This window comes from Eublepharis macularius, chromosome 12, assembly GCF_028583425.1.
Source record: "Eublepharis macularius isolate TG4126 chromosome 12, MPM_Emac_v1.0, whole genome shotgun sequence".
Taxonomy (NCBI): Eukaryota; Metazoa; Chordata; class Lepidosauria; order Squamata; family Eublepharidae; genus Eublepharis; species Eublepharis macularius.
Genome location: NC_072801.1, coordinates 77,864,991 through 78,004,001, shown reverse-complemented (window position 1 = coordinate 78,004,001; position 139,011 = coordinate 77,864,991). Strand labels below are relative to the sequence as shown.

General features: G+C 46.9%; 7 protein-coding genes and 10 non-coding genes across 23 annotated transcripts in view; 11 read left to right on the top strand and 6 right to left on the bottom strand.

Moving 5' to 3' along the window:
- Window positions 1–26,391, bottom strand: part of LOC129338760 (polyunsaturated fatty acid lipoxygenase ALOX15B-like) — a 30,055-nt gene extending 3,664 nt beyond the window's left edge. Inside the window, exons 1-12 of the mRNA XM_054993228.1 lie at window positions 26,004–26,391; window positions 15,815–16,019; window positions 14,421–14,502; window positions 12,581–12,703; window positions 12,342–12,445; window positions 11,779–11,951; window positions 9,621–9,764; window positions 9,172–9,375; window positions 5,539–5,625; window positions 4,575–4,744; window positions 1,954–2,075; window positions 763–863 (exon numbers count right to left, since the gene is read on the bottom strand). Coding sequence (XP_054849203.1) covers window positions 763–863; window positions 1,954–2,075; window positions 4,575–4,744; window positions 5,539–5,625; window positions 9,172–9,375; window positions 9,621–9,764; window positions 11,779–11,951; window positions 12,342–12,445; window positions 12,581–12,703; window positions 14,421–14,502; window positions 15,815–16,019; window positions 26,004–26,297 — 1,809 coding nt within the window. The 5' untranslated portion in view covers window positions 26,298–26,391. The remainder of the gene's footprint in view (window positions 1–762; window positions 864–1,953; window positions 2,076–4,574; window positions 4,745–5,538; window positions 5,626–9,171; window positions 9,376–9,620; window positions 9,765–11,778; window positions 11,952–12,341; window positions 12,446–12,580; window positions 12,704–14,420; window positions 14,503–15,814; window positions 16,020–26,003) is intronic.
- A 16,293-nt stretch (window positions 26,392–42,684) lies between these two features.
- TRNAQ-CUG (transfer RNA glutamine (anticodon CUG)) lies at window positions 42,685–42,756 on the bottom strand. Its single transcript has one exon. It is a non-coding gene; the product is annotated as a tRNA-Gln (tRNA).
- A 145-nt stretch (window positions 42,757–42,901) lies between these two features.
- On the top strand, window positions 42,902–46,518 carry LOC129338945 (uncharacterized). The gene is made up of 2 exons (XM_054993513.1): window positions 42,902–42,952; window positions 44,862–46,518. The coding sequence occupies exon 2, from the start codon at window positions 44,863–44,865 to the stop codon at window positions 46,204–46,206; it is 1,344 nt and encodes a 447-aa protein (XP_054849488.1). The 5' UTR covers window positions 42,902–42,952; window position 44,862; the 3' UTR covers window positions 46,207–46,518.
- A 5,124-nt stretch (window positions 46,519–51,642) lies between these two features.
- Window positions 51,643–56,040, bottom strand: HES7 (hes family bHLH transcription factor 7). The gene is made up of 4 exons (XM_054992500.1): window positions 55,999–56,040; window positions 54,241–54,336; window positions 53,037–53,124; window positions 51,643–52,043 (listed from the first exon to the last, which is right to left on the bottom strand). The coding sequence occupies exons 1-4, from the start codon at window positions 56,038–56,040 to the stop codon at window positions 51,643–51,645; spliced, it is 627 nt and encodes a 208-aa protein (XP_054848475.1).
- A 2,436-nt stretch (window positions 56,041–58,476) lies between these two features.
- On the top strand, window positions 58,477–58,547 carry TRNAG-GCC (transfer RNA glycine (anticodon GCC)). The gene has a single exon. It is a non-coding gene; the product is annotated as a tRNA-Gly (tRNA).
- Window positions 58,548–59,034: 487 nt separating this feature from the next.
- On the bottom strand, window positions 59,035–59,105 carry TRNAG-GCC (transfer RNA glycine (anticodon GCC)). Its single transcript has one exon. It is a non-coding gene; the product is annotated as a tRNA-Gly (tRNA).
- A 1,777-nt stretch (window positions 59,106–60,882) lies between these two features.
- On the top strand, window positions 60,883–60,953 carry TRNAG-GCC (transfer RNA glycine (anticodon GCC)). Its single transcript has one exon. It is a non-coding gene; the product is annotated as a tRNA-Gly (tRNA).
- Window positions 60,954–66,420: 5,467 nt separating this feature from the next.
- Window positions 66,421–66,502, top strand: TRNAS-CGA (transfer RNA serine (anticodon CGA)). The gene has a single exon. It is a non-coding gene; the product is annotated as a tRNA-Ser (tRNA).
- A 13,111-nt stretch (window positions 66,503–79,613) lies between these two features.
- Window positions 79,614–84,950, top strand: LOC129338347 (transcription factor HES-7.1-like). Its single transcript, XM_054992497.1, has 4 exons — window positions 79,614–79,658; window positions 79,903–79,998; window positions 80,145–80,223; window positions 84,499–84,950. The coding sequence occupies exons 1-4, from the start codon at window positions 79,614–79,616 to the stop codon at window positions 84,948–84,950; spliced, it is 672 nt and encodes a 223-aa protein (XP_054848472.1).
- A 1,277-nt stretch (window positions 84,951–86,227) lies between these two features.
- Window positions 86,228–86,298, top strand: TRNAG-GCC (transfer RNA glycine (anticodon GCC)). Its single transcript has one exon. It is a non-coding gene; the product is annotated as a tRNA-Gly (tRNA).
- Window positions 86,299–86,922: 624 nt separating this feature from the next.
- On the bottom strand, window positions 86,923–86,996 carry TRNAT-AGU (transfer RNA threonine (anticodon AGU)). The gene has a single exon. It is a non-coding gene; the product is annotated as a tRNA-Thr (tRNA).
- Window positions 86,997–87,708: 712 nt separating this feature from the next.
- On the top strand, window positions 87,709–87,780 carry TRNAA-CGC (transfer RNA alanine (anticodon CGC)). Its single transcript has one exon. It is a non-coding gene; the product is annotated as a tRNA-Ala (tRNA).
- A 1,168-nt stretch (window positions 87,781–88,948) lies between these two features.
- Window positions 88,949–89,030, bottom strand: TRNAS-UGA (transfer RNA serine (anticodon UGA)). The gene has a single exon. It is a non-coding gene; the product is annotated as a tRNA-Ser (tRNA).
- Window positions 89,031–89,860: 830 nt separating this feature from the next.
- On the top strand, window positions 89,861–95,454 carry TMEM107 (transmembrane protein 107). Of its 4 annotated transcripts, none has more exons than XM_054994683.1 (6): window positions 89,861–89,928; window positions 90,723–90,838; window positions 92,111–92,178; window positions 93,211–93,311; window positions 94,689–94,764; window positions 94,929–95,454. In XM_054994683.1, exons 2-6 carry the CDS (start codon window positions 90,752–90,754, stop codon window positions 94,996–94,998), a joined length of 402 nt encoding a protein of 133 aa, XP_054850658.1. In that variant the 5' UTR covers window positions 89,861–89,928; window positions 90,723–90,751; the 3' UTR covers window positions 94,999–95,454. The 4 variants fall into 4 exon arrangements, with proteins under 4 accessions (XP_054850658.1, XP_054850655.1, XP_054850656.1 ...); XM_054994680.1 differs by having other exon boundaries at window positions 94,689–94,785; XM_054994681.1 differs by lacking the exon at window positions 94,689–94,764 and adding an exon at window positions 93,722–93,818.
- A 2,239-nt stretch (window positions 95,455–97,693) lies between these two features.
- On the top strand, window positions 97,694–97,823 carry LOC129340752 (U8 small nucleolar RNA). The gene has a single exon (XR_008598055.1). It is a non-coding gene; the product is annotated as a U8 small nucleolar RNA (small nucleolar RNA).
- A 2,099-nt stretch (window positions 97,824–99,922) lies between these two features.
- Window positions 99,923–111,529, top strand: LOC129338772 (aurora kinase B-B-like). Of its 4 annotated transcripts, XM_054993246.1 has the most exons (10): window positions 99,923–99,937; window positions 102,447–102,657; window positions 103,021–103,111; window positions 104,911–105,061; window positions 105,467–105,530; window positions 105,712–105,900; window positions 107,039–107,177; window positions 108,229–108,377; window positions 109,385–109,559; window positions 111,043–111,529. In XM_054993246.1, the coding sequence occupies exons 4-10, from the start codon at window positions 105,010–105,012 to the stop codon at window positions 111,217–111,219; spliced, it is 945 nt and encodes a 314-aa protein (XP_054849221.1). In that variant the 5' UTR covers window positions 99,923–99,937; window positions 102,447–102,657; window positions 103,021–103,111; window positions 104,911–105,009; the 3' UTR covers window positions 111,220–111,529. The 4 variants fall into 4 exon arrangements, with proteins under 4 accessions (XP_054849221.1, XP_054849219.1, XP_054849222.1 ...); XM_054993244.1 differs by lacking the exon at window positions 103,021–103,111; XM_054993245.1 differs by lacking the exons at window positions 99,923–99,937; window positions 103,021–103,111 and adding an exon at window positions 100,024–100,101.
- Window positions 111,530–115,124: 3,595 nt separating this feature from the next.
- On the top strand, window positions 115,125–135,635 carry VAMP2 (vesicle associated membrane protein 2). The gene is made up of 5 exons (XM_054993299.1): window positions 115,125–115,232; window positions 126,688–126,808; window positions 130,325–130,483; window positions 131,203–131,254; window positions 132,936–135,635. Coding segments are annotated over exons 1-5 (351 nt in total). The 5' UTR covers window positions 115,125–115,230; the 3' UTR covers window positions 132,953–135,635.
- Window positions 135,636–139,011: the final 3,376 nt, after the last annotated feature.

Sequence of the window (139,011 nt, the reverse complement as noted above, 5' to 3'; positions counted from 1 at the left end):
TTAGCATATAAAATGATACTGTTTGGTATATCTGTGGAATTTTGAAGTATAAATATCTTCATGTTCTATAAGAAAAATGGAAAGTATATCCAATAGTTGAGAAAGAGTTGCAAACTTCTGCACACAAAGCCACCATAGCAAATGCATCTTTTTTGCCATCTGACAGGTTGGAAAAAATAAAAGTTGAAGGTAGAAAACAAGCTGTGTAATAAACAAAAGAAAGTGTGCTATTTGGACAGGAATTAACTCCAAACATGCTGACAGTCCTACCTATTGTGATTCTAAAATTGGTAGGACTGACAGCATGTATGGCTATTAAGCTGGTAGAGAGTGTCCTCAAGTCATAGCTGATTTATGGCAACCCCTGGTAGGGTTTTCTTGGCAAGAGACTAACAGAGGCGGTTTGCCATTGCCTGCCTATGCAACCCTAGTCTTCATTGGAGGTTTCCCATCCAATTACTAACCAAGGCCCACCCTGCTTAGCTTCTGAGATCTGGCAAAATTAAACTTACCTGGGCTACCTAGGTCAGGACATATTTAGTGGAGATGCAACTTTATTGTAACATAAGCTTTCAAGAACCACAACTCTCTTCGTCAGATACATCTGATGAAGAGAGCTGTTCTTCTCCAAAGCTTATGCTACAATAAAGTTGGTGAGTCTTAAAGGTGCCACTGGACTCTTTACTATTTTGCAAATAGAGACTAACACGACTAACTCCTCTGGATCTATCTCAGAAAAGGGACTAGAGTCCCTGCACCTACCTGTCCACTGTTGACTGCAGCATGCTGGGCTGAGCAAGTGAAGATGACCATGGTCAAAAACTTGGTGAGTTCTGGAACGGAGCGGATGGAGGAAGGGACACCTGGAGAGGAAGAAGGGAAGGACCTCTGTAATGTCAGACATTGAGGGAGAATCAAGGTCGCAGCAATGTGGTCATATGGAACAGAGGAGCATGTGGGTGGAATGTGAAGTCACATAGCTGAATTTGCTTCTCCAGAATTGTCTTTGGGTGCATCATTACTCAATATGAGTTCATTTCCTTGTTTCCTCTGGACCCCCTCCCCCAGTTCCCATATTGCTACTCTTTTGACTAAGCTGCATTCAGATGTCATAACAAAAGCTCATACTCTGGAAATCTAGTTGGTGCTACTGGACCCAAACTTTTGCTCTCATAATAAACTGTGGTTTCTTTAAACTGTGGTTTGTGCAACAAATTCTGTTTTATCCTCCAGGTTGTCCATTTCTTGCCTAGTTCCTTCTTACTCTGTCAGCTCCACAGCCAGATGGCTCTTACATGACAGACTGCCGTTATTTAAGACATCGCATCAAACCACAAACAGTGCAAATTGTGGTTAATCAATCAGCTGAACACCCTAGTTTGAAATCCTGATTTGGTGGATTATCTACATTCAGATATTACCAGGGCTTTTTTTCAGCTGGAACGCAGTGGAATGGAGTTCCAGAACCTCTTGAAAATGGTCACATGGCGGGTGGCCCTGCCACCTGCTCTGCCCCCTGATCTCCAGACAGAGGGCAATCTAAACTCCCCTCTGTCTGGAGATCAGGGGGTGGGGCCACCCACCATGTGACCATTTTCTTCCGGGGCAACCCACTAAGTTCCACCACCTCTTTTCCCAGAAAAAAGCCCTGGCTATTACAGTTAACTAGGGTTTGGATTATGATATCTGAATGAAGCCTTAATCTTTCTTTATCCTGTCTATAAGTTCCGTCCCTCCTCCTCTCTGTGTCGCTGCCATTATTGTGTCCCAGTTGATGTCCTTCACATGTGCTAAATGGCATGTTACAGTCAGATATTTGAGGAAGAGTGATAAAATTCTGATAAAACGAGAAGGAGACTTTAAAAAATGATGCTATAAAGGTCCGATGGAACAAACACCAAAAACAGGAGGCAAAGGTGAGATCAAATGCATATGCAGCAATTTGCAGACTACCTGAGGAACGCTTGGCCAGGAAACCCTTGGAGAAAATATCACAGATCCAGGCCTGTAACTCGTAATCCCTCTGGACAGATAAATTATTTTGATAGTAGAGTTCCACGATGCCAGCAACGAAGCTGCAGGAAGAGAGAAGTCAGGTTGGTCCCAAGTGATGAAGGAGCGGTCCTAAGTCTGATTCTTTCCCCAGAAAGTGAACAATAAATAATTTTCTTCAAGCCACTGATGGGTCTCCTTTTATTTAGTCTCTAACAGGCTTAGAAGTGCTCCCCTACCCCCGCAAAGCTTCTTCCAATCATCTTTTGGCTTCTGTAGGTGATATTTTGGGGTGGAAGAAGAAGAACCTTCGGTGCATGAATTATGGGAAGGAAAGTTTTTTAATAAAACGGGGCTAAGAGACCAACCACTTATTATTTCTTTTTAATTTTGTATGTTTTCATCAGGATTGTTTTCATTCCATCCATTTTCTTCGTTTGCTTCACCATTTCTTTCTTTTATGGCATTTTCGTAGCATTTATATGTTTTATGTCATTTACATGCAAAAACAGGTGTCAGTTTTAATGCCAGTTTTACTGCCAATGTTAACTTTTTGGTTAAGAAAAAGACGACTGCAGATTTGTTGCAATGACCATGAAACAATCAAAGAACTCCAGTTTTCTAATTGAACAAGGTTTGATAATATCTGCAACATTCTGAAACAGTCATTAGGTAGCCATGTGACAGCTGAACCATTAAAGTGCTACAGACAGACTAACACGGGTACCCATCATGACCTATTAAGGTGACAGTCACCCATTCCCAGCCTAACCTACCCCACATAGTTGTGGGAATTCTGTGCAGAAGGATAATGATGTCTACTTCCTTGAAGAAAGGGTGGGATAAAAATGTGATTGACAGATAACTCTGAGTGCCACCTGTCAATTATTCTTATTGTTGATTGTTGTGGGTTTTCCGGGCTGTATTGCCGTGGTCTTGGCATTGTAGTTCCTGATGTAGTTCCTAGGTGACACTGAGAGATCTCTGTCTTTTGGTGCTACACCTCTGAAGATGCCAGCCACAGCTGCTGGCGAAACGTCAGGAACTACAATGCCAAGACCACGGCAATACAACCCGGAAAACCCACAACAATCATCGTTCTCCGGCCATGAAAGCCTTCGACAATATTCTTATTGTTGATGTTGATTTATAGTCCGCTTTTCTCACTGCAATCTAAGGCGGCTTACATACTGCAAGTGAATATAGTATAATCAATAACTAGGACATTCAATAACTAGGGCATTCACAGCAAAAATACAATATGATCCGCAGTTGGGACATTCAATGGAAAACAGAATACAATAGGGTATGGTGGCCGCAAATGTGAAAAGTTGCATAAAGCTGAAACACGTAGAGTCTCTCCATATGAGATCCCTGGGCACGTATTCTTCAAGTGTCGGGTATCACAAGCTTACCTGGGAAGTGTAGTATTACAACAAATGGCTGCTTGGAAATGATTCTCAGTGCTGTCCTCCACTAGGGAGAAGAGCCATGAGATACTGTCTCTCTTGCAAAAAAACGCTCGGCTCGGGTTTTCGCTTGGCTCGGGTGGGGGGGCGGACGTAACAGGAGGTAGGAAATCCAGGACGGCTTTTTGCAAGTGAGAGAAAGTGATGCAAGGAATACTCTACCTCTTGCATAAAGCCCCCCTGGATTTCCTGCCTCCTGTTATGTCCCCCTCCTCGAGCGGCCGTTCTTTGTAATACTACACTTCCCATGTAAACTTGTGGTAACTGACACTTGAAGAACGCATGTCAGATGTCTTGTGTAGAGGGACTCATAGATGAAACCTTTCTGAATTAAAGTGTAAGTGATTAACATGACATCTTTAGCAACGTCAAATTACCCAGTAGGAGAGTATCTACATCAGCAATAGTCTAGTGTACAATTCCTATGGTATCTCTTTGATCTATTTCTTATGACACAGCCGTATAATCTGAGTAGAAAGCCCTCCTGAATGGAAACCAGTCTTGCATGGTTTGTGGAAAGCCAGGAGAGAACAAGAGCCAACGGTACAGGATTTTTTAAATTGGTTGTCAGTCTTATCTTCCTATAGCTTTTCCCACACAGCTTTAATGTCCACAATAAAAAAAGGAGTTGATCAAAATAACGGACATAGAAGACATAGATTAGCTCAGTTGAGATCCAAACAAGGAACTGGAAACTCCTCCACGAGCTCTTTTGAAGAAAAATGGGATCTGTTTTCTTCTTCTTCATTGGACTAAACATTCTAGTTTGATAAAGTTCTTTTGAAAATATTAATGCAGAATAGAAAACCAGTAGCCAAGGGGACCACCACAAAACATATGAAGCCCAGTGCCCCCTCCCCCATGCCGCTCTGTAATTTGAACCAGCCACAGAGCTGGTTCCATGGGGACTTCTTTTTCTGCAACACCAATTTCTTCTGCAGTGTGATAACCTGCATCTGAAAATGTGGCCATTTCATGAGAAGTTAGCAATATGACTAGAAGAAAAAGGAGTCAGAAATCCCGCTGGGTGTGCTCCGAGTGGCCCTTTTGGAACCAACCTCCAACATTTAGCAAGATACCTCAGTGTTTCCCCACAAATTCTATTTCCCTCACCTCTCAATAGCATCCCAGATCTTCAGCCCATCATCCCTGTAGTAATAATTTTGGAGAGAGCTGACCCCGCGGGCCTCAATGTCGTCTGGGAGGCAAAGATCTGTGTAGGTCAAGGTCTCCAGGGCCTTTTTGAGAAGTACGGCTAACCCCTGGCGCCCAGTTGCAATGGCCTGTGGAGGGAAAATGTTGATATTTTTTCACATTGCCCATTCGGAGGCAGTGTTTCTTGGAGATAGGATATAGGTTGAGTAAGCAGCACGAACAGGGGCATGATAAATGCAGGCAGGCTTTGTGCTTCCTTGCAGGCTCTCAACAGCCCTTTGTTCCTTTATCATTGCTTTTGTTGATGGTCCAAGACAAGAAGAGAGACTAGAGTTGAGGGCTCAGCCCTGAAACACTAGCATCTGTCAGAAAACCAGGATAACTTCCTTTTCCTTAAGGGGCTCATGCTTGCTCTTGTCTCATTGCCACACCAAGGGATGACTTGCATGTGCGAATGATTCCATCTCAAAAAGTCGTGAAGAGCCCCTACAGGCCTCCAGGCACTGCCTCCAGGCCTCCAGGCACTGCCTCCCCCTCTGTATCTGAAGAAGTAAGCTGTGACTCATGAAAGCTCGTACCCTACCACAAATTTTGTTAGTCTTATAGGCGCTACTGGCATCTTGACCAGGACAGGCATGTTGCTATGATTCCCAGCAGTACCTTGCTTGTCTCCCCAGACCCCCAGTGTTCTCTGAGTTCCTGGGATTCTGCCTCTAATCCCCCAAACAGCCCTGGTCACATACATGACAGCCCAGAGAGGCCTTTCACCCCACCATTTTGTGCAGTTCATGCACTCAGCTGCCAGCCAGCATGTCTTCAATCCCTGAGACGTCAAGTGATGTCCATGCATAGATGAAACTAAGGGGCTCGGTAGGGGAGGCTTCCCAGGATGCTTCTGAGCATTCCTCAAAGATCCACTTACCCTGTCAAAGATCCCTCCTTGGTTGGTAAGGTAGGTTCTAGCCAACACGTTGATGTGGACTGAATACCGGAGGTGAGGAATCAGAAGCTGGAAAAGGGAACAAACTGTGATGATTGTATCCAAGTTACAAAACAGGTAAAGCCACTGGTATCATAGAATCATAGGGTTGGAAGAGATCTCCAGAGTCATCTAGTCCAACCCCCTGCACAATGCAGGAAATTCACAACTACCCCCTCCCCCTCCCCCAGTGACCCCTGCTCCATGCCCAGAAGATGGCAAAACACCATCAGGATCCCTAGCCAAACTGGCCTGGGGAAAATTGCTACCTGACCCCAAAGTGGTGATCGGCATTACCCTGGGCGTGTGAGAAGGGGCCACGGGGACTGAGCACTGATGCAACCCTCCCTGCCCTCCCCCTCATTATCTGTCTAGATTCACAGAATCAGCATTGCTGTCAGATGGCCTTTGAGCCTCTGCTTACAAACCTCCAAAGAAGGAGGACCCTCCACCTCCCGAGGAAGCCTATTCCACTGAGGGACCACTCTAACTGTCAGGAGGTTCTTCCTAATGTTTAGCCCAAAACTCTTTTGATTTAATTTCAACCCGTTGGTTCTGGTCCAACTTTCTAGGGCAATGGAAAACAACTCCGTGCCATGGTGGAGCGTTCTCTTTTTCTCACCGGTACAGATTTTTACAGTTTGATGAAGCTTTTTTTTAAACTAATGTGGCTTTTGGACCTTTTAATTAGAGGTGACCATGGAATTAATTTGCCCCTAAAACTTAGCCACAGGAAGGAGGGGCAAAGATCGGGTCTGTAGCGCTGGAGAACCCTCTGGAGGGGGGCACACTATTTTGCTGCTAACTTACCTGTCTGAAACTCCACTAATGGAACTCTGCTCATGGAACACGGCTACAGTGTGCGACGGCAATAAAAAAGGCCAGTGCTATGCTGGGGGTTATTAGGAAGGGAATTGAAAACAAATCAGCTAGTCTCATAATGCCCCTGTATAAATCAATGGTATGGCCTCATTTGGAATACTGTGTACAATTCTGGTCACCACACCTCAAAAAAAATATTATAGCACTGGAAAAAGTGCAGAAAAGGGCAAGTGGAATGATTAAAGGGATGGAACACTTGCCCTATGAAGAAAGGTTAAAGCGCTTGGGGCTCTTTAGCTTGGAGAAACAACGACTGAGGGGTGACATGATAGAGGTTTACAAGATTATGCATGGGATAGAGAAGGTAGAGAAAGAAGTATTTTTCTCCCTTTCTCACAATACAAGAACTCATGAGCACTCAATGAAATTGCTGAGCAGTCGGGTTAGAATGGATAAAAGGAAGTACTTCTTCTCCCAAAGAGTGATTAACACATGGAATTCACTGCCACAGGAGGTGGTGGCAGCTTCAAGCACAGACAGCTTCAAGAGGGGATTGGATTAACATATGGAGCAGAGGTCCATCAGTGGCTATTAGCCACAAGGTATAGATGGATCTCTCTGTCTAGGGCAGTGATGCTCTGTATTCTTGGTGTTTGGGGGGGGGACAATCAGTGGGAGGGTTTCTAGTGTCCCTTCCCCACTGGCAGACCTCTTGATGACACCTGGGTTTTTTGGCCACTGTGTGACACAGAGTGTTGGACTGGATGGGCCATTGGCCTGATCCAACATGGCTTCTCTCATGTTTTTATGTTCTTCAGTGTCAGTGTCCACCCTTAGCCCCCTATTCCTTTGTTTTCAACTAGTGTTACTGGTTTGCTGTGCTTGCTATGTTTTAAAGTGCCTTTTTTTGGCAAGCTGCTTTGGGGAAGGGGTGTCTTGTGACCCAGAAACAAGATCAAAACATTTTAAATATATTATAACTCAGTAAGAAGTATTCTAATGCTGGATTGTTTCTTTTCGTGTTTTTGTATTATTTTTGTTTGTTTCGCACAACCCATATATTAATGGAGGTGCGCCAATGCGGACACCTCCTAGGAATTGTATCGCACCAGCATTTCTTTCCTCCAAGTTCATTCTACAGGCACGTGGAGCAAAACAGCTGGGAAAGGCAGTTCTTCTGCTGAGTGTATCGAGGCCTGTTCACAGCTGCAGACACATGCCTCAGGCATCACTTCAGCACCTGAGCAGCTGTGCACATCTGGACAGGCTCATCTCTGGGCACACCTGCCCATCCCTGGAATCTGACACATCTGCTGACCACCCGCAGAACTGGGACCATCTGCCGGCCACACATGGCAAGGAACGTTTGGAATGCACAAAACTGGATGCACCTGCCGGCAGGTGAGTTGCATCACCATGTACTATTGCCCTGGAGATAAATATGCCTCTTAGCATGTAACATTTTGTTACATGCTAATAGGCGTATGTTAAACACAAGTGTGTGTGTTTTATTTCTCTGTGTTAAAGGGTTTTTTTGAATATACGTTTACTTTGGTTAGAAGCGCAGGCCTCTAATGTGAAAAGGAGGGGGGCTGCATTCGTGAGCGAGGCGTGCTGTGCCTGGATGGTGGATGTACCCCAGGGAGCAGAGTAAACTGCAGTTTTAGTTATAGTGCAGACAGAAAGCATTCATTCTGTCTACGTGATCGAGTGGAGTGCATGTGGAGCGCAAGTGAACAGGGGGGAATACATGTGAGTCTGTTCACTTGCCATTCAAGTGTAACTCATCACTTCTAGCTTGGCCCAGTGTGAGCCTGGGTCAGTCTGTATCTCAGAAAGAGGATATTCTATCTAGATCAGGCAAGCTGTGTGGAAAGTCCTGAGTGAATCTGTGACTGTGCAGATGAGAGGAGTGTTTATTCTGTTGGTGAAGATCTCTGTGGAAAATTAGTCTTCGTGAGGGAGTCTGTGAACATACCTTTAAGAATATATACCTGTTTTGAAATCACCAAGCTTATGAACCTATTCCAAACCCTTATCAATATTCCGCAACCAGCACGCATACATAAATATAAATAAATAAATATAAATAAATTCTGTCCCTGGTTAAGCAAAACGGCGGATTCATCTGGAATATAGAATCCCGTTTTTACCTCACACACTGACTGTTCTGTGGTTCTACCATCTGTAACTAAGTCTGCCTATAATACAGGGCAAGCCGAAGGGATCTAAGGTGAAAAGCCTTGAGTGGAAGTGAAAACCTTTGAGGAAACTTTTGGGAGGCGGCAATATGCAGGTCACACGAAACAGGGCAAAACGCAACCGATGGGGTTAGCAGCGGGATCCAGACCCCAAAGGGAAGGCGTTCTTGAGGTAAAAGCCTTGGTCAAGTAGAGAACACCTGAAGCTTTGTGTGAGTGGAAATAAAAGGAGTGTGGGTTGTGGCTAGGGCCCTTGTGAGGTAAAAGTTAACATAAGGAGGAGCTGAAATAAAGGCCCAAGAGAAGCAGGTTAGAACAAAAACATTACACAGAAGAACACCATTTTTGATCCCTAGCAATGGGAAAGGGTCCACCGACCCTCCCCCCTACAGTTTCTGGATTGGGTCAGAATTTCTCTCCACAAGACTTGTCATTCTTCTCTTCCTGCCTACATTTGCTTTCCATAGAAGCCGGATCACCGCCTGAGCAAAAGCATTGCTCCCCCACACTCAAGCCCATCTCCCTCTGATGTTTGCAGCCCCCCAACTCTTACCTTGTACAACGGGTGGCACATTGGCAGCTGTCTCAGAGTGGCCACTGAGAAGACCTCGGCCATGAGGTGACTACGGAGAAGGTGAGTGATCGCCTCGTGGGTGTGGAATTCGGAGTTGCGCACCCAGGTCTTGGCTAGCATCCAGATCCATTCGTCATCTGTGGGCAGGAAAATGGGGTTCTGGGGGCCAGGGTGCTGGCGGAGCTGTAAGGAGAATTACACAAGGGGATTAACGTGGGGCCATCTTTTGCAAACTGTAGCACTAGCCAGTTTCATACACGCTCACCCATGGGACTGTCGACTAGGAATACAGGTCCAAGAAATTTTCCTAGTGTACCATACCTCTCTTGCACCCTTTGAAATTTTTCAGATGTTGCACTCAAGAAGAAACCTTCACATGTGTGCTTTGATTGGCCCTTTGGGCTAAACGTTTTGCTCTTTGCATTTACCTGGATAGCTAGAGGGATGACTTCTCCGGTGGGCTTTTGGTGCAGCAGGCACAGAGGAGCTGTGATGTATTGCCGTTTGCCATTCAGCTGTACGGTGGGGATGCCCTCTAGGATCTTGTAGTCAGCAAGGAAAATGGTCCCTCTCTGTAAGACAAGGGCATAGAGTGGGTGGAGTGTTCAGTGGGACAGGGCAATCCCTCCTGGCTCTCCGGGGCTGTGAAATGGTTGCAGCCCTTCACAAAGCAAAGAAATAGCTTCTTAGAAGGAGCAGAGAGTAGGGGTGGATATACATATTACAAAGTAGCTCGGGATGCTCAACTGAACCTCATTTCATGTGTCCCCCTCCCCCTCCATCTTCCCAGGCACTCACTCATACAGTCAGTTTGACTGGCGCCAAATATGTAATGATCAAGTGGAGCGCAAGTGGAGCACAAGCAACCAGGGAGGAATACTTGCCATTCAAGTATCATTCATCACTTGTAGCTTGGCTCTCACAGTTCAATTTGCTCCATGTGCACTGGTTTGATATCAGCACCTCTTCAACTGCTAAAAGTATCCCAAGCTGTTTGCAAATTCCCACTTTCCCCCACCTCCCACATCTATTCATTGAAATGCAGATCTTGACACTTTCTCACACCTTAAAGAAATGCAAATTGGCAAGTCAGAGGAGCCTAAAGAACTTGCTCTACCCTCTCTATCCCTGAGAATTCTCACTGGGAAAACAGAGCTGAATTGGCATCCGAACTCACTTGCAAATGCAATCACACAACAGGAGCTCCCATGAATGTGGCATTCACGTGGGCCGAGCAAAAGACAGCCTGCCCATGAACTGAGGACCACACATAAAATCCTGCACTTGAGCGTCCCGAGATAACTTGCAATGTGTATTTCAACTCTAAGTTGAAAGGCCTGGGTTCAAAACCCTGTTTTGCCATAGAGCTCGCTGGGTGGCCATGGGCTAGTTGCTCCATCTCTGCTCAACCCACTTTACCAGATCATTGTGAGGATCAAATAGTGAGGGGACAACCACATATGCCACTCTGTGCACTTCTTGGAGGGAGAGAGTATAAACACAGGACAGCGGTTTTGCTTTCCTTGAGATGGGAGGCAGCTGCCTGCTGCTTTGAGCCAGGCTGCCTTGAAGAGCAACCCTGTGCATGTCTGTTTGGAAAAAAGTCCCCTTGTATTCAATAGAGCCAATTCTCAGGGAACCAAGCACAGGAGCATAGGGTTACTTATTAAGGGGCAACTGAAATGACATTCTGAATTTTAATGTTGCTTTAACATGGCTTTGTGTAGATCCATTATTCTCCTGCGTGGGAAACCGACCTTTCGGGATAGGGTCTGGCATAGGGTTGCCATCCTCCATGTGGGACCTGGAGGGTCCCAAAATTACATCTGATCTCCTGACATCAGTTCCCCTGGAGAAAATGGCTGCTTTAGAGGGTGGTCTCTATGGCTTTCAGGGCCAGATCGAGGGGGGGCAAGGGTGGTAGTCTGCCCCCCAGCGCCGCCAACGAGGGGGTGCCAGGCACAGCTGCCAGCTGCTGGGAGTGTGCAGGCAGCAGCGTAGGCAGCCTCCCAGCCCTCCGCACTGCCTCTGCCAACTCTGCGGCACACCGGGGCACCCGGCTTGCCGCGTAGGCAGCACACTCTGCCCTGCATGATGATGTCACAGAAGTGATATCATCACGCAGCTCCAGGAGCGAGCGCGCACACTGCACACACGCGCAAGGGGCCGGACTTGGTTTGCCCTGGGTACCGGCAACCCTAGATCTGGCCCTGATGGCTTTATACCTTGCTGTAAATTTCCCTCCCAAACTCTGCCCTCTCCAAACTCCACCAGCAACCCTAGTCTGGGACCAGTTAGGGGTGAGAAAGGAAAAAGCACTTGGCAGTCTTTTAATCAGAAAGTCAGAGGAAGCAAGCTGTGAGCAGGCGAACCGTGACTCTCTTAGAAAATGTCATGCAGAATTTTTTGCTTCCAATACCAGCTTGTATGTTTAAGTCTCCATTAAGTCTTCAGTGCTTTTTCATTCAAAGCCACCTTAAAGCTTGAAACTTCTCATTCTTTTTAAGAGAAGAGTATGTAACATTCTGCACATGGGAATCCCTCATAGTGGGCCTGAGTTTCAAGAACAGGAGGGTAACCAACTACCTTCAGCTCCTCTTGGAGGGAGGTGTATTCCCCCAACGATCCTGCCACCATTTCCTGGGTCACAGGGAAATTGTCTGGGATCCTGGAGCACTTCTGGATCATCACTGGGTTGATTCCATTTAAGTACTGGTAGCCAAAGAACTCATCCTCCTTCCAGTGGTTAAATACATACTCTGGAGACAGAGAGAGAGGAAGAAAGGAAGGAAGACCTTTGTGCTTCTGAGCTTTACAGAATCAGACCAGCTTCAACGAGAGGGCAGAGTTAAGCTTATGGTGCTATGGAGAGCATAATTTTGAGCATGCATTTCTTAAATGAAGTACATGTCTGTGGCAGGGCACAATAAAGCAATGTGGGGATACCAGAAGTTGCTTGGCTGGGCCAACTAAATCCCGTACACACTAGTGTTGTGTTATCTGTTCAAGAGCAAAGCTGTGAAGGCCGTTGGGTGTGTTTTGGGGCAGTGTCCTCTTAGGGGGCTCGCACCAGCCAAGAGGAAAATGCTGGCCTTCCTGGCTAGACAGGGATGGGATTTGCATCCTTGACCATCAGCAGCATTACTGACCTGTGACAGGAGTGTGGTAGAACCAAAAGACCTTGCGGATGTCCTCCAGCTTCCCCCAGGAGAAAGGCTTGTCCAGGAAGCCCTTCACCTTGGCTTCAAACATCCTGAAGGGGAAGGACGGTTCAGTGGTTAGGGCAGAAGAGCAGTGGAACTTGGAGCTTTCCAAATTCTGAATACCTTTCCCTTTGAGGGATCTTACAGTGGACCCCAGAAGCCTTTTTACAGCTCTCGATACTTACGCCACTGTCCCACGCCCGAAAAAGGCAGTGGCTTTAGGGAAAGAATACTGGAGGTTATATTCCAACGACAGGGCTGTGTCGATGTCAGCACACCATGGAACTCCTGGGAGGTATTCCTTCCACCTGTTCAAAACACATTGGGAGAGGGAATAAAAAGGTGTTCATTTGCCCGAGAAAGGACATCCTGGGTGGCTGCAGGTAGCATTTGGCTCAGTCCCAGAAGCAGCAGCGGAAACACAGCCAGCCCTTCTGGGTGGTGGCCCCCTGCCTGCATGAAGTAATAGAAGGTAGGGTTTGAAATTTGAAATTCCAAGGACTGTGATGAAGAGGAGGGGAAGGGGAGGAGAATTAAGACCCAAAAATGCATAAATAGTTTCCAAGTCATTTTATTAGGGTAGTGGTGGAGAGCGCTATTAAGTCATAGCTGACTTATGGTAACCCCTGATGGGGTTTTCATGGCAAGAGACTCACAGAGGTGGTTTGCTACCACCTGCCTCTGCAACCCTGGTCTTTGTTGGAGGTCTCCCATCCAGTTACCAACCAAGGCCAACCCTGCTTAGCTTCTGAGATCTGACAAGATCAGGCTTGCCTGAGCTATCCAGATCAGGGTAATTTTATCGGGGACAAAGAATTCAATGCAAAGTGCTTTGTAATCTTTAATATGTTTGCCTAGTAAAATTTGACCCTGGTTTCTTTCACAAAGCTATGGCAAGTCAAATTGGACCACACACCCAATCCTCCATTTTAACATAAGCATAGGTCCTGCCAGATTAAGGCTCTTCTTGCAGCCCAGCAATTTCTGACAGTACCTCACGCCTAGGCTGACTCAAGGCGTTTCATGTCTGGAGGCAGTTAGCCAAAGGCCAGCCCACACAAAAACAGACGGCGCGCTGGTTGATGCTAGGCTGGGGCCTGGTCCAGATGTGGTGCTGGCAGAGGCAAAAGAACTGGGGCTTCTTGTGAGGGCTCAGCCACCACGTTGATTGTCCTGCCACCGGCCTGGTGGAAAACTCTCATGGGCCGTTTCCACACTACTCACCTTCTTTCAGAACAAGGCGCAACGTCATGAAAAAAACACGGAAGATAGCGTCTTCTCGCACGAGTTTTACACTACATCGCGCAAGAAGACACTGCCTTCCATGTTTTTCCCGTGACGTTGCGCCCCGTTCTGGAAGAAGATGAGTAGTGTGGAAACGGCCCCAGTTGAGACCAGGGCCCTGAGGGATTTAATGCAGTTCTGCAGGGCCTGTAAAACAGAGATGTTCCACCGGGCCTATGGTTGAGGCAATGGCAATTCATCTCCAGTGGCCACCCGTTATGCTCTAGTTTACTTCATCTTGGTAGATTCTCACCCACTTAATTGCCTTGCATAGTTCCATCTTCAGCTACTGCAAGTAGATTTTGTACCTGGCGCCATTGAATGTTTTAGCAATGTTTAACAACAACAACAAAACAACAACATTTGATTTATACACCACCCTTCAGGACAACTTAGCGCCCACTCAGAGTGGTTTACAAAGTGTGTTATTATTATCCCCACAAACTGACACCCTGTGAGGTGAGTGGGGCTGAGAGAGAGAGCTCCGAAAAGCTGCCACTGGCCCAAGGTCAGTTTCCCAACTTCCCAATGGTTGCCAGGATAATCTGTCAACCCTACTGTAGTGTAGAGATCAGTTGCAATTTTGGGAGCTCTCCATGACCCACCTGGATGTTGACAAGCCTTGTGGAGGCAGCCGGTGAGCAGCACAGGAGCTCTGTGCCCCCCCCCCAATCTGCCACCTCAGGTCCTTTCTTTATAGCACCAGCTCTTCAAACACCCCTTTGCTTCTTTCCTGCTCACCCATATTTGCTGTGTCTCATCACTAGCTCCTCCCGGCGATGCCTCCGTTGCAGATAATGAGTGTCATCCGATGGAGTCTTGGCTGTAATGGAGAGTGGGAGACAGGGAAGAGGATTTTAACAAGGCTGTGTCTTTCCTGACCTTCTTCTCTGGTGGCAACCACCCAAGTTTTAAGAGCAACGCTAAAGAATAGGGCAGTTATTTGACTAAAAAAATCTCCATTCATATTGTAGGGTTTAATACATAGAGCTATTAAGTAAAGGATTAAATATTCATAAATCATCATATCAATAAGACCTAGCCCTGCAGAAAAATGCCTTCTTATTTTGCCTTCAGACTGTGCCTGCATGAGAAAAGAGGCAGGAGAGGAGCACAAGGTGTGCAAGCCCAGCATCAAGCTGGATTCATCCTTGCGTCGGCTTGCACAACATCCAAATGCAGCCAGGATCTCTTAGCTTGGTCTCCAGGGAAAATAACGCATGATCTCAATTTCAAATCCCGGGAAATCAAGAGCCAAGCACTGGATTCCCAGACCACACCTGTCAACTGGACCCTGGGATGTACTTGGGAAAAGTATGCTGTTTACTTAGGCCCTTGGGATATCTGGTCAGCCCCACGGGGAATCCTATGTATAGACCATTTGTACACATTTTGACCAGCAGTACACATATGTTTCCCCAGTGTCATTTTGGGTTTTTAGCCTCATGCCCCACTTCTGATCTGTCCTGCACATGGATTAGCTTGCCCCAGTTACTCAAGCCCTGGTAATGTCCAGACTTGACTTCTGCAATTCCTTGTAGATGTGGCTGCCCTTGAAGACTTCGCCAAAACTTCAGCTCTCCAGAACATGGTGGCCGTATCACTTGCTTGTACTGGCTGATAGGAACATATCTCAGCAGGCTTAAAGGCACTCTGCTGGTTAACCCTAACCCTAACCCCAACCCTAACCCTAACCCAAACCCTCACCGGTTGTTTTTTCCTGGTAACAATTCAAGGTGTGGGTTTTGACCTATAAAGCTCTATATAACCTGGGACCAGTGTCTCTGAAGTACTTCCCATTCCCGTCTTAAACAGCTTGAACTTTTAGATCTATTTCAGAAATCCTAATCTTGATTCACCACCAGTCTGTAGAAGTTAGGCAGATGGTTATTTTTCCTACCAAGACAGTTTTAAGCTGCCAGGTGAAAACAATTTTATTCCCTGCGTGTGTTTTCTCTTTCTATCATTGCTTTAATACTGGTTGTGCTGTTTTGTGGTTTTTATGTTCTCACTGATGGCTGTTTAATTCAGGTTGCTGTTAGCTACCATGATAGCTTAGACCGAATAACAGGACAAGGTTTGCCAAGTACATGAATACATGGCAGGGTCTCCGGAGCACAGGCTGATGGACTCACCTGAGCCTTCTCTCAAGGAGATGGTGCAATAGCCCTCAATCCACTGGTAGCAAGGGAAGTGGTAGCACTCGCCCTGCGGGGATGTCACCTGGACGGAACTGCAGAACCAGCTACTCTCGGGGAAGAAGGAATAGGGGTCCTTATGCAGCCGGATCAGGAGGACCGGGCCCAGGTCATAGTCACAGGCAACTTCCTGGTTATCCACCTGTTGGGGGGAGCAAGAAGAAAGCATCTTCGGTTGTATTTCCTAGCAGAGGAAAAGGGGCCCCTCCTTATTTATTTTATTTTATTTTATATTAAATTTATAGTCCGCTGTCCCTGCCCGCTGGCTCAGAGCAGATCACATCATATCTCGTATAATCACAACATAATCAGAATAAAATCACACATTAATAGGCTCTAGGCGGTAGCCCATATTGCATCATCCCAACCAAATATCCCATAACCTGGGAACTAGTAGACAGCATTAAACGTATCAGTGGAAAACCAGGGTGAGGAGTTTCAGTCCCCACCCCCACAGCAAGGGAGCCCGCCACCACCCGACCAGCTGTCCTGGTGACAACTTTGCTCACACCAAGAGGCTGAGGTCGCAGTGCACTCTCTCTCTTCTTTGCACCACTTTGCAGCACCTCTAAAAGGCTGCCTGGACATTCATGTGGTTCCCTCAGCATGCAGCATACAGGGTCAGACCCCTCTCTAGTTTCAGCAGTAGAACTGCCTCGTGGGTCTGAGAAGAGAGGACTCTCCTCTTCCTATTGGGGTTACATCCCTTGATGGTGCCTGTTGTTTGCTCTTTGTAAGAACACATGAGCACACAAAGCTGCTTAATGCCAAGAAAAACCATTGATTTACCCAGATGAGCAGCTCTTGGGGGTGGGGGTGCCTGCTTCTTGCAACTGGAGATGCCAGAGAGTGAACCTAGGACTTTCTCTGTGAAAAGTAGGTACTCTGTCTAGGCTTCTCAGTTGCCTACTGATGGCGGGCAATCTGCCGAGAGTTTGCCCCGTTGCCCATCAATCACTGGCAATCGATAAGAGGGGCCAAGCACCCTGGAGATCACCCGTCACTGGCAAGCAACCTGGAAAAGGGTGCACTGGGCACATTCCCAATGGGGTGCCGTGACACCACTTCTTGAAGTGATGTTGTTGTGTCAGCTCTGGATGTGCTCCCATGCTTCGCTGGGGCCAGAATTAGTCCCATGCGAGGTGTGGGAGCACCCCTGTGGCTGGCATGATGACATCACTTCCTGGAAGTGATATCATTATGCAAGTGCTGGGAGCATGAATGCGCTTTGCATGCAGGTGAAAACAAACACCCACAAGACCTGAGGTAAGTGTCAGGACCCCCCGCTCCTGCCAGAAAGGTATCGGGACCTGGCAACCCTAGCCATGCCCCTTACCCTCCCTTGATTACATCTCTCCTTTGAAATGAGGGGCATAAATTGTACTTCTAAATGGTTACACTGCTTTTGTGCCACAGTGAACGTTTGACTCATAACCCCAAAACATGATGACATGTCTGATATTAGGATGTTTTCCACCTGCTGCTCCCATTCGGGACATGATGTCTTCCTTATAAATAGTGGGCTGGCCCACACCTCATGACTGCCACAATTTCAGCCCAGCCATAGTATTTGTGGCTTGCTTGTCTCAGCACATTATAAGTCTCCCCCTCCCAGTAAGCTGGCTGAAGAGTAATCTGACCGTGTACAGGTACATGATAATCTTCCAATATAGGGGAGGGGCACTAGGTGGTGCAGAGATCTAAACCTGCCCTGAGCAACACACACCGGCGCCGCACGAGATCAAAATAAATGACGCAACCTGCATTGTTGTGCACTGTAGGGGTATTTCTGGATCAAGTCCCATGGCACTGTTACATTCTACGTTAACCACTCTCAAATATACATTCACTATCTCTGAGCAGGGACAGGAATTATGGCACAGCTGTGAGTCAGCCATAAGCAGAGGCTTCAGATGTCCTCCCACGGCCAATTCGTGCCTGTGCAATAACGCCTTATCTTCCCTTCCCATCACATTCCCTTACTGTCTAGTCTGGGCTAAACACACGACATTGGAATGGCTCGGTGACTGCATGCCTACCCATCAGCAAGGGAGAGGGAGAAACTCCAGTGGGACAGCTTTTGACTTCCCGTCATCATCACATTACAGAAATGAGCACTGTGGTACACTTATGGATGCTGAAACACCAGCCAGTCCGGATCACGTTCTGCTCACCAGTGGCAAACAGGGAGCTGACTTTTTATCAATCAGTTTGGCTGTTAGTTAACAGTTCAGCAGGTTTCTTTTCATGCACCCAAACACTACGCAAGAGCACAGGGCAATGGGCAGTATCTCACACATGCAGTGGCGTGTACAGTACAGTACGGTGTACTGGCTAGAGTGTCAGACTAGGATCTAGGATCTAGGTTCGAATCCCCGCACTCCCACGGAAGCTCACTTGGTGCCCTTGGGCCAGTCGCTCTATCCCAGTCTAATCTATATCATGAGGCTGTTGCTGTGAAGATAAAACGGAGGACAGGAGAACAATATTGTAAGATGTTTAGAAAAGTGGGCTATAAGTATCTAAATACATACAAATAAATGCATATAAATTCTTATAGATTGGTGGGTAAGTCTGGGTTATTGAGACTGTGTCATGCCTGTGCATTTTTGTACAACCTTATGGGAGCTGTATTACCCCTGCATCATTTAATGACCTGACCTGACCTGACCTGACCATTCATAGCCCTCAGGAAGAACTGATTGTGCCAGCTGTGCAAAAGCAAAAATGACTTGGCAAGGCCAAAGGAAATGAAATGAAACACTTGGGAGTTCTCAGTCAGGTTAACCTCATTTCTCAGGGTGGAAATACATGTTATTAAGTACCTATGAACGTCCAAGTGCAGAATAGTATGTGCAGTCCTCAATTCACGTGCAGGCTGTTCTTGCTCGGCGCACGTGGATGCCACTTTCACAGGTGCTCCCTTTGTGTGATTGCATCTGCAAGTTATTTCGGAAGGCAAAGCACCAATTCAGCTCTGTTTCCCCTGTGAGAACAAGTACTGTAGGCTCCTTTGACGTGCCAATTTCCATTTCTTTAAGGTGTGAGAAACTGTCAAGATCTACTTTTCAATGAATGGATGTGGGGAAAACTAGGATACTTTTAGCAGTTGAGAAGGAACTGATATCGAACACGTGAATGTATTCACACTGAGCAAATTGAAGTGTGACTGTGTGAGCGAGTGCATGGAAAGTTGGCGTGCGTGGGGGGGGTGGGGGGACATGAGGTTCACTTGAGCATCACTAGGTACTTAGTAACATATATTTACATCCTCTGTTTGGGCAAAAGACATTTGCAAGCATTGATGCAGGCAAAGTTCAAGAATCTGCTCATTCATCTCAAACAATAGTGATTCTTGTATGCCGTTCTCACCTGCAGGCAGAAATCTCAGCTGCTGAACACATAGACAGTAAAATTGACATCAGAACTGACACCTGTTGTTCTGTAGTTTGGTGTGAAAAAGTAATGTGAAGTTCTGCTAGCTGATCAATTCCTGCTTTACATTGATGTCTTGCTTGGAAACACTCGATGGGATATCAATGTTTAGAAGATAATCCCTTGATCGTAGCTTTTGGGAAGAGAAGGGATTGAAAATTCAGGGCATCGAGGGAAGCGCTTGGGATTCTCTATCCTCCTAAATAAATTTGTGGCCATCAGCAAACTTTATTGTTTTGCCTGATTCCAGACCATTAACACTGTGTCCAGTGCAAATACTACGGAGCACCTTGACTTGCTTCAGTGTGAAAACTGCCCAGTTGTCTCTCTTCTCCGTTTCCTGATTTTTAACCACCTTCAACTCTATTAGAGATTTTCTCCTCCTATCACACAACTGCTCGGTTTTCTTGGGTGCCTTAAGGAGCAGAATTTTGGCTTGACGATCCTTATAATGTCCTCTGAACAAGCGCATCAGCAAGCCTAGAAGTATTAACGCCTGTTGCTAATGCAGGTAGCTTTTCTTTTGACGGAGCAGCCCTTGCCTTCCTTACGATGACTCAACATGGTCGGCTGGTGCTTCTTCTGTAGGTGTAAATTGTCGGGAGATAATCCCCTGATATTTCTGAGCCATCAGGAAGAATGAAAAGAGAATTGTTTATGTGTGACTCTTGACACACCCTGTCATGCACACTCACATTTGCATTTGTCAAAAGATTTAATTGTGCAACATTAAGCTCTGATGGATTCATGACCCCCTCTGACCAGCCCAAGGAATGAGACTGGGAGAGTTCAGAGGAAGAACCCAAGGAAGGAGCCAAGGCTGGGGAGCCAGGAGAACCAGCAGAATTAGGGACAGCTTGACACTACAGAGGCACCCACTGACCACCCCAGCAGCTCCACAGGCCACCCTGCCAGAGCCTGCAAGCGAGTCCTTGATACCAGCCTCTGAGATAAGCACTAGGACTTTGCCAGCAGGACGTGAACCCAGGACCATAGCCCTTCATGTCCCACCTCCACTCTGCAAGAGTGGTGTCAGTGGAAGGCCCAGTAGAGGCAGAGCAAAGGAGGCCAAGTGCCGGACTGGCAGTGCGCACTCCCAGCCTGGATCCAGAGAAGGGCTCTGGGAGTGATACTTCGTTGTAGGATCCTGACCAAAGCACAGCCTGGTCTCAGGAGACTCAGCAAATGGCAGGAAGTGCAGCTGAGCCCGATCAACTCTCAGCCGATTTCGGTTGAAGCTCGGGAAGGTTGCGCCCACTAGGTCCACTAGGCATGAGTCCTGGGCACCAAGTCTCCCTCTTCCAGCTCCAGGCCATGTTCCCAAGTCAAGCCTATGGCCTTGTTCCAGAGGAGCCCAGACCCAGCCAGCCTGCAGAGCGTAGGACAACAGGGATGTTTTAAAAGCCCTACCAAACCCATCAGTGAAAGCCAAATTTGCATGTTTATAAAAATAATTTTGGTGAGAAGTTGGACTCCTGCTGCTCATCCACAAAGCTCCCATCTCCATCCACAACGTGGTTTCTCCTGCCCTTGAGAGGCACTCGTCTCAGACAAGCTGACATTTTACTATCGCACCACTGACCTGGCTGGCCCAGGCTACGCTGATCTTTTCAGGTCTCAGAAGCCTAATAGGTAAAGAGGCACCCCTGGGTAAGGCTAAACCTAAGAAACAGAGGAAAATCCCCGCAGCTGGAGGTATAAATGGTATCAGACCTTCAATGACCTCACATACAAAATATACTGCACCTTTAACTATTTATAAATGAAATACAAGTGCCCACATCTAAAGTATCAAGTGCTTATAATAAATACAATGAATATAAGGTACATTAATCACTCATAATACAATAAATACTATAAAAATCACAGTTCATGGCTGCAATTCAATATCATAAAGAGCAGGGGCACAGAAGCCCCTAGCTCGTCGAGATGAGTGATTACTGACACTTTACATGTGGGCACTTGTATTTCATTTATAAATAGTTAAAAGTGCACTATATTTTGTATGTGAGATCATTGAGGGTCTGACACTATTTATATCTCTGGTTGTGGAGATTTTCCTCTATTTCTTAGGTCTCAGAAGAAAACACCCCCTTAACTGTCAGATAATGGATGAATCACAGTACAATACTGGATATTCCACAACTCTTAACCGAGTTAATGTCGGTAGGATAATGATATATTATGATCTTTATCTGGGGACTGTAGGTTTTGATGTTATAATTTCTACCTACTTCGATTAAGAGTTAATTGTGGACTATCCAATATTGTACTGTGATTCATCCATTATCAGATAATTACCCGGGGGGGGGGGGGTTGTGTTTTCTTTGTGAGCTTGTTACTGTAACTCTTTTTTCTGTTGTGTTAGGTCTCAGAAGCTAAGCAGGGTAGGCCCTGGTTAGTATTTGGATGGAGAATTACCGAGGAAGTCTAGGGTTGCTCCACAGAGGCAGGCAGGGCTTTTTTTCAGCCGGAACATGGTGGAACGGAGTTCCAGCACCTCAGTGAAAATGGTCACATGGCTGGTGGCCCCGCCTCCTGATCTCCAGACAGAGGGGAGTTTAGATCACCCTCTGTGCCATGGTGTAGAGGGAGATCTAAACTCTCCTCTGTCTGGAGATCAGGGGGCGGGGCCACCAGCCATGTGACCATTTTCATTGAGGTGCCAGAACTCCGTTTCACTGATTTAAACTTTTAAAAACTCCCCCCCTTGTTCCAGCTGACCCAAAGTGATGTCATTGCGTAGTCCTGGAAGCGTGCATGCGCGCACTTTGCGCATGCGCATGTGGTACCAGGGGCACCACCTCCCGCCAGGAGTTGCCCCCTGTGCGGGCAACCCACTGAGTCCCACCACGTCTTTTCCCAGAAAAAAAGCCCTGAGGCGGGCAACCGCAAACCATCTCGGAACATCTCTTACCTTAAAAGCCTTGCTTTATTTAGTTATATATTGAGTGATCCTCGGTGTGTTTAGTTATATATAGATGCATTTCTTTAGAGATTTATATGCCACTTTTTTCCCCAATGAGGACCCAATATGACTCATACCATTCTCCCCTCTTCCACTCTATCCTCACAGCAAATCCACAAGGTCGGTTGTGTGTGTGATGTGCCGTCAGGTCGTTTCTGACCTATGGTGACCCTATGAAAGAAAGCGCTCCAAAACATCCTATCATTAACACACTTGCTCAGATCCTACAAACTGGAGGACGTGGCTTCTTTGATTGAGTCAAGCCAGTAGGTTAGGCTGAAAGTATGCAATTGGTCCAAAGTCATTTATTGAGTTTCATGGCAGAGGGCCAAACTACATATGCTCTGTTGGCCACTGCCTGGGGATGTATCTAAATATTGTCGGGAAGGGCCAATCAATCTTGCCTTGAGTAGCTGAGTGAAGCACAGTCCTTTAATCAGTGCTCCGTTTCAGCGGAAGATGAATATTCCCAGTTACTTCCAGCGTGCTGGGTGCCATTATCGGTAATCTCAGTGAGCTAGTGTCGGTTCACAGAAGTGATAGCATCTGCTTTGCAAAGTTGCTGATCTGGCAAAACCCTTCATTTGATTATATGTGGCTCCAGTTTAATTTTTATTCCCTTTAAAACAATTGTATCAGTCCATAGAAGCTTTCCAGATGCTTATAATCAGACCCTTTAACAGGCAAGAAGAGTCCATCTGAATCACACCAAGTGTCCATCTAGTCCAGAATGGAAGAGGAACCTTGTGGCTTGGATTGCCAGCTCTAGCTTGGGAAATTCCTGGAAATTTGGGAAGTCTGGGGAGGTAAGGGAGCTCAGCAGAGATGTAACTCCATATAGGCCACCTTCTGACACTGCCATTTCTTCCAGGACTGAGTACTCTGTTGATTAGTTGTAATTTTGGGAGATCTCCACCCATCCACCCCGGGGTTAGCAACTCTACTTGCAGCACTTTAAAGACTTTCCTGAGCCAGAGCTCACTTCATTAGATGTGTGAAGTGTACATCCGTTAGGTGGATACATTTATACAAAAAAATTTCAAACAGCCAAAAGGCAGGAGGAGAGAGGATGTTACAAAGGAAGGCTGGTTTACGTCAAGATCTGATAACAAAAGTAATCAGTCCATCGAGGGTGGGGGAAGACAACACCCAGCTGTTGACAGACACGCAAAGTAGGATTAACACAAAATCAGATCTCATCAAAGAAAGCAGAGGGTCAAACATGATAAGCAGGTTGGGTTAGAAAATAATAAAGGTTTTGCACCATTTATAGTTAGGCAGAGGGCCTAACTATACGTGACGTGACATGACGAGTCAGGCTGGTGTCCCCTGAGCTGACTTGCAGTCACACCTACGCCAGGGGACTCGCCTTAAAAACTGCTCCATCATTTGGAGTCTCTCTACACAAGACCTCTTACACGAGGATGCTCAAGTGAAGGGAGACGCAGTGTTAGCTGGGAAGTGTAGTTTAAAAAGACAGAGGCAAAGGCTCTGTCAAATCCGCCTCTCTACAGAGCCAGCAAAGATCCCTGCTCAGAGGGTTTGTTTATTTCCTCTTCCCCTCTCTGAAGGCTCTATCAATTTCACCTACAGGAGAGAAATACCCTGTAGTTTATGTATTCTGTTATGCAGTCTGTTATATATAATTATTTCTGATTTATACAACCACATTAAACTATTTATTTATTTATTTATTATGTACTGTTCATTATCATTTTGTTGTTTAAGAAAAATATATCAATCTCACATCTCCACCCCCCCCCTCCTCTCTTTATATGGGTTGCATGGAAGGGTGAAGGGAATCCTGTCCCGGGATGTCAGAAATTATGTGTAGAGCTTATTTTATGCTGCTGAACTTGGATCTGTGAATTTGTGGTTTTATTGTCTATTTATGGTAAGTTATTTGTATTTTATTGTATGCTGTAATCCGGCCTGAGCCTGCTTGCAGGGGGTGGTGGACTATAATAATAATAATAATAATAACAACAACAACAACAACAACAACAATAATTTTAAAAACTAAATAAAATGTTTGATATGTTCTTTTCTTCAGAAACCTTAATTAATGATTTGTGAAATGTCATTTGTAAAAAGAAAGTCAATTAATTAATCAACAGAAAATGTAAACAAATTAATAAGCTAAATTATTTTTAAAAAATTCTTTGTGGCTGACAGTCCAAAAAAAGAGATTTCTGTTATGACTTGTCAAAATTTAAACACTATATGCACGAGGGAGAGTATCACGGAAAAAAGCCAAACCAAAACAACCAGCTATGAAAAATAACTATGTCACAAGTCAGAGAGAGAGATCATATACATCATACAATGGCACATTTAAAGGTATAAACCCGATAAAGTTTTAATACATGTGCATTTAATCATGTGCCATTCTTTTAGTATCTAATAAAGTTCTCTAATGCCAAAGCAAAAATTTCTCAATAACATAGCAGTGGTGGGCTATATGAATTTCAAGCCCACTCAAAGAACTAGCAAAATATCCAAATCTTATATAGAGAGAGTATCTCAGAATAGTAAAGTGCTAGTACATAGAGATGGTTTTTAGTTGGTCTGTTCACACAATCAGGTTCACTGCATGGCATCAAGTGGTGGTTTTTGCATGTGAATAATGCATCACAGATTTAAAACTGCACAGAGATCTTTCACACAACCTGAAACACAACCCTTCCCCCTCAGGGTCTGTGCACACATTCAGCTGGCAGTCACCACAAAATAACCTGGATACCACTAAGAGCGGAACTACAAGTGACAAAAGGCACAGATTGGACACTTGTCAGCTTCCCTCAAGTTTTGATGGGAAATGTAGGCAGCTTGGCGGAATGTTGGCCAAGCGACAGTTGAAAAGTCCATTGGACAGCAGTCGGAGAGCCAAGCTGCGAGACCAGGATGCCTACATTTCCCATCAAAACTTGAGGGAAGCAGACAAGTGTCCAACCTGTGCCTTTTGTCACTTGTAGTTCTGCTCTACTGAATTCATGCCTGCAGCATTTAGTCATCGTAAAGAGTCCCACGTAAACACAATACCTCCCATCCCAGTGCTGATACCACCAAATTTGGATTGAGTAATAACTTAAAGACCAACTAGGCTTCCAGGTATGCCCTTTCGAGAGTCAAAGCTCTCTTTGTCAGACTGTCACGGACTACAACACCTCTTTCTTCCACCTTTTGATGGTGGTGCACTAACAACAGTCGTGCAGAAATTGTGGAAGGCTGGATAAGAGCAACTCACAATTTCTAATCTGGATCCAAATTCATTTTCACTCCAAAGCCATCATCGGCTGCTTCTTGTTCATAATTGTATTCTCACAAACGTAGTGAGAATACAATAATCAATTTTTATTATTTTACTACTACTAATATTAATGTTTTACAAAAATAACTGTTCTGTGCAAAATAGTAGAGAGTCCAGTAATATCTTAACGACTAACCGACTTTATTGTAGCAGAAGCTTTCAAGAACCACAGCTCTCCTCGTCAGATACATCATCAGATACATCTGACGAAGAGAGCTGTGGTTCTTGAAAACTGCTACAATAAAGTTGGTTAGTCTTAAAGGTGCCACCGGACTCTTTACTATTTTGCAACTACAGACTAACCCATCTAACTCCTCTGGATCTATGTTCTGTGCAGTTTCCTCCTCTTCAGAACACAAACTATTGCCCCAACTTCCTTTCCTTCTCTTTGAACCTTTCATGCCGACACTCACCGATCCCCGGGAACAGCTAATACCAGCCCGATTCAGAAGTTGCTTGGGGCTCTCTCCATTGGTCCCCACCAAGGTGATGGAGACGATGTCAAAGGTCCCAGTCAGGAGCCCTTGGCCAGTGGTCACTCGGACCTTGTAGATCACTGGATCACTTGGTTTGCTGCAGAAGATCCCAGCTTGTTCCATCTTGCCCACGTAGGGGATCTCAGGAGATCGGGGCAGATAGAGGCCAGAAAAGGCTGAAGAAAGATCTGGAGATCCTGCCTTAGCGTGGTGCACGGGTGAGACAAACATCTGTGTTAGGAACCGGCTCTTCTCCCTCTTGGATAATTACACCCCAGTGCCTCCAAGCAACAGAACAAGGTGTCAGATCGAGGCTCCACCTTCTCTGTCTTTCTGCCTCCAGCTCCTTGTTGCCTGCTCCAGTACAGTCCATCGTTTATATAGGCACCTGCTTCCATCTTCTTCCCGAAGTTGAAAAGGCTGCAGGGAGGAAGATTACCTCCAGTCTCTCACCCTCTTCTCCCTTGTGGGTGGCAACCTCACACCTTGATGGATGCATCTTAGCAGAGATTAGGGAGGTTGTAAAGATCTGATTAACTGAGATAGTGTATGAATAAAGAGGGAGGGAGCGGGAGAGAGAGAGAGAGAGGTGCTGGACTGTTGCCCATGAAAGTGTTATTTCGTTTTTATTTCATCTCAGCATTGGACAAGGCCACCAGGGTCATCTAGTTCAACCTCCTGTCAATGCAGGAACCACAGCTATAATAACCACAGCTATAATATCCTTGGAAAATAGATATCCATTTGGTCCTTCAAATCCTCCAGTGATGAAGAATCCACCACCTTATGTGGGAGAATATTCCAGGGATGAACACACCTCACAGTCAGGAAATTCTTCCTCAAATTGAATTGACACCTCCGTTGCTGTAGTGTATATGCATTAATGTTAGTGGGAATATTGTGTTTGTGTGTGTGTATATGAGTAAATTTTCATGAAACTCCCATCCAATGCATCTTTTTTAAAGAGCTGTTCAGTGTCTGTTAGGCGCGGCTTCTTGATTTCCTGATCTGGTCCTTTAGTGCAAGTTTTTTTTTAAAAAAATAGGCTTCTTTCTCAGCAATCCCAACCAATCAGGGATCACAGAAGCAATGTGATGGAGACAGGTCCGATTGGCTACATAATGCCTTTGATTAAGAGCACTGGAAAGCCCAAAATGTTTGGGGGCTGGGGACAGAAACTGCAGACAGCATCCTCTTCAGACATTGGTTAAGCTGGGACACAATCCACCAACATGGTTTCTTCTACAAATCTCTTGAGCAGCTCTATATCAGTTGGGTTTGAGCAGAAGAGCTTCCCAGTAGGATATAACCTTTAGGTTAGAGCTGTATGTTTCCTCCTGGAATCATAACAGTAACCTGGGGACCCTGCCTCAATTTGTCACAGAGTTCTTCTGCAGCCTGTGTGGGAGAAGTGCAGAGAAAATTCCACTGTCTGGCCAGAAAACAAGTCATGCTCCACAATGATTAATGAACTCAGCTGTCCATTTTTTTATTCTCATAATCTTCGCTTTTTATTAACGAAAAGAAAGAAGTCAACCACAATGGAAAATCAAGCTTTTGTTCACTGTTTTGAAAATGCTGATACCAAAATCTTATTGGACTGGGGGTTTGTGAAGGTTCTCCTACATTAAGGGTAAAGGTAAATGGCAGTCCCCTGTGCAAGCACCGAGTCATTACTGACCCATCACCTTGTACAAATTCTCCAGCGTTCTGTTTACCTACCCACCTTCCACTCCTGCCGTCTTAAATGTCCTTCTAAACACCTTCTCTCTCTCCTCATCCATTCTTTCCCATGCACTCCCAAGAAGCTCTTGGAGTTCTTCCCCTGCCCCATACTTCCTTTGGGACATGACACAACCAGGAACTGGAAGTTGGAAGATTGTGGACAGGCAATTAAATTCACCTCAAGATGACTTAATGGCTTAATTCAGGAGAGGTTTTGAGTGACAGGCATATTTAGCGGAGCAAAGGAATTTTCTCCCCGGTCACCGGACTGACGATCGGCACTAAAGGTTTGTTTGTTTGTGTCTTGTGTCCCCTGTGAGTTGCCTTGAGGTATTTGCTCCATACTGTAACCGCCTTTTAGAATAGGGCTTGCATCTCACTGCTCTGGATTGTGTAGGTTGATCTGCAGCCTGCCAGATCTTCTCACAGTAGGCGCCCTACAGCAGCCCACGCCAGCTCCGTGGAAGTTTGAATTTCTTTTTTGCCTGGATTCAGAGCTGGCTATACCATTAAGCCGGGTGAGGCCACCTGCCTCAGGGGACAGATTTATAAGGGCCATCCAAGAGCACAAAACTGACAATTATTTAGTTTGCTTTTTTATCACCAGAGGAGCAGAAGGAATACCGTTTGGATTTCTGCCTCCTTCACCAAGACACCTTGAACCACGTCTGTGGCTGCACATTAAGTCTCCACAGTGCCCTTCTGCCCACTCTTTCTCCTGGGGGTTCATGCCACATCCCTTCTCCATCCAGCCCGTTCAGTTGCTTCTCCTCAAGTCACAAGCAAATGGAAAGGAGTCAGATGCTACTGACCAATCTACCCCATGGAGACTTATCCTTCAGTGGGTCTGTTCATCTTCAAGGTGCCAGAAGGCTCTTTTGGGATTTACTGAAATTGAGCAATGTGACCACTTTCATGTGCATACAAACAAAACTGGAGGTTGTGCTTAACAGTCAAGAGCCAGGCTTGCAGTCTCTCATTGAATGGCTCATCAAGACTGAAGACAGAAGCCTTCAATTAACTCCAATTGATCATTGCATCTGAATATGTGGGTGTCTTACCGTGCAAACCCATTGAACTCAGTGGACTTAAACTGTAGTTATTTTGCATATAATTCATAGAATCATAGAGTTGGAAGGTACCTCCAGGGTCATCTAGTCCAACCCCCTGCACAATGCAGGAAATTCACAAATCTCTCCCCCTCCCCATCCCCAGTGACCCCTGCTCCATGTCCAGACCAGGGCAAAGCACCATTAGGATTCCTAGCTGAACTGGCCTGGGGAAAATCACTACCTGACCCCAAGGTGGCTATTGGCATTATGCTGGGCATGTAAGAAGGGGCAGCGAGAACTAAATACTGATGTCGCCCTTCCTGCCCTCCCTCTCACGATCTGCCCAGGTTCACAGAACCCGCATTGCTGTCAGATGGCCTTCAAGCCTCTGCTTACAAACCTCCAAAGAAGGAGAGCCCACCACCTCCCGAGGAAGCCTGTTCCACTGAGGGACCGCTCTAACTGTCCGGAAGTTCTTCCTAACATTTAGCCTAAAACTCTTTTGATTTAATTTCAACCCGTTGGTTCTGGTCTGACCATCTGGGGCAGTGGAAAACAACTCGGCACCACCCTCTATATGGCAGCCCTTCAAGTACTTGAATGTGGTTTATCATATCACCTCTCAGTCGTTTCCTCTCCAGGCTAAACATACTGAGCTCCTTCAACCTTTCCTCATAGGACTTGGTCTCCACAGACCCCTCACCATCACAGAATCACAGAGTTGGAAGGAGCCATACAGACCTTCTAGTCCAACCCCCTGCCCAATGCAGGATGAGCCTAAAGCATCTCGGACAAATATTCATCCAGCCTCTTCTTGAAAACTGCCAGTGAAGGTGAGCTCACCCACCTCCCTAGGCAGTTGATTCCACTTTTGAACTATTCTGACCATGAAAATGTTTTTCCTAATATCCAGCTGGTACCTTTCTGCATGTAATTTAAGCCCATTGCTTTGGGCCCTATCCTCTGCTGCCAAATGGAACAGCTCCTTGCCCTCCTCCAAATGACAGCCTTTCAAATATTTAAAGAGAGCAGTCATGTCCCTCCCTCAATCTCCTCTTATCCAAACTAAACATTCCCAAGGACCTCAGCGTTTCCTCGTAGGGCTCAGTCTCCAGACCCCTGATCATCCTCATCGCTCTCCTCTGCACCCTCTCGATTTTGTCCACATCCTTATTGAAGTGAGGCCTCCAGAACTGCGCACAATACTCCAGGTGCAGCCTGACCAAGGCAGTATAGAGAGGGACTATGACCTCCTGCGATTTCAATGCAATGGCCCTTTTGATACAACCCAAGACTGAGTTTGCCTTTTTTGCCACCGCATCACACTGACTGCTCATATTTAGTTTACAGTCCACTCTTACCCCAAGATCTCTTTCGCATACATTACTACCCAGAAGTGTATCCTCCATCCTGTATTTGTGCTTCACCACCTTTGTTGTCCTCCTCTGGACACGTTCCAGCTTGTCTATATCCTTCTTAAATTGTAGTGCTCAAAACTGAACACAATAGTCTAGGTGAGGTCTAACCAGAGCAGAGTAGAATTGCACTGCTAATAGTCTGAGGTTAGTTTCTTCCTCAGTAAATGGGAATCTTAACTACATTTTAATCCCAAAATGTGTACCTTAATTGGCTGCCTTGGATTCCCATGTGGCAGATTCAAAATGTGGAAATTCCCTCAGAGGTTTTCTTAACAAGACCTTCTATATTCATTTGCTCAGTTAAGTCTGTTTTGAATTTTGTGAAATTATCTTCCATTTTCTTCTCAAAAGAATCTAGTTTATCACTTAATTGGTCGAGAAAGTTTTGCATTAAATCTGTGGATGATGATGAAATTATCATTTCAATTAAAATGTCATGGCGCGATGTCATCGTGCCACAAAACGGAGTCATGATGGGAAATCGCGCCATGAAGACACTGTCATTCCGAGAGTTTTGCATGATTTTACGCAAGGGGGAAAGATGTGTGAAAACAGTCATTATTCATAGTCCTCCTTTCTCACTGAGAACTCAAGGCAGATTACACGGTGTAAGTCAACAGAATCAACACGGATGGGCCTTCCAGTGCAACAAGAAAAAAGGTTGGGATTGTTGTCGAAGTCTGTAAATGGAGCTGAAACACAGGCCGTTTCTACACGTCCTTAAAAGGGCAGCCCATTCACTGAACGCTGTCAGCTTTTCTCCTTCATTCCACATGTCTCCGATTTCAAAACGATAGCAGGCTGTTCAGCTTCCGTTTTTTCAGCATCTTTTTGAGGAACTCAGGAAATGCATTCTCAGAAAAGGCGCCGAAAAAAACAGAAGCAAAACAGCCTGCAACAGTTTTGAAATCGGAGACATTTGGAGTGAAGGAGAAATGCTGGCAGCGTTTGGTGAACGGGCCGTCCCTTTAAGGATGTGGGGAAAGAGCCCAAGATGAAACACAGCATAAGTATTAACACAGCATGTTAAACGATGCAGAAATTACAAAGTAGGATTATATGGACAGCAATGGACAGCATTTACCAAACACTGTAGTGTAGTCCACCGTATCTACACATTTACCAAGGCATCTTTCTGAAACATTTTGTTATAGTACAGCCCTAACTACCTATGTAAAAAAGCCTTCCTGAATAATTCAGTTTTGCAAAGTGTGCAGAAGGCGGGGGGGGGGGGGACTTTCCTGACCTCATCAGGCAGAGAACGGGCATGTACAGGCAATTGTTCATCTTGCCCATTTGCAGGGTGGCACTTACAGACTGTCCTGTTCAGATGAATGAAGTTGCCATGGCAGACTAGAGGGAGAGAAGCTGCTCCATAGATATGAGGGTTCAAGGCTTTGCATGTGATAGCCGTTACCTTGAACAGAGCCTGGAAACTTATGGGTAGGCAATAGAGTTACTGCAGAATGGGAGTAATATGCATGCTCTGCCTAGCTCCCGATAATAACAGAGATGCTGCACCCTGTACCAACTGAAGTCAATGAGTTGCCTTTGAGTAGAGACCTATGTAGAGGGCACTGCAATAGTCTAGTCTTAATGCTACCCTGATATGGATCCAGGTGGCCAGATCAGCTGTGTCCAGGCAAGGGCCATCTAACTGAGTTGGAAGAAAGCATTTTTGTACTGCATTAACTGGCTTCTCCGGCAGCCTTGCTGGATCCAGTATGACCCCCTAGGCTCTTAACGGAGTCAGCAAAGGTCAGCTGAACCCTGTCAAAAGTGGGAAGCACAATATCCTTCAAGATCTCCACTTTTCCAAGCAGCATCTCTTCTGTCTTGTCTGGCTTCATTTTCAGTTTGTTCATGTTTGGCCATTACGGTGGTAGATTATGGCATTTCACATGGTCTCCACCTGGAATCAGATCTGCTGAATGCTTCATCTTTGATCTCGTTGTAGCTTGAGGGTATCTCACATTTTGTAAGGAATACAAGGTCCTTTTAACTCAACTAGATTTCGATACTTTCCCTAACATAGATCCAGAGGAGTTAGCCATGTTAGTCTGTAGTTGTAAAATAGTAAAGAGTAGCACCTTTAAGACTAACCAACTTTATTGTAGCATAAGCTTTCGAGAACCACAGCTCTCTTCATCAGATGCATCGTCAGATGAAGAAAGCTGTGGTTCTCGAAAGCTTATGCTACAATATGATGCATCTGATGAAGAGAGCTGTGGTTCTCGAAAGCTTATGCTACAATAAAGTTGCATCTGATGAAGAGAGCTGTGGTTCTTGAAAGCTTATGCTACAATAAAGTTGGTTAGTCTTAAAGGTGCTACTGGACTCTTCCCTAACATAGGATACAATATCTTCTGCACACACACACACACACACACATAGAGTAAAGTAAGAGACTGGCAACACATCTAGACAATATTTTTCTGCATGGGAATGCACTCATTTTAACATTATGCATTCTCTCTCTAACCAAGCCCTTGGACCTTATCACCAGCCTTTAATTTGGCTTGTTAAAAGATAATTAAAGGATAAACTGTGGCAAAAGAAGAGGAAGCATTCAATCAGCTTAATTTCTGTATGACTAATTAAAGTATTTCACATTTGTTAGAATAAAGTATTTTGTTTACTTGCTTGAAGGAAATATCTATTGATTTTTAGGAAACGTACTAAGCCAAACCGGCAACCGACATCTTCAATGCTGATGTTAAGAGTTCCCCATACCTATTCATTTTTTAAAAATTTTTCAAACTTTATTTGAACTTAGGAACTTACAAATATAACATGGTCAAATGTAGGCTTAAACTATAAATTTACATCTTTATCCAGTAAAATAAATGTACAGTAACCAGCTTGTTGCAACTAATAACATGATAAGGAGAGAACAATTCCACTCTTTGATGTATTGTCAAAGGTAACACTCAGAGATCTCTGTCTTTTGGTGCTACACCTCTGGAGATGCCAGCCACAGCTGCTGGTGAAACGTCAGGAACTACAATGCCAAGACCACGGCAATACAGCCTGGAAAATCCACAACCACCAACAATTCCACTCTTCGCTCTCTTGGTAAGCTGGGCCTAATTTATAATAGGTATAAGTATAATAAGTATTCAGAACAGAGACTAGACAGCTTTCTGGTAGGAACCATGTTTAATAATGTTTTAACTCTGCCCCAGTCTGGTGTATCTCCCGCAAAGCAGATTAACCCAGAGGTTACTTTGTTAGCACACAAAACCAGACTGTTGGATCCTATTGTTCTTTGGGGTTGTGAGCTCCTTGTGTCTTCTTCTCACTCTCTTTTTTAAACTAAAGGAGTGAGCTGTGTAAGTCTGACGATGCAGCTGACGAAGCGAGCTGTGGTTCTTGAAAGCTTATGCTACAATAAAGTTGGTTAGTCTTAAAGGCGTTGCTGGACTCTTTTTTGAACCAACATTTTCTGTAAAATCATTTGCACTTCTGAAGAAGTGACCAACATTAGCAAACTATCTTCCTTCCTTTGTTTTCTTGCTGGGGGCAAAATAAGTTGCTTTGCTGCCATTACCACAAATTTTGTTAGTCTTACAGGCGCTACTGGACTCTTGCTCTTTTCTATGGCTACAGACAGACTCATACGGTTACCCGTCTTGATCTCTCCTGCCATTAAGGTTATCTTTATATCACAAGCAAAATGATTGACCAATCATTGTTTCCCACAAGGATGAGGGGTGGAGAGAAGGGGAGAGATTTCAAGCACTTCTCAGCACCCTGAAAAAGTCCAAAGATTCTCTGGAGGAAACTAGAGCGACTCCGGTGTGGAGTTTATGGTGTAGATGTGACAGAGGTTGTAACAGAGAAGTCTGCATTTGACCTCTCTTCACCTGCCTGCCTGTGCTGGACAGCTCCTGTATTCCAGGTGTGGAGGACGCCCTCCAGCTCCTGGGATTTAGTACAGGAGATCTGACTTCAAAAGAAAAGCCAGCCTCTTTGAGAATTGTACGTGCATTTAACTTGGCTTGGGCCCCATCGTACCCAGCCCTGCAGCCATGAACGCCTGCTCTTGCTAAATCCTCTCCTTGCCCTGTAGGATCAGAGAGCCACCCACATGACACGTGAAATGTTGCAGAGCCGGGTCATTTCCGTGCTCTCCACCTGCATGCAACAAGGTCTGAATCAGCAACTAGGCAACCAGTTATGCATCTCCCCTCCGCAATGTTCTCCTCAGATGAAGAAGTTATGTGACTCAGCTTGGAATAATGTGACTCAGCAGAAAAGCCCCCAAAATCTTCACAGCTCTTTTAAAACACTTATCCATACATTGTCGAAGGCTTTCATGGCCGGAGAATGATGGTTGTTGTGGGTTTTCCGGGCTGTATTGCCGTGGTCTTGGCACTGTAGTTCCAGACGTTTCGCCAGCAGCTGTGGTTGGCGCCTTCCAGGAAGATGTCACAGTGTCACTGAGAGATCTCTGTCTTTTGGTGCTACACCTCTGAAGATGCCAGTCACAGCTGCTGGCGAAACGTCAGGAACTACAATGCCAAGACCACGGCAATACAGCCCGGAAAACCCACAACATCCAACTTATCCATACAGATTGACTGAACTCAGGCCATTGGATGGGAAAGGACAGCCATTTGTTAGGAGATCAGCATTTGAAATAACAAATGAACTAACTGTTGGAAGGCTTTTACCATCTTTATAGCCAATGGAGTACATACCTTGATTTAAAGGAATAACCCTGAAGAAGAAACCTAGTGGTGGTCTGTGGTCCCCTATGATTTTTGAATTCATGAGAGACTTTGTATTATTGAATGGTCTTTAAGTTATGAGAGACTCATTATGGAATTTTTTCCTGGCTAGAAGATACAACGGAATATTTTGTAGAATTTTTGTCTTGTTACAAAATAACGGTACAGAGTGTTTGGTTCTCCATATCTTTAGGGGTTTTTTATAGAATATTCTGTACAGGAATCTCTGTCTGTATCGGTCATATGAGTATATAGATTGATATCGGTATTGCACTGTTTGTATAATTTACTGGAATACACCTTTTATGAATTTTTCTAGTGTGTTTTGGGAGGTAGCATATTTATTGTTATACGGTATCTGGGTGATCTACTCCCTGTTTATTCCTATTTGTTAGGTTTAGGCGTGTTCCGTGTCACGGGGATGTTCGTGACCATCGGATTCTCTTCACTGAGGACGGTCTCATTTTCTGGGACTTGTCCCTGGCAAACCCCCTGTTCTGGTTTTATCCTGATTTTTGCCTTCAGCTTCAAGAATGGTAGGGTTGCCAACTCCAGGTTGGGAAACTCCAGGAGATTCTGGGGGTGGAGCCCGGGGAGAGAGGAGTTTGGGGAATGCAGTGAGCTCTGCAGCAATGCTTCGCTAACGAGTTAGGGACCGTAGACCTCCTCACTATGTTGCCTTACATATTATCTGTTGCTTTAAAAATGTACTCCTATGTACCACCTGTGCTCCATGTTGTCTAATGTCAGTCCTAGAACTGATTATGTTCCGTTCCAGTATTTTCTTCTACTCTGTATTGGATTCTTGCTAACGCTATGTCTTTTTAAACTTGTATCTATTTACCCTATGGCATTGTTTATGGAAATGAAGGGAAAAGGGGGGGGGGGGCGGAACTCAACCCAAAATAGTATGTGATACAGAAGGGTCAAGCTAACATTAAAAATATACCAAAATTACATAAATGTATTAAGAAGTATATATACAAACTACAATGAAAAATATTTTAAAAATTTTAAAAACTTTAAAAGGTAACCGTATAAAATACATGAGATTAAAATATTACATACATAAAAATGGATGACCCAAAGATCAATAATAAAAACATCCAAATAAATAAATATTAATAAATATATGTATTGGGAAATGTACTTGATACTGATTGTACCAATCTCATACTGTGTAATCCACCTTGAGACTCAGTGAGAAAGGCAGACTATTAATGACATTAAATAAATAAATAAATAAATAAATAAATAAATAGATAGATAGATAGATAGATAGATAGATAGATAGATAGATAGATAGATAGATAGATAGATAGATAGATAGATAGATAGATAGATAGATAGATAGATAGATAGATAGATAGATAGATAGATAGATAGATAGATAGATAGATAGATGTGATGCCCTAGGGCCCATCCTCCAAAACTGTCACTTTATCCAAGATCCAGAGGAGTTAGCCGTGTTAGTCTGTAGTAGCAAAATCAAAAAGAATCCAGTAGCACCTTTAAGACTAACCAATTTTATTGTAGCATAAGCTTTCGAGAATCACGTTCTCTTCGTCAGATGCATTCTCATCTGACAAAGAGAACGTGATTCTCGAAAGCTTATGCTACAATAAAATTGGTTAGTCTTAAAGGTGCTACTGGACTCTTTTTGACTTTCTCCAAGGGGACTGATCTCTGTCATCTGGAGATCAGTTTAATTCTGAGAGAGCGGCAACTCTACGAGAAAGTGCAGTTGTGAGGTTTACCTTTTTCTTTCCATGACAGCTGGGGATTCAGAGTTAGGTGGACTGGCAGCTCATTGGGTGTGTGTGTGTGTGTGTGTGTCTGTACCCCAGGCTGCAGTATTTGACCTGTAAAAAGAACATAAGAATATTTATTGTAAAGGGAAGGGTCTTTCTTTCTCTTACCTGTTCGTCTGCCAGTGATGCTGTCTGTCACCTTAAGACTTCATTCCAGCATCTCTGCCAGAGAAGAAAAGGTAAATTATTTTTGTATTGGACTAATGGCCACATATATGCACCCATGAATGTGTTTTCATATTTTTGACACTTAGTGTATTTATTGTAGTTATTGTGTTTATTGGATGCGTTGGAGGTTGGTGTATATGTATGTGGCAGTGGTTGCTATTTATATACAGGATTTCATTGGTATTTATATGCAAGAAGTATTTATTCACTATATGCACTTGTCAATTTATAAATATATGTGATCCATTATACGTGTATGTGACTCATTATCAAATTTCTGTACATGAGATATTTCTATGGTAGGTGGAGTTTCCCCTGTTGATCTTCCTACCTGGGGGCTGGCAACTCTATGAGGTTGTAAGGGTTACCTTTTTCTTTTCATGACAGCTGATAATTCAGAGCCCCTGACACATGCATTGTTTTAATATTATAATGATATAACGATACTCCATTGGTGATTTAAAAAAAAACTTTAAAAGCCCTATTAGCCTGTGTGCGTGGGGCAGGGCGGGGGCATTGCTGCCCAGGTAGGAGGACAAAGAAAATGCTGGGAAACTTGCCCTGTGGAAGTGTTGTTGGTGCTGCATGGTATTAGCAGCTGCAGCAGCAACGGAGAAACCGCCCAAGCCTGTCCCCGTGTGGAAAATGCCAAAGAGTGCAGGCTCTGCCAAAATACATGTAAAGCAAGCAAAAAAAAAAGAAAAGAGCTGGAGTTACAAAATGCTAAAGGCATAAAACAAACCAATCCTCATTTAAAATACCGAAAAGAGACCTGGAGATGGTTGTGGCCATGCCAGTAGAACTGTTGAGTTTAATTGCAGTAAAAAGACAGAATTCCATGTTAGGGGTGATGAATTATAATAAGTAAGCATCGTCAAATCACAACTCCCTTCTAACAAAAGGAGCTTGACTCTCGGAAGTGTGCATGCCCTGGAAATCTTGTTGGTCTTTAAGGTGCTACTGGACTCAATGCTGACCCCTCGTGGGGTTTTCAAGGCAGGAGATTAGCAGAGGTGGTTTGCCCTCCCCTTCCCCTGCGCAGCATTGCAATTCTCGTCTTCCTTGGTGGTCTCTCACCCAAATGCTAACCAGGGCTAAACCCTGCGCTCTTCAGGCTGCTCAGGGAGATCAGTCAAAGCAAAGAAGAGCCACAATCATAACGCCATTCATAGAAGTCTTTGAGGGCACTGAATATTCTCTTCTACTGAGCCCTTCTAAAAAAAACAAAAACCATTTTTCATAGTGTTGGAAAAAGAACAGAAGGCTAAAGTGGTTTGGGCTTTTTAATTTAAAAGGAAAGTGGACAGAGGAGGGAGGGAGGTGTGACAGAAAATTATGGATGGTGTGGAAAGAGCAGAGAGAGATTTTTCTCCCTCTCTAATGCTCGGTCTCCCTTGCTGCAGGACAGACCGAAGGGAGTCCTTCTCACACATCACGCCTCATCAGTCACTGATGGAATTTAATGCCTCAGGATGTGGCAATGACTTCTGGTTTAGGCGGCTTTAATAATGGAATTGGACACACCCATGGAGGACTAGCCGCTCTTAGCCTGAAGGGGAGCCTCCGAGTCTAGAAGCAGTCTACCTCTCTGGTCCAACTGCTATGGAGAAACAACAGGAGGGGCAGTTGCTTTTGTGCCCTGCTTGGAGGCTTCCACAGGCATCTACTGGCCTAAGAACATCAACGGTGCCCTGCTGGATCCAACTAGTGGGCCGTCCACTCCAGCCTCCTGCTTCACGTGGTGGCCAACTAGTTATCCTGGGAAGCCTGCAAACAGGGCATAGAGGCCAAGGTTCTCCCCTGATGGTACCAACTTGTGCTTGGTTTCAGAGGTCAACTGCTGCTGAATATGGGGGTTCAGTTTAGTTATCATTCTTATCCAATCCCCTGTTAAAAGCATCCGTGCCATCGCTACAGCTTGACGAGTAAAGAAATGCTTCCTTTCAGCCATCTTTTGCCCATTCGCTTCACTGGGTTCCCTGGAGGTCTACAATTATGGGAAAGAGAAAAGAAAGCGCTCTCGCTCCCCTTTCCCTGTCCCCTGCAGGATTTTATAAACTTTTGTCATGCTCCCCTTGGTAGTCAACATATTAAACAGCAGCCAGTTCCCCTTCTGATTTTGCTTGGCTTGTAGGACCCCCTTGGCTTTAGCAGATAGGCCCAGTGCTTCATATTTAGTTATTTATTTTAGTCAGGGGTCATTTTGTAGAAAAAGAGCTGGAGGAACTCATTAGCATAACTCATTAGCATATGCCACGCCTCTTGCCATTGCTGGAAGTGTGTCATTAATATAACTGATTTGCATATGCCACACCCCCTGACATCACCTATCCTGGCAGTTTTGGACCCAATCCTGGCCATTCAGGGCCAAAATTGGGCCCAAAATGGCAAAAAAGGGCTGAAAATGGCTGAAAAGGGGCTCAAAATAGTCAGGATCAGGCCGCTGATGAGCGGGAGAGTGATCCACCATCCGTCAGAGGCCCGATCTGGGCCGTTTCAGCCCCAATCCAGGCTGAAACAGGCCCAAAATGGCCGAGAGTCAGGTGGGTGGGGCCACCTGACACGTGACCTCTTTGGGGAACTGCCAGATCTGCGTTCCTGTGCGTTCTCCCTTGAAATGAGCCCTGATTTTAGTTATGTCATTTTCCATCTCTTTCACTGAGACTCAAGGCAGATTACACACTATGAGATTAGTACCGTCGGTATCAAGGACATTTCCATAAACAATGCCATAGGGTAAATAAGTACAAGTTTACAAAGACATAGCGTTAGCAAGAATCAAATACATCGTTGAAGAAATGCTGAAATAGAGCTTAAGCCAGTTTGGTGTAGTGGATAAACGTGCAAGACTAAACTGGAGAACCGGGTTTGATTCCTTACTCCACTTGAAGCCAGCTGGGTGACCTTGGGTCAGTCACAGTGTCTGGAAGCTCTCTCACTCCCACCCACCTCACAGGGTGATTATTGTTGTGGGGATAATAATAACATACTTTGTAAACCACTCTGAGTGGGCGTTAAGTTGTCGTGAAGGGCGGTGTATAAATTGAATGTTTATTATTATTATTATTATTATTATTATTATTATTATTATTATTAAGCAGTTCTAGGGCTGACATTAGACAACATGAAGCACAGGTAGCTCATAGGAGCACATATTTAAAGCAACAGTGGTGGTCCCTAACTCATTAGCGAAACGTCTGAGACCCTCTCCCTACAACACAGCCCTCCTATCTGACTAAAACCAAGAAGTCTGAAATCAGCTCCCAAGAGAATTGACAAGGATCTGAGATTTCTCAGCCATTAGAGGCATAAGCCATCTTTGCAAAACTATTGTGAACACTCTCTATACTTTTGTTAAATTCTCTCTGAATGTGATATGATTGCATCTGACATGACACTTCCTGCATTTCACGGCTCCGCTGTTTACAATTGTCTTCTTAATAAACAATCTGTGCATGTGTGTGTTCATTGGGGACAAACCTCATGCCTTTGGCGAAGCGGGCTCTAGTCCACAAAAGTTTATGCTGGAATAAAATCTTGCCAGTTTTTAACGTGCCACAAGACTTCCATTTATTTTGACTGCTATTGACTAACAATAGCACTACAACAGGGCAGTGAAGTGCTTATGTGGGGCTAGGATCTGAGAGAAGCAGAATACAACCCGCACTCTACCATGGAAGCTTGCTGGGTGATTAGGGCTGCTAAGCCCAGACTGGGAAATTCCTGGAGATTTGGGGGCGGAGTCTGGGGAGGGCAACTTTGGAGAGGGGAGGGGGCTCAGCAGGGTTTAGTGCCATAGAGTCCAAAGCAGGCCGTTTTCTCCAAGGGGACTGATCTTTGTAGTCAGGAAATCATTTGTAATTCTGGGAGATCTCCAGCCCCTGCCTGGAGATTGGCAACCCCATGAGTGACCTTGGAGCTATCATTTGCTCTTAATCTACCTCACAAGAGTGTTGTGAAAATGGAGGAGTGGAGAACAATGTAAGGAAATAAATAAACATGCCTAACCCTCTGGAAATGCTGCAGCACTTTTATCGTTCTGCAGAACACAAACCATAATAACTTTGGAAAGCATGTTATGAAGGAAACAAGGGTTCAATTTTAACGTCTGTGAAAAAAATTAAGAAATTTTCATAGCCTTGTTTATTGTAGGCGTCATACTATTTTTGCATTGTTTTTAAATTTTGGAGCCCTGTTTTACTGCGTAGCTTATTGTATGCATTACACTGTTTTATTATTATTATTATTTATTCAATTTATATACCGCCCATCCCAGGGCGGTATTTATTACATTGTTCTTCCATTTTGTAATTTTGTTTTATTGCAATGTCTGTGCATCCTTGTCCCATTTTTGCATTGTTCTCTAATTTTACAATCCAATGTTAATGAATTGTTTGCATGCATTAGACTGTTTTAATACATTGTTTTTAATTTTTTCATTTTCAACAAGAAAAGTGAACAATAAATGAAGTAAAAAGTAAACAAATAACTCTTATGATTGGGTCTTGTTTTAAACTGGCATCTCTGGCTGTTTATAACTTTTAGTATTCTGTCTAATGAATGTCCACTTTGTGCATCTGATGAAGTGAGCATCATTAAGCTTTTAAAGTGCCACTTGATTGCCTTTTCATTTTAGACTAGATGGGCAATTGTTGGTCTGACCTGGCTGGACTCTTCTTATTCATTCTTGGGTTCAAACAGTTTTTATGCAACTTCCTTCCTAGGGATTGATCCAGTTGTTGGAAAAAGGGGGTACAAATTAAACTGGAGCCACATGTGAGCAAATGAAGGATTATTGGTTGAGAGCCAGCAAATTGTCCCTCCTACCCGCCATGTCCCATGCTCCGCCGGCGGCTGCCCTGGGCCTGTACCACAGCTGTATCAAAGGTTTTTAGGTATTTATTGTAGCCTGTATTGTTCATGGCACCAGTTTTGTATTATATTTAGTTTTTTAATTTTTTTTGTTGTTTTTAGATATTTGTATATGGTTTTAGACATTTGTATATGGTTTTAATGTATAATGTATGATGTATTTTATTGTTGTTAGCCATCCTGAGCCCATTCACGGGGAGGGTGGGGTATAAATCTAATGCAAATAAATAAATACATTTATAGTTTCAAGTGGATAGCTGTGTTGGTCTGCAATCGAACAGTAAGATTCTGATCCAATAGCTTTAAGGTGCAATTGGACCCGGCTCTTATTTATTTATTTTTGTTTGTTTGCTTGTTCCTAGTCCACCTTTCTCACTGAGACCTGAAGCAGAGCAGACCAGCTACTTTGCAGAGCAGATGTTATCCTTCTGTGAACCACAGCCTCCTAACTGAGAATACAGACAGAAAGTAACTGGGACTATATTTCTTTTTCATTGCAATTGAGCACTGATTATAGGACTGTGCTCTGCCCAGCTACTCAAGGCAAGATCCATTGGCTCTTCCCAGAAATGTTTAGATGTGTCCCCTCCCAGGCAGTGGCCGACACACTACAGATGCCCAAACTGGGACCACTGGATCTGGCTGACCTGGATTCCCTATCCCCCTCCTCTAATTCAATGAATCTTTGAGACACACTCTTCAACTCCCATTAGCTGCCACAGACTAACATGGATCCCCATGGACTTGCAACCAGCTTTCTGTTCGACCCAGGAGAAGAATCTTGGGAGCTCCAGAAGCTCCTGTTAAAGGAGAGAAGAGAGGGGAAAAAAATAACAACAAGGTTCCACCGAGATTTGAACTCGGATCGCTGGATTCAGAGTCCAGAGTGCTAACCATTACACCATGGAACCTCCCTGTGCAAAGGGTTAATCACCGTGGATTCTCTGGTTGTACATTGGAGGGGGGCGGGGGAGACGGAGGTTCTGCCAGCCAATGAGAGGTCGGGATTTGGCCTCTGTTTTGCATTTCCTCTTCCTTTTCCGCTTGCATGCATTTTGCAACAGGGAGCAGAGAGAAGAGGCGGCGGCCCCGTTGCAACCCTTTACAGTTAATTCCCTTTCTTTTTATCTGAGGGGAGGGAGCCGTGGATCACTGTTAACCCTTTCTAGTCATTGTCACCCTCTCCCTTCCCCACCGACAACCTTCTCCCCAGTTCCCCCTTCTTGTCCCCCTCCCCAATCCCAACCCTCCTGAAGAGAAACTGCAGGAACAGGTACATGGTTTGTGTCGTGCTATTGTAACTTCTGCAGCCTTGACTGAAAGGAGGAGGGAAAGGAGAGAAAGGCAGGTTTTAACAATACCAAATTTTATTTTTTTTAAAAAAAGATTTTTTTTTTAAAAAAAAGACATTGTATGTTAGTTAAAGTATAAGTGTTTAGGGATGCCAACTTCCAAGTGATGGCTGGAGATCTCCTGGAATTACAACTGATCTCCACTCCGTAGAGAACTGGAGAAAATACCAACTGCAGTGGGTGGATTTATATAGCATTATACCCCCTGAGGTCCCTCCTCTCCCCAAACTCTGCCCTCTTCTGGCCCCACCCCCAAAATCTCCAGGAATTTTCCAGTCTGGAGCTGGCAACCCTAGTTTCAACTCCTTCACTGCACGCCTGAAAGATTAGTCTAATTTTCAGCATCTTTCAGATGAAACCAAGAGAATGGTGGCCGCGGCCAACTGTGCAAGTGAGCTAGCTCACACACCCAGTCTCCACGAGGCAGGAATCCCACTGCACCAGGGGCAGGAGCCGATCTGACTGCAGGGACAGGGATACACTTCCCAGCTCCAAATGAGTCAGCCAGTCACCTCCTGAGAGCGCCTGCCAAATGTGTCCATTCTCGGCCAGCCAGTCCCAGAAAACAGATCTGTGCCTTTGGGTATCCCATAGAAGGATGACCTACAATCACATAAATCTTTAAAAGCAGTGTTATTCTGCTACCAGAGATATAGGCTGGAGGGGGTGGGGCTTAAGCATACTGTGCGCTTTTATGGTTGAGATTTGATGGAAAGTCCCTGCTTGCAGCTTATGCTCTAAACCATGATGCTGTGTCAGTGCACAAGAACTTCATAGTAAAGAGTCCAATAGCATCTTTAAGAGTAACCATTTATTGTAGCATTTATTGTATCCTAAATGACTCTATTGTAGCATAAGCTTTTGAGAACCACAGCTCTCTTCGTCAGATGCATCTGACAAAAAGAGCTGTGGCATCTGACGAAGAGAGCTGTGGCTCTCGAAAGCTGATGCTACAATAAAGTCAGTTAATCTTAAAGGTGCTACTGGACTCTTCACTATTTTGCAGCCACAAACTAACACGGCTAACTCCTTTGGATCTATGACCAAGAACTTCATGCGCACATTCAAGTTTATCTGGGACAACTGATGTCACAGGTGGAGGTCCCTTGCAGGACAGTGTGTATACCGCAACTGGGCCAGCATGCAAGTTAAATAGGAAAGGCTGAAATGTGCCTTCCGGGAATCAAGCTTGATGCCCACTGCTCTGTTCCTAACAAAGCATATCTGTCCCCTCCGCAGTGCTAAGCTGGGGGGGGGGAAGTAGCATCAAGCCCCCGGAGAAGGGGCGCATGAACGTTCTTTGGGCCAGCTCAGGCAACCCTTGACTCTCAAAATCAAGACTGGTCTTAGAGGTTTCCAAACTTTCTTTGCCGGCAAGCTGGCTTGTCTTTCCAGCTGCTGTCCACACGAGGGTGCAGTGAGATTGTTCATGGCTGCCAGTGGGCCTTGTGCCCCCCCCCCATCAGCTGCTTTCCAGGCGCATTTTGCTGCTGAGGATTGTGGGACAGGTGAGGGACTCTGCACAAAGGAAGAGCTGATATTCTCCTGCGACCCTGGAGATTGCTTCCTGCCCCCGGAAGATTCTCTGTCTTTACTGCACGGCCTCTTTGTTGAACTGGAGCCTTCCTATTCCTTTCTGTCTTGCTCTGCTCGTTTTTTTAAAGCATGGATTCCCGCCAGAAGGAAGATGCCATCTTGTGTGTGGTGCAGTCTGGGACCCTGATGATGGAGTACCTGAGAGCCAGCAGTGAGGCGGCGGCGGCGGCTGCTTCCCGGCGAAGGTGGGCATTCTTGCATACCTTGGAGCGGCGAGGATATGAGGAAGAGGAGGAGGAAGAATCTGAGGAAGAGGAAGAGGAGGAGGAGGAAGAGGAGGAGGCCTTACTCCCCAGGCAAGCGTCCAGTCCGGGAGTTCGGCGTGGCGGCCGCCTCCGGTCAGTGGAACGGCGCTTCTGGGCACGACCACGCAGCACCGAGTGGTGGGATCGCACGGTTCTGGAGACGTGGGACGACGGCCAGTGGCTTCAGAATTTTCGGATGCGAAAGGCCACGTTCCTGGAACTGTGTGCCAGGCTCTCCCCTGCCCTCCAGCGCCAGAAGACACGGATGAGGATCCCCTTGAGCGTGGAGAAGCGCGTGGCCATTGCTCTGTGGAAGCTGGCCACCTCCGTGTGCTACCGTGATGTGGGCAACCAGTTTGGCGTCGGCAGGTCCACCGCCGGCTCCGTGGTCTTGGAAGTCTGCCGAGCCATCCAACGGGTGCTCATGCGCGCCACGGTGACCATGGGCAACAGCCTGGCAGAAACAATCGACGGGTTCAAAAAGATGGGCTTCCCCAACTGTGCTGGCGTGGTGGGCACCACCCACATGCCCATTTTGTGCCCACCTCACCAGGCCGCTGAGTATGTCAACTCCAAAGGCTACTACTCCATGGCCTTGCAAGCCTTGGTGGACCACCGGGGCAAATTTACCCACCTGAGTGCGGGCTGGCCAGGGAAAACGCACGAAGCCAAGATCTTCAACAAATCCACCTTGTTCACCAAAGGACAAGGAGGGACCCTCTTCACTCCGGGCTCCGTGGACATCAGTGGGGTGTCTGTACCCAGGGTTATCCTGGCGGGGCCGGCTTACCCCCTTCTTCCGTGGTTGATGGTTCCTTACACAGGAGAGCTGGATGATACCAAGGAACGGTTCAACGCCGTCTTGAAGAGGTGCCAGGGACCCCTGGAGGAGGCCTTCAGCAGGCTGAAAGGCAGGTGGCGGTGCCTGACCGGCCGCAACGACTGCGCCGTGGAGAACCTTCCCCGCCTCATCTCGGCCTGTTGTGTCTTGCATAACATCTGCGAGGAGAAAGGGGAGGCCTATGAAGAAACATGGGAGGCTGAGGCCAAGCAGCTGGCCGCCACCTTCGAACAACCCCTCCAGAGGCCGGATTCTCGGATCAAGCCGGCGGCCAGGTCGGAGAGGGTCAGAGACTCTCTCTGTGCCTACATGGCTAGGGTGGCATGAGAAAGAAAAAAGTCCAGCAGCACCTTGAGGACTAACCAACTTCATTGAAGCAGAAGCTACAGTCGGAATGGAATTCCATTCAGATCCAGGCATTCTATGCAGATTCAGCAATGGAGGGAAGGGGTCACACCCAGCCTGGATTGTGCACGACCTCTGCAACTGATTTACCTCTACATGGCCCTCACTCCCTGCACCCTTTCCCCCCTCCCCTCCCCACCTATATATCTCTGGCCAGTTTCTTCTTACCCTTCATGCATCTGACCAAGAGAGCTGTGGTTCTCAAAAGCTTATGCTACAATAAAGTTGCTTTGTCTCAAAGGTGCCACTGGACTCTTTACTATTTTGCAACTACAGACTAACACAGCTAAATCCTCTGGATTTATGAAAAAGAAAGGGTGGCTGGGCGGAGCTGCAGCACCTGGACTGGGGAGGGGGCCACGGAAGGCCTGTCTCATTGACTGTTCGTACCTGAGGTGCACTCGGGGCCCTGTTCTCACTCACCACTAATGCGGATGTAGAAGATGACAAAGGGGGCTTTTCTCCTTTTTCTTGTGACAAAACAGAACCATTGCCAGCAGTGAATTCGCGTTTTGCCACATCCTGGAAAATCGTTATTTGGTTTCCTGGTTCTGCCGCTGCCAAGAGAGCTCATTTTCCCAGAGGCTTCTTGCTCGATCCTCTTGGAGGCTCCTGTGGGGCCTTTTCTACTCAGGCCACACAAGCAGGCTGAGGACACACCGCAAGACTGATTCCGCTGTGGGGTGTGTGTGTGTGTGTGTGTGTGGGAGGCCACACTAGAAAGGAGCAGGTATTTTATTTTTAAAGGCCTAATGGAACTGGGAGTGCATTTGAGCTCTTGTGGAAAGATGAACTTTTAGATTGATATCTGCGTAGTCTCTGGTGGCTAGAAGTGTTGGCGTGTAGTAGAAGAGCAAGATTTGCGTCCAGTAGCACCTTGAAGACCACGAAGGTTTCCAGGTTATAAGCTTACGAAAGTCAAAGTTTCCTTCGCCAGATGCCTGGGTAGTCATTTCTGTTGCATTTTTAAGGTACAAAGTACTTGCTTGGTTTTTTCCCCAAGCCACCTTTGCAAAAGTCATGAGAAAGAGGTCAGTCCTGCTTTATAGATAACAAGGGAGCAGGTAGGTGTGCTCCCCCCACCCCTTCCCACCTCCCCAGGCAATGCTGAGTGGTCTAGGGAAGGGTCTGAAGGCACCTGATGCAGCCCCCACCTCTGCAGGGCTCAGTCTGGTCAGAGACACCTGGAGGACCCCCCCCACGGACACCCCCTTGGTTCTGTAGTAGATGAAAGGTTTTATATATTAAAAAAATCTAAAATATACGTAAGAGAAAGGCAGTGTAGCAAACTTGACACCAAAACTACTAGCTATGCTAGAGATGTGGATGCCGTTTACTTCCAGCTGGGCTTAAGCAGTGGACCTCCAACAGTGCTCATGTTGTCCTTTCCTTTGGGGTGAAGCTGCCCCTCTTTCTCCGTCTGTTTTGTGTCTCCCCCACCCTGAGAAGAAATACAGCATCTGCGTGTTTTCTTTTAAGCCATGCATGGGCTGTGTCGCTTCTGGGTTTACATCAGAGAGTAGGGGGAACAGAATAGAGAAGTGTTTGTAAACATGTAAGGGCACGTGGAAGAGACGTGGGCCATGACATACCCCCCCCCCCCGCAGTTCCTGCACGTGGCCAGGGGCTTTGCAAATGCGGGCCCTGCGCTTTGCCATCCAACAGCCCCCCCCCCTTCTGGAATGCGCTCAGAATTTTCAAAACAGATACGACTCACAATGCCCTGGATCCATGTTCTTGCCCACGTCCTGGAAATTATTCATAAGTAAGTAACGCAAATTAAACCGTGGCACTTTTTCATGTGTTGTTGCCTATGGAATCAACTGCCTGGCCTCAAGCTGGATTTAGTCTGGGCGAAGCCAGCAAGATGGGGATGGGATCCGGGGGTGGGGGGAGGAATAGTGGAGTCTGCGTTGCCTTGAGTTTTCTTTTGGAGCTGCCCTGCCCTGGCACACGCTCGTCTTGGGGAAAAGCGGCCGCCTGCAAACCCAATAAGGTGCCAGAAGGGACTGTTGTGCCTTGGATGGTTGAGAGAGCGTCTCAGATTTGGAGCTCTTCCTATGCAAAACAAAATTGCCTAGAAATTAAAAAGCAGGTATCAGATTGGGGGAAAGGGTCTAGCTCTTCACGCTGCACTAGTCTTCCACTTACAGGGAATTCTTAACCTTGGGCGGGGGGAGGTAATCTACCACACACACACACACTTGGCAAGCCTTCCCATGGGCCCTCTGCCATCCCATTACCGTCTTCTGGAAGGACAGCAGGGTACGAGTCCACTGACTCCTTAGAGACCAACAAGATTTCCAGAGTGTAAGCTTTCATGAGCCAGAGCTCCCTACCTCTGGAAGGGATCCTCTAGGAAAATCCACAGGGAAACAGGCTGTGGGCTGTTTTTTTCCTCTGGCTTCTTTTGACTTCTCTCTGCTGTCCCAAGGAACTGGAAAGAAGGGACAAATGACTAGAGAAAGGGAGCCAGTTTTGTGTCTCCTCCAGAATACTGAGGGAGCTCTCCCTTCTTCAAGGGAGCCTCCGTGTTTGGAGAGCAAGGTATGAACTTTCAAGAGTCAAAGCTCCCTTTACTGGTTTTGACTCTCGAAAGCTCCTGCCTTGGAAACCTCGTTGGTCTTTTTGGTGCCGCCGGACCCAGACCTGGCTCTTCGACTGCAGACCAACAGGCAGGCGGGTCTGCTGCTGTCAAGCCCCAGTTCTGGATTTCCCACAAGAGTCCAGAGAGCTAAATCACGGCTTATGTGAGAGCAAGGACAATATAGTGAGCGGAGTGCTGAGTTGGCCTCTGGGGATCCAGGTTTGAATCCTGTTATGTTCAGTTATGCTGTCTCAGCTGAAAGCAGCCAAGTCGGAAGGGGGGCCAGATGTAGCTCCTCTTAGCTGCCTGCTGCGTTTCCATATGAAAATGGACACACACACGCCCACCAGAAAGACACATCATAGGGAAACAGGTCCCTGGTCCAGTGCAACGACCATTATTGGTATCTTCTATGATCGTAGGTATCATCTGACCTTTTACTGTCTGATCTTAACCCTGATCTTATCAGCCCAAAATAGTAGAGTCCAGTAGCACCTTTAAGACGAACCAACATTATTGTAGCATAAGCTTCCGAGAACCACAGCTTTGTCAAATGCAGTCAGCTTTCGAGAACCACAGCTCTCTTCATCAGATGCATCGTCAGCTTTCGAGAACCACAGCTCTCTTCATCAGATGCATCTGACGAAGAGAGCTGCGGTTCTCGAAAGCTTATGTTACAATGAAGTTGGTTAGTCTCAAATGTGCTACTGGACTCTTACTATTTTGCAACTGCAAAACACGGTGAACTCTTCTGGATCTTATCATCCCAGTCTGTTTTATTCGCAGGATCCCGTGTCTTAGGCAGTTCACTGCTTGCATTGTCATTTGTGTATTCCTAGCCTTGTGTGATTTAGTGGATGTTACATTTCTCCCCTTTCCTTTGCGAGAGGATATGGGGACAGCCACAACTGTATTCGACTTTAAAAGGAAGTTGGGCAGATTCACGGAGAAGCCCCTCAACAGCTACTAGTTATGGTGACTGAAGGGAACCACCATATCCAGAGGCAGTAAACCTTTGAATTCTAGTGCCATGAGATGACATCAGGGGGAAAAGCCTAATCTTTTATGTCCTGTTGATGCCACCAGAGTGACCTGGTTTACCACTGTACAGGACAGGATGTTGCAGCAGATGGACCACGGATCCAGCTGAGCTCTTTTTATGTCCTTGGTCTGTAATCCATCTTGAACCTGATAAATGCAGGACCTCAATAAGAAAGGTGACTATAAATAATCTCACTGTTGCATAACATTTGATATATATACAGCCCTTCAGGATTACTTAATGCCACATTCAGAGCTGTTTACAAAGTGTGTTATCATCCCCACAACAATCATCCTGTGAGGTGGGTGGGGCTGAGAGAGCTGTGACTGACCCAAGGTCACCAGCAGGCTTCAAGCAGAGTAGGAAATCAAACCTGGCTCTCCAGATTAGAGTCCTGCTGCTCTTAACCACATCGAACTGGTATGGTCTTGACTGGTGCTTGGCAGCATCTCTGCCAGACTAAGGCCTTCTGTAATCACCTGCACTTCAGTGCGAGTGGCTGGGGGGGGGGTCCTCTACCCAAAGTGGGGTGCTGCTACTCAACCGTAGTGTGATGTGAAGGGTGCCCTACTATGCCCACAACAGCGTTGTGATGTCCCCGCTCCCAACCTTGGAAATGCCCAGATAAAAGAGATATTTGTTACTGGAACCTGCTCTATATAGTTGCTCCAAACTTCATGAGAGAGAGGGGGGAACGCTTTGCCCTTGGAAAATTTCCCTGTGTGCTAACAATAAACACAGAATGTTAAATGAATATATATTTTATTACAGAACACATAGATTTCACAGAAATAATCTATGTTTTTTAAAGTAAAACCCAAATACAAGCCAGAAAAAACAAAATGATATACACAAAATTCTGGACACAAATCAAAGAAAAAGTTTAAAACTATTTAAAAAGGAGCTGAAAGAAAAACATTTGTTGTGATTTCAACAAGATACAGATATATGCACACAAATATTGAAATGCAAACATACAGTCAAACATTCATGCATCCAAAAGCAACCATAGTTCTATCGTGGATATAAAACACCTAGATACAGAAATCCCGTTGCTCACGTATTGCGCACTTCCCACTCCAGAGTTTCTAACAGGGTCTGGCCCTGGCCTCTTGGTAGCAGCATAGCACAGAAAACAACAGGGTCTGTGGCACCATGGAAAAGGCACTGAAAAGCAACCCCTCTCCAGGGGACTATGCCGCTTACCAGACCGCCAAGAATGAAGCAAGACAGTTGGTATGTTCATCTTCAAGGCGGCAAAGTCCTTTCTGGAAGCAGCTCTAGACCTCACAGAAGCCACAGAAAGGAGATGCCCCAGGAGTGCAGCTTTTCCCACTGCTGATCAGTGCCTCTAGGAAAAGCTGCACTCTCTGGATTTCTACCCGCTGTGCAGCTCTTAAAAGGCATAGGTGTCTTGTCCAGGAAAACAACCGCCAACAGTCAACTCATTACTTACCTGGGAGTCCCAAACTCCAGTTTCGAAGCACTCGTTTTGTTTCAGGCCTGTTGCAGCTTTGGAAAAAAGAATCCCCTTTGCTCCAAGCTACTAGCTTGCTAAGGAATCACCTACTTTTCTCAGAGGGGAGAGTGCTAGATGTCTAAACTTCGTACATTTCAAAGACACCTGCTGCAATCTCAGCTCTCCCAGACGTACAGGTTCTATAATTTATGTACAAAAGGCCCCCAGTTTGGTCTCGGGGGGGGGGGAGTGTTTATGCTCCTGGGTCGCCTAGGGCCAAGGTCGCCAGAAAGCCTGTGGCGGGGGCAGCCTTTTGGGGGAGGCGGCACCCTGGTGGGTGTGTCTCTGCTGGCTCCCAAGCTGTCCCCCGCTGGAGCAAGGTGGGTCCGGGCTCCGTAAGGGTTCGTTGATCTGCTTCAGAGGCGAGCAGAAGCCCTCCGGGGTCCTTGGAGGCGTTTCCCCCAAGGAAGAACTAGGAGACGGGGGCCCACAATTCCAGTCGTGGCTGCGGGGTTCTGGCTTGGAAGCAAGGTAGAGGTGCAAGGTATCGAGCAGGTGGCTCTGGACAGAAGGGTGGGCTTGCTGAATGAAAGCCGCCAGGCCTAGAAGACATTCCCGAAATCCCATCATGTAGCAGGTTTGCAAGGTGCCATCTTCTGGGAGGTCAGCACCTGAAAAAGCGACATTTGAGAGCAGGGAAGAGAGTGGGAAACGCAGACGTTGCGGGACCCACAGCTGTCCACTTCTAGAGGTCCACTCCTGAACGAGCCATTAGGAGGACGTTTTTTAAAACGGATAAAGACCCTGGCGCTCACAGGAGTGGAAGACCCGCTGCAAACTGGCTTTAAGCATGCACAGCCCCGCATCAGCTTGAGCCGAAGAATCTTTCAGAGCCAAACTGCAAGAGACGAATTATACGAGGACGCTCACATGAAGGGAGTCGCAATGTTAGCCGGGAAGCTGAGTTTTAAGAGGTCGGGAAGGCTCTGTCAATTTCCCCTCTCTGCAGAGCCAGCGCAGATGGCTCTGCAGAGGGTTTGCTAATTTCCTCTTCACCTCCTAGGAGGTGAACCTGACAGAGCCTTTGGGAGGCAAAGAGGAAATCAGCAAACCCTCTGAGGAGTGATCTCTTCTGGCTCTGCAGAGAGAGGAAATGGACAAAGCCTTCCGATCTCTTTTAAAACTCAGCTTCCCGGCTAACACTGCGACTCCCTTCACACGTGAGGACCCTTGTGTAATTCGTCTCTTGTAGCTTAGCTCTCAGTGGTGGCAGTTCACGTGTTCAGCTATCAGTCATCAAGCAATGGGCGTGTTTTGGGCCTCCTGTGCAGATGGGACCTTTGGGTGCTGGCTACAGAGAAGCTACCAAGTATAAACACAGCCTTTTCGGGCTTTGGCACATAACCTGGAGGAAGCCCTGCCAAACCCCTTGGGCTTGTGGTCATCGTGTGGTTTATGAAGAAACCCGAAAATCCGTCTCCCGGCTCACCTTTCCCCTTCCACCCATTGAGGACTGAGGTACAAAAGCAGCAGAATACATTTTTAATTCCCTCCCTGTTATTTACTTTGCAGCCAAGATTCACCTGGACTCACCACCCGGCCGGCCCAGGGCCTGACTTCCACACCTGTTCCCTCCCTGCCCTCGCCACGCAGGTCAGCTGTACCCTGGGGTTTAGCAGAGTGCATCTCTCGCAGATATCCTACAGCGATCTCCAGGATCTCCGCTTTCTCCACTTTAGGGTTCTTCAAAGTCTGTAAAGAAAGAGGTCCGAGAGGGTGGCTGAAGAGGAAATGTTGCCAGGAAGCGACAGGGACGCATGCGCATGATCAGACCTGACAGTGATAAAGAACCTCCACGTTCAGAGGCCATGTTTTTCTGACTGCCAATTGCTGGGGGTGGGAGTGGGGGAACAACGGGGTGCTTTGGCCTCTGTGCCCTGCTATGGGCCTTTCGGGGCATCTGTTCAGCCATAGAATGCTAGACCTTTGGCGCTTTGGTAGAAAGGTGCAAAGATAAACTGAGGAACACATACAGCTGGTTCAAAGAGTACCATTACATGAACTGGCCCAGCCAAACCTCAGCATGTGCTCGGGCAGAACCTCCTCTTTGCCACCAAATCAGAGTCCCCACGTATCTGAGATTAGAAACCAGGACTCACAGAAAGATGGTAAGCCCGTGCTCCCAGCAGCCGCTGTGTTTACAAATGAAAGCATTATGCAGTTGGGGCAAAAGAATTTCCATATGCCTCCCCTTTACCTCCATTTAAAGCACGAGTTCTGCAGAACTTGAGAACTTGCACACTGTAGGATTACCTGATCCCCATAAACATGTTATTCCCCATGAGACAAGCGAAATTGCGGCGGGGGGGGGAGCTGGAGAAGCAGGCAGCCTTCTCACTTCCTGCCAGAATTGGCTCTACCATTTGAACACTGGTCCCTGCGCCTGCATCTACTGCCACCGATCTCAAATTTTCCACCAGACAGTGGGAGGCACCAGATGACTGGAGAGGGCCTGTCCCCCCAGCACCTCTGGAAAGTCTGCTGGTGGTGGAGCAGGGCTGGTGTAAGCACGGAGAATACCGGATCAGAGGCCCAGGCCCAGACCCACCCCTTTCTCTGCCTTTTACAGAACAGCACCTGAGTCCGAAGGTAAGCTCAAGTGGACCAATACTGCCACCTGCTGGCCATCAAAGAAATAAAGGCACAACGCTCTTCAAGGACCGTTAAAGGGGTGGGGGTCAAATCAACTCTACAGCCTCCAGAAAGTAAGGGCGAGGCTCACATACATGGCTGTTATGTGGGCCTATCTTTGGGGCTGGCAGGGGGCGGGGAGGAAGAGGGAAGCTGCAGGGGGCACCCCTCACTGACCTGGCAGTGGGTTCTCTGTAGGAGGAGCAGGCGAAGTTCTTCCAGGCTCCTATTGATGCGGTCCCTCCGGCGTTTCTCAACCAGGGGCTTCAACATCTGAACAGAGAAACAATGGGGGGGTTGACCCCTGCATGGGGGGGGCTACACTGGCATGCAGAATCATGCACTACCTCACAGACCAGGGAAATGGCCTCTGCCCTTTGAAAACTGGTACTCCTTTTATCTGAAGAAGTGAGCCCTGGCTCAGGAAAGCTCCTACCCTACCACAAATGCTGTTAGTCTGAGAGGTGCTACTGGACTCTTGCTCTTTTCTACTGCTACAGACAAGACTATACATCTTGATCTATTCTTTTATTTTGTCCAAATAGTCTTTAGCCAAAGCTCAGCAACAGACCCAGCATTCGGCAGAACCTCTTTCAGCAATTCATTCACTCAACCTGACTAATGGGGCTAAACTTGACAGCCACTCCTGCTCACTGAGGCTGAGCTCCAGGCCCTCTTTTCCAAAAGCAGGTCCTTGCCTTTCAACCCTATGGAAAAGTGAAAGAGCAACCAAATCAGCCCCCCCCCTCCAGCAAACAAATCAGGAATGAGGGTGGGGCTGAAGCTTAGATGGCCTGGCAACTTCAAAAGAAATTCAGACCCATCACTTTTCATCTGAAAGGGCAGCGATACACCCATCTGGAATATCTACTTCACCCCCCCCCCCCATTGTATCTAGAAGAAGCACACCTTGCCCTATTACCCGCCCCACCCCCGTGGTCTTCCCTATCTCAAATATTAGGGACCCGCCTTCTCCCATTCTCCCCCTATTCTGGGGGGAGGCTGCGCCAACGCCCCTGACGCGCCTCCCCCTTGGGGAAATTGCAAACTGGGAGGCGCTGGGGCTTAGATCTGCCTGAAGCCGGAGCCTCGCTTGCTGCCCTGGACCCATCTGCCCCCCTCCAGTTGCACCCCCTCCCACCCAAACCTCCCCAGCTCTGGGCTTTGACCAGCGCCCCGGTTCATCCTGGCGAACCTTCCCTCTCCCGCGTGTGACAGTGTGTGTGCCATTATGTCCCCTGATCAAAAGAAAACAAAACATTGTTATTGCGGAATTGCTGGAATCCTGCGAGCCGAACTTCCCTGCAGCCCGCCCCCCGCCCGGTCCACCCAAGTTGCCTCTGCAAGGGTCTGCTTGGCCGGGACTCTGGAGAGAGATCCGGAGAGGGATCCACAGCCAAAGCTCTCCCGACCCTCCAGGCTCTCTCTCTTGCTCGCCCCGGGATCCTTCCCTGAGCCTTGCGTGCCTGTCGTGCATTTTGCCCCGCTGGGGAACTCCGCAGCGGCGCTCGCCTCTCCTCCGGCCACGGGAAAGGGCCGCGCAGAGGGGGCTTGCACGGCACGTGACATGCATTGCAAAGGGGCAGCCGGGTCAGTCGGTGCTTGCAAAAGAAAGCGGGTCGGGGGGCCCCTTCAAGACTACCCGCGTTTCTCGCAAGGCGAGAGCTCGCAAGCTTATGCAAGCCCTCCTTGCAATCCTCAAGCAACCTTGCCCTGTTGCAAGGAATGCAATCAAGAAATGCAAGCTGCTGCTTTTGAAGAGGATCGTTGCTTTCTTTTGCACGGCGCAGAAGATGCTCGCCCCGCAGGCAGCCCCAGGAGAAGCCCCTGCACCTCCCTCGGGCCCCGGCCCGTCCACCCGCCTCTCCCCTCTCTGTCTCCCGAGCCCCTCTCCAGTGGCGAGCGTGCTGCGCTCCCCCCCGGGCGTGCATCTACCTTTCTCACCCCTCCAGGCTCCGCGCTCTCCGTGGTCACCATCGCCTCTGAAGCCCGGCGCTCCCGCCTCGCTGCCTTCCTTTCCCCCTGGAGGAGGGCCGAAGGAGCCGCCCCCCTGCCCCCGCCTTCTGCTCACAGGGCCCTTCCGGCTCACCCACCCCCACCCCCCGCGGACCCTCCGCCTGGCATCTGCTGCCCCCCCCCCGCCCCGCCAGAGGTGCGAAGAGCAAACCCGGCGCACAACTCCGTGCAGGGGAAGGACGCGGCCCGGCGCGCGCGCGCTCGACGTTCCCAATTGGGGCTGGGGGGATTCGCTGGCTTTGGCGGCGATGAGGGGCTGCAAACGAGCCAAAGAGACCCGAGAGCTTCCAAAGCAGTTCCCTCCAAAGATGCCTTTCCCAGCGACGCTGAAAAGCGGGTGGGAGCTGCGCTTTGCAACGTCGCGCCAGATTTCCAAGACGAGCCTTTGATCTTGCCAGAGCAAGGAAAGATCAAACGTTTCCTGGGCCGCGAGCTTCAGGAGTCGCACGAGCCCAGCGCGCATATTGGATTATCACTTGTTGCGTGCAATCCGCCTTGGGGCTCAGTGAGAAAGGCGGACCACAAACGAACAAGAGGATCTTTGTGTGTGTGGGGGGGGGGGGGACTTTTCAATGGCACGTTTTTAAAAAATATATTAGGAGGTAAAGCTTTCCCTATCATCGCATTTCTCCAGGCAGGGGAAAAGGTTTGCCTTCTGGTTTTCTTCCTGTCGTGGATCTGTTAAAAGCCAGGGAACGCTGCCAGAAAACCCGGAGAAATGGCCGCGCTTGCTGTGCAGTCCTAAGAAGAGTTACGCCAGTCGCCTGGGGGAAAAAATCAATGGGCTTAGACTGGAGTGACTCTTGTTAGGATCGCGCCGCAAATCCCAGCCATAGCTCCGCAGCGAACGGGTTTGGGCGCACAGAAACAAACGGCGACAGCGGCGCAGAATTTGCCTTAGAGCATGCACAGAGTGCTTTCCCCCTTCTCACTGAGCAACCCTCACAACGTATCTGGGACTAGGAAGAGGGGGTTCCCGAAGCCCTGGCGCCTCTCCTAGGACGCAATAAGCACGTTGTGCAGAAAGAGAGGCAGTGTGATGGAGTGGTTAGAGTGCGGGACTAGGACTTGGAGACCCAGGTGGAAATCCTGACTGCCGCGGCAGCTGGCTGGGGGACTTCGGCGCAGTCTCGGATCTCAGCCTGACCTACCGCACAGTAGAAAACAGCAAGAGACCGGTGGCGCCATAACTAACAGAATTTATTGTGGGGTATTTTGATCTACAGCACAGGGTTGCGATGAGGATAAATTGGAGGAGAGGGCAAAGATGCAAGTTGCTCTGGGGAGAAAAGCGGGGTACAAATTAAATACATAAACCTTGACCAAATTGGGTTGGCTCGGAAAGTGCCTACAGGCCAGGAAAAATGGAGCAAAAGGGGAGAGAAAAAGCCCCCCCCCCCCGGAGCTTGGACAAACCACTGGGGAGGAAATGGAGGGGGGGGAACCGCAACCAAAAGGAAGCCCTCCCCACTGTTGTTTGGAGGGAGCAGGCAAACGCCCAGCGGGCCTGTCCTGTCTCAGCAGGTCTGCGCTTTAGATTCCTCCCCCCTTCACAACAGCCCGGTGAGGTAGGCCATGACTCTTCCCATTGCGCGCCTGTGTGTTTTAATGGTCGAGCGAAGGAAGGCGCGGAAACGGCTGCTGTCCTTGGGGAAGGAAGTGGGGGACTGGGGTGGGGGTTTGCAGCCAGGGCGGCACCGAGGCCGATCGTAAAGGCGCTGGCAGGCTGGGGGAAGCTGGAAAGAAAAGCGAAGCCTCGTGCGGGGGAATGGCTCATCGCTGACGCAATGGGAGGGGGGCGGCTGGCCTTTGGTGCGCTCTTCCCCCCGGGGCTGCGTCGCGGTTTATGGCGGCCAGGCCAGTCGGAGGAGCGAAGCGTTATCACCTCCTGGTTAAAGCGGCCATTTGGGTTCTGTTATATATTAGCTTGCGAAGTCCCATCTGGAAGGGCTCTGCCGGAAATTGGAGCTTCTTGCGCAGTGCAAAGGCGCCCCGGGTGAAAACTGCTTCTGGTGGGTAATGATGTTGGTCTGTAGTAGAACAGCAAGATTCGGTCCAGTAGCACCTTAAAGACACACTAGATTTCCAGGGGATGAGCTTTCCAGAGCTCCCTGCCACTGTATGAGAGGTTCGGTTCCGATGCCTTGACTTGGGAGCAAACTTCCTTTTTCGCCTGTTTAAAATTTGCAAGCGAAGGGAAGTGTGAGCTCCATGATTTCAATGGATTTTTTGAAAAAGAAACTCGGCTTCTCTCCCCAGCAATGTTTGCAGAAGAGAAATCCCAACTGAGAAATGAAGGGCAAAGGCGTTTTGTGAATGAAATTTAGATTGAAGGTCAACAGAGGACATGGGCCCACACTTTATATTGGAGATAGGCAGACAGTTGTTCTAAGGAGCGCATTGGTGGTTCAGTGGTAGAATTCTCGCCTGCCACGCGGGAGGCCCGGGTTCGATTCCCGGCCAATGCAACCGGTTTATTTTTGCTTTTGTTCACTTTTAAGCAGTACAAGAACTTTGCAATTTGCATCATTACAATCAAGACGTTTTAAAACAATAACATTATTATTCCATGAAGATACTTGCAGTGTGGGGGTAGCTGTGTTAGTCTGCAGTCTAAGAGCAAGATTCGGGTCCAATAGACCAACTGGATTTTCAAGGTGTGAGCTTTCAAGAGGGAACGCTCCCTTGCATTCCGACTCTCGAAAGCGCATATCTTGGAAATCTAGTTGGTCTTTGACCACCCAATCTGAGGAAGAGTTCTGGACAACCTGAAAAGCCTGTACATTCTGCTGTGGTGCCCTGTTCCTCTGCAGACCAAAAGGATTATCCACTTAAACATGGTGCTGTGCTTTTTTGGGTTGGTCTTAATAAAACGTATTAAAACATACTACCTGGCTATTTTTGTTTTGGGGACATACGTTCTTAAATTATGGATCAATAAGCCAAAAGGTCAGTTGCATTGGCCGGGAATCGAACCCGGGCCTCCCGCGTGGCAGGCGAGAATTCTACCACTGAACCACCAATGCTCCTCTGAGCACATCTGGCTGGCTGTCCATTGATGAAACAGGCAAGCTGATGCCTTTAAGGATTCTTTCCCCATCCCCTGCAGAGTTTTGCAGTTCTTCAAAGGCGCTTATGTTAAAAAGAAAAAAGAAAGGAAAAATTGCATACTGTATGTTTAAGGAAAAACATTCAAAAGAGCTTTTGCAAATTCCGAATTATTATACACGCGGCTTGCAGCGCAGGAAGGCTCAGCTCTTCCTTGCCAACTCTCCTGGAAAGGCCAGCATTTCGCCCGCTGATGTGAAGCCAGAACTCGGGCAGGCCACATTTCCCCTCGCTGCAGTTCCGGGCTGGAGAGGGCCGGTGCCCAGGTGGCGGGGAGGGAGTGGGGGGCTCCATTCCGGGACAGAGCTCTGGCTGCCCGCCCACCCCTCTCCCCCGGCTGCGGCTCTGCGGGCGGCGGTGGCAGGCGCGCCAGGGCGCGAAGGCTCGTGGGCAAAAGATGCTGCTGACACCTCCCCCCTCCCGAGGTGCTAACTTGGCAAATTGGAGGGAGGATCAAAGGGCAGGCGAGAGAGGCAATTGACGCCTCGGCGTGTGGAAGGTTTTCCCAGGGCTCTTTTTTAAAGGATGGGGGGGGAGGGGGCTGTCTGAAAGTCTTTTGCAGCAAATGAGGGGGCAATGAAGAGGTGTCGGGATGCCGCTGCATTGGCTCGAGTGGCGGGATGCTGGTTCCCAGGAAGGCCACCTGGAATCTGGCTGCCTGACATTTCATTTCCGTTACGTTTTTTTTATTTATATCATTTATAGTCCTCCTCTTTCACCGAGTCTCAAGGCTGATTACATCGTGTGAGATTGGTCCAGTCCGTATCCAGGATATTTCCATAAACAATGCTATTTCCATAGTATTAGCAAGAAGCCAATAGGAAAACGGATGAGTCCCTTCCAAAGACAGTTCAACAAACAATGTAATAGGGCACATAAATGCAAATTTGCAAAGGTTTAAAACCAGCTGAAATCCAATAGAGTTGAAGAAATGCTGGAGCAGAGCATAAGCAACTCTAAGCCTGAGATATGAGACAAGGTAGGAAGTATTCAGTAGAATCATACTTACAGCAACGTGGTACATGGTAGAAAAGTCTATAGTCCCTTGCCCTTTACTGTTGTAGGGTTAGGGTTAGGGACTGTAGGAGAAGAGCAAGATTCGGGTCTAGCAGCGTCTTAAAGGGGGAAGGGTGCCCCATCTGGAATGCTGACATTCATGTTTGCACAGAGGTGCTATTTTATTGGTTTTATCTATTGTGCCTCATTTATGATTGTAACCCACCCTGACCTTGCTTGCTGGGAGGGCGGGGCTAAAAATCGAATCAATCAGTTAAAGACCAACTACATTTCCAAGGTATGACCTTTCGAGAGCCGAAGTTTTATTTGACCAAAGAAGCTCTGAAACTGGAAAGCTCATACCCTGAAAATCTAGTTGGTCCTTAAGGTGTTACTAGACCCGGTGCATCTACAACTTCGAAAATAAAGGTCCTAGTGAAGCTCTGGAAGATAGTGTTTCTGAGATAGTGCAGAGAGTCTTTCCATCCTTATTCTGAACATCTCCTGCCGTCCCAGGAATGGAGCTGGGGGGGGGGTTACTTTTAGATCAGTAAGAGCCCCGCAGTTTTCGCTCAGTAAGTCCCAAACACATTGAGTTAGAAGATGGCCTTCTTTCCTAGAAATGCACTCACATTAGAGAAGCACACAGCTGTAGAAGATGTGAAAATATAAAAGTATTTAGAAATAACTAAAACAGCTGCATTGGTGGTTCAGTGGTAGAATTCTCGCCTGCCACGCGGGAGGCCCGGGTTCGATTCCCGGCCAATGCAACATCTGTTTTGATAGCTTTAAAGAGAAATTAACAGGGGGCAGTCCTGATCTTTTGCTGATCTAGTAATTTGGGCTGGGGGCTCGATGATTCCCCTTTGACATCGCCTGGAAATGAAGTCAGGGGTCTGATTTGGGGAGCTGGGGAGGGAGCAGGGCTTGGTTGGGGGGACGTGGCTGTCTGCTCCTGCTGTTAGTCTTCCGTCTAAGCGCCCCTCCCCTCGGCGCTGCCTTCTGTTCCCCCCACGGGGGGTCCCTCCAGCCGCCTCCTCCTCCAGTTTACAACCCTGGGAAAGCCTTCCACACGCCCAGGCGTCAATTGCCTCCCGCGCCTCGCCTGCCCTTTGATCCGCCCCCGACGTGCCAGGTTGGCACCTCCCGGGAGGTGTTACCGGCATCTGTTGCCGAACCAGCAGCCCACGAGCCTTCGCGCTTGGGCACCTGCCGGAGACCCCCGCGGCGGGGGCGGAGGCTGCAGAAGCAGGGCGGTCGCGGGCAGGAATCTCACAGCCAGGGGGGCAACATTTGTCAAAAGCCGAGCCCCCTACGATCTCCCCACCCCGTCGCCTGTGCCCTTCTTGGGCGCGCCCTTGCAGCCAAGAGGAAAGAGGACAGCGACGGCTCACTCCATTTCTGCCTCTTCCTGTTCTCTCTAACAGTGCAGTCCTAAACAGAGTTACTCCAATCTATGCCCACTGCTTACAATGGGCTTAGACTGGACCAATTCTGCTTAGAATTGCCCTGTAAGTGTGGTATCTGAGCAAAGTGTTCCAGATGTTTTTTAAAGCTTCGGTGGTTCAATGATAGAATTCTTGCCTGTTATACTCTAAAATTCTGGTTCGATTCCTGCTCAGGGCTAAAAGCTGGGGGGAGGCATTGGATGCTATTCTTGCTTGTATGCACGTTCTCATTAAAGAACAAGATGGGAAGCCGCGTTAGTCTGTCTGTAGCAGCAGAAAAGAGCAAGAGTCCAGTAGAGCCTATAAGACCAACCGCATTTGTGGTAAGGTATGCGCTTTTGAGACCCACAGCTCACTACTTCAGAAGTGGGTATCTGAGGAAGTGAGCTGTGGATCACGAAAGCTCATACCCTAACTGAAATGTTGTTAGTCTTATAGGTGCTACTGGACTCTTGCTCTTTTCTACGGCTTTTAAAGAGTTCTGGAAATAGCATTTAAAAAAAAAACACTCGGGTTTCTTACGCTGGGAGATTTTTGCCTTGATGCTAAATTATATGCAAAAAAATCGAAGAGCGAGATTCGAGTCCAGTTGCACCTGAGAGGCCACATAAGGTGCAATCGGACTCGACTCTTGCTCTTCTACCGCCCACACTGCAAAAAATTGGGAAAAGGGAAGTGGGTGGTGAATTTGCCTTGGGTCCTGTACCCTGCCGCGTGGCAGCTGAGATGAAGCGCCTGTCGTCGGCTCCAGGGGAGCTCAACCGCTTTAAAAAATCCCATTTGCAGGACAGGATCAAAGCATCTGTTGCCACAAACCTGCGCTATCCAAAGCCCCCTTGCAAGAATTCCAGGTGGGCGAGGGAGGGCATTTGGACCCATCCTTATTGGGGGGGGGGAGGGTATAGGGTTAGGCTTACAAGGCCAGGCAGTGATGGTGCAGGAAGGGGCTCCTGAACATTTGGCACCCCCGCCCGTGGACTCCTCCCATCCCGTGGGAAAAAGATCCAGCCTTTGGGAAGGTTTCACAGCTCATAATAGTCCAGTAGCACCTTTAAGACTAACCAACTTTACTGTAGCATAAGCCTTCGAGAATGACAGTTCTCTTCTTCAGATCTGAAGAAGAGAACTGTGATTCTTGAAGGCTTATACAAATACAAATGTATTTGGCCAGTATCTGTATCAGGCATCTGACGAAGAGAGCTGTGGTTCTCGAAAGCTTATGCTACAATAAAGTTGGTTAGTCTTAAAGGTGCTACTGGACTCTTTTTGGTTTTGCTACCACAGACTAACACGGCTAACTCCTCTACAGCTCATAATGAGTGCCTAAACGCACCCAGCTGTCTGCCAAGCTCCGCAATCCGGGCCTTGGGGGGCCTGCAGTGTGCGCAAGGTCTGCTAGAGGGCGCTATGAGCCGCCCCCTCCCCCAGACTTTGCAGAAGTGCTGGAGGACAGGTGGAAGAAAGCCCCCTTGCTGTGGGACGCCCTGGCTGGGCTGGGGCTCCTCCAGGCCAGCCTGGGGGGCAGCAAGTTCCAGGGCATCTCCCACCCCACCCTAATAATTGCAATTGGTGTAACTCTTCTGATATGGCTTGATTGTGCTGGAGGGAAATGGGTGAAGATGCTATTGGGGGGATGGGAAGAATTTTACTAGATGTTCTGTCACTGGGTATTTTCAGGTGGATAGCCATGTTGGTCTGTAGTAGAAGAACACGATTCAGGTACAGTAGCACCTTAAAGACCAACCAGATTTCCAGGGTAGGAGCCTGTCAAGAGTCAAAGCGGGTGGATGGGAAGCTAAATATGAACACTCAGTGTGATGCAGCGGCAAAAAAGGCAAATGCAATCTTGGGGCTTATCAACAAAGGCAGAACATCCAAATCACAGAATGTGAGCTTTGTCTCTTGAAATGTCTTTGTAAATCTGTAAAATATCCTTGAAATTGACTGTGCTAATCTCACACTGTGTAATCTGCCTTGAGTCTCAGTGAGAAAGGCGGACTATAAATGACATATATAATAATTAATAATAATAATGTATTATTTTAATTATGTTGCCACCCATCCTGATTCTGCTTCTGGGAAGGACAGGCTAAATATCAAACAAACAAACAAACCTGGTAAATAACAAATATTAAATATTAAATATGCATCTGACAAAGAGAACTGTGATTCTCGAAAGCTTATGCTACAATAAAGTTGGTTAGTCTTAAAGGTGCTACTGGACTCTTTTTGATTTTGCTACTACAGACTAACACAGCTAACTCCTCTGGATCTATGAACAAATATTAGGGCATCTAGAGAGGGTACATTTTGTCTGCCTCCACTATCCAGGTGACATTCCAAAGAGGAACCTCTGTTTAGTGTTTGCCATTTTTGGCATCAGGTGCAAAAACATCTAAGGCCACCCTTTAGTGTGAATCTTGCATTGCAGGGAGGAAAGAGAAATGTGGGTTTTCGGGGGTGTCCAAGTGAGACAGGGCTGAGGAGGCAGAGATGGATTGGGGGGGGCAGCTATGCGTGGTTAATAAGAACACAGAGGATGTGGGGAGGGCAGGCCACATCTCAGGGAGACACAATTGCCCAGGACAAAGACCCCATGGAAAGGTCTCCCCGCCCCCAATATTGCCAGGGCCTTGAACAAAAAACGCTCACTTCTGGCCTCCAGCCCAGACTCCTGAAGCTCCTAGGTACTGGCAGTGAAGCCTGCCCTCTACTAAAGGACCACTGGGAGGGGAGTTTAATTAAAGTGATGGGGCAGCCTCAAGAAGACCCCTCTCCGGGTGTCGCGGTGGGGGGTGGAAGCCAGGCACTAATCTTCAGAGTCCATGACTCGCCACCCTTGGCTGATCTCCTCATCTGTGGCCTTTGTTGCTAAACGGAAGCAAGGCCTCTGAGGTTCCCACTTTGAACAAGCCTCCCCCTCAAGAGTCCCCCCCCCAATCTACTAGAGGAGGAAGCACCCATTGCCACACTTTACAAAAGACATGCACTGGCTGTTGCCACATCTGCTTTTCAGTTTCACTGCCTGGGTTGAAAGCCCTGTCAATTGTGCATTTGGCCAGAGATGCACAGGAGATGTCCAGAGCCATTCTCGGTCATCACGGCACAGTTGCCTTTCTGTCCAAACACTTTTAAGGAGTTAGGGCCCCCAAAATGGAGTCAGATCTTGAAGAATGACAACTGTAGTAACTCACACTCATAAAATGTTAAGATGTGTTAGTCTGTAGCAGTAGAAAAGAACAAAAGTCCCGTAGCACCTATATGACCAACATCGTTTATCTGAAGAAGTGGCCTGTGACTCACGAAACCTCATGTCCTACCCCAAATTTTGTTAGTCTTATGGGTGCTGCTGGACTCTTGCTCTTTTCTGCTGCTATAAAATGTTAAAGTATCCATTCCAGTAACTTCTTATGCAAATGGAGACTGGACAGATGCAGGGCTTTTGTGTGGTGGTACTCACTGTACTGAATACTAGCATCTTGGTGGGGGCTTTCTCTGATACTGAGGGGGGAATTGGTGGAAATTGGTGCAACCTTACATATGAATACCAGGACCCTTTTTAAAACCAAAAAAACACTGGGTAGGTCTAATGGGAGGTGACCAGTTTCCAATATGCATTTTATATTCATCATGTTGGATTAATTTTTTTTTAAGCTTTCTAGTTTATGGCAAATATTGAACAGTGCCCCTGAACATATACAGAGTGCCATTCTATCAACACTAAGAAATTTAATTTTAAAAAATCACCTCCCTGAACATATATCTAGGATTAGATGGCAAGGGTTTCTAGATAGGTTCCAGTTATTAATATGTCCAGAGGAATTAGCTGTGTTAGTCTGCAGTAGCAAAATAGTAGAGTCCAGTAGCACTTTTAAGACCAACCAACTTTATTGTAGCATAAGCTTTCGAGAGCCACAGCTCCCTTCATCAGATGCATCTGACAAAGAGAGCTGGGGCTCTTGCTACAATAAAGTTGGTTAGTTTTAAAGGTGCTACTGGACTCTGCTATTTAGTTATTAATATGCAAAGCTGTGTAGACAATTTGAAAATGCTTAACTCCTTTGAGAGCATTGTCTCTTGATATAATTTAGTATGCTGTGCATAATTCCATCTCAAAGATATGTGCTGTTCTTTATATACCTCTTTTATTTATATGTTATGTCATAAGAATTTTTGTGTATTGTAGTTCAAAGTGGACTCAAATAATGTAAATCCAGAAAGCTTTGGGAGAGGGAGAAGAGATGAACAGCCAAGGCCTGGCTCTTATTGAGTTGGTAGTTGAATGGCTTTGGCAAAATGGAGCCTCCATGTTCGGAGGAAGTATACCTCTGGATACAACAACTGGGGGAGGCAGGATTTGAGACTAGTGGCATCTCAGAGACCAACAAGATGTTCAGGGTATGAGCTTTTCAGAGGTAGCACATTTGTCTTTGGGAGTTTGAGTATTTCCTGGGGGTCTCTGGCTGGCTACTGTTAGAAACAGATGCCCTTCTAGAAGCCTTGTTGATAAGATCCAGCAGGGCTCTTCTTATGTTCCGCAGGCAGGTGGTCTACTTTAGAGGTCTGGTAGGCTAAAATGATGGAATGCTCCTCCCTGCGCATGGGAATTTAGATGTCAAGGTCTAGCCTAGATCTCTCCCTGAGTTGATACTTTTCTAGGGGTGGGGCTTACTGGTGTAGCAGTCCATCACGTTAGCTCCCCTTTGCAATCTGCGGTGGTGCAGCCCAAACACAGGGGCCCCCTTGAGTAAAGCACAAAAAATATATGTTCAAACGTATTTACAAGGTAGCTGTGATGGCCGAGTGGTTAAGGCGTTGGACTCGAAATCCAATAGGGTTTCCCTGCGCAGGTTCGAATCCTGCTCACAGCGTAAGACCGATGTTTTCCCTCTAGCGCGGAGCTCTGCCGGCGTGTGTTTTAATCTCACCGCCAAGTGGATTTTAGCATCACAAAGAGAAGCTGTTGATCGACTGGGTCGTGCTTCCATCCCAGAGGGACAGCTCCAACCCCGGCAAGCTCAGGTTGCAACGTGTGTTGCTGGCTTTTGAAAGGCAGCAGGGCGGCTGCTTTGTTTTGCTGTTGAGGCTGTCAGCTGTCTCTTTCATTCATTTCCAAATCTTTCCTCTTGCTTGCAGAGGCAGCGCTGGCAACTCCGCTGGCAACTCTGGCGCAAGACACGTGCCTGGGCATGAAATGAATTAGGAGAGGATTGATTTCCCCCAAGAAACAAGCAACCAGGAGGCTGTTTCAGACGGCAATTTCCCAATAATAATAATAATAATAATAATAATAATAATAATAATAATAATAATACCGTTAAAATGCATCCTCGCTCCCTCGGTTCCCTCTTTTCCAAATAATTGGAGAGGAGAATACACACACACAGCGACAGAAACACAAATCCAGATAGCTTCGGAGGAAGATCTGCTTCTAGGGACTGGGGAAGAGAGCGATATTTGGGCCCTGAGGAGTTAGCCGTGTTAGTCTGTAGTTGTAAAATAGTATAAAGTCCAGTAGCACCTTTAAGATTAACTTTATTGTAGCGCAAGCTTTCGAGAACCACAGCTCTCTTCGTCAGATGCACCGTCGGCTTTCAAGAACCACAGCTCTCTTTGTCAGATGCTTCATCAGCTTTCAAGAACCACAGCTCTCTTCGTCAGATCCATCTGACGAAGACAGCGGTGGTTCTCGAAAGCTTATGGTATAATAAAGTTGGTTAATCTTAAAGATGCTACTGGTCTCTCTACTATATTTGGGCCCTGCGTCCCTCTGAAGAGGTGTGAATGCCCTTTATTAGTCTCAACAATAACAAGGCCCGACTCTCGAATTCTCAGGTGTGCTCTGTGAGATCAGGGCTGCCAACTCCAAGCCAGGAAATGCCTGGCAATTTGGGGGAGAAGCTGGGCTTGGGGGGGGGGAGCTCAGCGGGGGGCAATACCCCAGAGCCCACCCTCCAAAGCAGCCGTTTCCCCAGGGGAACTGATTCCTGCAGTCTGGAGATCGGTCGTAATCCCGAAGGATTCGGGTTGCACCTTAGAGCCCAGTAAGGTCTTGAGGGTCCTTCCTCTGCCACCGAGCCCCACCTGGAACACTAACCAGTGGCCACAAACACGCACTCTGCACGTGCTCAGAGGCACCATCTTCCCTCGGAATTTCCTTTTATTCTGGCTAAGCCTCACAGGGGAGAGGGGAGGGTGCCCGGATCCCATTTCTCTGCGTGCTTTTTTTTTAATCCATCAATCCGTCACACAATTTCTAAAATGAGAAAATGGTGCGGGGACAGAACCCCCCTCTGGGCTCAGGCCCACCAAAGGATCGGTCCCAGCGCATCTTCCTGCCCAGCCGGGCTCTGCACTCTGCACATGCTCCTTTGTGCCTCCTTCCGCACAAGCCTCGCGCGGGACCTTTGAAATTGACACGCCTGGAGGGAGAGAACCGCGAACTGCGCCTGGAGGGCTCCCGCCCTCCTGCAAATCCAGCTGTTCGAGGCGGGGCGGGGGGCTTTGTTCCCTTGGGAAAATGCAGCCTCTCCATCTTCTCCGCCCCCCCCCCCCAATGCAGAATTGCAAAACATCTCTTTGATCTGCACTGTTGGCCCCTTGTGGCGTGTTTACAAATTGTCCCCCTCCCCTCCCTCTCCGCCTTCTGCCGTCCACGCGACTTGGGTACGGGGGGGGGGGGATCTGGCGAATTTCAAAGCAATCCTCGGGCCCGAAGGCAGGCAGGCGGGCTTCAAAGCAAAACAGACATTAAAAGCTTTTATGCCCCCTCCCCCAACCTGCTTTTGCCCACCTTGGCAGACTTGGACCTGCGAGGCCGGCAGCCATTCGACAGGTGGAGCTTTCCTTGCCACCAAAAGCCTTCCCCACTGAATTTCTGGCATGCTGCTCTGGGTCCATCCTGGAAAAAAGACAATCTGCTCTCCCACCCCCCAGTTTTGAAAGCACATCTGGAGTCCAGCAGTTTCCCAGTGGACAGGGTTGAGAGATCACGGAGGGAGATTTAAACCCACCACTGAATGGGGGGGGGGCGGTTGTGAAGTGGATTAGGACACTTGGAGAGGCAAATCCCTTGAGTGGGATTCTTGCTTTAGTGTCTCCAGCGGATGTTGAGCTTTGGAGCGGATTATCCAATTCGTGCTAAATTAAACACTCCATCCCACTGCCTCCTTTATCCTGGCCCTGTTCAGCCAAGGGGAGCAAACAGCACTTGCCATTCACTTTTGGGGTGGGGGGTGGGAAGAGGGGCCAGGCCTCTGCACCCCCTCCTGTTTCACACATCCATCAAATTCTCCCAGCTGCCGGGAAATTCACAATCCCCCCAAATGGTCACCTCCCCTTCTCCGAACGTAGAAGGTTCAGTGTATTGCCAAATGTCTTGCAGGGCAGTTCCCCCTCTGCTTCCAGGATGGTGTTATTGGCAAAGATTGTGGGGGCTGAATCCTGGGCAAGGCCTGAAATCCCAATTCTCAAGGAACAGGCTAGCCAGCATTTGGACACAGCTGAAGGGGAGAGACACAATTCATAAAAGAATGGATTCAGCTTCCTGGGTGAATTCCGAAGAAATCTTATCAACCAAGGCGTTCATTTTTTTAAAACTATCGTCTTAAGAAGTATTTGTGAAGTCCAGTTTTTATAGCGAAAAGTTTTTCAGTTTTCTTTTTAAACTGGCCCTTTTCCTGTGCTTCTGAGCACAGAGTAATACAAACTTATTGGGTGAATCTTTGTCTAGTATGGAAGTGACAGTAACGGGGAAAAGATTACCACCACTCAATTTCTACATGCCAAACTGATAATAAGATGGTAATCCCATTACTGTATCCCCCATTTGAATCAGCCAACACTTGAAAGAATTCTGTCACTCAAAAGCATGCAACTTGCTTTTTATATTCCAGTTTTCCAAATACAAGGCATTTTCTCACCTGACCCATGCATCTTTACCTGGGGCTCTACTGTTGCCCCAACCTCCTGTAGGTTGCCCCATTTCCCAGTAGCTTTTTGTTATTGTTGAAATCTGGAGTTAATTTGACCCAGGGAACTGATTTTTACACCACAGATTGCATGCCCTTAGAATATGAAATAATAAAGAAAAAAGCAAATGCTATTAAATCTTTTCATCATTATAAATGGCCATATCCAGTTCCTTTACACACCTGGTGGTAGGGCATGCGGTACTAAGAAGCCCAAGCAACTGTCTGTCTAGAAGTGAATTGATGGACAAGGGGGGCCAAGAGAACTGCAGGACAGACCAGATGCCACAGCCATGGCTAGGAAGAGAGATCAGCTTACACTCAGAGCTACAGACAGCAGAAAGATGGTGGAAGAGGAGGAGATGTTACAAAGAGAGTCCAGTTTAAAACAGGGTCCAATCTGAAGAGTTATCAGTACACTTTAAAACCGAAGAGTCCAGTAGCAGCTTTAAGACTAACCAACTTTACTGTAGCATAAGCTTCTGTGAATCACAGTTCTCTTTGTCAGATGCATCTGACGAAGTGAACTGTGATTCTCGATATCTTATGCTACAGTAAAGTTGGTTAGTCTTAAAGCTGCTACTGGACTCTTTTCAATTATGCTACTACAGACTAACATGGCTAACTCCTCTGGATCTAGTACCCTTTAAGAAGATGTAATGTGCTCCCAACTGTTAACAGACAGGCCAAGTTGGATTAAGAACAAATATGTCTAACACAGACTGATCTCTGGGAGGGCAGCTCCCTTTAGAAATACACAGAGGTTGAGCTAGAGTGGGCAACACTGCACTTATGAGAGTCTATCTGTATCTTTCAGTGGGATAGTCATGTTACAGTGCAATCCAAAGCAGATCCAGAGGATTTAGTTCCTCTGTAGTTGCAAAATAGTAGTCTGTAGTTGCAAAATAGTAAAAAGTCCAGTAGCACCTTTAAGACTAATCAACTGACGAAGAGAGCTGTGGTTCTCGAAAGCTTATGCCTCAATAAAGTCAGTTAGTCTTCAAGGTGCTACTGGACTTTTTACTATTACTATTTTTACTGTTATCCAAAGCAGAGATACTTCAGCTTCAGCCCATTGATTTCAACGGGCTTAGACTGGAGTAACTCTTCTTAGCATTGCACTGTTAATCTATTGTAGCAAAACAAAACAGAAATCCAGTGGCACTGTAAAGATGAATAACCTTTATTCCAGTATGGACTTCCGTGAGGAAAAGTTCACTTCTTCAGGTACAATGGGAAGAAAGAAACTCATTTACTTCATTTTTATAAAACATTACTGGTGGGGAGAGGGAAAAGTGTGTGTGTGTGGGGGGGGGAGATGAGCAGAGATAGACCAAGTGCCACAGTCTATAACTATCGACAAATGGCTCTTCCCTCAAGAGTTCTGTTCTTTTAAAGAACAGCAGATTTGTCTTGCAGCTGAGAATTCGCTCTGTTAATTTTGTGTCCTGTGTAGAAATGCTTTCTTTTGTCTGACCCACTCACTGTTTTCCTTGGGGGATCCCTGATTCTAGTAATATGAAAGAGCAGAGAAAACTTCCTTCTCAGCCCTGTTCACAATTTGGTAAAACTCTTGTCCAACCCTCAAAGGTTGGGGAGGGGGAACAGGGTCAGTGCTGCTCTTCTTCCTTGTGGGAAATTTCTCGTCTTTGTATGTCAGGGTGTGCTTTTGACTCCTTGCTCTGCCTCTGCCTTATGGGTTATCAGTCAGTTCTGACACCTCTTGCTTTTATGGCAGTGAGAATCTCTTCTGGTCCCAGGTTCCCACAAGCTGCTGGCCATTCCTGCTAAGCCTGGGCCCCAATAAAAGACCATAAAATGCCTGTTGTCTCCTGAGGCCCCAACATGTTGCTGGGAAGCTGGAAGGAGCAATTATGGGGGAGAGACTGGGAGCATGGAGGAGGAGGGAAGAGTCCTGAAAGAGCAAATTGCTTTGCCCAAATTAACTTCACTCTCTATTGCAATTAATATGCAAGCCGCTGGACAGAGTAGCAATAGGAAGACAGCTCCCTACCCTCAAGGCACTTACATGGGGAAACTCAGTAGAAGGAAGGAAGGAAGGAAGGAAGGAAGGAAGGAAGGAAGGGAGGGAGGAAGGAAGGAAGGAAGGAAGGAAGGAAGGAAGGAAGGAAGGAAGGAAGGAAGGAAGGAAGGAGAGGGACGGCAACATGCAGTTCAGTAGGTACAAGAACAGGTTTGCTTTTACGAGGCCACTGGGCCACTTCTCTGTTTCCACTCCTAAGCAATCCTGTGCCCCAGCCCCAGGGCATGTGGCTCAAGCGTGTGAAAGATGGTGATGCTAGCATGTAATTTTTGTATCATTTAACATATCATGTTAATACATCCAGAGGAATTAGCCACGTTAGTCTGTAGTTGCAAAATACTAAAGAGTCCAGTAGCACCTTTAAGACGAACCAACTTTATTGTAGCATAAGCTTTCGAGAACCACAGCTCTCTTCGTCAGATGCATCATATTGTAGCATAAGCTTTCGAGAACTGCAGCTCTCTTCATCAGATGCATCATATTGTAGCATAAGCTTTCGAGAACCAAAGGATTGCTGTCGGCGATTAGATATCTTCAATGTGGGAATTATCTTGCAGGGTTCCTCAGGGCGCAATCTCATCCCCCATGATATTCGACCTCTGTGCAAAGCCCTTAGGAAAAATCATTTGTCGCTATGGAATTGGATGTCATTAATATGTGTATGATGATGACCAGCTCTATATCTCCTATCCAAAGCCCCTGGTGATGCAGTGGAGGTCTTGAGTCACTGCCTGAGAGCTAAATAGTAAAGAGTCCAGTAGCACCTTTAAGACGAACCAACTTTATTGTAGCATAAGCTTTCGAGAGCCACAGCTCTCTTCATGCATCTGATGAAGAGAGCTGTGGCTCTTGAAAGCTTATGCTACAATTAAGTTGGTTAGTCTTAAAGGTCTACTGGATTCTTTGTTTTTTCACTACTGCAGACTAACATGGCTAACTCCTCTGGATGCCTGAGAGCTGTGGTCAAGTATCTGAAAGCAAACAAATTGAAACTGAACCCAGACAAGGTGGAGGTGATGCTGGTTGGGGAGGTGGAGATATTGAAGGACATTGTGCTCCCCACTTTCCACGGTGTTCAGTTGACCCTCACAGACTTGGTTAAGAGGGGCTATATTTGGTTAAGACTTGGTTAAGAGGGAATCCAGCAATTTTGCTAGAGAAGCAAATGAAAGACAGCAGCAAAAACCTCCTTGAAACTTTCTCTAACTTGGAAGATGACCCCCTACCGTGACATGGCCAAACTGGATCCACGCCATGGTAACACTGAGACTAGACAACTCTAATGCACTCTAAAGAGGTCTCACCTCTTTACAGCCCGGAAAACCCCCAACAACCATCGTTCTCCGGCCGTGAAAGCCTTCGACAATACATCTCACCTCAAAGTTAACTCAGAAATTTGTTTACTTTCAGGAGCTAGATGGAGCATGAACATCACTCCCATTCTGCAGTCACTCCATCGGCTACCCACCAGTTACTGGGCTCAATTCAAGGTTTCAGCTATTAAATACAAAACCCTTCATGGCCCCGGCCCCTCTACAAGACCTTTCTTCCTAAGTTCCTTCAGGGCAGCTTCACTCATCTGCACTGGGCCTTCCGCAGATACCGGTCTCCAGTTGGGCAAAATCAACAGCCCCCCATACACGTGCGTTCTCTGTGGTGGCCCCCACCTTCCTACCAAAGAGGTCAGGAAAGCTCCCTCTCTCCTAGCTTTCCTCAAAATATGCAAAACCAAATGATTCAAAAGGGCTTTTTCACCTGTGCTAAAAGGAAATGGTTCAGAAATATGCTTTGATAAAGGGATAGGGACTGTAGAGTATACTACTTTGTACTGTCTGTTGCTGTAAGAATACTCCTAGTAGATAGTTTCCACATTGTTTAAAATGCCATGTTAAATTGCTTATGTTTTGTTTTAGCATTTTTTCAGCTCTGTATAGGATTTCTGCTTTTTTTCTTCAAATTTCTGCAATCCATACCCGATTGTATTAATTATTGAATGGCCCAACTGTTGATCATATTGATTTACATTGGGTAATCTTCTTTGAGTCTCAGTGAGAAAGGTAGACTATAAATAACATCAATAAATAAAAAGCACGCTTTGCTTTATTTCTGTTCTCAGATTCCTGTTTGGTTCCAAATTTCTACTATACAAACACTATTGCATTTTTAATTGGATGTTTCAGTCCTGTTGATTGTATTGACTTACTCTAATCTGCTCTGTAGCACCTTTAACCAACTTTACTGTAGCATACGTGTTCGAGAACCACAGCTCTCTTTGTCAGATGCATCGTCAGCTTTTGAGAACCATAGATGCATCTGACAAAGAGAGCTGTGGTTCTGGAGAGCTTATGCTACAGTAAAGTTGGTTAGTCTTAAAGGTGGTATTGGACTCTTTTCTATTTTGCTACTACAGACTAACATGGCTAACCCCTCTGGATCTCTAATCCACTCTGAGTCCTAGTAAGAAAGGCAGAATATAAATAATGTGAATAAATAAATACATGCAGCTCTCCATGCAGGCCTAGGAATGGAACAGAGCCCCCCCCCCCCCGACCTCTGCCTGTCTGCACTGGTGCCCTCTCTTTGCTTTGGCAAAGCCACCTGCCTGCCCGGGGGTGCACTAGAGCAGCATCAAGGGACACTTCCCATAATGTTTAGCTGTCACCAGACAAAACCACATCACTGCCAGGAGCTCACATAGAGCTCTTGCTTCTCTGCCCCCCTGCGAGGGTTGCCCCTGCTTCTGCCCCTGTAGGACCTGCATTTCCTTCCACCACTGCATCAAAGGCAGAAATCTGGTAGATGGAACACCCCTCCATGCGTATGCCATGGGAAAGCTGTGCTTACTGATTTCTCTGCCGGCGTTAAAGGCACAGGATCCCGTGGCAGAAACAAAAGTAACTCTGCTAAGGAGGCCAAACCTCCATCTGCTGCCATCCACAGCACTGGCCTGAGTAGGGTTGCCAGCCTCCAGGTGGTGGCTGGAGATCTCCCGGAATGACAACTGATCTCCAGGTGACAGAGATCAGTTCCCCTGGAGAAAATGGCTGCTTTGGAGGATCGACTCTAATGCATTATACCTTGCTGTGGCCCCTCCCCTCCAAAAACCCTACCCTCTCCAGGCTACCCGCCCCCCCCCAAATCTCCAGGAATTTCCCAACCTGGACCTGGCAACCCTAGGCCTGAGCCTTTGAGCGTGGATCTCAGCTGCTGTGCCGTCCTTTGGAATAGAAGGCTGTGGATGGACATCCTCAGCTGAGGCCCTGTCAAAGGCTAGATAACTCATGTGTGCGCCTGGGGTAGTCAAGAACATAAAATATGCAAGAGTGTGGGGGCTTTGATGGAGCTATTGTTCTCCGAAGGAGGAGGAGGAGGGAGGTCCACAGAAAGCAGTTCCTATGTGTGCCTAATCCCTTCAGTAATTGAGGCCCCAACATTAGAAAGTGAATGGATTGTCCCGGGGTGCTGGCTAAATTAAATGGGATTCTGACGGCGGTGTGCCTTCCTTGATCTCAACTCCCAGCCAGTTACTTTGCCCTGGCTGATCCCTGCAAAATCATCTTTTGTCAGGAAAGAACTTTGGCCCAGCCCAATTCCTTTCCTTCTTCCATCATCTCTGTCCTCCCTTGTGGTTGCCAACTGACCTCAAATTCATCAGGCGATTGCTCATCCAGCCCCTCCATTAACTGCGAGTAGCAGCAGCTCCTTGGCGTCTCCAGCAGGGAAGGGTCTTTCTTAACACGTGCTCTCGGGCTCTTGAACCGAGGATTGACCTGGGCGCCTTCTGCCTGCAATGAAGCCACAGGCCCTTCCTTCAAACCCTCAATAAGAAGATGCTTTCTATTAAGTCAAATCTAATGTCAAATCTAAAATTAACAAAAAGTAAAAAATGCAGCACATTACACGAATTCCTTGCGATCCAAATCTCAAAGCATGTATTGCTAAAACTAGACTTTCTTGTTACTTATTATGTAAAATTTAAGTGTACATAATCATGTCAATTATATTATCAATATTGAATGTAAATTTTAAAAGTTTTTTAAAAGCCTAAGAAGCTCAGTATTGCCTGACTGATGCACCTTCGTACAGAGGAAGGTCTTTCCCTGGCATCTGCTACCTGACATCCGTGCACTGGAGATTCCCGGAGTAGAACCGGGGATTTCCTACATGCTCCGTCCTTGAGTTGGAGATGTCCTCTGGCTGAAGACAGAGGAGCAGAACACAGCAGTAGACTTTAAATCATCATCATCATCATCATCATCATCATCATCATCATCATCATCATCATCATCATCACAATCACAATCACAATCACAATCACAATCACAATCATAATCATTTATTTGATTTCTAGCCCGTCCTCCCCACAAGCGGACTCAGGGCGGGTTACATGTAATAGTACAAAAATAAACCAATTAAATACATTAAAACCAAAATACATTTAAAATCCCAAGATGGCAGCTCCTTCTTCTCTTCCCAGCCATAACATAAGAAGGGGAGAGGAGGCACGAACTGTGATTTTGCGTGGGGCGGCGGCGGGGGGGGGGGAAGACTGCTTGGGAGGCATTTCTAGAACACCTAAGTCAGGCCTCGCCCATATGCCTGGGTGAACATCTCTGCCTTACAGGCCTGCCGAAAAGATATAAGGTATTGGTGGGCCCGAGCGTCCTCTAACATGCTCCTGAAGACTTGGCAAGGCAAGCCGTAGTCTACCACGCCTGGTATTCTGTCCGGCAGGGACAGCGAGCAGTGTATTAGGGTCTCCGGCGCAGAAAAGTATGGCCCTATACTTGCAACTTGCCCCCGTGTCGTGAGCAAACACAGTAGAGGCGTTCCCAAGAAATACGACAAACCTACTAACTATGCAACTCTCGGGAAACCGACCAACCTAAATACACAGTGAAAGGTTTTTCAAAAATCTTTCACTGTGTATTTAGGTTGGTCAGTTTCCCGAGAGTTGCATAGTTAGTAGACCAGTGTTGTGAGCAGCAGAAACCCGCATGATGCTTTTCGCAACATGTTGAGATGCATTATTAGCTGCAAACTACTGCACCGAACTTGATATTGAAGGCCCAGCAGCAGGGCCAATGGGCTTGCTTAGGGAGGCTCGACTGGCCTCAACCAGGGCCAGGGCGTTTTCGGTCCTGGCTCCAATCAGGTGGAACTCTCTGTTGGAAGATACTCGGGCCCGCCAAGACCTTGTGTCTTTCCGGAGGGCCTGTGCTTATGAATTTTGATGTGGAAACAGTAAGAAAGAAGATGTCTGAAGATTTGTCTCCAAACATTTGTTTCTGGTCTTCAGACTGCTGGTTGCTCCCCCATTTTGGATGGCCCACCTGGAAACGTTCCATCATAGCTCCAACTTTGTGGAAATGGCTTCCAGAAGAGGAGACGGGGGGCCCCTTTGAGGCATCACGAAGGCTCCCATTCTCCTGGCATTCTGCAAACTATGCAAAACTGAATTATTCAGGAGGGCTTTTTTACTCAGGTAGGAGAGCTGTACTGTACTGAGATGGTTTAAAGAGATACTTTGGAAAAGAGGCAGGGACTGTAGACTGTAATACTGGGTACTGACTGTTGCTGTAACCTATTGTTCTGTTTATTGGATGTTCCAGCCATACTTCATATTAACTTACACTACTTAGTCCGTTTGAGTCCCATTGAGAAAGACAGACTATTAAAAATGTAAATAAGTAAGTAAATAACTAAATCTTCAGAAGGTGCTTAAAGCCTTCGTTGTTTGCCAGGGCTTTTAACAGGCTATGAACAGCAGGCATCTTTGTTGGGTGTGGTGGGAGGTATTTGGGGTTTGCTATCTTATTTTGGTTTTAATTTGTAATGATTTAATTATTACAGTAATGTGTTGCTGGAGAAGAGTTTTGTGGATACCACAGACTGGCCAAAAAGACAAATAAGTGGCTACTAGATCAAACCAAGCCGGAATTCTCCCTAGAACCTGAAATGACAAAACTGAAGATATCGTACTTTGGTCACATCATGAGAAGACAAGATTCTCTAGAAAAGTCAATAATGCTAGGAGAAGTGGAAGGCAGTAGGAAAAGAGGAAGACCTAATAAAGGAAGCCACGTCCTCCAGTTTGCAGGATCTGAGCAAGTCTGTTAATGAGAGGACGTTTTGGAGGTCTTTCATTCATAGGGTCGCCATAGGTTGGAGGCGACTTGACAGCACATAACACAAACTACCTTGAGCCAAGAAGAAAGGTGGGGTATAAACGTATCACTGTGTTAAAAAACTCATCAAAAAAGGAGCTCGCTGGGTGACCTTGGGCTAGTCCCACACTCCCATCTTAGTTTACATTAGGATATTGTCAGGAAAAAATGGAAAGGGGGGAGAATGCTTTAAGCATTTAAGCCCAGAGGTCATTGGGTTGTATCCAGCAAGCTTTTAAATTAATTCTCACCTGATCACAGCCCCATTCTCTCCTTATTACAGCCCCCTCACACAAGGCTTTCTCCCATGTAAATCCCCTAATCCACAGCATAATCTCTTTTGTGGTCAAAGGGAATCCCACATCCTTTTTTCACTCACGGAAAATCTGGATGGATCCAACTAATAATTCGGTTAAAATGGGTTATCTATGATTATTTTAAAATAATATGATAAATGTTAACCTCCTGAATTTAGGTCATGCAAAAACTTGCAATGTTCTATAAATTCTGAAGAAGTGAGCTGTGACTCACGGAAGCGCATACCCTACCACTAATTTTGTTAGTCTTATAGGTGCTACTGGACTCTTGCTCTTTTCCACTGTTTTCTTTTTTGAGCCTAAAACAAAGGACTCTCATGAAAAGTCTTTGCTCCTATTCGAATATACTATCTTCCATGAGCACGGGCATTCCCGCAGGGTGGTCATTAGATCATCTTAGTATATTCTTGCACATCTAATTTTGCTTCCATCAATAGCATGTCATGGGTTTTGTAGTCTTAAATTTGCAAGAAAACTCAATATTACACTGCATCATGGTTGGTATAGTCTTCAAATGAATGTTTTGACTGTTTCCTGGTGTATGTGTTTCCTTCTAGGTTCAAGTGGGTAGCCGTGTTGGTCTGTAGTAGAAGAGCAAGAATCAGGTCCAGTAGCACCTTAGAGACCAACCCGGGAAATCCAGTTGATCTCTAAGATGCTATTGGACCCAAATCTTGTTGTTCTTCTAGGTTGCAACTGGTGTAAAAAGAGCTGATGAGATTACAGATTTGGCATGGTTTGGTACACATGTACTAAAATAACAATAATGCCATAAGTTTATTTCGTATTGTGAGCGTGTATATTGCTTACTCATACAGACGAGGCTATAATATATGTTTCCTTTTTTGATAATTGCAAAATAAATCTCAACTTCCTTCTTCAGACAAATATTTGTTTCTGATGTAATGAGCTGTGACTCAAGAAAGCTCATACTGAAATCAATGTTGTTAGTCTTTAAGATGCCACTGGACTTTTGCTTTATTTTCCTTTGGTGATATCCTGGCAAACCTTGGCATGGATGACAGAATTTCCCTGGCACTGGCCCTGTCTTTTCCCCCTGGCACAAGGAAGCAATAGGTTTATATCCCATGCTATTCACCACGTTGCAAGATCTGAATATGAAATAACGTCCCTTCCCAGTCAGCATGCACTGTCGCTGAAAGAGGAGGGCAGTTTACAGCGGGAAATTCATTCCCCTCTTTTGTAGTTGAGTGCAGCTACAAGTGTGTGTGACACACTCTCTCCCCAGGATGGAGAGGAAAGATCAAAGCAAAGGGGAGGGAGGTGTGAAATTTTCTTTAAGGTGGTTGAATTGGGTAGGGGGGTAGAGATGGTGCTGGGAGAGCAGGAACGGGAGAGGAAAGCCCTATAAAAGGACCCCTTCTGCCTTTGAAGCAAAGGAAAAGGGGAGTTTAGTGTCTGCAGACGGACCAAGCCAGAGGGACCAGGCTTCCATCTGCCCATCCTCTTGTGGCCCACCAGTTATGAAGATGACAAGCCAGAAATGGGGAAGCAAAGAGGACAAGAAGGTAACAGTGGCACCTGGCCTGGTATGGCTGGGGGTCTCCCAGGATTCTGCTCTCAGCTCCTTTGCAGGGCGGGGTGGCTTGACGTGTCACCCCCCAGGTGGAGCTAAGAGCAGGATCCTGGCCCGGCTTGGTTTGGACTGCCGGATGCCCTTTTCCAAAAGCTCTCCCTCCTCTCCCTCCCCCTCTCTCTCTGTGGCTTCTGCGGCTCTTGCCTTTCCTGTCTGCCATCTCTCTCTTTCTCTAGCTGCTGAAGCCCTTGATGGAGAAGCGGCGGAGGGACCGGATGAACCAAAGCTTGGACCGCCTCCGTGTCTTGCTCTTCGAGGCCACGCAGGACGAGGTAAGCTAGCCACTCCGCCTCTCTCCATCCCTAGTGCCCGAAACTTCCCCCCCAAAGCAAAACACAGAAAGAAGATTTTATTTTCATTCCTCCTTTCCCCCCTTTTCTCTCCCCCCTCTTCTCTTGTCTTGTTTTTTTCTTTGCAGAGACTTAAAAACCCCAAAGTTGAAAAAGCAGAAATTTTACAAAAAACAGTCCAGCTTTTGAAGACGCAGCCTTTATCAGGTATAATGTTTCTGGTATCCTTTTTCTTCTTTCCTTCCTTTCTTTGAAAAACAGAATCCTTCCAAGAGATTCACAGACCTCCAAGGGAGATGGGGAGGGCTGAAGGCAGAGGCACATTACGGGCCTGCCAACCTCCAGGTGGTGGCTGGACTTCTCCCGGAATTACGGCTGATCTCCAGGTCACAGAGATCAGTTCCCTTGGAGGACATGGCTGCCCCAGAGGGGGAACTCTGGGGCATTATACCCCACTGAGGTCCCTCCCCTCCCCAAACCCCACCCTTTCCATGCTCTGCCCCCAGATCTCCAGGAATTTTCCAGCCAGGAGCTGGTAATCCTAGTCTGAGGATTGGCTCAGCAACCTCATATGCGAATGTGCTCTAAGCTAGTGGTGTTCAAAGCCTTTGTCACGGAATCCCGGCGCATCCCAGAGAATTTTGGGGAGTGTTCTAGTTCCGCTGGGCCTGTAAAATGGAGATCTTACGCCAGGTCTATCAGAGTGGTTGAGGGGCTGGCGTACTACCCTGCTGGCCCCTTTCCTGTTTTGCTTTGTTTCGCTCCACTTTTTAATGAGATCTGCTGATTTTATTGTTTTATGATTTTAACTGTTATTTATTGTATTTTAAATTGTGGCTTTTATGATGTTGTGACCCTCCCTGAGCCCGTTTGCGGGGAGGGCAGGATAGAAATCTAACGAAATAAATAAATGAAATAAAAGAGAGGCTTTGCACTTAACACAGAGCATTACCCTAGCTAGGCCTCTTAGGGTCTCTGGAATGGTTGCAGTAGTGTTGCCAACTCCTGGTGGGGAAATGCCTGGAGAGCTGGGAGTGGAGCCTGGAGAGGAAGGAGTCTGGAGACGGGGGAGCTCAGTAGGTCATAATGCCATAGAGTCCACCCTTCAAAGCAGCCATGTTCTCCAGGGGAACTGATCTCTATGGCCTGGAGATAATTTGTAATTTGGCGGGGGGGGGGGGTCCTCCAGCCACCACCTGGATGCTAGCAAGCTTTGGGTAGCCACAGGGTTCCTCAGCACACTGCTGGAAACCCACTGCTATGAAAAAAGCCTCCCCCCCCTAACATCCCACTTAGTTCTGCTGGATCTGCCTTTCTTCTGACAGCAATGCAGTCAGAACCTCCATGCTTGCAAGCAAATATTCTAGGCCTGTGGTTTCTTTCCATACAACAAGTGCCAACATTGTGGGACTGATTAAAGCCGTTTATTATTTCTTTGTGTAAGTAGCACTGCCAACTGCCTGGAGGGGTGGGGGCGAGTCCCATTCCTTTAATGGTGGAATGTTAGTAACATGATGTTCGTCAGCAGATCTGATGAAGAGAGCTGTGGTTCTCGAAAGCTTATGCCACAATAAAGTTGCTTAGTTTTAAAGGTGCTACTGGGCAAGACAGAGGCTCTGAGTGATTGTTGGTGCTGTGTTTGTGTATGTGTGTGTATGCTTGTGTGTCCCCCAGCCTGTCCGATGCTCCCCTTCCCCAAATCCCCACCTATCCTGTTGTTTAGCCTTCTTTCTTGCATCTGTTACCGGAGTGCAAAGATCCTTTCTTGCATCGGTTTTTTTTTCTTTTTGAAATGAAATGAATGGATTTCCAGAAGAGGATTGCCCATTTGTTTTTTCTTGGCAGGGCTCCTGTACCTTTATCAGCTGCCAGTCAGGTGGAAATCCAACAGGCAAAGCTGTTTTCCTGGTGTGGAGTGCAAGTGGTGGGGCAAGCTGTATGTGCTGGGTGCCTCCTTGTTCTGCAGCAGCTGTTTAAAGGCACGGGAGCCTGCCAGTCCAACAGGGAGAGTTATTCCCACCACCCCCTGTTTTAGGCTCCGAGCAGCATTTCTCTGGTCCAGTCCAAGCCTGTAATGTGCCAAAAATGAACCATATCTTGCTAAAGGACTTGCAGTCCAAGTCAGCCCCTATTGAAGTGACCCCATTTCTATCCTCTCCCACCACATGTTCGGGCCCCTGCCCCACTTTATCCTACCCACTTCATCATCCCATTATGTTTAGCCAGGAATGCTTATCTATGTATTTTCTTTCTCTCTCTTTTCCCTCTTCCCGCCCCCTCTCCCTTCCAATCAAATCCCCTCCTTCCCACCAAATCACCTTAGGTTTCTTTAAATGCCATCTCAAATGTTTTGCAATATGTGGTAAGTCAACGGAGTACTCCAGGGTGTGTATGCATGTGCGTTGGAGGGTTCCTTTTAATTTTGTGTGACTGAATAACTGCTCCACATTTTTCCAGAGCCCTGGAACCTGCCAAACAACTGGATTAGATAAAGCCAAAGTAGGTTGGAACCCCAGGGAAATGTCTTAGAGGACACTCGGGTGGGTTTTGAGCAATGCTTCTTCTGGAGGTCTTGTAGAAGAACCAGAAGAAACCTTGAGAGGTTAATATATGGAGATCTCAATTCACCCTAAGCCGAGAGGCATAGGAGCTTCGCAAGTGTCATGTTTCTGGAGCAAAAAAGCTCTTGGATCACATTAGGGAGTCCTGGATGGGGCGAGGGGGAGAATGTAATCCACATGGTGGGGCATCATACACAAACAGTTTGGCAGGGACTTTGCCCCAAACCCTGGGCAACTTCAGGGTTGCCAATTTTTTGGGCACTAAGGATCCTTTGCCTGAACATTTGTGAACTCCATGAAGATAGTTTCAGGTGGGCAGCTGTGTTGGACTGTAGTAGAACAAAATTCTGTTCCAGTAGCACCTTAAAGACCAACTAGATTTCCAGCGTATGAGCTTTTGAGAGTCGAATCTGATAAAGAGAGCTTTGACTCTTGAATCAGAGGAGTTAGCCGTGTTAGTCTGTAGTTGCAAAATAGTAAAGAGTCCAGTAGCACCTTTAAGACTAGCCAACTTTATTGTAGCATAAGCTTTCGAGAACCACAGCTCTCTTCGTCTGACGATGCATCTGACAAAGAGAGCTGTGGTTTTTGGAAGTTTATGCTACAATAAAATTGGTTAGCCTTAAAGGTGCTACTGGGCTCTGTACTTTTTTGACTCTTGAAAGCTCATACCCTAGAAATCTAGCTGGTCTAAGGTGCCACTGGACTCAAATCTTGCTGTTGTAATTCCAGGATATTTCCTGGCTCTACCTGGAAGTTGGAATCTTCAATGCACAGCAACAAAACACGCAATTTTTTTTGTGGGCTGGTCAGTTGGCAAACCCGTGTCCAAGGCACAGGAGCCTTTCTAGGAGGGGAAAGTTGACACAGACAAGACGACACTTGGAACAATTTAAAATTGACTGTATGTGGTATAAACTAGCCCACGGTGAATACCATTAACTTTTCAGTAAAGTTAATATGAAGCCACACTTCCCAGAGAGCTGTGTGTTGATTGGTGAGTTCTGCCCTCTCCTAGAAACTTGAGGGTATCTGTTATGTGGGGACCGCTAGGGGCTGAGGTCCTGCCACCGTCATGGCATAGGGTTGCTCTGAGGTAAGGTAATTTTGCCTCCTTAGAACAGGGGAAGTTGGAGAAACATTAGACTTCCTCACTTTTTCACAATGGTCTCATCTGTTACAGAATCTAGAATTTTAAAGTGACAAAGACTTCTGGGAATTGTAGTTCTGTGAGTTAGAGCTAAGCTCTATTTCCCAGGGTTCTCCAGGCAACAATGAACATTGAAAGAAGATACATAGCAGCCCTTAGGACTGGGGCATGGGGAGACCAGAAGTGGGATTGCTAACTATGCCATGTTTCCCCTACGCAGGCATGTTTTCCCCAGCCTCTTATAACAGGTGTGTGCTGGGAGTGCACAAATGCAGTAGCAAGACCACCTTTCAGGGTGTTCCTTGTGGGGATAATAATAACATACTTTGTAAACCGCTGTAAGTGGGCTTTAAGTTGTCTTGAAAGGTGGTATATAAATCGAATCACGCATCTGACGAAGAGAACTGTGATTCTCGAAAGCTTATGCTACAGTAAAGTTGGTTAGTTTTAAAGGTGCTACTGGACTCTTATAAATTGAATGTTATTATCTTGTCCGGGCCTGGAGTTGCACCTGGCGGCTTTCCTAGATTTCTGCTTCTCATGCAGCTGTGAAAAATGCCCTGTTTGTTGGGGCGGGGGGGTTGGAAATGTTGGCAACTCATTTTAGGAAAAACAGGGGGTGAGGGAGGCAAAAATTGGGGAGGCAGTTAGCCATAGAGCAGGTTGAGTTTGGGGTGGCCCTGCCAGTTAGAAATCCTTGAGATGTCTGTTGACAAGTGTCCAACTAAAACGTTGTTTTCTTTTTTTTTATTGTTGTTGACTGTACCACAGAGACTAAGCACAACGGGGATGCCCTTTTGCAAAGGTACCACAGTGGCTACCGGGAGTGTCTCACCCAGGCTACCCACTTCCTCCGAGCCAGTCCTGGCATTTGCACGGGCAAAAAGGCCTACCTGATGGAGCACATCTGCCACTGCATGGAAAAGATCACTGCTGGCCCGCGGAGAGAGATGCACCAGCCTCCACCTGCAGCTGCCAACCCCAGCTATGAGCGGTACAGTCCAGATGTGTTTGCTGGGTGCAGCCCGCCACTTGGGGGTGCTGCCTATGTCCTGCACCCACCCCCAGCCAGTTACTCTGCCAGCCAAGGACTCCAAGCCCGGGGTGCTGGTCCAGCCCAGCAAGACGGCTGCAGCCGAGCGCAGCAGAACAAACTCTCGGAAACACGAAACTCCGCAGCACAATCTCCACAAGCGCTGAATGTGTGGAGACCTTGGCCTTGAAAACCCCTTTCCTTGTAATTCCCTTGTAAATGGTATATTTAGATTCTCTATATATTGTATATTATGGGTTTTATCAGCCCAAAGAGTTGGTCTCTTTTTGAGTTTGGTGGTGGTGGAGGAGGAGGAGATTCTTGCTTTTCTTGTATATATTAGCAAAAGGCTGATTTTTTAAAAAAATCGACATCTTGCAGTGTGTGCCAGTCAAATGAACCTAGACTTTAAACATGGAACCCCAAAGCAAGGAGAACCTTAATACAAAAGTTTGTGTGTGTTTGTGTGTGGCAGAAATAAGCAAAAGGGTTTGGCTGTCTGAGTGCATGCATGTATGTGTGTTTTTTTAACTTCTGAATTTCTGTATATTTTCTAGAATGGGGTGACGGCAGAATGCCATGGATTTTGGGTCACTTTGGGAAAAAAAACAATGAATAGGTTAAAAGAGACACTAAAAAGACTTTGAAACAATGGTATGCTTTCAAAAGATATGTATGTATTTTAAGAGTGGTTGACATCCTGACTCAGTCCTGGGCTGGTTCAGACACGCATGCATGTACGTTTCGTTGCTTGATGGCTAACTTCAAGTGAGCTAACATCAAGTGATGAACTGCATATGTGAATAGCTCACTGCCCTTTTCATGGCCCAGAACTAGCTCTGTTCAGTGAAGTCTGCTCATATCAAGTGTGATGAAACCTAATGTTGAAAATATGAAACCTAATAATGCAGGAACTAGCCCAACATACGCCTCTAAGGAGCTACTGTGGGGACATCCTGTGGGCTTTCACAGTTCATGCTCATGTTCTCCCCTGAATAATCCTTACGTGTGAGGGTGTGTGTGCCCTGCTATTATATGCATGGGTTGTGTGCTTAAAGCTGCATGTTGCGTCTCCTCCCTGCTGTCCCACGGAGTGCCTTGTGCAAATCTGTGCAGTTACAGTCCTGAGGGTCTGCACCAGGGAGCCCTTCGCTGTGCCAGGGCAACACCAAAATCGCGAGAATTCCTGGCAGGGAGGGGGCACAGTGCAGAGGGGGATAGCGCTTGCAATGAAACCAGTTGAGCTTCCTGTGGCATCCCAGAGACAGAGACAAACACACACACACACACCAGATCAAGTGGAATGCAATTGATGAGCCTCAAATGCCCATTGATGAAAAAAAAAGTTATGTTTGTCAAGTATTTCAGTAATAAACAGGGATTTTTAAAAGGATGTGATGTGTATTTTTTCCAGATCTCCATTACTAATAGCCTTACATATTCTTTAGAAGAAAGTTTGTTATAAGAGCATTGGTGGTTCAGTGGTAGAATTCTCGCCTGCCACGCGGGAGGCCCGGGTTCGATTCCCGGCCAATGCAACTAAGTTTTCCCGCCCCCTCCTCCCATTTTTCGATTTCCCTTTTCTTTCGTCTTTCCACATCACCATCGAATACACCCAGACAAATAATCTGTTACAAACAAATTTATGCTGAAAGTGCCTCTGCCTCATTCCGATGTTGCAATTAAGGACTAGATATAATTGTATTGATCGGTAAAATCTGCGGTGCGTGGGAGAGTGGGTGGGCATGCCTCCCGCAGAACTTTGAAGAAAATATTATGTTGGGAGGCAGGTTGAGCCGGTCTGCGAGGTGCTGATGAAGGGCAACGGTGTGTCTGAGAAAAAAGGACAGTGGATTAAAAAATATCTTTTAATTTAGTTTCTCATTCCCGAAGCCCGGGCTTAGTCGTTAAGGCAGGCGTAGAACTGCAAAAAACGCATAACAACTTGTATGCAAGCAAGCAAGGGGAAGACAAAAGGCTGAAATTATGCCCCGGCCCTTGGCAAGAGAGGAGGAAGGGCGGTGGATGGGACGCCAGTTTTTCCTGAATATTAGAGAAACAGGAGCTTTTTAGGTTCTTCAGATTTACAAAACAGCAAGAAGAAATGAGGAACTGAAATCAAAAGGTGGAAGTTTAAAATAAAAATGGAAAAATAAAAAAGCAGGCACCGCTGGGATTCGAACCCAGGATCTCCTGTTTACTAGACAGGCGCTTTAACCAACTAAGCCACGGCGCCACTTGGCAAACTCATACTTAATGCTCTCATCTCAGTAGGTATAGATGCAGAAACGTGGCCTTTGTTTCCTCCTTTTTCCGGAAAGCGAGAAGCGTTTGCACGAATGGCCCGGGGGAGTGAAAGAAACCTGAAGGATCCCGGGAAAGAGGCTGCCTTTGTGCGATTCCGTGCCGCTGTACTTCCTCCCAAGCGACCTTCGCATTGCCGTTGAACTGTTGCAATCAGAAAACCTGGTGTATTTCCGTGTTTGGAGTTGGCCCATGATGCTCCGAGTGGTCCCCACTCACTTGGGGAGGGTCGTCCATGCTCTGCAACGTAATGGCCTATACCTTGTCCTGTCTGTAACTCCCCCACCCTTCTTCTGTTGTTTGTAGTCCTAGACACAAATCTCTCTACCAGCTACTTCATGCACCGGGCAAAAGGCGAAAAGTTTGATTTGCAAAACCTCTACCGCAACCAACCTGATAGTCTTTAAGGTGTCCCCCTCTTTTTTGTGACTGCACCGATACTACGCACCCTGCATAGTCAGTGCAATGCTAAGCAGAGCGTTCTCCAGCCTAAGCCCATGTTAAGGGTGCATCACGCGTGTTGGGATTTTTTCCTGCCTCTGTGCTTCTCGGTTTGTTCTTGGAAACGAAACAACACAAACCTTCGCCAGAGTCAGAGATTTCATGGAAATATAAGCTCAGCACCTACGCTTTGAAATCAAGATGGGGATGTAGCTCAGTGGTAGAGCGCATGCTTCGCATGTATGAGGTCCCGGGTTCAATCCCCGGCATCTCCACTTATTTTGCTGACCACACCTTTCTTGCAGAGAGCTGTAGTCGAATTGCGCTACCGGGAGCCTTGCGTGGGTGGGAGGCGGAGAAGGGGGGGGGGGCACCATAATTTGCAACTGTCATCTTTGAGGCCGTCCGCGGCCGTCTCCAGAAACCATCATTGCTGCCATCTTGAATTAGATCCCTCAGAATGGGTAGCTCGCTGCCTTCTCGATTTAGATACAGTCTTTCGCAAACTGGGTAGTTCCTATATTACAGTCTTAGAATTGCTTATTCTCTGTTGCAGCATTTCTTCAGCTCTGCCTTGGATTTCTGCAAGTTTTAAATCTTTGCAAATTTGCATTTCTGTACTCTTTTGCATCTTCTGTGGAAATGTCTTGAAACCGCCTGTAGTGACTCGCACGCACTGTGTATTCGGCGTTGAGTCTCGGGGAAAAAGACAGACTGCAAAGAACAACCACAGAAACAGGAGCATTCATGACTAGCCCAGCTTCATTCCAGCATCAACTTTGGGGGGACTTGGTGCCCACTTCTTCAGCAAAACTCCGACGCCTTATAGGGGTTAGCTAACATAAAGACTGAAAGTTGCCTGTATTTTTTTCCGGATGAGATTGGAAATTGACATCGTCGTTAAGTTTCACTTTGTGCGCCCTGCATTTCATGCCACCTTGCCTTTGGCCAAAGCTCCTGCATGCAAAGGCTGCACAGAGGCCAGACGATCAGCTAGTCCTTTTCAGGGGCCACAGGGAAGCTGTGGTTGGTTTCAGTAGAAAAGGGCAGGAGTCCAGTAGCACCTAGAAGACTAACAAAACTTGTGGTAGGGTAGGAGCTTTCGTGAGTCACAGCTCACTTCTTCAGTACAGCTAGAACGGGGGGCCAGGAGCGGTTGGTTTTGCTTTTGATGATAGGGAACCCTCTGGCGCCACTTTTGGGGAGGCTGGCATTTTGAAGGCAAACGGGAGGACCTTGTTGAAGAAGCATTTGATTTGGAAAAGCGAAAGGCGCTCTCAGGGTATTTGCTGCACCCCTTGGACGCCCCAATCTGTTTTATATAATCCAGCACCGCGCTTTGGAGAAGTGGGGGAAACCGGTATTTCCCCTAATTTTTTCAAATCGACTACCGCATATCGACTCTCTCCTTTCACATCTGGACAGAATGACCTCAAAAAGATACGCTGTGAGCAGGATTCGAACCTACGCAGGGAATCCCCATTGGATTTCAAGTCCAACGCCTTAACCACTCGGCCATCACAGCTACCTGATGTAAAATTTCATTACCGATTTCAAAAGTGCATTGTTCTGCGCTTCCGCTTTTCTATATTCTTTGGAATAATAATTACAGCCCTGTAAGGTAGGCTAACGACGAGGATAACAGTCACCACCACCAATTCATTTTTGGGGGTACAGCTTGGCCACTGCACAACGAGTTTGCGAAAGAGATTAACTTTAGTGCAAGGGGAACAGCTGTCTTCAGTTTCTTCCCTTTTAAAGGTGCAGCTGTAATTAATCTTTAAATGACGTTGGGAAGATCAGTCGCAGATCTCCCAGGAGTCGCAGCATCTGTCTCCCACGCATATCAGGGGCTACCACCATCTGGCTTTAGCTTGTTTGCAGTACATCATGTATGAACATGGCATAACAAGCAGATCCCTGACCATTTCTATTGTGGTTCCTGCTCTGTGGAATGCGATCCCTAAAGAGGGGAGGGGAGCTCCCCCTCCTTGGAGATCTTCAAGAAAAGCTGCAAGGTGTGCTTGTTTGCTTGGGCTTTTTGAGGGGGTATGAATAGAATCATTAAAGGGGGGGCAGGGAAGAAGAGGCTTGTACTTTCTAATTTTAATTGGACATTTTTAAACTATTACTGTAAACTGCCTTGGGTCACATAGAAAGGCGAGATTTCGATTTTTAGGCTCCAGCTACTTGAATACTACGCAGGTCTGCTTGGTGAGATCTTGACGCCTTTGGGGGAAAGCGAAGGAGGCTTGAACACCAAACGGCAACGAAGGGGTTAAGGAGAAGGTAGCTTGCCCACAAGCAAGATGGTAGCCACAATCTCGCCAGTGTGGTTTCGCGATCTCGCGAAGCTGCGCGATGTTTGGCGCCTCGTAGAGAAAAGAGGTGGTCCGGAGGCCGTGCGGTTGCTACGGGCAACGGTGAGGCCTGACGCCTGAAATGAGATATAGGGCCGGGTCAGCTTGGGGGGTGGGGGTCTTCTGCCGATTATTAGTTATTATGTGGTGGGGGAAAGGGGTTGGAGGGGTAGTGAGTAGATGCTGGCGGGGGTCACTGGAAGAGCTGCAAGTATTTGTTAACGTGTGTGTTGGTGTGGGTGGGTGGGTGGAGGAGATGATGTGAGGGGATATCTGTGCTGTCTCGAAGCGCCTGTTTGATGTGATGGGTCGTGGGTTATTCGGTTCTCATTTGCCCTCCAGGAATTTTAGATCGCTGTTCTTAAAAATTCAAAACGGCAATGGTAGAAACTATTCACACCCCCCCCCCCCAAATTTCAGAAAGCATTTGTTCAAATGGGATGCGAGGTTTTTAAACAACCGTCAAGATCAGGGGAAGATTTTATGAATAGATCAGTACGGGGCCCTAGTGTGGTGACGACCCCAATTTTATTAAGGCACTTGTGGGTGCCAAGTGTGCCTCGTGTAAACTGTTATGTATCTCCCCTATGGCATTGTTTATGGAAATGTCCTTGATACTGACTGTACTAATCTCACACTGTGTAACTGAGTCTCAGTGAGAAAGGCGGACTATAAATGACATAAAAGAAATACATATTTCATGCAGTGCTTATTAAAGCTACAACACTGCATATTTGCCAGACTGCATTCGCCGGCTGACATCCTGAAATGGAGGTAGGGTGGGGCACACAGATAAGCAGGAAATCGCTGCCTGCATTGCCCCTGTTGCACTTCTGTATTCTTCTTGTTGCTTCCAGGAGTTCCTCACCTGTTGGGTGCTAGAAGGATGCCTTTGGTCAGTGGATTGGTGCCATCGCGATTCCTGACTCTCACAGCACACCTTGTCATTGTTATCACCATCTTCTGGTCCCGGGTAAGAAGCTACTTCCCAGCCAATAAATGCCATTTCCTTCCCAGTCTTTCCCACCTGCCTGTAGTTCTTTTATGTATATAAAGGAAGCCTTTGTATGGCATACAAAGAGCGTTTGGGTCAGGTCTAGCTCGGGCTAGATCCCCTCCTGCATGACACTTGCCTAGGGTTGCCAGGACCAGGTTGGGAAATTCCTGGAGATTTGGGGGATGGAGCCTAGAGAGGGTGGGGTTTGGGGAGGGGTCTTAGTTGGATAGGGTTCACCCTTCAAAGCAACCATTTTCTCTAGGGGAACTGATTTCTTTGGCCTGGATATCTCCAGTTATCACCTGGAGGCTGGCAACCCTACACTTGCCTGGTGCTGTTGAGTCAGCCTTGGTAGACCAAATGGAAATAAAGGAGGGGAGAGAATGTGTTCCATGAGGCTGGGGTGGGTGGGTCAGAAGAATGTGTTTCTGGCCTTCCTAAGTTACCGTTGGTGGGGAAAATGGGGTGTACTGGGGCACTTTGTGCTGGGCTAGATGAGATGTGCAGTGGAATGGAAGTGGCTACTTGTTCATCCCACGCACCTCTGTGTGCTTACCCAAGGTGCAGGGGTGGGGTGGGAGGCTATCGCTTTAATAATAATAATAATAATAAGTTTATATACTGCCCTTCAGGACAACTTAATGCCCACTCAGAGTGGTTTACAAAGTATGCCATTATTATCCCCACAACAAAACACCCTGTGAGGTGGGTGGGGTGAGAGAGCTCTGAGAGAGCTGTGACTAGCCCAAGGTCACCCAGCTGGCTTCAAGTGGAGGAGTGGGGAATCAAACTCGGCTCTCCAGATTAGAGTCCCGCACTCTTAACCACTATATCAAACTGGCTTTGATATGCATTGCTCAGGGAATGCTAAGAACAATAGATTCTAGGCATGATGAACTCTGGTTATCTTCATAAGCACCCTGAGGGAATGGAAAGCATTATCCAGTGATATAAACACCAAACACTGACACAGTACACTCTGCTAATAGCTACGCAAAACAGCTGAGCGCTGGAAAAAGGAGATATTGGGACCCACCATTTCTGTCAGAATCTTCCTCCACCTTAATCATCTCTCTTTCTTTTATTACACCCCAGAGTGTATATAGCTCCTCTAACTCTTCTTCGTGCCTTTTCCATGGAAGAATAGGGTGGAAAGAGAGCAAAAGGGAACAAGGCAGTTGGAAGGGAATGATGGGGTTGCTCCTTTCTGGCCAGAGGACTGATTTCTCTCTGTCTTCCCTGTTGCAGGAGAACAATGTCCGAGCTTCCCTACCCTTGGAGTGCACCCTGCAGGACTATGAGAAACAAGACACAGAGTGAGTTTTATGCCTGGAACTTGGGCTGCTTCAGCTGTCTCTTCAGTCTTTCTCTTATTTCCTGGCAGAAATGTTTGATAGTGGTTCCTTCCCCTCTCTCCAATCCCAATGCCTTTTGGTTTCTGTAAACTAAGGGCTTCCTTTAAAAATGAACACGTTTCTAGTAATATATGCTCAAAAGAAAAACTGGCACATCTCACATTGGTGTGTGTTGCTGCTGTTCTGTCAGTCCTGTCTACTTGCAGAGCGAATTCTCTTTTTTTGTTTGAGGTTTTTTTTGTGTACGGTGGCACCTCTGTAAAAGTGAATGGAGATCCTTAGTGTTTGGGGGAATGCGAGTTGTCAACCATTTGGCTCAGCCTAGCAGACTCTGGCTATAAACCCATGGCAACTTTAAGGATGGGGGAAGGGGAGGAGAACTGTGTCAAATCCTGTTTTGGCCACGCCCCACCCTCTTGTCACCTTCTCCCATACGAGAGGGCATGAGGCTGGGCCCTTTTTATCCTATTGCCTCTGCCACCTGAACCTTGGGTAGATGAAATTGACACATGTACTGGGGAGTTGGTCACTCTCTATTTGGTTCTTTTGATAAGGGCACAGTTGCAGGATTTTCTTTGTAAAATTCAAGGCAGGAAACTGGATGTCACGCTTCTGGCCGTCGGAAATTCCAGACAATAAAATCATCAAAGAGTATTACTCTGGTCCACACTTGAAGTAATAGTTAATAAACTGCAGGTCTGATGGACTGAAGAGGCAGCTTGCCACCCGGATAGGAATCAGAGACTCCATGAGTTTACAATTACCTTGGGTCAGACAGTACTGGTGCAGGACATTTACTCCACAAACATTTATTTCTGTTTCAAGACTATGAATGATGTGAGAGGTAAGATCCTAAAACACCCCTGTGTTACTTAGGGACTGCCACAACTATGCTGTGTGTGTGTGTGTGTGCAACTGATCGCCATAATTGCAACCAAGAAGGCATTTGTGGGGGAGATGAACTTAACCCTCCCTCTGGTTTTCCCTTTCCAGGATGGTGGTGGCCTTGTCCGTAACTCTGGGGCTCTTTGCTGTCGAGTTGGCTGGCTTCCTTTCTGGTGTTTCCATGTTCAATAATGCGCAAAGCCTCCTCTGTATCCTTTCTAAGCAGAGATTCAGGGGAATGTGGGCTGTGAGGTCATAATTAATTTGTGAGGTAAGAGAGGTGCAGCTGGGTACGAAGGATGAGCCTCAATGCCAAGGTGTGCATGTGTGAATATCCACACCCAAATGCATAGAATGAGACATACACGCATACCTGTGACCCTCTCTTTTTTTTATTTGCTGCTTGTGCAGGGGAGTGAAGCTCAGCAGCATTGCCTTAAATCCGGATGCACCTTCCTGGTAGACTTGTGTTTTAACATCAGATGGGTGGGCACAAATATGAATGCTTGGGCTGTGATATAGGTGGTTCCTGAAATCTGGCAACCATCCCATTGGTTGCTTGGTAGTAGTGGCCCTCTCGCTGTTGTTCCTCCCTGACAGTGTGTCATCTCTGCTGCAGCCATCGCGGCACATGCCTCTGCAGCCATCACGTTGCTCTTCTTTCTCTTTGAACAGTGGGATGGCAGCCAGTACTGGTGGATCTTTGCTTTCTGCAGGTCAGTTGAGAAGATGGTAACCTCTGGCGGTAGAGCCCTGCTTGCCAAGGGACTTCTGTACCTCGTACGGCCAGTGGGTCAGAAATGCAAGAGTTTGCCGGTTCTGGCTTGCTAAGAACTGCTTGCCTTGATAAGAGATGGGAGCTAATAATGTAAAGTTCAGGATAGAAGAGCATAGCTTGGGGCACTTCCCCCTGCATTTGGAGATAGGAAGGGGTTTTTCCATCCCACCCCCCTGTTCTCCGCTGTCTTGGATGATGGTACCCTAAATGGGGGAGGGGGCAAGATGATCTAACAAATCTTCAGGGACTGGCTGCTGTCACTAGGTGGCGCTGGGCATGGCTTCCTCCTTCCGTGCAAGTCAAAATGGTTGGTGATGGGGGAGGTTTTTTGCCTTTGGGTCAAACGGACATGCTTTATGCCGTCAGACCTTTGGTCTGACCAGTGGCTTTGTCAATTCTGGGCTGGGAAATTCTTGGAGATTTGGGGAAGGAGCTTGGGCTTTGTGGAGGGGAGGGATCTCAGCAGAGATATACCGTAGAGTCCCTCCTGTCAAGCTGCCATTTTCTCCAGGGGGATTGACCTGTGGAGGCTGGAGAGCAGTTGTAATTCCAGGAGATCTCCCGGCCCCGCTTGGAAGCTGAATTATTTATTATGGTCAAAGACCAGTCCTACCTGGAGGTTGGCAAGCCTGCTGACCAGCTAGATATCGTCTGCTCTGACAACAGCCTTTCTCCACCCCTGCAGCCTGAGACCCTGGGGTCCTTCCGCATGCAAGGTGCGTGCCCCGAGCTTCAGCCCCACATTGAGGATTTCTTCTTGTAGGCATCCCTTTCTATGGTGACCATTTCCCTGACAACTCCCCACTAGCTTTGGCTGCTCACTGCAGTGCCTCCATCTGCCTTTCTTTCTTCGTCTCTGAGCGCTGGGAGACAGTCACATACTGGTATATCATGAGCTTCTGCAGGTAGATTCACACCAGTTTGTGTGTGTGAGAACATGCAAACATGTGCAAAGGAGAAGGGCTTGTTTTTTTCCCAAGGTGAGGGGGGATGGGGGCATTGCATAACCCCTCTCCCCAGGACTAACCCCTTCTCTTTTCCTCTCCAGTGCTTTACCCGCTGCTGTTGAGATCCTCCTTTTCATCTCGGTCTTCGGGCTGAAGAAGAAGCCCTTATAAGGGACTTTGTTTCTGAAGAGGGAGACCGTCTGCCCTCAGAAAAGAGGGAAAGAAAAGTGTCCTGGCTGCAGCTCGAGAGTATGAGGGATATGCCCTTCGGGGGTGGACTGCGTGGCCTGCCCTGACTTTTGCTCTTCAGCTTTTAGACCCTTTCTCTGGGGACAGCGGTCTGCTGTGCCGTACTGGCTCCCTCCAGTGGCGGTTTGGTGGTATTGCATCCTGTGACGTACCCACACAACGAACCTGCCCTTGTCCACCTTCTGCTGCTGCATCTGCGGAGCCAAACTCTCCGCTTGGGAAGAGATGGAGTAAATGCAGGAGGTGGACATGACTTACCCTGGAAAACAAACAAGGCGGTATATAGAATTACCTGTTTGTATTGCTGTGTAAGCAAGTGTGGTAGATGATTCTGTGTACAGAAAACCACCTTACCATTTTTTACTTTAATAAAACAGCATCTTTCTTATAAGTGGGCTGCACCTCCTGCTGTTTGGATCGCCGCTGGCACATTGAGCGGGCTAGATGAAATGAACTGGAGCCCGTTTATGAAAGATCTGTGGAATTAAGCTCTTGTGACTTCAAATAACTCCCTGGGTCACACGTCCCTTTCCTGTCTCTGGGCCCTGGCAACATCATTTGGCTCCACCCTACTTGGTCTCCTGCACCTCTGAAGAAGCCAGTGTGGCGTAAATAAAGTATTCAGCGTGGCCTGGAAGTATTTGGGCTCAAAGCCCTGCACCCTTGCAGTGCTTCACTCTATGCTACTTCAAAGGCTTGTTATGAGGATATAGTGGGATAGCCTTATGTTTGCTTCCTTGAGGTCGTTGGGGAAGGGTGGCAAGCACAAAGGAGAGGTTAAAAGGTTTTGGATGAAGAATGAGAGCCAGTTTGGTGTAGTGGTTAAGAGTGCAGGACTCTCATCTGGAGAGCCGGGTTTGATTCCCCACTCTTCCACTTGAAGCCAGCTGGGTGACCTTGGGCTAGTCACAGCTCTCTCGGAGCTCTCTCAGCCCCACCCATCTCACAGGGAGTTTTGTTATGGGGATAATAATGGCATGCTTTGTAAACCGCTCTGAGGGGACATTAAGTTGCCCTGAAGGGTGGTATATAAATCAAATGTTGTTGTTAATAATAATAATAATGCAAGGAAAAGTATGAGCTGCTGAGGTATCAAAAGCATAATAGCAAAAAACCATGTGACGTGTCTGACAACAATGGAACCAGTGTATTTAATACATAAAACACATTACACAGTAAAACACATAATTCCAAAATAGCAATTCATAAAACAAATACACTCCACATATGCAATACCACTAATAAAGTTGCTAAATTGATAAAGTGCTGGTGCTACAAACTGCTTCAAAAATTCATTGCACATATATTGTTAAAGTGCAAGTGCATTGTAGCAACTTGGCATATTCTTTTTCCCAGTTCCTTGTATGCAACAGTCCAACAACGAGTGGAGAGTTCCAGTAAAATAAAAAGGTAGGACTGCCTTTGGATTTTTTACAGCCAATATGAAATAATAACAAGAAACAATATACAACAAGATTGATTTTATTTTACTGGAACTCTCCACTCATTGTTGGACTGTAGCACCAGCACTTCATCGATTTATGGTACCTGTAGTTCAGCAACTTTATTAGTGGTATTGTATATGTGGAGTGTAGTATTTGTTTTATGAATTGCTATTTTAGAATTGTGTTTTACTGTGTAATGTGTTTTATGTATTATAAATACACTGGTTCCATTGTTGTCAGACACGTCACGTGGTTTTTTTTGCTGTTATACCTTTGTGACACCACTTGATACTCTCTCCTTGCTGCTATGAGGTATCAAAAGCAAGCACTTTTCCAAGTTCCACATCAGAAATTGCACTTATAGAAAAGGGTTTCTGCATTCTGTGCAAGGCAGGGGGTGGGTCATTAAAACAGCCTTGGCGTAAGTGGAAGCACCCCACATTCCCTGTGCTGCTGGTGGCACCTGAGGGTGCCGTGGGCAGAGACCTGTCCTGATTAGGTCTGAATATTAACATGGTTACATTTCACTCTGTGCTTTATGCATTTCAAGGTTTCTCAAGCCTTCTAGATCAAAATGGGCAGCTGTGTTTGTAGCAATAGAAAAGAGCAAGAGTCCAGTAATAGCTCTAAGACTAACAAAATTTGTGGTAGGGTATGAGCTTTCATGAGTCACAGCTCACTTCTTCAGATACCACCACAAATTTTGTTAGTTTGATAGGCGCGACTGGACTCGTGCTCTTTTCTTGAGCCTGCTGTTCTTGTCCAGCCGTCTTCTTTAAAGAAGCGTACTCTAGCCCAGGAAAACTCCCTTCTGCAATAACTCTTGTGTGTTTCAGGCTCCCTTGGTACAAGGAGGACCACTTCTCAGCCCTCAGCCCTCTTCCGGCAAATGCAGGGCTCTGGTTTCTCCCTGCCTCTTGTTCTTTCCCAACCAATAGGGATGCTCTATGCAAATATGTGCTGCACAGCTCTCTGGGAAATCAGATGGGCTCTCAATTTTTTGAGCATGGAAGAGAGTCTGGTGCCTTTTCAGAGTAGGTCTAAAGCTGCAAAGGGGAATCTTCCCTGGAGGACAGGGAAAGGGGGATCCAGCAACACTGTCAAGCAGGCTCCACCGTGACTTAAATAGCAGTGCGTCAAAAGGCGGTGCCAGTGTCGCCTGTGTTTCTGTATCGTCAGTGAGGTATATCCTTACCTGTTCCTCCTCCGGGAGAACAGCACATGATGAATGGAGGTGCATGAGACATGATTAAAGTCTCCCTGGCCCAGGAGCAGCAACACCTGGGCTGGCTCCTTTCTGATAATCACTGGCGATCACTCTTTTCTGTATCTCACTCTCTGAAATTGCTATGAAAATATCTTTTTCAAATCTCATCTGCTATGAAAATTTCCAATTACTCTTTTCTCTTAATGATCGAATACCTTATTGTATTGTCAAAAACTTTCACAGTGGATGTGATTTTGCCAGCAGCTGTGACTGGCGTCTTCAGAGGTGTAGCACTAAAAACCTTATTAACACAGTTTTCTGCAATTTAATTTCTCAAATCTTTCTTTTCTCAACCTTTAAGTACACACCCTGCTCATTCACCCTGTTCTTCCCACACAGCAGAAAAGAGCAAGAGTCCAGTAGCACCTATCAGACTAACAAAATTTGTGGTAGGGTATGAGCTTTCCTGAGTCACAGCTCGCTTTGGGGGAAACAGTGAAGACCTTTATTGTAGCATATGCTTTTGAGAACCACAGCTCTCTTGGTTAGATGCCTCATCAGCTTGCAATGCATCTGATGAAGAGTGGTGGTTCTCGAAAGCTGACGATGCATCTGACTAAGAAAGCTGTGGTTCTTGAAAGTTTATCTTACAATAAAGTTGCTTAGAGCAGAACAAGTGACAAAAGGCACAGATTGGACACTTGTCTGCTTCCCTCAAGTTTTGATGGGAAATGTAGGCATCCTGGTCTTGCAGCTTCGCTCTCCGACTGCTGTCCAGTGGACTTTTCTTTAGTAAAAGGCGAAAGATTTATGCGATCTGAAGAGAAACCAGAGTATTGTCCAGTGGACTTTTCAACTGTCACTTGTCCAACATTCTGCCAAGCTGCCTACATTTCCCATCAAAACTTGAGGGAAGCAGACAAGTGTCCAATCTGTGCCTTTTGTCACTTGTGGTTCCGCTCTTAGTCTTAAATGTGCTGCTGGACTCTTCACTATTTTGCAACTACAGACGCGGTTAACTCCTGGATTTGAAGAAAATTCAGGTGTCTGGCAGAAATCTGCGGTAGGGCATGAGCTTTCATGACCCACAGCTCACTTCTTCAGATGTCTGAACTGCACTTCTGCTCTTTTCTATTGCTTCAGACAGACAAAGACAGCTCCCCGTCTTGCTCTCTCTCCCCACACAATTATCCACAAATTAGCTTCCCAGGGGACCCAAAGCGCCTGACTGCAGGCGCCTCTCTGTTTTTCCCCAGCTATCCTGTGAGGTAGTTTAGCTGAGACTGCGAGTTACTTGCCCGACCCAGCTCACTTGAGAGCTTCCATGGCTTTTTGTTTTAATGCATGATCCAGTTTGGATCAGGCATCTGACGAAGAGAACTTGTTTCTCGAAAGCTTATGCTACAATAAAATTGGTTAGTCTTAAAAGTGCTACTGGACTCTTTTTGTTTTAACTAATTAATCTGTTCTTTTAATTACACTTGATTTTGTTTCTGATATATTTCGATGAATTTAATCAATTGTTTTAACAACGCTTGATTTTTGCGTAGGTATTATTTGTTTTGATTTAATCGATTCAATTGTTTTAATTACACTTTAAGTTAAATTTTATTTCATTTGTAATTTAATTATTTTAATCAAGTTATTTCAATGACGCTCCGGGAGGGGCGTCAGGGGCGCAGGCGCACAGCCGCACTCTCCGACACTCGCAGCTCGCTTTCCTGCCTCACAAAATGGCCGCCGCGCCCCAGCCGCCCCGCCTTTGAGCGACCTCATCTTCGCGCAGGCGCCAAGGCTCCCCCCTAAAGGAGAGGGGCTCGCGCGCCAACCTCCAAAATCTATCCAATCAGGAACGAGCGTCATGTAGCTTCCTGGACCCCCGCCACTGGCACCTTGGCCACGTGACATATATATTCCCGCGCGATTCTTCGTGAGCTGGACCTCGCTAGTAGGTCCTCCCCGGAAAACAAACAACAGAATTTTATTCCTTGGACGGTGAGACGCGTTGGCCAATCGGAGAACCCCGAAGAACCTCGTGAGCGGAGGGCCAATAAGAGAGCGGAAAGCTGCAGCCCGCCTTCAGAGAGATCTTTTGCACCAATCAAGGCCTCCTTCCCTTACGGCAGCCAATAAGATTTGAGGAGGTAGATTTGAAAGGCGAAGAGGGGCAGTCGGAGAGGCGGTAGAGGCGGGTGCGCGGCGCTCCGGGGTAAGTGCGCGGTGAGGGCTCCGAGGTGGCCCGGCTTGGGTCGGGGGGAGAAAGCGGAGGGCCTTCCTTTCAGTTTCTATTTGCTGCTCAACCGCAAGTTGCTCCGTGATTTAAGCCAGGCGTGCTGCAGTTACTGGATCGTACATTGCAGGAGCCGTTGATAGGTCGTGTGTTTTACTTATTTTCTTTATTGGTTTTCCACCTTCCTCCTCAATGGGGGCCCGAAGCAGCTTATAGTATTCTCTCCTCCTCCATTTATCCTTACAACATCCCTGTGAGGTAGGTTAGGCCGAGTGTGTGACTGGCCCAAGGTCTCCCAGTGAGGGATTCGAACCTACCTCTCCCAGATCCTGGTCTAGAACTCTAACCATTACACCATGCTGCGTTCTGTCAGTGGGACGTATAAAGCTAATAAATAAAGCTTTGCTTTAGAACAGGTGAAGTGTTAAAGAATTTGGGGAAGCTTTCTGAATACCAGTTAACATCCAAAATAGTAAAGAGTCTAATAGCACTTTTAAGACTAACTGCATCTGACGAAGAGAGCTGTGGTTCTCGAAAGTTTGTGCTCCAATAAAGTTGGCTAGTCTTAAAGGTGCCACTGGGCTATTTTGCAACTACAGACTAACACAGCCGACTCTGGAATTAAAATCCGTGGATCTAGATAATGCTTGTGAATGAATCCTTTCTGCACCCTTTTTGTTTAACATTCTTGTTCCTACCATGAACAATAACAATGTAAAGGCCTTGAAAAGTGCAGCAAGGTGCTCGCTGCTCTGTTTCCCCCCCCCCAACATAAAGCTATTACATTTACTGTCCCTTAAGAGAAATGACCCACGTTCATATTGTGCATGTATCAGGTTGTGGAGGAAGTCGTGGCCCTTTGTCAACCTCTGGTCTATATGTAATAAATAGCCCCGATCTATGTTATAAGTAATCTGATTCTTTGGAAGGTAATCCAAAAACCTGGAGCACAGTCTCCATAATGGCTTTTAGTGGGACAAATTGTTCCTCTCTGGATCTTAAGCTTACTTATGAGTAAGCTTGTGTAGAGAGTTGTTGGTTAATTAAGAGCTTGGATTGATGCAGGTGGGCAAGCCCTCTCCTTCACAGCTGTTGAGCCTGTTCTCTGAGGCCTAACGAAATATAGCTATAGTTAATACAGGTAAAGGTTGTAGCCTGTTTCGAATGTGACCCAAAGAGCTTTCTTGTCTTGTTTTTTGTGGGCTTGGAGTGGGTAAACTGGGCTGTAAGCAAGGCAGCAATGGGGTGCTTAAGTAGCAGCCCAGAGATATACAGCCACTCTGAATGATGTGCTAGCTAAACACACGTGGCCATTTTTTTTTTTGCAGTTTAAATAGCCCTCTTGAGTCTGTGTGAAGCCAAGCTCTTTGCCTCATCAGCTTTGGGTTTAAACTTGCCCGTGTATGGCAGATGTTTGGAAAAGGTCTCTTTCCGTCTGAGACTTGGAAGAGCTGCTGCAAGGCAAAGCAAGCAAGGATGATCCAGATAGGCCAATGGTCTGATATGCTGTAAGGCAGGTTCACATGTTAGGTGTTCCAGTGCAATTATTGCTACTTGGATGCAATAATTAGCTGCCTTGGTGTCTGAGATGACATGCTCACTTTTTAAAAAAAATCAATGAAACAGTAATTTCTCCACCATTTTCCTCCAGTGACTGTGGCGATGCATGTGAAGCACTCTGTGCCATACATGCTAAGCATTTGTATTAATTAAAACCAATAGTCTCCACACGCAAGGCTTTGCCCTTTTCGTTTGGGCCAGGAAATGTGGAGTTTACCCCATTCGTCATTCCATACTTTTATTAGAACAAATATAGAACACAGCAGGGTCCGCGTAAAGAGGCCGAGACCAAGCCTTTTCCTTGGCGGACTATTTTCCCATGTACTGCTTGAGAGAATATCACTCAGGAAAGGCTGTGCCAGAAAGATTTGGCTGACAGTATTGTTGGTTCCTGAGCAGCTGGCTGTGTGCCCCGGGTTCAACTGCAGGCTCCCATAATGAGGGGTGAAGCATTATGGAGGCCTTGGAGTAGTTTGAGGTCCCTCGAAACTGACATCAATTAAGTGGGAGCGTCTTATTTTTGGCAGGCCTCTGGATGTGTTTGGCAAGCTGGCTGGGGTGTTTAAGTGGCATCGAGTTAAAAATACTTAAATCTCCAGAACATATTTAGGAGCCAGCTTGGCACAGGGAGGACAACAGTAATATTCATTTATTCAGCCTTTGATGTTCAGAGCTCTTCAGGTCCATGCGATAATCCTTGCCACGCTGGGCAAGAGGCTGGTGTTTCTCCTACAGATGAATACTAGAAACCTGGGGAGAAGGGCCTTGCCTAAGGCCATCCAGCGAGCTCGTAGGAGAGACGAGACTTGAGTTGGGGGGCTTCCTGGTTCTTGCCCAGTCTTAGTGCTGCAGTAGCCATACAGCCTCGGAGGTACATTGCGCTGATAGGATTAGTCTGCTTCTGCCTTACCAGATGTTTCATCTGCAGATCTGGTACACGGTCCCTGCTCTGTGGTGGGTCAAGGGATTCTCTTCTTTCTGACCTGGTGCTGGAAACCAAGGCTGAGCCTTCTTGCCCTCTGCGGGCTTCCTGTCCTAAAAGTCTCTCGCATACGTGAAGGAGGAAGGGAAAAGGTCCTCTTTTATTCAGGATGGCGAATAAGGAAAATGCGAGCAGTGCCTATAGCAGCCTTTCTAAAGTAAGCCAAGCTCTGTTTATTCCACTTGCCGCTGCTGGAAGCTGGGTGGGAGGCCCAGTGATACTGAGGAGAGTGTGCCAGTAGCCAAGGGCTGGGCGACTATCAATAATAATAATAATAATAATAATAATAATAATAATCGATTTATATACCGCCCTTCAGGACAATTTAATGCCCACTCAGAGCGGTTTACAAAGTATGTTATTATTATTATTATTATTATTATTACCCCACAACAATCTACTATAGTCTGTTACGTGGGTTTATCGCTGTGTCTTGCTGTCTATTGGTTGTGGTCTCAAACAGGTGTGTGCAACACATACATGTTTTTATTATTAATTTTTTTATTTATGTCATTTATAGTCTGCCTTTCTCACTGAGACTCAGGGCGGATTACATAGTGTGAGATTAGCACAATCAATATCAAGGACATTTCCAGAAACAGTGCTGTAAGGTAAATAAATGCAAGTTTACAAAGACATAGAGTTAGTAAGAATCCAATACAGAGTTGAAGAAATGCTGAAACAGATAGGATTGACGTTAGACAACATAGAACTACCCTGTAGGCTCGTACTTGAAGCGCAGGCAGCACATAGGAGCACATACTTAAAGCAACAGATCAGACATAAGGTGAAGTCTGTGGTCCCTAAGTCATTAGAGAAGGATCTGAGACCCCCTCCCTACAATACCACCCTCCTATCTGAGTAAAAAGGCTGTTTGAATAATTCAGTTTTCCATCATTTGCGGAAAGCCAGGAGAGTGGGGCTCTACCAGCTTCGACAAACTCATCGTTAATGGCTTGCGGCACCGTGGCAGTTGCCTCCAGAGTTGCGGAACCGAGGCTTGACTGCTCCAAGTTGGAGATTACGGTGTAATGGCGCTTGAATGGATATGCATGCACTTGGCCTCGAGAGTTCAGGAGGGGCCAAACTTGACTGTGAACTGTGGCCTCCCACCTGTTTTGTGTAATGTGGGGCTCTGCCTCACAGGTTGGGAGCGGGGGTATTTCTTTCCCTAGTGAAAAGCATTGGGGAGCTTGGAAGGTGGAAGCTGTTGCCATGTTTCCCTCAAATGTATAGAATCCTGTATCTTTTCCCATGTGTTCCTGCCCAGTAATTAAGATCACAGCAAGAGGCCTTCCTGACTGCCCATCAACCAGAGAAACTTGTCTGGTGGGTACAAGACAGGGGGCCTTCTCGGTGGCAGCCCCACAGTTATGGAACAAAATCTCCAGGGAAGTGCGCATCGCCCCCTCACTGTTGATTTTTAAGAGGCAGTTGAACTGCATTTTATTAATTTAGTTTTTATTTTTACTGGCAGTGTTAAACTGTGATTTTTAATTAATTTTTATGTATTTTTCTGATTGTTCTTACATTGAAAGCCACCTTGAATGATCTAAAGTAGAAAGGCAGCAAATAAATGTTTTATCTCACACTGTGTAATCCGCCTTGAGTCTCGGTGAGAAAGGCGAACTATAAATGAAATAAATAAATAAAAAAGAATGAATGAATGTTTTTTTTTGTAAAAAAATCCTCTCTCGAGTCACCACTTCAGATGTATGTGAAGCTTTGAGATCCACAGGGCCTGTCATTGGGTTGAACATAATATGGAAGCTTTGGCCAAGTGATGATAGTCCACCAAAAAGCAGTCAGCTTATCTTACTGAAGTTCTGCCCAGGACTCAGTAAAGAGCCCACTTCCATCCCCAACATGTTGGCAGAGAATTTATGAGTGTTTCCAAACTCTCAGGCCTGGCCTTGCGCACAGAGGACTGTGAGTAGCCGCAGTATTGTGGGGTACGGCTGAAAGGCAATCAGCCCAGAAATGCAGCATCTTGAATTCGGGGCTTGCTGTTCCTTAGGCTAATCACCCAGACTCTGAGTATGTGCCAGCTTGGGCTATCAAGAACCTAGATTCTCTGAAATGAATGGTGTGTGTGCCAATGAGGATGTCTGCGAGTTCTGTCATGTGCTAGACTTGCAGAGATACAAGGAGTAATACAGAAGGCTGAGACAGGCACTCTGGCTCTTGGGTTCTGAGTTAGGCCTGCTCCCCCCTGCCCCAAACTTTTTGGGACTTGGCCAAGGATGAGTTACAGCTTTCTTGCTCCTTTAAATGAAAAAGAGCCTTTTTAAAGGAGGGGAGGGTCTCTCAAGAGTTGGCTTTAATGATAGCGAAATGGTCTTTGTTCTTGCCAGAAATGACCTCCTGTTCTTAGTAATAATAACAGTAATATGTTATCCCTTTCCTGCAGTACCGGGTGCCCAGCGCAACGGGCTCTCAATGGGCTCTCTCCAAGAATAGCTGCACCCCGACCAGCACTCCCTCTGGCTCCCTCTTGTTGCAGAGAACCATGATCAAAAACACAAAGAACAGCCTGAAGTCTTCCTGTGGCCAGAGCATGGGTAGGAACGTGTCTGGCTGTGTTGTTTTACTTTGTAGAGGGGGCTGTGCAAAGCTTGCAATGCTCAGACTTGTTCCAGACACAGCCCCAGAGTGGGAGCAATCTCCGGGGACCGGGGGGGGGGGCGGGCTTGCTCACAGCAAAGCGTGCTCGTTGGCCGCTCTGCAGTCATGCTTTGTTTGCTAGGCGAGAGGCACACCGGCTACTTCTGGTGGGACTGTGCCAGAGCCTCTGCTTGACACGCAGGTTTGGTCACTAGCATGATGGAAGGGTAGGTTATGTGCAAGATCTTTGTCTTGAACTCCAGAGAGCTGCTGCCAGCCAGATTAGACAAGTCTAGAGGACCAAGGGTCTGGTTCAAGAGAAGGTGGCTTCAGGTATTTCTCTGCCGTTTCTGTCTCCGCAGCTGTCCCGGGCAGGGTGCCTGTTGACTCCAGCTCCACTGCCCAGCCGGCACAGGCAGTGACCAAGTGAGTTCTCTTTCTGGTGGTTTCAGAAAAGGGTGGGAAAGGGACTCCTCCGCAAGGGGGCAGGGGTGCCGTTCCCTGTTCTAATTTCCTGTCATTCTATTGTTTCCCCCATCCCTCTTGTAATGGAGATTATCGCCCTCACCAACGCTCCTTTTCTGTCTCCTCGCTGCTCTTGCAAAAGGATATTCACCATTGACGACTTCGAGATCGGGCGGCCGCTTGGCAAAGGGAAGTTCGGCAATGTTTACTTGGCCCGGGTCAAGGAGACACAGTTTATTGTGGCGCTCAAGGTGCTCTTCAAGTCCCACCTGGAGAATGAAGGTTTGGAGCATCAGCTGCGGCGGGAGATTGAGATCCAGTCTCACCTCAGGTGTTGTTGGCTTTGTGGATTGAACCTGGGGGAAGGTCCAAAGCAGGGCTGTGAGCTCTTCATTCAACTGGCTGCTCAAGAAGTTCTAGGGCTGGATCAGGAAGCCAGGTCTTCTGGACCCAAGAGCTGAACAGGAGTGCCTGATTTCCCTTGTAGAAATGTGGATCAGGGATCATAAAAGTGGCTTTGGCTTTCAGGCAGCCTGCCTCTTGTGCTGAAATAGGGTTCCCATGTGCAGCTAGAAGTACAAGTGCAAAAGATGGGGCTCCTCATTTGGGGTTTCTTTCAGTGGTCCTTTCCATTGAATCTTACACAGCAGTGATGGGTTTTGAACTCGTTTCATGACACTGTTTTTGGCTCTTGCTGTGTTAATAGAGCATCTCTGTCTTTGGTCCCCAACCCATAAGGAAGACACTTATGGGGGATTTTTCATTAGCATCTTTGCTGCTTGTAAAGCTGTGTCACATACCTGGAGAAAGAGCCCCCTTACAGCAGAGGCACATAAGCTGAAGGTCTAGGTCCAAAGATAGGCAATTCAGAAAGTTACCTCGCTTGATAGCCCTGACAAAGAGACAGCCACAGTTTTTTCTCTAGTAGTTGGTGGGGGGGGGCACAAGGGGGAGCCCATCTCTCAGGATCCTGAAAACAAGCAGGACTTAAAATCCCAGGGGTCTACTTAGCTGTTCAAGCAATTGAGCTAACACATGGCGAATGTGCTTTGGATGTCCAGCACGCCTTTGAACTGGCTCTGTCTTTCTGGTTAGTATTGATCAACTTTCTCCATTAGGCAGTATTTCTCAGACTCCTGTTTCTCAAACTCAGTCCAAAACTTGCTGTACCTCTTAGGACCCGCTTGCAAAGCAACCGCAAACTGCTTTCTTGCTTCCCGACATAAAATGCAGCAACCTTGCATCTCTTAACATTGAGCGAGACTGCATTTTTCCTAAATATATAGCATTACTGAACAAGAGGCTGTTTCCAGAGCATTTTGTGTCCTAGGCTTGGCAAAATCAAACTTGTCACTGAGTTTCAACCCACAGTTTGGGAGCCGCTGCCACAGAGAAGATGGCTTTGGATGCATCCGCTGCCCTGCTCCTCAGTGGTGGATTCCTTCCCATGCACTTCCTCTTCTCTGCAGACACCCCAACGTCCTACGCCTGTACAACTACTTCCATGACAGGAAGCGAGTGTACCTGATCCTGGAATATGCCCCTCGTGGGGAGCTCTACAAGGACCTTCAGAAGCACCAGCGGTTTGACGAGGCCAGGAGTGCCACGGTGAGAAGGGAGCGCGGTTGGGGACCTTGTGAGGGCTCGTGTTGAGGTGGAGACTCCTTCCACAAGTGGGATGCAGGGTGTGCCTGGACCACAAGGAATGGGGTGTCTGGGGCAAGGCTGGCCATAGGGCAAGGAGGGCTGTGTGGTAGGGCACCTTTGAGCACCTCATTAGCTCACAGTACTCCGCACAGAAGAGCAAGCTGGGCCCAGGTGTTTTTTATAGAGGAGCAGGCGCTTGGTCACCCAGTCTGGCCAGCTACAGGGAAGGAGCTCCTCAGGATAGTATTCAGCGGCTGGGCCTAGGATAAATGGTGAGGTTCACGACAGTTGAGGTCTTGAGAGAGGCACGAGATGGGCCTGGCCTGTCTCCCCATTTTCACCTGTTCTTTGGGAAGAGAGCCCCTCGCGACGAGCCCTTGACTTGGAAGAGCCAGTGGCGAGGGCGCCGCTCGACAGGGTGTGCGTGTGCCACTGCCTCTAGCGCTGGGTGATGCGTGGCTTTCTTCTTTGGCTTGAAGCAGGTGTCTCCTGTCCATGGCTGAGCTTAGTATGGTGCTTTTTCACGTAGACAGAATTGCATCCATAAGTTGTGCCTGCTGGCTTGGGTGGGCAAATTGACCATAGAAAGATCTGTCGCTGGTCATTGTCGCTGGTTGGGGGCAATCTATGCAGGAGGCCTGTTGGCATACTACTACGATGGGGAAACAGGTGCTGCTCTTGATGTGCCTTTGATCTAATCCAGTTGGGCTCTTGTGTGCTTGCCACTTGCAGTCCTAGGTATGGGAAGTCACCTTATAGTGAGTCTCGCCATTAGGGTCTTGAGGTCTGCTCTGCCATTGGCTTTCCTGGGTCCTCAGGGGAGACATTTCACATCACCTAGACCTGTTTTTTTTCATTGGGGTGCCAGGGACATTCCGAGTGCCAGGTGCTTGTCGAACCACAGCCACACCTCAGACTTCAGTGGGTCCATTCTACATAGGGTTCCCTCTGCACAGCGAGGAAACTCTATTGCCAGGTGCTCAGTCAGTGTCTCTTTGCTTTACCTCTACAGTACATGGAAGAGCTGGCCGATGCGCTCATTTACTGTCACGGTAAGAAGGTGATCCACCGGGACATTAAGCCAGAGAATCTGCTGATGGGGTTGAAGGGGGAGCTGAAGATTGCTGACTTTGGCTGGTCGGTGCATGCCCCCTCGCTCAGGTGAGCGGCACCCTCGTCGCTGGGCCGTGTGCTCGGCAGGCATTCTGTCTCCGGGAAAAGATTTGTCAGACCTCGGCTCTTTTAGTCTTCAGGAAGGCCTGTCAGGCTTGGCTTTATCAGAAGGCCTTTTCCCGCATACTGCATCTAAGAGTCTCTCTACAGGAGACATCTTACAGGAGGGCACTCAAGTGTAAGGAGACGCAATGTTACCTGGGAAGTGTAGTTTAAAAAGACAGAGCCAAAGGCTCTTGTCAGTTTCACCTCTACAGGAGGGTAGTTTTAAAAGACAGAGCCTGCAGAGATCCCTCCTCAGAGGGTTTGTTAATTTCATCTTTGTGTCTCCCCCAACCCCAAGGCTCTGTCAATTTCACCTCCCCTTCCTCCAGGCAAGGATGAAATTAACAAACCCTCCGAGGAGGGATCTCTGCAGGCTCTGTCTTTTTAAACTATGCTTCCTGGCTAACATTGTGTCTCCCTACACTTGAGCGTCCTCGTGTAAGATGTCTCCCGTAGAGAGACTCACAGTGATAACTGCAATTTTTTTCTGTTTGGGGTGGGGTGGGGGGTCACACGGTTCAGTTAATATTTTGGACTGGGCAAGTTCTTTTTTCACATGGGTCTTTATTCTGTGCTCATAATGTTCTTTTGGCTGCTCTGAGCTTCTTGGAAGAGTACAGTGAAATGTTCAAAACAAGTCATGGTAGTGGCTCCTGCTGCAAGGGGCTGTGGCTCAGGGGCAGAGCATCTTTTCCGCAGGAGGTCCCAAGTCCCACCCCCAGCGGCACCTCCAGTTAAAAGGACCACGTAGAGGGATGATGGGAAAGGCCTCTGCCTGAGATCCTGGGGAGCTGCTGCCAGCCCGAGCAGGCAACGCTGGCCCTGATGGGCTGAGGCCTGACTCCGTGTAAGGCAGCCTCGTGCGCTTTTGAGAGGCGGGGGGGGGGGGGGCGAAGAGGCCGAGGCTCCCGTTGGGTTCCTTGAGGCTCACCTACCAGCCCCTGCTCTAGGAGGAAGACCATGTGCGGCACGCTGGACTACCTGCCCCCTGAGATGGTGGAAGGCAAGCCCCACGACGAGAAGGTCGACCTCTGGTGCATCGGCATCCTCTGCTACGAGTTCCTGGTGGGGCACCCGCCTTTCGAGAGCGCCTCCCACTCCGAGACCTACCGCCGCATTTTAGCGGTGAGCATTCCTGGACTGATCGGCGCTTCTGTGCGCTCCGTTCCTGCCTCTGGGTCTGGGCTCGTGGCAATGGCGGGTTCTGCCTCAAAAGGAGCCAGCCGTGCCCCACATAAGAACCATCCAGATGGAGGCATTTGGGGTAGGGCCAGCAGGGCTTCTGATTTGCTTTTCTGCTCAGTGGGCTTCATGGAGGGCTTTATCTTTACCCACCTATAAACAAACCAGGTCTTTTGTGCTCCACCCAACGTAAAGCCATTCATTAGTGCCCCCCCTCTTGCCACTTCCATCTGCAATGGAGGCCTGTGCCAGTTTTCCCTATTGCCTCCTGCAAACCACACTTCCAGGAAATCCAGCCCCTGCTTTGAGAACCAGGCGGAATCACGTTGGAAAGCCCAGCGCATACACCTTCGCCCATGCTGTGAGCTGCATGGGTCAGCCTGGGACAGTCTCTTAGCCTAGCTTACTTTGTAGGGGGGTTGTGTCATGCAGGGAAGGCATGTTCTATGAAATACATGCATCGGCTGCGGGTAGGTTTGCTGCCAATAAAGCGTAAGAGAGAGGAGCTGCAGACTATATACTACTATGTATTGTCTGTTGCTGTGAGTACGATTCTCCTGCATTGTTTTAACATGTCAGGTTTAGAATTTTATGCACGGCTTCAGCATTGTTTTGGCTTTGTATGGGATTCCCGCTTGTTTTCAAATCTCTGCAGATTTGCATTTGCAGGGCTGATTGCACTGGTTATTAAATGACCCCGCTGTTGATTGTATTGTCCTTTGCTATGCAATCTGCCTTCAGTCTCAGTAATAAAGGTGAGCTATAAATAAAAATGTGTACTTTTTTGTGCCTGATTCTAACGAGGATGGCTCTTAGAGTGCAGGATATAGGATGCCTATATCTCCCACCCCGCCCCCCCCCCACACAATATAACCACAGAGCGTCTCATTGGTCCCTTTTGGACCAGGTCAGCAGTGTTGCCCATAATTGCCTAGCAGTTTGGGAAGAAAGGGCTTCGACAACTGTTAATTTCTTACATCAATGTAAGAAGCTAACTGTATCTGCCAGGGCTACGATTAGTGTCTGGCCCTTTGCCCAGCTATGTAAACGCAGAGTGACCTAATGCACAATAGACACTTACCCTCACCAGGAGTGTATATTGCATACAACTCCCTGGAAACATCTCTATATGCTCCTGAGCAGTTGGGTGAAGGTGAGAGAAGGTGAAGGTGCTGTGCATTTTAAGAAGATGTTAGAATTCAGATTCTGACAAGCTACCTTAATGGGGACCTAGTCTCTGCACTGAGAAGTAGTGATAATTTTTTAATGTAAGCATGTTGTATAGAAATTCTACTTCCAAACGTGGAAGCCAAACCTCTGCTTGTGTCATCTGCTTTGGGAAGCTCAGCAGATCTTGTTCCTCGCTTAAGCCCCTTCCTCCCAAGTCTTGGATGTGGCCAGGCTCACTTTTCTCTTCTCCCGACAGGTGGATCTCAAGTTCCCACCGTTTTTGTCGGAAGGGGCCCGGGATCTGATTTCTAAGCTGTTGCGTCGCATCCCCATTGAGCGGCTTCCGCTGCAGGCTGTGAAGGAACACCCCTGGGTGAAAGCCAATTCTCGGCGAGTGCTGCCGCCGGTCTTCAGTTCTGCGCCCTTGAACTAGCGGTACATAAATTTACAAGGAGAACCTAAATACAATTGAAGGACAGGGGTTGCCATATACAACTTCCTCTGTACTCCACAGTCCTTCCTGGGAGAACTGAAGGGGATGTACTGCCTTTTTTGTTTTGTTTTGCCATTTGGGACATACGTTCTTCTGGCTGCAAAACACCCTGAAGGGGCACCTGGGAACTGATAAAATTCCTCTCTATTGCCTCAACTGGCCGTGGGACCCATAGTTCTCTGGACAGCAACTTTAGCTGAGCTTGTACTGTATTGATGATAAACATTTTTATTAAAAAACTAGTGCTTGGGTTTTTTATCTTTGGTTGTCTCTATGTATTTTTCCTGAGAGAAATATTTACCCTGATTTTCTGTTTATCCCTGGTCTATATGTTTCTCTTCCAATAAACATTGATTGTTTTGTGAAGAATCGCAGCTAGGTGCTTCTTCATACATGTAAGCTGGTGACAGTAACTAGCAGCCCTTGGCTTGAAAAGGGGGTTGACGTGGGCAGACTGTGGTAAATATTGCCAGTCTCCCTTCGTGTACTCTCTGAAGTGGTTCAGGGGCATTGGATTCAAGGAGAAATGTGAATGGCGCCAGTGTGTGGTAGATGACTGGGGGCAGAGGTCCAATTCTCCTTTTGCAATACAAAACCTAATTTACACTGAAGCAGTCAACCCATATCTCAGCTTCCAGCCTCACCTACTTGAATTCTGCAGCTCAAGAAAATTCCCTGCATCTAGAAACAGGTCTCAAGGAAAAGAGCCCTATTCCTAGCTGTCTGCTTATCTTGTTTACATTTTCTCCTTGCAGGGTAGTGATTCTCAATTTTTATTTTTTTTTTTGGTATGGAGAAACATTAAACTGCATGAGCCCTCTGCCTGAACTCTGAAATAGTACAGCTGTATTAGTCTAGTTCTTGTAAATAGAAAGGGAAATGTGCACAAATACAAACACATGTGCACCCCCCCCCCCCCCCGGCTTGTATTTTAATAAAGGATCATGTTGGAATCTGTTTGGCTGCTAAAACAGCAGCTTGATGGAACACAAGAAAGTGTTTCACGTATTTCACAGACAAAAGACAGCAACAGGGTTTGTCAACTGGGGTTGTTGGCTGCCTCTTCTCCCTGCCTCCATATGCAAGTGGAGCTCTTTAACATTACACCAGGTGAGCTGTTTAGGTAAAATATTCAGGTATTCTGCAGTAGCAAGTCATACATTTACTTAGAAGCTAAAAAAGTGCATTCCTGTGATTTATTTTTAAACTGTTCTAACACAGGATATATCAACAGCTTAAAATAACACTTGGCCAGCTGTGCAATTGCAGGCTGGTATATTAGGACAGCGCTACGGACAAAGGAATCCACTCAGCTTTCTGAGACAGTAGGAAGGCTGCGAAGGGAAGGAGACCTTGAAGATGGCTCTGAATGGCACAGTCCTTACCAGATATTTAGTAGGAGCTCTTGGCATATGGGCATATGTCTTTGGGGAGAGCTTGCGGGAATATCTCACTACTGTCACCTTGGCCATGTTTCCATTCTCACTGTTGGGTGCTTCAGCTACTTAGGCTCAGTTTAGACATGCAGCCATGGCTGGGCAAAGCTGTTCCTTGTCCGTGGCCGTTTCCAGATGGCTTACCTGAAACCGCTCCATGCCGCAATGTTGTGGATCGTGCTGGGGAAAACGCGGTATTTCGTGTTTTCCCCGGCACGATCCACAACATTGCGGCATGGAGCTGCTTCAGGTAAGCCATCTGGAAACGGCTCAGGTCTGCAGGTGATGCATGGATGAATGCAGGCCACGTAAAACAAGGTTTTAAATTAAATTGTGGGCCAATTGGAATGAAAATTGTGGTATAAGTACAGCAAAACAGATGTAGTGTGGTATAGGAGTTAGTGTCGAGCTGGGATCTGGAGACCCAGGTTTGAATCCCCGCTCTGGCACCAAAGCTCACTGGGTGACCTTTGGCCAGTCACACACACTGCTCAATCTACCCCACAGGGTGGTTGTGAGGGTAAAAAGTCGTTGGCAATGTAGGGGGCCATTTTGGGTGCCCGTTGGGGAGATAAGGGGAGCACAAATAAAAAGGATGGCAGATGCAGTCTCTAGCCCTTGTGCCATTCTCTCTCTGCCTCTGGTCCCCAGCACTGTGGAGTACAGTCCTGTACAAGCTTAGCCACTTGCTTGGATTGACTTGGGGAGCTTTACCACCGGGTAACTGGCATGGTTTGTATAGATCTCGCTGCCTTGTCCCCCCTTAAGCAGCTCTGCTGGATCAGACCAAAATGCCATGGAGTCCAACATCCTGTTCCTTGGAGTGACCTGATAGGGGCACACTCCCCCCCCCCCAAATAATGTGGCCAACTTCCAGGTGGTAGTTGAAGATCTGGAATTTCAGCTGATCTCTAGAGCCTGAGCTGGTCAGATCTCAGAAGCTAAGCAGGGTTGGTCTTGGTTAGTACTTGAATGAGAGGTATCCAAAGAAGACCAAGGTTGCAGAGGCAAGCCACCTCTGTTAGTCTCTTGCCATGAAAACACTGCTAGGGGGCGCCATGAGCCAACTATGACTTGAGGACAGGATTTCATTTTTCCAGGCAACAGCAATCATTCCCCCTGGAGAACATGGCTACTTCAGAGTGTGGACTCCAGGGCATTATACCCTGGTGAGGCTCCTTCACCTCCAAAATCCCTAGGAATTTCCCAACCTGGAGCTGGCAACCCTATTCCAGAAGCCAGAGCATGAAGTCATCAGCTTTCCTCTACTATTTCCCAGCAACAGGCGTTCATGTGCAGGTGGATAGTGTTGTATAATGGTTAGAGCTGAGGAGACCCCCCCCCCCCATTCAAATGCTCCATCTGACAGGGCTGACCCATAGAGTTGTTATGAAGAGGCTGAACCGAATGGTGGAGAGTTGAGATCAAAATGTGCTAAAACAGAGACTGCAGTTTTGGCTGTCAAAGCGTTCTCCTTTCAAAGCCATGCAAAATGAGGCCAGCCTACAGCACCACCAAAATATGCCCTTAAAGCATTAATGAAATGCCACCTTTTCCTTGAGCGTTTGGCAGCATCCAGAGGAGGCCTAACCAGAAGCAAAAGCGATTGCTTGCTGTGCGGCTGGGAATTCATTGTGTGCTTGGATCTTTAAATTATTTTGTGTGCCTTTTAACTTATTTCTTTACCATTTTAAATTACAATTAAAAAGTAATAATTTTTCTATTATGTTGGGGGGGGGGTCTTTACATTATTTTGTGTGGTTTAAAATTATTTTAACAATTACTTTTTAATGATAATTCCAAGTAATAATATTTCAATTATGTGAGTTTTAAAAAATTATAATTTTAGCCATTTAATAACGCCGAGTAGTAACATTTACATTATTTGGGGGATTTTTAAATTATTGTGATTTCATGTAATTTAGTGATAATTCCAAGTAATAATATTAATATTTCAATTATTTTTTTTGTTTTTGTATTATAATTTCAACAATTTTAATGATATTTACATTATTTTGTGGATTTTTGAATTATTTCAACCATTTTAATGTTGATTTCAAGTAGTATTTAAATTATTTTGTGTTATTAAAAAGTATTTAAACAATGTTCATTAAAATGTATATTTAAAGTATTTTGTTTTTAAATTATTGCTTTAACCATTATTTAACAGTTATTACTTTCGCAATGTTAATGATAATTCCAAGTAAGAACAATATGTAAGTTATTTTGTGGGTTTTTCCAATTATTTTGTGGGGTTTTCTGTTGAAGCTGCTCTCTCTGGCTTCGGCCTGACTGAGGCCTCCTTGAGGGAAAAGGCGAGCCAACATGGCGCCGGCGCGGCCTTCTCCCCCTCCGCCTCTTCCCCTCCCGCTCCCTCCCGAGTGCCCGGATGTGACAGCCCGGCCGCCATCTTGCCGCCTTAGCAGAGAGACCCGCAGCGTTCGGGGAGCGCGAGCCCAGCCGTCGCCGCCGCCGCCGCCCTCCAGCCCGCGCCGCCTCATCAGCACCCCCGGAGATGTAAGTCGCGACCGATGCAAAGCGCCAAGGGGCGTGCAATGCGCCCGGCGGTGCAGAAGGGCGGGTGCACGCCCCGGTTTAGGGCTCTTTACCTCCAGAGGAGGGGAAATGGCCATACCCGCCCACGCGATCTGCCCACTGGCTTGTTTGTCGAGAGAAAAAAGGCGAATCTAGGGCGTGCAACGACCCCTCTGCTTGCATTTGCTCCGTGTGCTCTGCTTGCATTTGCTCCCCCCCCCCCCGCACTTTCCAAGGGTTTGGCTCCTGCCAGAGAGCCTCAGGGCGTGGGAATGCAAGAACCAAAGGCTGTCCAGCTGTCGAGGCGAGCTCACCCAGCCCAGGAGATCGGGGGTGGGTGGTGGAAGGGAGTGAGATCGAGGGGAGGCGAGGAGCTCCGGCTTTCCTCCTCAGCTGTCTCCAGCCTGGAAGACTTGGGCGGGGGGAGCGGGCGGGGGGCATTCCTTCAGACCTCAGTCTCGAATCTGCATACGAGCCAACATGCGAGTTAGGAGATCAGCTATGCAATGTTGCATTCCTCGCCCGCACCCCCCTCCCCAATAGGATCTGGAAAATTGGGCCCCTGCATGCTTAAAAAAGAAGAGTGCCCACCCCCATGGCTCGCAATGTGTTTTCCCCAAATGCCACGAGTCAGTGAGGTTATCGCCCTCCCAGGTGGGTATTTTAACCGATTTTGTAGGTGGGGAGGTAGGTTAATGGGCGGGGGGTCGTTCCCCAATAGCCAGCACATTTTTTCAGTATTATCTACCATGCAATCTCTTTAGGCATGCTTTGAAGCTGTGTTGCAATGTTTTTTTTAAAAAAATCTGTGTGCATGTAAGAAACTATTTACAACCCTTAAAAATACACCCAGTCTGAAGATGCTGTTTTATAAGACACCACCTGCTGCAGCTCCCCCCCCCACCTTTCCTTTTTTATTTTGCACCCCCTTTATGTGAAAACACCTGGAGGAACTGAAATGAGCCCCTTCTGTGTTTGGTAAAAAGTAGCAACCTGTTCTCCAGATCCAGATCTTGTCCACCTTTCAGCCTGTGTGCAGGTGTGAGTCTGGATTCCAAGGAGGGGGCTGGGGGGTCTACCTCTTCCCTTGCAGCCGGCCAATGCCACATTTGCTTGCCGTTGAAACTAACCAAGGGGAGATGGCTTCCAAACCATCCTCTGCCAGATGTCTGCTGCTGGCTGCACAAAGCGGTGCTGCCTGCATCTGGGCCAGATTATTTCCCCTTGATAAATATGACTCCCATCATCTTGCCTGAAATACGGGAACTTGAAGAGGGAAGGCATGCATTTCTAGCCCCCCCCCCTTTACCCTCTCGAATATTTTTAGGTTTTGCAAACGCAAACAAGGCAGATGGGTGATGCTAAAAATACCCTTTTGGTAAAAGGCGGTGTCACTGGCTTCCTAGCTGATGCGTGTTTTCTTGTTTGTCCCCTTTGGTGGGTTGGGGGAGGTCAGGGGGTGTCTATGTTTTGCTTATTACTAAGCTCCTGCTATCACCAGCGTCTTACAAGAGAACTTCTTTTGTGCTCTGAAAGGTCTATGGAGGATTTTAATTCCCCCCCCCACACACACACATTTTGTCATGTGCATATTGGCCTTTCCCTTTAGGTCCAAAAGGAAAACAGGTTCTGGAGGAGATAAGAAGGACGAAGCCAAGGAAGGGTTTGTGGGAGGGGGTATGTGGACGGAGAGCTTTGTGGGTAGCAAAAAAGAGGGACCAAAGATGGATGTTTTGCTTTGCATGTGCCAAGCAGCGGTGTGGCACGCACAGCCAGAAACTGTGTGGGCACAATTTGGGATTTGCTGTGATGCGTTCAAAGCATTGAGCGTGGCATGCTCTTTCTGTGTGCACGGAGAGAAAAATAAAAGGCAGGAAGAAGTGTACACAGAAGAGGGTATCTTGGGGAAATGGGGTTGATTTCCTTTTTTAAAAAGATGAGAGGGGGAAGAGGCATTGTGGCTCTGGGAGCCTTGGGCCCTGATGCGCTTGGCAAGAGATGAAGTTTATCCTGCTGATTTGGGGGGTGAAATGCTGTTAAGGGTGTTGTGAGAGAAAGGCAACGTGAAGGAGGAAATCGTAGAGAGTAGCTTGCTGAGAGTTTGGGTGTCTTGGAGAGGCAGGGCTGGGCTGTTGGCTGTCGGGGCATAGTGTAACCTCAGGCACTGAGATCAACGGCTATTATCAGATGCTTGTGCAAGGAGACTTTGGTTTCTGGAAAACAGTTCTTGCACCTGTGAAATTCCCAACTTATTTTCAATAAGCATGTTATTTTTTTAAAAAAAGAAAGGGTCAAGGCTTCACACTAGGGAAGAATAATACAATCTGGTAATCCTTTTGCTTTTCTTACGGTTATTATTTGCTAGGGATACTTTTTTAATACGAACCAGGCAAAGGACCTACCAGTCTGAGTAGGCAATACAGACTTGGATGGACTGAGTGTCTGGTTCGGTGTGAGGAAGGTTTATGTCAGAAGTTGTAGTTAGATTTTTAGTGCAATCCTAAAAAGATTTACTCCAGTGTAAGCCCATTGATTTCAATGGCCTTAGACTGGATTAACTCTTTTTAGGATTGCATTGTATGTCTGCAAGAATCCCTAAGTACCCCTATGGCTTTATCAGTTTTTGCTGTGAGATTTTTTTAAAAAAGGAACCTTGTTGACCTGATCTACCTACCTACCTAGGCATCTAAGTCTTTATTTATTTACTTAATTTATGTCCTGCCTTTCTCTCCATTGGGGGCCCAGAGCCACTTACACTGTCCTCCTCTGTTTTATGCTCATAACAGCCCTGTGAGGTAGGCTAGGCTGAGAGTGCCTGATTGGTCCAAGGTCACCCAGCCAGCTTCCGTGGCAGAGGGGGGATTCGAACCAGGACCTCCCAGCTCCTAGTCCAGTGGGCAGATGCCCCACTATTTAAACACCAAAGACTAATTTGTGCTTAAGAGTATTTGGGGAGCTTGTCCATACCTCTCCCCAGTCAAATTGGGCCTTTCTCCTCCGCAGTCCAAATCATGTAATTTAACTTCTATTCCTTCCAAGATTTGCATCTGAATACATACCCTTCATGATTCATCTACTTGTTGCTTCAGCTGCTTCTCTCCCGTGGACCACCATGTTGTCTGCATTGGCCATATATTGGACTGGTTAAGCAGCCCCCCCCCCCCCGTTCTGTTGCCTTCTTTTGTGCCAGTTGCCTCTGTTCTGTTACTGGATTTGGTCCATGGTATGCCCCTTAAATGAAGAGTGGGAGGAGATCTGAGTCTCCCAACTGTTGCTTTTAATATGCCAGAAGAAAATTCATACAAGAATTAATTGCGGGGTGGGGGAGCTTTGAAGGATTCCAAGTTCCTTCAGTCTTCTGATCAAATGCTAGGAATTAGAAATAACTTTACAGTCCTGGAAGGAACAGGGCTCTCTTTTATCCTGGATGGAGTTCTCTTGGGATCTCTCCTTGAGGCGGTGCAAATCGATTCTTAGCAGATCAAATCAAAGTTGTGGGTCCAGTGCCAGGGCTCCTGGGTCGCCTTCCCAAACAATTTCCCTCTGTCTCTTGTCCAAATGACTTTGGACACCTTCTTGGGCTCCCTTCCAACGAATTAATGTTGCCAGTCCTTGTATATTAAACCACTGGCTGTTGCCATTGCTTGAAATGGTCTGACTTCCAGTGGCACGAGCGGTTTCGAAGGGGAGGCGTTGTGTGTGGGTCATAATTTCTGTGTGGGGAATAAGACTCAACCGGCAGGATTATGGTCCCTTTTTATTTACTCCCCCCCCCATGTGGAACAGCCATTTTCTCCAAGGGAACTAATCTCTATGGCCTGGAGATCAGTTGTAATTCCAGGAGATCTGCAGCCACCACCTGGAGGCTGGCAACCTGCGCCTGCTGTGATCTTCTGGGTGTCACATTTTTGGCAGTTTGCCTCCATTTTTCCACTTCTTTAAGCAGCAGGCTCCCCACAGAAGGGAGGAGGAACTGCAAGGCTGTTTTCTCGGCGAGGGCAAAAGCCCTTACTCATCAGTGATAAGTCTCCCTTCCCAGGACTGCAAGATGTGTCTGGAGCTGCAGAAAACCTGAACAGATTGATTGATCTTGCTGGGGGGAAAAAGGGCGGGGGGGGGAGAGAAGGAACTTGCCTAATGGGGGCCCATGACAGATCCCATTGTTCTGAGCAACTGATAAACAAGCAGAGCTGCAGATGCTACTTTGTGTGACCTTCCAGTGTTTAAAACAAAGGCCTAGCGAGGCAGTGATTCATCGCCCATTTTTATCTGCTGTGAGGTCATCCTTCCGAAGGCTGGTCACTCCACCCTTGTAGAGGACTCTGCTAAAGAGTGTGTGGTAGCCCACAAGCGGGTTTGCTAGTCCCTTGCTCCAGACCTACGAAGGGGAAGGAAAATAATGCATTCGTGTAAAGCTTCCCTTCCTATTCGCCTTGGGGTGAAACTTACTTGCCCTAGGTGAGCAGCTCTTTGCAGCTGCGGCCTGAAAATTTCCCTTCCCAGGATCCAGCTTTCAATGCCAGCCTTGCCACTCACCTTGAAGACCGCACGTGGGTTCCCAAGCTGTGCCATCCGTCTCCTTCTGTTTGCCAAATATGTTAGATTAACAGCTGTGAGGTTTGGATAGTATCATGTACACTTCATCATAGGGTGATAAACCCATATTTCAGTGGGTGTTGAAATTAATCTGGCTTTAATTATGTGGCTTGGGAGCCAGTGAGGTGTAGTAGAAAAGAGCAAGAGTGCAGTAGCACCTCTAAGACTAACAAACTTAGTGGTAGGGTATGAGCTTTCGTGAGTCACAGCTGTCTTCTTCAGATTTTAAGAAGAGAGCTGTGAGTGACTCACGAAAGCTCATACCCCACCACAAATTTTGTTAGTCTTAGAGGTGCTACTGCACTCTTGCACTTTTCTGTTGCTACAGACAGACACGGCTACCCATCTTGATCTATCTCCAGTATGGGGTAGTGATTAAAGCACTGGACTAGCTTCTGGGAGACCCAGGTATGAATCTCCTCTTTGTCATGGAAGCTGACCTTGGGCCAGTCTCTCTTTCAGCTTAACCTACCTTGCAGGGTTGTTGGGAGGATAAAAATAGAGGCGAGGAGAATGATGTAAGCCGCTTTAGGTCCCCATTGGAGAGAACGTTTGGGTATAAACGAAGGAAGAAAATACATAAATAATTGTGGTCAGATATGAATGTCCCTTTATTTGAGGACTTGTGATAAATTCCTTTATGGCTGCTCGTGCGTATTTTGAAACAATCTTGGCAGTAAGCTCATGAAGCTGTGTCCTTAGACTCTGGGTGTCTCAAAGTCAGTCTTGTCTACTCTGGTGTAAGTGTCATGAGCAGAAGATGCTGAGGATAATGGCTTTGGGTCCTATATGCCGTGCAACAATGAAGGATGCGAGGAAGGCTCCAGAAATCAGCTTGTTTGCGATTTATATATTGCTATAAAGGTGTAAATGTTAATTATAACTGTTTTGATAGTTTAAGCAGATGCTTTATTCAGTGGATTTTATGTCCCTCATAACCCAAGTCTCATGGCTTATTGTACCGGGCCTTGATAAATTTTCTTTGGCTCTGGGAACCAGCCCCAAAACTCATGAGCCAAACTCTGCAAGGTTTTGTGTTAAAATGGTCATATGTTCTAATCATTGTTACCCCAACACCTAATCCTAATCCCTTTAAAGATGAAGGAACAGAGGGAATGCTTATTAAATTTGCAGATGATGCTAAATTGGGAGGGGTGGCAAATACGGTTGAAGACCGAGTCACGGTACAGGATGATCTTGACAGGCTGGACTAAAACAAATAAAATGAATTTCAACAGAGATAATGTAAAGTTCTGCATTTAGGTAGGAAGAATCAAATGCAGAGTTATAGTATGGGGGAGACTTGTCTTGGCAGTAGTATGTGCGAAAAGGATCTAGGGGTCTTAGTAGACCATACACCGAACTTGAGTCAGCAGTGTGATGTGGTAGCTAAAAAGGCAAATGCGGTTTGGGGCTGCATCAACAGACGCATGGTGTCCAGATCACGCGAAGTGATGGTATCGCTATACTCTGGTTAGACCTCACCTAGACTATTGTGTTCAGTTTGGGCACCACAGTTTAAGAAGGATATAGACAAGCTGGAACGTGTCCAGAGGAGGGCAAAGAAGATGGTGAGGGGTCTGGAGACCAAGTCCTGTGAGGAAAGGTTGAAGGAGCTCAGTATGCTTAGCCTGGAGAGGAAACGACTGATATGATAAACATCTTCAAGTACTTGAAGGGCTGCCATATAGAGGGTGGTGTGGGGCCAGAACCAATGGGATGAAATTAAAAGAGTTTTTGGCTAAACAGTAGGAAGAACTTCCTGACAGAGCAGTCCCTCAGTGGAACAGGCTTCCTTGGGAGGTGGTGGGCTCTCCTTCTTTGGACGTTTTTAAGCAGAGGCTGGATGGCCATCTGACAGCAAAGCAGATTCTGTGAACCTAGGTAGATCACGAGGGGGAGGGCAGAATGGGTTACATCAGTACTTAGTTCTCAGTACTTAGCCCTTCTTACTTGCCCAGGGTAATGCTGGACGCCGCCTTGGGGTCAGGTAGCAATTTCCCCAGGCCAGTTTGGCTAGGGATCCTGGAGATGTTTTGCCACCTTCTGGGCATGGAGCAGGGGTTACTCGGGGTGTGAGGAGGGGAGGTAGTTGTGAATTTCCTGCATTGTGCAGGGGGTTGGACTAGATGACCCTAGAGGTACCTTCCAACTCTGATTCTAAGTTTCTCATAATTTTATAAAAACTATGGCAGAAGTGTTGTACTTCAAAAATAAATATGGGGTAACTTTGGTTGTCTTCCCCACAACAAAAAATGAAGGTATTAGGCTACTATGAAATCTCTGCATTGTGTAATGTGTCTTGTTAATAATACTTCTGCTGTGTTTCATATTTCTCCGTGGTTTCAGTTTTCCACAGTCCTAATCCCATTATATTGCTTACTGGTTGTCCCATCCTATTGACTGCATTGATTTACAATGTATAATCTGCCTTGATTCTCAGTGAGGAAGGCAGCCTAGAAATAATATAAATAAACAAATAAAAAGAAATTAAATAATGCCATTTATTGCTTTAAAGATCTCCATTTAAAATAGAACATTGGAGCCATTGGGTAAGAAGTAAATTCATCCTCCACCACTAAATGGTGTAAAGTTAAACAGTGGAGAAGAAGGGAGGGGGGGTACACCAAGCAAAACGAAGGAAAAACAGCTATTGGTGCGAACAGAAGAATCTTGAATAATAGTATAACCCCTACACGTGAAACGCGTAGGGGTTATAGTGTTTTTAAAATTTCTTCTCTTTGCACCCTTTGCTGTTTTTTTTTTGTAAAGTTAAACAAGCGGTGATTGAATTTGATGCCCTGAAAATTGCAGAAGAGATGCTATGATAAAACTTTGCCGAAAATACCTCATTGGACCCTGTTCCACTCAGGGGCCATTCTAACTGTACAGAAATTCTTCCTAATGTTTAGCTGAAATCTCTTTTGGTTTAATTTCAACCCATTGGTTCTGGTCCGACCTTCTAGGGCAGCAGTATCACAATGAAATTTCTGGGTGCTGTGGTGACCTGGCGCTTGGGATTTGTTGTGCCCTGCTTTGTACAAAGTTTTCCAACACATTTTCAATCTGAGGTAGAAGTTGGTTCCCAGTTTCCTTCTTGCAGTTTCAGTTTTCTTGCGCTCCAGTCCAGCCACAGGTACTATCCTGGCTTAATTTATGTATCCCTGCTAGCAGTAGGGAGTGCTGTATAAGGCACCACCCCAAAGCCTGGTTTCTGTTTTTGCAAAAAAAACCCAAGAGGGTGAAATATTGGGACAAAAAAATCACATTGGTTTGGACAGGCGGGATATATACTTATCCTGTTTCTGTATTAATTTATGAGGAAGGAAACAGCAGTGGGAATTTACTTACACAGAGAGAGAGGAACAGATGCATTAAGGAGAAAAACAGAAATTTAGGTTTCCGCCTACTTGGTGCTATATAGTCAGATCTCTGCCAGAAAGTTGTGAGGATCGTATTTCCCTGTTTCCATTGAGGCTTTTGACTGCAGGTGCGATGAACAGTATGAATCCTGTTGGATCTCTGAGGATGCTTCGTGCTTTGGAGCGCTTCATGCTTTGGCTTTTGGTACCTTGCAGAGGTATCATTTTATGATTCTGGGAATTCATAAGTTGAGATCCTTCAGAACTTATTTATGGGTACAGATATTTCTTCCTTCCTCTTCAGCTACTTAGTAAAGTGATCCAGTGGGATTTCTGGGGACATCCAGTTTGGAGTGCTTGGTGCAGAGCCTCAGTTTTTAGCCAGGCATCTCCGTAGGGCACCTTATTCCAGGGACGTAAGAGCTGAGTGATAGGCCTGAGCCTGAACTTGATGTAGGCTGCAGCACCGTTTAAATATCATCAGTATTTGTGGTTGGGTTGGAGAATAAAAAAACGGGACTGCAGCTGGGGAGCTGAATACCAGCCTCAGCTTCTTCCAGGTTCCCCAGTCAACACAGAGTGTGTCTACACAAGACATCTGACAAGTGAAGAACATGTATCAGGAGATGCAATGTTAGCCAGGAAGGGTAGTTTAAAAAGACAGAGCCTGGGGCAGGGCAAAACCTGTGCTATACACTGGAGTTGTGTGAAGGGGCTGTGAAATGCCAGGAGGGAAACTTCAGCCCATTATAACCTCTCCAGGTCCAAGCCTAGTTCTGGAAGGCAGCTCCAGCCCATTTCCATTCCTAGCTGCCCTTTGGTTGTGATCCCACACAGTTTTAGACTGATGAGGTGAAATTGACAGAGCCTTCTGGGAGGCAAAGATGAAATTGACAAACCCTCTGAGGAGCGATATCTGCCAGCTCTGTCTTTTTAAACTGCACTTCCCGGCTAACATTGTGTCCCTACACTTGATGAACACGCATCGAGGCGTCTCATGTAGAGAGACTCACAGACACAAATGAACAAGAGCTAAGAAGCAAATGTTTATGGTTGCGGGCAAGGGGAGAGTTTGGAGAGCAAAGGGACAGCCTGTCGATGCGCTTCCCTATCCTGTGATGGAGAAAGATGTGCAGAACTTCTGACTGCAGGTGTGATGAGCTGCATTCTGTAACTAGGAGTGTGACTACAAGTGACTTTCTCCACGTGGAGAACACTAGATTTTTTTAGCAAGGTTTCCTGGGAAATGAAGTCCAAGTGGTTCTTCCCCTCTGTTAGAATCACTGCCTGAAGAGCCACAAGAGGGCTTCGTTTGGGGGCGGGCAGCTGCTACTTTCTCCCAGGGCGTCCTGCGGGCTGCCTACTCCTGGGGAGCTGCTCTGGAAGTGGCAGCATCGGTGAAGCTTCAGCCGCAGCGACAGCGGAAGAATCTGCAGCAGATCCTTCCACTGTTGCTGCAGCTGAAGCTTCACCGACGCAGCCATTTTCTGTGTTACACAGAACTCTGTTTCAGCCAGAGATAGGAGCTCTCACGTCCTAACCAGTGGGAAGCTGGCTGAGGCCAATGCAGTGGTCATGACAGTTCACACCCCTCCTCTAGCACTGGCTGGAACAGAAAAGCTCACTGGGGGGGGGGGTGTCCTCCCATATGACTCCCTCCAGAACTGGAAATCCACCAATGAAACCCTCTTTTGGGTTTGAGGTTGGTTTCCCCAAGAAGCATGGTCTTCTCTGTGGTGGCCCCTCTGTTCTGGAATGCTCGTCACACAGCATGGTATCTCCTTCTCCAACCACCAGTTGATAAACTGTTTTGTTGTGCCTTTAAGAGTTAACTTTGGCTCTGTTGCTTCACTGTGCCATTTTTGCACTGTTAAGTTATATTTCAGTTGTTTCGCTGCGCCTGCACCTCCGCTTTTGAGTGCAAGTTAGGAAACAAAATGAGGAGTGATGCTGGCGCCTAGGCCGTCTTCTGAAGGAAGACAGAAATAATGTACACCAAGTGCTTTGAAGGATCGAGGGACACACAAGATCTGGGTTGGGCAAACTTTTCAGCCTGGAGGTCATGTCGACTTCTGGGGCTCCGAGCTGGATGGCGGCTCGTCTAACCCAGAGTCCTCCAGAGCAGGTGGGGGTGAAGGTGTGGCCCCCCTTCTCTCCTGCTTGGATATTCTCAATTACCCTCAAACTAGTGAACCATTTTCAGGAGCCTCTCTGCAAATTATCAGGCAGCTTGAGGACCAGATGAAAATTCCCAGGACTTAGCTGTAGCCCAGAGCATATCATAAGGAAAGCTGGATTAGATCTAGAAGAAGGTGGAGTGAAAATTGGTAGAAGGGACATTAACTATTTGAGATAAGCAGATGACACCATGTTACTGGCAGAAAATAGAAAAGATTTGAAACAACTACCGATGAAGGTTAAAAGAAGAAGTGCCAAAGCAGGATTACAGCTGAACATCAGGAAGACAAAAGTAATGACTAATTGAAATTGTCCAAGATTTTCTATTCCCTGGCTCAGTCATTAACCAACAGGGAGACAGCAACGAGGAAATCAGAAGGAGACTGAGACTTGGAAGAGCAGCTGTGAAGGGAGCTAAAAAAGATCCTTAAAGATAAAGATGTCTCTCTGGGGACCAAGATCAAGATAATCCAGACTACGGTGTTCCCGTTTACTATGTATGGATGTGAAAGCTAGACAGTGAAGAAAGCTGACGGGAAGAAAATTGACTCGTTTGAGATGTGGTGCTGGAGGAGAGTTTTGTGGATATCACAGATGGCCGAAAAGACAAATAAGTTCTAGATCAAATCAAGCCTGAATTCTCCCTAGAAGCTAAAATGACAAGACTAAGGCTATTGTACTTTGGTCACATCATGAGAAGACAAGATTCTCTGGAAAAGTCAATAATGCTGGAAAAAGTTGAAGGCAGTAGGAAAAGAAGACGACTTAAGATGGCTTGACTCAATAAAAGAAGCCACGTCCTCCAGTTTGCAAGATCTGAGCAAGTCGGTTAATGTTAGGACTTTTGGAGGTCTTTCATTCATAGGGTCGCCATAGGTTGGAGGCGACTTAACAGCACATAACACACACACACACACACACACACCCAGCTGTGAATTGCTCTCACTTTTGCACTCAGTAAATATCGTGCAAAGGTTTCACAAAAGTGAATATTGGCAGGTGGTTAAATGTTTGTGTGTGAGAGTGCTAGTCACTTTGGGGAAGTGGTTTGTGAGCCTGGCATAAATGGCCAGCGTTATTTCCGGATCTCTCGCTGGGGCTGTCCCTCTCCATCTCGACTGATTAATTGCATGAGTCCTAGTGGATTCCTTTTGCAGTGGTTTTGAAAAGGCCCATACGTTTCTCTGCTTTGTGTTCTCTGTAGCGTCATTGGCTTCCTGCGAGACAGCTGTTCAATGTTTCTTTTTTTGTTGTTTAATTGTAGAGGGACTAAACTACTCTTCCCCCCCCCACTCTCCTAGGTCGGCTTCTGCTGCTGCCGCTCCCCCCGCTGTTGGAGGAGAGGGGGGTGGCCCCCCTCCTCCACCCCCCAACCTCACTAGCAACAGAAGACTCCAACAAACACAAGCACAAGTGGATGAGGTAAGGAGCAAATGCGCATCATTGTGCGCGAGGGGGAGTTTGGACCGCCAAAGGATAGCCTGTCAGTGTTCTTCCCCACCTTATGCAGGACATGCCTCCTCACACACATGTGCACGTGGTTCAAGTCTATTCAACATGTTCTTTTCACTGCTCAGTGCTGTCTGGGTGTGTGTTGCAGTGGCGTGAGGAAGGCTGGATCGGTGCATTTTGCTTCGCCACAGGTGCTACGATTGGCTGCTATCCTGTGTTTTTTACCGGTGGCTTGGCTCGCATGCTCCACCTGTCTTTGCAGCTCTTCTCTGCTGCTGATTGTTGTTTTGTGTAGCACCGTGGAAGGTTCATGGCGCTTCCATGCCCTGAGAAGCTTACAGTTGACAGTTCTAGACAAGGAGATGAAGGCGGAGAGAAGGGTAAAATGCGTACTGTTTGGATCGTTTTGCAAGATCTGTGCCCATACTTGATGTGTCTCATGACCCAGCCTTCTATTTTTATACGTCTCTGAGTGCCCTTGGAACTGTCCTGTACCAGGTCGTGCCACTGGCCCATCGTCCAGTACTGCCTGCTCCGACTGGCAACAGCTCTTTAGGGTCTTGGGCACAGACCTTTCTCTGCACCGCTGCTGCAAATCTTTGTAACTGTAGTTGCCGGGGATTGAACTTTGGACCCTGTTTATGCCAGTCACATTCACTCCTCTTCTGAACTGCGGCACCCTCTGTGCTGGACCAGTGCCTAAAATTTGTTCTTAAATTACGCCCAGGAATTTGAGATATTTTTTCCCCTGAAAGGCCTGCCTCTGTACAGGAATGCCAACGAAGCAAGAAACTTGGCTTGTACTGCTCGGTTAGGTCCTTTAAAAAAAAAATCTGGTTTGGCTCAGGATGCTGTGTTGGAAAAAGCACATATCTGGATGCCTTTATCAAGCGAGTGCAGAAGTATCTCTGAAAGTGCTGATTATCTTTCAGGCTTTGGATTACTTCTTTTCTCAGGGGGGGGGGCATGCTTTTTTTGTATTTTTCCCTTATCTTATTTCAGGGACTCAGTATGTTGGGATATATTATCCTTCTCTATTAAAAATTTTATTGTAATAGTATAGAGGATACTGAAAAAATGGATTATATAAATGGTATGAATCAAAATTATTATCAGTGCAGTCCTAGGCAAAATTACTCCAGTCTTAAGTCCATTGAAAACTCTTAGGATTACACTGTAAATATAACAAGATACCTTCCCAACATTAATTTTGAAGACACTGTCTGACTACAGTAATACTTGCTCTTGTTGGGATACATTTATATTCAACATTTTAGGTGTCAAATTTATGTTCAACATTTGGTATTCAAATTTCTTAGCTAACCTGTTTTGCAACTACATCATTAGTTTCAACATTATTGAAACTAATACTACATCATTCGTTTCAATATTACATAGTTTCACCACTTCTACCTAGCCACTATAAATTTTAGCAAATATATATTAATAATAATAATAATAACTGCGCTTACATACTGCTCTTCTAGACAGATTAGTGCCTCACCCGGAGCGATGAACAAGTTAGTGTTATTATTATCCCCACAATACAGCTGGGGAGCCGGGGCTGAGAGGAGTGGCTTCCCCAAGGCCACCTCCTGAGCTCATGGCAGTAGTGGGATTCGAACCAGTAGAGTGCTGATTTACAGCTGAATCACTTAACCACTGTGTCAAAGTACAAAGGGAAAGTCTATTATATATCTCATAAAAATGATAATAATGAATGCTTTTACTCAAAAACTACTTCTGTATAGATTTATATTCAAGATGTTAGATTTAAAACTTATTCTCGTTCTGCTTCTATATTGCAGTACATTTGTATATAATTTATATGAAAATATTTTTGTATTTAAAAACTGTTTCTCATTCTAGATTTGTCTCTTGTTTGCATAATACACGTTCCATTTCTCCTCAGATTTCATGACTGATCTGTTTCTCAAATAAGTTGTCAATTTTGCCATTACTGCATATTCTGCAAGTTTATTTTCCCATTGTATTGTCGAAGGCTTTCACGGCCGGAGAACGATGGTTGTTGTGGGTTTTCCGGGCTGTATTGCCGTGGTCTTGGCATTGTAGTTCCTGACGTTTCGCCAGCAGCTGTGGCTGGCATCTTCAGAGGTGTAGCACCAAAAGACAGAGATCTCAGAGAGATCTCTGTCTTTTGGTGCTACACCTCTGAAGATGCCAGCCACAGCTGCTGGCGAAACGTCAGGAACTACAATGCCAAGACCACGGCAATACAGCCCGGAAAACCCACAACAACCATTATTTTCCCATTCTTATAATCTGGGACAAATATGGGATTTCCATTTTGCTGCATCAGTAATTCTAGCCCTTCCCATTGGTATTTCCTCTCTAAAATTCTGCATCCATTTAATCATACATTTTTTCACTTGTTCTTTTTCTGTTTCTTACTGAAATAATAGCTTGTATATCCACCGTAATAAATGAGCTCCATGTTTTATAAACAGCTGTTTGAATTCAGGCCTCTCTCTTAAAGCTCCACTTCCTTTGTTTATAATCTTTCTTCATCTTGAAACTGATTGATAGTATGGTAGCCACTGAAAGAACCATGAGAAGACAAGATTCTCTGGAGAAGTCAACAGTGCTAGGAAAAGTGGAAGGCAGTAGGAAAAGAGGAAGACTTAAAACAAGATGGCTTGACTCAACAAAAGAAGCCACATCTTCCAGTTTGCAAGATCTGAACAAGTCTGTTAATGATAGGATGTTTTGGAGGTCTTTCATTCATAGGGTCGCCACAAGTCGGAGGTAACTTGATGGTACATGACATACAGAACCATTGAAGGGATATATTATCCTTCTGACTACCCTCTGAGATGGGCAAGATTGAAAGAAAGTGACCTGTGGCTTCTCAGGACTATTAATCTAACCCTGGGTTAGATTAATAGCTCTCTGCCCGGGTTAGATTAATAGTCCTCTTGTTAGATTAATAACCCTCTGCCTCAACCTGGCAAGTGAGCCTCCACATCTTACTGAGAGGAAGCAAAGAAGCCTATTCGTGGCTGTCTAGAAGTTTTTCATTTTCCATTCAGCCTTTGTCATTGGGCGGCAAGCCTCTTAGGCCAGTAGGATAAGATGTTGGGTGAGTCTATCCAAAAATCATGCTGTAAGCGGATCCTCGAGATTGCAACTAGTTTGTCGTGTGGACTTGGGCGAATTACTCTCGTAAACCACTTTGGCTTTCCCCCATTTCCTTGTGCACGGCTTGGAGCCGGAAACAAGAACCTAGCCCCGTTTCAAGGTCTTTGCTCAAGCTAGAGGATGTAGAGGGTGACATCTTGCTCCCAGCAGGGTTAAAGATGGAGGCCCTTCCCTCTCTGAGTTTTGTGTCATGTTTGGGTCAAGGGTCTTTCATGTTATGTATGTGGGGGGAATCACAGGAATTCCGTGTAAGAGCATCCCTCGTGACCCTGTTTGTGGACGGCTGAGTGTCTCATCCCCTCCTTCCTCCTCCTCTTCTTAACCCAGGTGGTGGATATCATGCGGGTGAACGTGGACAAGGTCCTCGAGAGGGATCAGAAGCTTTCGGAGCTGGACGACCGTGCTGACGCCCTGCAAGCTGGAGCATCCCAGTTCGAAACCAGTGCCGCCAAGCTCAAGCGCAAGTACTGGTGGAAGAATCTAAAGGTAACGTGAAGAAGGAGAGCCCCCAGCCGCCGAGAAATCGAAGCTATCTTTTGAGACCGCTGACAAAGTCCAGCCCTGCAAACCGGTCACCTCCCCCGCGGGATAATTTGGACGACGAGTTCTCAGGAAAACAATCAACCCCCCGAATCTGTTTTTAAACTCAATCTGAGTCCTGAGAAATGTAAATGGGGTAATGAAGGTGGGGGCCTCTGAGCACGTGCAGAGTGCATTTGCTGCCTTGCCTATGAGATTGGGGTAGAAATTTCTTTGCACGAATCTGTCTCCAAGCATCGCTCAGCATCTCTGCGTCTATAACCGCTGAATAGATGCCTCCTCTCCCAGGTTCCCCTGTTCTTCCGTTAGGAGACCAGTCAGCATCTCCCTGATTTATTCGGCAGTGCCGCCTGGCTCTCCAGCCGTGGGCTCTCGGCACTGACTGCCAGGGGGAAGGGAACACAGCCCAAGGGAGATAAAAGACGCACTAAAGTTCACTGAGAAAACATCCTTGGAAGTGTGAAATCCAAACTAGCTGTAACTTTATCAAAGTACAAAGCTCAGCACAGACACTTACCTTAAAGCCGAATAAAAGCAGGAGCAGCCCACTGGTGTGTCTGCTCAGGACGCCATCTTGGAGCTCCTCCACGTTTCAAATAGGTATCTCTCCCAAGTTGATGGCTTTTTATTTTAGCAGCTTTCTCTGTTTCTCCTCCTTCTTCCAGATGATGATAATTCTGGGGGTGATATGCACCATTATCTTGATCATTATCATTGGTGAGTAAGGGGGAAGGGAGGGAAGGGGGCTGCCTGCCCTGTTTGTGGGTGGACTCAATTTGGGTTCGGCCAAAAGAGCACGAGCGTTGGCTCAGGCCCCCGGAGTCGGTCTCTTCTGCTGTCCTGTTGCTCACCCTGGCCAGTCTGGTGCCCTGGCTAGCCCACACGGGGCTACAGAGGCCACAGCCTTCCCGCAAGTTGTTGCTTCCCGCCATCAGCTGGCATTCAGGAGTACCCTGCCTTGGCACGTTTACCCTTTTAGAGACAGCTAAACCCCTAGACCCTTTGGGTTGCTGTTGTCAGTGCCTTTTCGAGGCCTACCTCGCTCTTTTGGAGATGAGACCAAGGGACTCCGTTACCGCCTGTGCTAAACGTCTCCATAGATTAAATGCCTTTGTCTGAGAAAGGGTTTTTTCTTCATTGCCCGGTTTCAGCCCCAGAGACCATTAAGGCAGAAGTGGAGATTGTGGAATCTGTAATTTTCCTGTAAATGTGTGCAAAATGATTTCCTTCCAATATATGTCTGAAGAAGTGAGCGCTCACTTAGGCAAGCACATCCTGGAATAAATGTTGTTAGAATTCAAGGTATCACCAGATTTCTGTGTTATTTTGCTCAACATAGTAAAGAGTCCAGTAGCACCTTTAAGACTAACCAACTTTATTGTAGCACTAGCAACAATGCCCGTTGTAGCAAAAAATACAACAGGTTCTAGAAAGGACAGGAGGGCCAGGATGGACATTCCCCCCTCCCCAGAGCAGGGCTGGACATTGCCCCCTCCCCAGAGCCCCTATCGGGGTGGGGGAAGGACAGGGGGCCTGTCTGGGCATTGCCCCCTCCCCAGCGCCCTGATCTGAGCTGGAGGGAGGAGGGCAGGGTGGCCTGACGGCATTGCCCCCTCCTCAGTGCCGCAATAGGAAAGGCGGCAGAGGCACCCTGACAGGCTCCTGCACCCAAATCGGGGCCTCAGCTGGCCGGCGGCCTAAAGGGCTCCTTTGCCCGCCACCAAGATCAGGGCACTGCTGGCCAGGAGCGCACGGTGTGAGGTGGCTCCAGGTGGCCTGAAGGGCTCCTCTATCCGGCAGCTTCTCCCCCCCAATCAGGGCGCTGCTTGCCAGGAGCGCACGGGGGGGGGGGGACGCGGCTCCAGGGGGCCTGAAGGGCTCCTCTGCCCAGCAGCCCCCGGATCGAGGTGCTGCCAGCAGAGAGCGCATGGGGGGAACGCAGCTCCAGGCGGCCTGAAGGGCTCCCCCGCCCGGCAGCCACCTGGATCGGGGCGCTGCTGGCCGGGAGCACACGGTGGGGGGGGGGGCGAGGTGGCTCCAAGCGGACTGAAGGGCTCCTGCGCCCGGCAGCCACCCCAATCAAGGCTGCTGCCTTACCAGGCATGTCGTAAGGGTTGTAGCGTGATCATGCATGTAATAGTGTACCTTGGAACACACTGAAGCCTCTATATAGAAATGCAGGAGGGATCGGCTGTTGAGTCCGGAAGTCTTTGCCACTTGAGCCATTCCCGGTGCATCCCAGATAGGTAGTTGGAAAGAGTTCGCGGCAAGCTCGAGGGGCCAGGGAGCTCTGTCAGTTGGCTTGCCTTTGCAGTAAGAGGAAGGTGGATGGGAAACAGTCGGGCCGAATCTTTCCTGTCGCAAATGATCTCTTCGCTTTCCCCCCTCCCTCTTGCAGTTTACTTCAGCACCTAGTGGAATCTGTGGAGCCGTGTCCCACCCAGGAGCAGCGGCCGGGAGAGGCGCGAGGGGCACAACATACCCCCTCCTCTAGATCTCAGCCATATCTTCCAGCCCGACCCCCCCCTCACCCCTTACACTCTCCCCCCCTCCCCGTTCCCCCTGTGTGTGCGTGTGCGTGTGCATTGCGTGTGGGTGTCCTGTAAATAGCCTGATTTGTTATTTATACATATATATATATATATTATAATAATAATTATATTTTGTCTGTTTGTAGATTTACTACTAGACTTTCCATGTGTCATGGAATCTCCCTCCTGACCATCTTCCGCCAACCCCCCTAACTTCTCTCTCACACTCTTCTCGGATGGTGTTTTTTCAATGTCTTGATTTTTAATTACAATCTTTGAGGACCAATGATTTCCCAAGTCCCTCTCCCGTCCCCTCTTAGTTGGGCTCAGAAATTCCTCAACCCCTCTGGCCGTTGCAACCCTTCTAAATTGTCGTTTTGGATGCCTACAGTGAGTCCTGTTTGGCCGTTGGCTGTGGCTCCCTTGTGCTTTCTTCCTTCCTTTTACCTCAGAAATTTCAGAACACTACAATAGACTGTGGGATACAGAGCACGAAAGTTTCCCACAGTTCTTTACTGCCTACCTGGGATTTCTGTGCTCCAAGTGGCTTTTGATTGGACCGTCCTGGTGGGTGCCGTGAATTTCTTTGCCCGTTCCCATCCTTCCCTCCCTCTGGAAAGAAATATTTACACCCTTTTGTGATCTTCTGTAACATTCCTGGAGTTGTGCCGTGTGCTGTGTCTTGACAAGTAATCAACACTACACCTTAAGCCCCCTCTGATTCCTTGGGGGGGGGGTCGGAGCATGGGAACCCTGCCGTAGCCCTTCCCTTGGCCTCGCCCTGCTAAAAAGGACAATACAGCTGATTTTCCTGCCCTAAGTATCCTGTCTGGAAACTGCCTCGTTTTCTTTGAAATGTACATTCCACACCTCTCCTGAAAATGTGGAAGGATCTTTGCCTGTGGTTCCCAGAATAACTCTTGATTCTTTCTCATTAGCAATCACTGCCTATTAGTTGAGAATTGGTATGTATGTGAGTGTGAATGCATGGGACAGAGGGAGGCTGCAAAGGGGATTTAGTTCCTTTCAGGGAGTGCTGGGGAGAATGTATTGAAAGCATAGCTGACAAGCAGTTTTGATAGCAAATAATACAGGAATTTATTATTATTATTTAATTATAATCTGCCTTTCTCACTGATCCAAGGCGGATTACACAGAATTTGGGGAAAGATGGTAGCAAGGCTGTCAAATCTACAGGGCTGGAAGAGGTCTTTTCTCTCCAGTCCTATTTAGACTTAGCTCAGCGCCAAATACCCTTTATCTCTCCAATCCTGCCTCTGGCCTGAAGCAAGGAACCGCTTGGAGTCTGCGCTCTTGACTTCTGATTGGAACTGCAGCCAAAGGGTTCGTTACGGGGGTGCGTGTGTGTGCGTGTGGCTGGGAAAAATGTGAGTTGGGAGAAGAGTTGTTGGATTACTGGCTGGTTGGGAACCCCCCACCCACCCCACACTTTTCCATCCTTGTCCCAGATCAGCCAGTTCTGTTCTGCAAATGTTACAATGGTGATTATTGTGGCAAGTGGACACTCTCCAATTCTCTGTCGAGCACAAACTGCCACCTTTCTTGGCCCATTTATAGCGTCAGTGACTTGTGACTTTTTTTAATTTTTTGGTACCTCTTCCCTCCCGCTTCTTACCTTACCCCCCCCACCCCCTTTTCCCCCCAAGAAGAACCAGATCATCCCTTTCGACTCTCTCTGTGTACCGATCGCTCTCTGTTGCCAAGGAATTGCAGGAGGAATGAGAAGGAGGTGTGACTTTTTGTGGCAAAGTGGCATGGGATGGCGGGCGCCCTTGCCAACTCGGAGGGAAGACTTGGCATGGGGTGTCCCGCGGCAAATACGTGTGAGTATGGGGTGGGGGGGAAGGGAAGGAAGAGTGGAAGCATGCGAACCTCCTAGCTGCCACTGTGGAGGGACATGGGAGCCGGGAGGTTACATGACCGATACCTTGTCCTCCTCTGCCCCATAGCCAAGATTAATGTTGGCATATTCTTCGGTGAGTGTGTGGGTTGTGAACTGCTGGGGGAGACGGTTGAAGGTGGGGGGGCGCAGTCAGTGGGGGAGATAAACTCCTTTGGGTAGCTGGTAGCTATGATCGTGAAGGCCTTTGGCTCACCTTCTGTATATACTCTCAAGAAGAGAGATTACACCTGTTACAGTAAAATGGGTGTATGCATTTAATTGAGGGGGAGGGGAGGGGAGGGGAAGAGAGCAGGAGCTGCATTTCTTTAGCTGGACAGCAGGTGTCACTGCTGCTGTCCAGCTCTGTCCAGTTCCTGGAAGAAAGTCTCTGGCAAGACATAAGAAACCCAAGAAGGGGTAGAAATTTACCCCAGTGGGGGTGGGGGGGTGCATTTATGTGTCTCCAGAAAGCAGGTTTGCTAGAGCAGGGGATGTGGGGTTAGGCTCCATTGCTTTGCTGCCCACCCCTCCTCCTCCCTCTTCCTCAGCAGGCCTGGGTTATTCAGGAAAGGGGTTGGATCCAGTATGGGCAGAACTGGGAGTGACTATGCTGTGAAAAAAAAATGAAAATTTTAAAAAGTACAATAAATGTCCTGTGGAGAACGCCCAACTTCTGTGTCTCTGAGTTTTTAAAAAATATTTATTTGTAGTCTGCCTTTCTCACTGAGACTCAAGGCAGATTACGCAGTGTGAGATTAGCACAATCCGTATCAAGGACATTTCCATACAGTGTCAGGGACATTTCCATAAACAATGCTGTGGGGTCAATAAATACAAGTTTTCAAAGTCTTTGCAAGTAGAATTTCTAAGTGGGGTTCAAACTCCTCTTCCCATAATGAAAAAACAGCTGATGTAAAAGGGGGTGAATGGGCTGGTTAATGTGTGAACATACACTCAGAAGTGACCAGAAAGCAATCAACTGATTACCTAAAATGAGGGCTTTGGATTAAAGACCCCAAAAGACATGGCTTGACTTAATAAAATAAACCTTGTGCTCTAGTTTGCAAGAGCTGAGCAAGTCTGTTAATGATAGGATGTTTAAAGTCTTTAATTCATAGAGTCGTCATAAGTTGGAAGTGGCTTGACGGCACATAACACACACATGTAACATGCTGCAGCGTGGTGCGTGCTTTTTTGATTATCTTGCACTGGTTCTGCTTTCTCTCAACTTCTCACTCCAAGGCAGGATTGATCATACACCAGTCTTGATAGTTTCTTCTGAAGATGCCATAAAGCTTTGCACATCTTCTGGAAACAGTGTGAGACACCTTCCTTCCTTTTGGCTCATTGTGGCCAAAGACTGGGTGCAAAAAAAAAAAAGTGTATTGCTACCATTTGGAGCTCTTGGACTGGAGAAATTTGTAAATAAATGATCCATGTGCAATGTATCTTGAATGGGGAATGGGCTCATAAAATGGCGATCTGAAGAGATCTGAAGAGCTCCTTGTGACTTGAGGGAAACCCAAGGAGGTAGGAACAAAAGAAAAAAATTAATTGTTATAAATAACCAGGGCTCATTTTGAGGGGGAACGCACAGGAACAAAATTCTAGCAGTTCCCCAAAGAGGTCACATGACAGGTGGCCCCACCCACCTGAGTCTCAGCCATTTTGGCCCCGTTTCGGCCTGGGTCAGCCCTCTGAAAGGTGGTGGATCACTCTCCCGCTCAGCAGCGGCCTGATCCTGACCATTTTGTGCCCCTTTTTGGCCATTTTCAGCCCCTTTTGCCATTTTGGGCCCAATTTTGGCCCTGAATGGTCAGGATTGGGTCCAAAACAGCCAGGAAGGGTGATGTCAGGGGGTGTGGCATATGCAAATAAGTTATGCTAATGACACACTTCTGGTGATGTCAGGGGGTGTGGCATATGCCAATAAGTTATGCTAATGAGTTACTCCAGCTCTTTTTCTACTAAATGACCCCTGTAAATAACTAAAAATAATTAAAAACACCAGTATAAAATTTAATAATTCCATTAGAAATACATAAATGGAATTAAAAGCATCAAATGGTTCTTCATATACGTTCTAAAACCATGTATATAAACAAAATCACTAATACACAGGTATAATAGTACATTTCATCGCCACATGTACAGAACGAGTTCCCTGTGACTTGAGCAAAGTGTACAGGAAGAGGAGTGTGTTGTCCTTGGTTGTCCAAAGTCCATTGGCTGAACTTCATGGTAAAACGGGAATTTGACGCTGCTTTTCTGACTCTCTAACTGCACTGGCTCTTTCAAAGTAGGGGCTCTTCCCCCCCCCTCCAAAGACTTGTGAGCTGCATGAGATTATCCACATAAAAGTAGGGTTGACTTGGCAAAGATAATGACAGGACATGTTTATCACCTGATGAAGATACAAGGCGCTAAATGAGAGAAAGAAATTGCCTTTATGTTTGGGTTGGCTTGTTTGATTGTAAACCAATTAGAGCGACTAGAAAAAACGGTATAGAAATGAAAGGGAATTGATTTCAAAGTATTCTGCTTGCTAATTTATTTTCCCTTTCAGCCAATTCCCTCAATCAAACAAGACACCAAACAGTGATCTTTAAAGAAATGTGCTTTTTATTATTTCCAAATAAAGCTCAGATGCATTTTCTCTCTCTAGCTCATATGCATAAAGAACAGTTACATCAGAGAATCTTATATACCTTAGCACTAACTGTTTACAGAATAAAAGATAGAGAAGGTTAACACAAACATCTCTTCAGAATTACATTCCCCACAATACATGGCACCATACAAGCTTGAATGACGGGGTTGGACTAGAAGGTCTGTATGGCCCCTTCCAACTCTGTGATTCTGTTACAGGTCAGTGAAGTTTTACTATAATCAGGGCTTTTTTTCAGCTGGAACACGGTGGAACGGAGTTTCAGCACCTCTTGAAAATGGTCACATGGCTGGTGGCCCCGCCCCCTGATCTCCAGACAGAGGAGAGTTTAGATTGCCCTCCACGAAGGCAAAACTCCCCTCTGTCTGGAGATCGGGGTGGAGCCACCAGCCATGTGACCATTTTCACCGAGGGCAATTTAAACTTTAAAAATCTCCTCCCTTGTTCCAGCTGACCCAAAGTGATGTCATTGTGTGGTCCTGAGTTCCACCACCTCTTTTCCCAGAAAAAAAGCCCTGACTATAATACAAACATCTCAAATGCTGGCGCCATACTTTGGTTATTCGTTCGAAACGCTTCTGAGAAGTAGCTCTTCCAAAGCTGAAATTTTAGTTACGGAAGGAAAACAAAAGGACGTTTACAGTTGCTGAAACTCTCTCACTTTTTTTAAAGATTACATTGACCTGTAGCTGAATCTCAGCAAAGTTAAGAGAAAAAAATTTGCCACTAAATCGTTTACCTCTTCTGTGTGTGTCTTTTGCTTGAATGAATGCTCATGCATGAGTTTTAGAAGACGGGTCCCCAGAAAAATCCTTAAACAACAAATACAAGAAATGCTACAGAACCTTCACAAACAAAATGCTATCCGAGATTCTTTCGGCTGATCCTGCACTGGGCAGGGGGTTGGACTAGATGGTCTGTATGACCCCTTCCAACTCTTATGATTCTATCAGTTCTTATTGTCGTCCAATATTGCCTCAAATGGAATGCTGCTGAATTAACACAGCCGGTCTTCAAGTTTAATATAAATTCAGAGGAATCCAAGTGCTCTGTCTCCATGTATAGAGCTTGGTTTGCATCTGCTTGGTTTCAGTGGGAAAGCTAGCATCGTGATATATTGAGCTGCTTCACTCAAACTGGTGTGTGGTTCACATGCACAATTTTGCCGGCAGTCGTTCTCGGAACTCGAGAAGAAGCCTGCACTGTGAGCAATCCATGAAGATGGTTTCAGGTAGGTACCTATGTTGATTTGCAGCAGAACAGCGGGATTTGAGTTCAGTAGCACTTTAGAGACAAACAAGATTTTCAGGGTATAAGCTTTCCCTTTCTTTGGACACTAGCTTCAACTCTCAAAAGCTTATACTCTGAAAAT

Bases quoted from the DNA above. Each gene is read 5' to 3' on its own strand.
- VAMP2 (XM_054993299.1), top strand. The intron at 126,809-130,324 runs GTAAGGAGCAAA...TTCTTAACCCAG, and splicing joins CACAAGCACAAGTGGATGAG to GTGGTGGATATCATGCGGGT. The intron at 130,484-131,202 runs GTAACGTGAAGA...TCCTTCTTCCAG, and splicing joins ACTGGTGGAAGAATCTAAAG to ATGATGATAATTCTGGGGGT.
- TMEM107 (XM_054994680.1), top strand. From the start codon at position 90,752: ATGCCTTTGGTCAGTGGATTGGTGCCATCGCGATTCCTGACTCTCACA. The intron at 90,839-92,110 runs GTAAGAAGCTAC...TCCCTGTTGCAG, and splicing joins TCACCATCTTCTGGTCCCGG to GAGAACAATGTCCGAGCTTC. The intron at 93,312-94,688 runs GTATCCTTTCTA...ACTCCCCACTAG, and splicing joins TAATGCGCAAAGCCTCCTCT to CTTTGGCTGCTCACTGCAGT.
- HES7 (XM_054992500.1), bottom strand. From the start codon at position 56,040: ATGGTGACCACGGAGAGCGCGGAGCCTGGAGGGGTGAGAAAG. The intron at 54,337-55,998 runs GTAGATGCACGC...TTCTCTGTTCAG, and splicing joins AGCCTGGAGGGGTGAGAAAG to ATGTTGAAGCCCCTGGTTGA. The intron at 53,125-54,240 runs GTCAGTGAGGGG...CTTTCTTTACAG, and splicing joins TACAGAGAACCCACTGCCAG to ACTTTGAAGAACCCTAAAGT.
- LOC129338772 (XM_054993244.1), top strand. From the start codon at position 102,610: ATGGCGAATAAGGAAAATGCGAGCAGTGCCTATAGCAGCCTTTCTAAA. The intron at 105,901-107,038 runs GTGTTGTTGGCT...TCTTCTCTGCAG, and splicing joins GAGATCCAGTCTCACCTCAG to ACACCCCAACGTCCTACGCC. The intron at 108,378-109,384 runs GTGAGCGGCACC...CCCCTGCTCTAG, and splicing joins GTGCATGCCCCCTCGCTCAG to GAGGAAGACCATGTGCGGCA.
- LOC129338347 (XM_054992497.1), top strand. From the start codon at position 79,614: ATGAAGATGACAAGCCAGAAATGGGGAAGCAAAGAGGACAAGAAG. The intron at 79,659-79,902 runs GTAACAGTGGCA...CTCTTTCTCTAG, and splicing joins GAAGCAAAGAGGACAAGAAG to CTGCTGAAGCCCTTGATGGA. The intron at 79,999-80,144 runs GTAAGCTAGCCA...TTTTCTTTGCAG, and splicing joins TCGAGGCCACGCAGGACGAG to AGACTTAAAAACCCCAAAGT.
- LOC129338945 (XM_054993513.1), top strand. From the start codon at position 44,863: ATGGATTCCCGCCAGAAGGAAGATGCCATCTTGTGTGTGGTGCAGTCT.